This window comes from Macaca mulatta, chromosome 6, assembly GCF_049350105.2.
Source record: "Macaca mulatta isolate MMU2019108-1 chromosome 6, T2T-MMU8v2.0, whole genome shotgun sequence".
Taxonomy (NCBI): domain Eukaryota; kingdom Metazoa; phylum Chordata; class Mammalia; order Primates; family Cercopithecidae; genus Macaca; species Macaca mulatta.
This window is the reverse complement of record NC_133411.1, coordinates 60,739,754-60,883,932: the sequence shown is the minus strand read 5'-3', so window position 1 is coordinate 60,883,932 and position 144,179 is coordinate 60,739,754. Positions and strand designations below refer to the sequence as shown.

The following is a 144,179-nucleotide window of genomic DNA, read 5'->3' as shown; positions in this document are numbered from 1 at the left end:
CCAGACCTGAACCAGTTCTGAGCAAATATGAAATCCTCCAGTAATGTCAGCCACCCTGCCTACCTCCAATTTTTATTGATTGATTGTTTTGTTCTCCAGGTCTTGTTCTGTTCTCCAGGCTGGAGTGCTGTGGCGTGACCATAGCTCACTGCAGCCTCGCGCTCCTGGGCTCAAGCAATCCTCCTGCCTCAACCTCCCAAGCGGCTAGGACTATAGGCATGCTCCATCATGCCCAGGTAATTTTTACTTTTGTGTAGAGATGAGGGTCTCATTATGTTGCCCAGGTTTGTCTCAAACTCCTGGTCTCAAGCCTCCCAAAGTGCTGAGATGACAGGTATCAGCCATCACACGCAGCTCACCTCCACCTTCTTAGTGGCTGGTCACCTTTGCTATATGAGAGTATATAAAAAATAACAGTCACACTTGTCTAAGAGTGAAAGTAATTCTTGGGCTTAGAATTCTCTGGTACTCAAGGTATTCAAAGATAAGATGGTTAACTGTTTAGTGGGCAATTGACAGAATGTGTTCAAGTTTAGTTAGTTATTTGGGCTAAATAATCTTCATGGTCCCTTCCAAGGTGACATTCTAAAGCCTTTCTATTTAGTCTAATGGCCAGCCCCACTGAATGAACTATCACCGCCATTTGTTCCTGTTTTATTCCTGAGATGGCCATGAAGATTTTAACGTAGTCCTTGCAACATGGGTCTGTACCTTCCCCTGAAATTATTCTTTCAAGTAAACCATCAGGACCTTCAAAGGGCCATTTAAAGTACTCATTAGGCCAGGCAGGGTGATGCATGCCTGTAATTGCAACACCTTGGGAGGCTGAGGCAGGAGGATCGCTTGAGCTCAGGAGTTTGAGACCAGCCTGGGCAACATAGGGAGATCTTATCTCTACAAAAGAAAAAATAAAAAACATTAGCCAGGTGTGGTGGTGTGCATCTGTGGTCCCAGCTACTTGGGAGGCTGAGGCAGGAGGATCACTTGAGCCCAGGAGGTTGAGGCTGCAGTGATCCATGATCACACCACTACATTTCAGCCTGGATGACAGTTCAAGACCCTGTCTCCAAAAAAAAAAAAAAAAAAAAAAAGCGGTGGATATTTATCAGGGAAACAGACCACAATAGTGATATGAGACCCTTTAATCATTAGTTTTAAATAATTATAAATAATCAAGGAATATATAGCTTATCTCCAGCAGAGAATTGTCGTGTATAATTAAGGGTGAGATGCTGATTCATATAGAGAAATGTGTAACATAGAAGGCACAGGGGCACATATTCAAGGGAGACATGGAAGCATCCTGAGATGAAGGACAAGTGTGGGATTTGGGGTGAAACAACCCAATTCAAACCCTGGTTCTGTTTGTTGTTAGATGAATGGCCCTAGGTAAGTATCTGAGACTCCCATATCTGTCAAATAAGAATGATTGTATTTACCTCACAGGGTTGTTGCAAGAATTAAATGGCATAAAAAACAACGAGAAGCACAGAGCATAATAATCCAAGAAGGCTCTCAAAAACTGCTAGCTTTACTTTTTTGTTTGTTTGTCTTTTTCTTCCCTCCACCTTTATTTTTGTGTGTGTGACAGTCTCATTCTGTTGCCCAGGCTGGAGTGCAGTGTTATGCTCACTGTAGCCTCAAACTCCTAGACTCAAGCCATCCTCGTGAGTCAGCCTCCTGAGTAGCTAGGACTATAGGCGTGCACTACCAAGCCTGGCTAACGTTTAAAATTTTTGGTAGAGATGGGGGTCTCACTGTGTTGCCCAGGTTGCGCTAGCTTTTCTTATGGCCAGAAAGGGTCCTTGATGTTTAAGGATTTAATAGCCAGGGGCTGGGAGTGGGAGGACAAACTAAACAAATATTTCTTATATGAAATTAAACTGTGCTCACTAATTATCCCTGATAACCTTACCTGATGAATCAGGGGACGGGATCTCCATCTTCCCTAACATTTTACAATATTTTTCCAATAATATTTGATTACTGATTGGAGCACATTTTTATCTCTCAGCATTTAGATTCACACAGTGTGAGTGCTCTTAGCTACCTTGGACTCATATATTTGTGTGAGCAGATCTTTGTAAGTTTGACCTCACTAGCCTTTGCATTAAGGACATCTCTGAAAACTGAAAGCAAAAACTTTTAGGAAACAACAGCTTCTCGTCTCTACAGTGAGGAATCCCTAGAAACCTTGGTAGTTGAGCCCTGACTATTCAATAATTCAGTTAACTACAGAATCGGTTAGGTATATAAACTTGGTGATCACACTTTTGCTAGGAATTCACTTCTGGAGACTTAGTAGCATTCAAAGGATGCATAATTTAAGACATACTATTGAAGGATAGTATTTGTAATTTATTAGCTAAAGTAGTGTCACCATGTGGCAAGTGCAAAAATAGCACGTATTCAGACAGTACGTTTTAAAAGTAGCAATTTCTTACTAATTTTTAATTAATTGATTTTGATAATTTGGTTGATTTTAATGAATGTATTTTCATTTTAGTTACCATTGTTCAAAATGTTAGACAAAATTAAGGTTTTACTGTTTTTTATTTGGATGACTTCTAGTACATGTAATTCAAATGTACATAAAAGGCAATAACCCTGTAATTTAATGTTTGTGTTAGGAACTTAATGTTAAAATGGATTCCTGGAGCTAAGTGAAATATGATGAAGGCTGAACTTGGATAATGTTAAATAAGTATTAGATTGCCTTGCTTTGTTTTGCACTCTACTTACAAATTTGATTGATTCCCTGGGTGAAAATAAATAGATAAGGTGCTAGGAGAATTGACTAGCATTAAAAATGTAAAGGTGGGGTTTTATGGGCCATATGGCAGACTGACCACATGCTTATTTAAATAAAATTGAAGAAATGTCAACAGGACATATACACAATGAGAGAGAAGACACACACACACACACATACACACACACACACACACACACACACACACAGAGAGACAGAAAGAGAGAAAGAGAATGAGATTTCAGTGGATACCTAGAGGAGGAAAAGCAGCTGGAGGAATGGGATGGAGGGAGCTGGAACACAGTCTAGAGTGTTTAAACAAAGGGCTACAACTGAGGAGGCTCTGGTTATGCCTCTGAAATCTGGAATGTGAGATAAAGCACAAAGGTGTGTGGGTGTGAGAATGCAGAGCAAAATATAGGAGTCAACTGAAGATATATACCTAGAAAAGTTGACCCTAAATTCTCAGCCACTAACCTGTCAGTATGCATACAACTCCAGGCATCCAGACCCTTCGATCCTAAGAAACAAACTGGAATGATCTCTTTGGCTTTTATTTCATATAATGCTTTAGAAAAAAGCCTATCTGGTCACGATGGAGTAACATGGACCAGATTTACCTTTCTGGTTTAAATAGCTAAAAAACTGGACACAATATATGAAACAGTTTGCAGGACACTGACCATCAGAGATTGAAGAACAGTGACTCCTGAGAGATGGAAAACCAATGAGATAGACAATACAATTGGCATAGCTCACTGCTTGGTGAGAATTTCCAGAATGCAGCACAAGAGAGAAACCAGGCAGAAACCAGTGGTTTCCTTGAGTTGAGGAGAAGGAGATGAGAATCTGGGGAAGCCAAGTAAGCTAGACCACCAGAGAGGAGGTTTGTGAACAGAAGGGGAGCTCTGGAGACCCGCTGAGGGCTCCTTTAAGTGTTCAGCTGAGTCCTGATCAGTACATGTGTGAGGAAACCACTCAAGGCCAGAGAAAGAACCAAGGCAGAGAATCTGGAAAAAAATCCATGGAACTCACAGGTCCAGGATTAGTGCTTGTCCCCAGCAGCTGACTGGGAATCCTCATAATTCACAAGATGTTGGGTAGAGTACTCAGAAGAGTTCTGACACAGTAGTGGGTAAAATTAACCGTAGACTAACACTGGTTTGATCCTGCTAAACAAAATATACAAGTAAATCCCCAAAGAGTTAATTTAGGATTGTTATGTCTTTTTCTTGAATGGGGCCTTTTGTTATAATGTATTAGTAATATCATGCTTTCTCTCTAATACTACATCATACCTTAAAATCTATTTTGTTCGCTGTGAATATAGTCATATTAGCTTTTTGTGGTTAGCGTTTACACCATGTATCTCCATTAATTTACTTTCAATCTACCTGCTGTTTTCCCAAGCTTGATTTCCCTGTGCCAGTGTTTAGAAAAAGTCCTCAAAGAAAAAAGCTAGAATGAATATGAGATTTGCCATGTGTGTTTTCCTTCTCTCAGGGTCTTTAACCCTTGCCATCAGGTGCCTGCCGATGATAGTGGTAGAAGGCATATAATGCCTAGGCAGATGGGGCGCGTCCCAGTGAAACCTGACCTTCAAGCCAGAAACTGTCCCGGGGAAATCTTCCAACTGGATTCAAAACCCACCTTCCCATTTGGCGCGCTTTCCTCTGATTGTTCCCCATTCTACACCTATTGTACACACACCTACCCTTTCCTAATTAGTTTTCTACCCTGTCATGCCCATATTTGAATGGTGTCTTCACTCTGACCTTTCTTTGGATACTCACAAACCAATCAGCAGACAGTCCCTATTCTGAGCCCATAAAAAGCCCCAAGCTCCGCCGTATTGGGGAAATTTCCCGTCTTGAGGTAGGAGAACCAACCCCGCATCCCCTCTTTTTGCTGAGAGCTTTCCTTTTGCTTCGTAAATTCGACTCCACTCACTCTTTGATGTCTGTATGCCTAATTCTTCTGGGTCATGAGACAGGAACCTGGACCTAGATGAGCAAAGGAGCCAAAAATCCTGCATCAAAGACAGTTTTTAATACATCTTGTCACTTCTTACAGTTTTTGTGAAAAGGTAAGCGTGAATCCAGCTACTCCGTCATAACCAGAACTGGCATTGTCCCATCTACTATCTAGCTTCCAACATTTTGCTATTGTTTTCTCTCCTGTCCTCCTCATCCTTGTGGGTTTATGCCTTTTAACATCGTTTTTCACAGGGAGAAAAGGTAAACAGGTGCTCAATCTGCCGTGTTTAATCAGAAATCCTCATCTGTGCTCTGCTGGAGTTTTGCCTGAAATTGCACCTCTGTATACTTGTCTGCTTTCTCCCCTTTCCCTACTTACCTTTCCCACTTCCTTGCCAGTATTTCTGGGGAGCATTTCCTTAATAAATGACTTTGTTTTCTCATTTCAGGTGGTACTTCTGGGGAGCCAGGCCTAAGGTAATTCAGCATACTGTAATATTCACCTCTTAAGTTAAAATGCATTTATAGTCTATAACCATAATTTCTATGTTTATTTAAACTTGGTTGTGTTTGGTTTGCCATTGGTCTTTTTTACAATGGCTTTCACTTTAATTCCTGTTTGATCAGATTTTATTATATGGAAGATTTCATAAGATAGTCCTATGTGTACTGTATTTCCCAAATTATTTCATATTTGCCTGCTGTCTTTATAGCTTAATGAAAAGAGGTCTGAATGTCAGACATTTTAGGCTCAGTTTCTTTCCCTCAGCATTTTGCAGACAATGTTCTGCGCCTTTTGATACTGTGAAGAAATCACAAAGTAGCTCAATTTTCATCCAGGTGTAACTTTTTACATTCTTCCCACATACCCGAAGAAATTTTATTCTTAAAATTCAATAAAGACCCGGAAAGATTTCATCAGGTTTCCAAATTTTATGGGAATACACTGTCCTTTGAATCTGTGATGTAAATTCCTCCTTTATTTATGAAAGTTGTCTTCTATTATAACCTAAAATGTATGTCATATTCCATTGGTTTATTCTTACTCGGGGACACAGATTAACTTTATATTCTGTGGGTTTTATATCTATTCTCCCTTTATCATGTTATCTGTATTTGCTTAACCTATTTTCTTTTTTTCTGTGTTCATTGAAATTGACTCCAGTGTTTCCTCCAGAACTGCAGTTGAATCAATAGCTGCTAGCCATGTGTGACTATTTGAATTTAAATTCATTAAATAAGTTATAAAGTTTAAAATTCAATTCCTTGACTCCACTAACCACACTTTAAGTGTTCAGTAGGCACTTGTGACCACTGCATTGAACAGTGCAGTTACAGAACATCACAATCACTGCAGAAAGTTCTTCTGGACAGTGCTGTTCTCAAGCAATAATGAGTCTCTACAACTTGCGGCATTTTTTTCCTCTTTCTGATTTATTTATTGCTTGCTTCTGTAATCGTATCATATTAGTCCTTAACACTTTCTTATAACCTGTTATTTCTATGTTATGATTTTATCTTATCCTCAAAGTCTTCTTATACAAATTAGTGTCCTTGTAAACTCTTGGGGTGTGAAGTACAGGAGGGAATTTTCCCTTTGGGAGGAGGTTTGCTTTTTACTAGAACATATCCTTTTATCTGTTATTTGCACACTGTCTTTTTCACATTAGTTTTATTTATTTGGGGCTGAAATATATATTTTCCCTCCTTACACTGGTTTATGTTTTTCCCGTTTGTTTCTCTTTTTACTGAAACTTATTTGTCCAAACCTGGTTATCCTGCTGGTAATGTGGCTGAATTCTCCCTTACCTCTTTTCTCTTTTCCTTACTTTATGAACTATACTGCAAGGGCCAGGAAATATGGCTTGTGGGACAAATTGGCCCATCTCCTCTTTTTGCAAATAATTTCACTGAAGCAGGGCTACACTCACTCCTTTGCTCTTTGCCTCTGGCTGCTTTCCTGCGCAATAGCAGAGCTGAGTAGTTGTGACAGAGATCACACAGCTTGGGAAGTCTAAATATTTACAGTCTGGCCTTTTACCAAAAATTGTGCTGACCCCTGAAGTGCAGTGAAGAAAGAATTATCTGTAGCCCAAGGGCATGGGGTAGGGTGAGAACAGAGTTGGAAGACATCCTCCATTAGCCAAACTGGGCTGTTTCTCATTTGCAGTTTTGTTAAAGGTCTTCGGCCTGGGTTTACTTAGTGTCTTCGTTGGGGCTGCCATTGTAAAGTACTATAGATCGGTTGGCTTCTAAACAACAGAAAGTTATTTCTCACAGCTCTGGAGACTGGAAGTCTGAGATAAGGGTGCCAGTATGGTTGGGTTCTAGTGAGGGTTCTTCCGAGTTGCCGATGGACAACTTCTTGTAGTATCCTCACATGGAAGACAGTGTGAGCAGGCTCTCTGGGGTCGCATTTATAAGGGCATTAATCCCATTCATAAGGGCTCTACCCTGATGATCTAATTACCTTCAAATACCACCAGGTTGGGGGTTAGGATTTTAACCTGTGTATTTTGGGGGGACACAGACATGCAGTTCACAACACATCACATCGCCAGGTATATTCTCTTTCAGTCCAGGGATAAACCTGAGATTCAGATAATCCTCAATCCTTAGTTCAACTTGGACCTCTGAATTCTGCTACTTTTAAGGAGATGTAGCTCAGTTTATACTCTTGCCCTATACTCAGGCATTAATCATTTCTACAATCAGAGCTGAAAGGCTAATAAAAGGTGGGTCTGGCTTCCTCACTGAGCACTGTTAAGATTAGAAGAACGTTACCCGGGCCGTCCACCAAGGACTCTGGGCTCAGGCCCTTTCTTACCTTCACTGCCTCAGTTCTTATTTCTATTTTGATGAAGACTTCCGCTTCACCAACTTCCCTTTGGTGAGATATTGCAGACTTTTTTCCTCAGCTCTCCTTCTTAATACATCTGAAAAAGCAGTGTTGGGAGCTTTCTAGAGCCCACAATATGCTCCTTAAAAGCGGTGGCTCATGCCTGTAATCCCAGCACTTTGGGAGGCTGAGGTGGGCAGATCACCTGAGGTCAGGAGTTCAAGACCAGTCTGGCCAACATGGTGAAACCCTGTCTCTACTAAAATTACAAAAACATTAGCCGGGTGTGGTGGTGCACGCCTGTAATCCCAGCTACTTGGGAGGCTGAGGCAGGAGAATCACTTGAGCCCAGGAGGCAGCTGTGTCAGTGAGCTGAGATCGCACCATTGCATTCCAGCCTGGGTGACAGTGAGATTCCATCTCAAAAAAGAAATAAAGCTTTGTTTTTTATGGTTCAACAACATCTGTGTGGTATATTTTTCTGTTTCTAAAATCTATTTTTGTGCATATCTTAGATTTTTGCAGAAATGAAATTTCAAGATCTGGCTTTCCTCTGGCATCTGAAACTGGGGGATTTGATATATACATTTTAGAAAATGATCAGTGAAGAACATATTTGAAAAAAAGCTTCTGTAGCCATGTTCTTTCATTTTAAGGTGAATGATTTGCAGTTGGAATAACCAACCACAAGGAGGTGTGCTTCTTTTGACCTAAATTTCGTTGAATAAACTAACAAGTACAATACATATGGTTTATTCTGGCTTTTGTTTTTATTTAAAATGACCAATGAATAAAATTATACAACATGGATGTAGCATTTTAAAGTTACCTCCTTCAATTATAAAGTTGACTTAACAATATTTTGTACACCTACAAGGTGCAAGGCACACTGCTGGGCTGTTTGTTAACAGCATACTATACTCTATGTCTTCACAAGTCATTTGCACAGAAAGGTGTTTGAAATTCTGTGTGATTTGTTAAAATCAGTAATTCCAGATGGGTTTACTTCAAACAAGTGATACAATGATAGAGGCAGGAGGCAGAGAAATTTTAGGCAGAAAAGGGAGGGTCCCTGACAAAACCCCACCCTCAAGCCAAAAAGCCTGAAACCACAGCCCAAAGTGAGAACTTCTCTCCCTTTTGTCTGCTCAAATGTTGCTTTTTCCTAAACTACTCATGGCCCACCCTGCCCGCCATCCTGTGCTATGAAGACCACAGACTCAGCCAGCAGAGAGGAGAAGCAACTGGACGTGAGGGACTATCGCTGGATGTCAGAGAGAAGTGGCTTGATTTCAGAGGGACATTTTGACGGCGTAACTTTGGAGAAAAATCCAGCCAGAGATGGCAGGACTTCAGGGGAAGATTACCTACCCAGCCCATCCCCTTTTCTGCTCTCCTTCCTGCTGAAAGCCACTTTCACTGGAAATAAAATATCCCACATTTACCATCCTTCAATTCTTTTGTATAACCTCATTTTTCCTGGATGCAGGACAAGAGCTCAGGAGCCATGAGTGCAGATACAAAAGGCTGTGACACTGGCCCTTTACTCTTGCTGGTGGAGGGCAGCTGCCTCATGCAAAAAGGCAAAGGGCCCACTGAGCTGTTTACATTTAAGCCACCTACGGATGGCAGAGCTAAAAGGGCACTGTAACACATCCTCTGAGGCTTTGGGAGTCACAGGCAGCGCCTCAGTCACTGCTGCAGGGCCCTGCACAGAGTTTGCTCCTGCTGGAGCCCAAAAGTGCTCACCCTGACTCCTGCATCCTCTCACCTGCATGCTCCCTCCCATGAGGGGTGGAACACAGTGTGTCCAAGTGAGTGGAGTTTGATCCCACCAGCGCTGAAGCAGCTGGGTTGTTCCAGTGCTGGTGCACTCCAGTCCTCACCCTTGTTCACTTGTGTGCTCCCTCCCGTGAGGAGTTGTGGGCAGCAGGCTGAATAAACAAGGAACCTCTGTCGTGGGTCCCATGAAGGGGTCAGGGAAATATCCTGCTTCAGTAGTCCTTCAAAAAGTAACTACCGCATCATCTATTTTTTAATAAGGAATTTAAATATTAAAATATGTTAATGACATCAGTTCAATGTCTACGGATCTCACACCACATAGTCCAAACTTCCTCAGATAGAAATATTTTCACTGCTCAAAAATTCTGCCACACTGGGAAATAAAGGAGTAGACATGGGCTGAGATTTGAAAATCTATTACCTGTATTTTTTTTTTGGTCATAGAATATGATTATAAACCTCAACTTTATTATTGACTTAAAGAAGGTCACTGAAGCATTTCACGAAGAGTTCCTGATAATGGTCTACCAGATATCTAGGACTAGATACTATTTAGTAGCTGAAAATGATGGCAGAAAATATATGGGCAGCAATAGAAAAAGAATGTGACTAAACATTTTTGGCAATTTGATATAAAATATTTAGATTTTTAAAAAAATCTGTGTAAATGGATGAATAGGTTGGATTTTAGGGGAAAAAATAGGCTCAGTTCAATTAGAGACTGAACGGTAACATAATAAATCAGAATCAATGGTGGCAAGTTTTATATACTATTTTAATAGATAGAAAACAAAACCAAAAAAACCTATTACCTATTGGTGAAACAACTGATGGAACATCTAATAACTTTTAAATCCCTGACGCTGCTTCCTTACAAATTTTAAGTTTGGCCTCAAGGTTTCTCAACACACAGTGAACTGTAACCTAACTGGATGTGTAAACAGGCTGAAACCTACTCTTATACCAATCACAGTGTTGCAGACAATCAAAGGCAGACAACTGTTAAAACCCTCTTCAAGTAAGGTAAACACCAAGCTGTAACCAATCCAGCTGTTTCTGTACCTCATTTTCTTTTCCTATAATTTATTTGCCTTTTTTGTCCATAATTCTTTGATCATGTGGCAGCACTGGAGTCTCTTTAAACCTGTTATGGTTGGGAGAGGGACTCAATTCACAAATTGTTTTTTGCTTATTTTGATTTGTCTAACATTTTTCTTTTGACACAATGAACTCTGATTCTGCCAGTGTTTCTGGGAAAAATTGTTTTCCAGAAAACACAATGAATGTTTTCGATAATTTGCTACTACAAGTACGTCTGGAGTTGGTTCCTTCCGGTGGGTTCTTGGTCTCCCTGACTTCAAGAATGAAGCCTCGGACCTTCACGGTGAGTGTTACAGCTCTTCAAGGTAGCATGGACCCAAAGAGTGAGCAGCAACAAGATTTACTGTGAAGAGTGAAAGAACAAAGCTTATGGAAGGGGACCCCAGTGAGTTGCTGCGGCTGGCTGGGGTGGCCAGCTTTTATTCCCTTATTTGTCCCCACCCACATCCTGCTGATGGGTCCATTTTACAGGGTGCTGATTGGTCCATTTTACAGAGTGCTGATTGGTGTGTTTACAATCCTTTAGCTAGACACAGAGCACTGATTGGTTTGTTTTTACAGAGTGCTGATTGGTGCATTTACAATCCTTTAGCTAGACAGAAAAGTTCTCCAAGTCCTCACTCAACCCAGGAAGTCCAGCTGGCTTCGCCTCTCACAAGCAAAGTTATGCTTCTGATCTTCTAATAGAGCCTTCTGTGAAGGTCTGAGATGCTCCTACATTTCTAGTCTCATGGAATCTCATCTTTTTTAATCTGAAAACAAAATGGAAATGTTTTTGCCTCAACTTGTTTTTTTTCTTAACCAAATAGGATTCCTTATCGTAAAAATAACTGGGAAAATGGTGGCTCCAATTATGTTTTCACAAAAAATTGTAGCTTAAGTGAAATGCAAATGTTCATAAAGTCGTTTTCTTATTACTAAAATAATTTATATACCATTGTGATGATTCACTGATTTAATTAATGAATTCATAGGAAAAATAAAATCAAAGCTTATGGAATAAGCCTGGAATTTTTCGGTATCAGTTTTGATTGCATATCCACAAATTATAGATGAGGCTGGATTTTGTAAAAAAAAAAACAAAAAAAAAACTGTGTCATATCTACAGTGTAATGAATAAACAACGTGAACAGAAACTTCACAGAGAAGTATAGGTGCCCAATGAAAACATGAAAAGATTCACCTCATTAGGAATTAGAAAATAAAAAAATGAAAGCAAGGCAATATTATTGACATACATTTACTTGAAATTATCAACAAAATAACTGGTGAAACTGACAGGATTACAAATTATCAGATTATTGTTTATTTGTAAGAGATAATTGCTCCTAAAATATTTTCTGAAATAAAGATTACGAAAAATATTAAGAAACCTGAATTGATATTTTGTAACTATGTGTTCCCACTTTGGACAGTTTCCATTTTTTAAAATATTCTGATGTCATTTACATTTTATTTTATAATCATAATCCCATAATTGATGTCTTAGTTTTGTTTGAATGGATTAAAATTTCAATGACAGTTTTTTTTTTTTTTAGTTTTAGTTTTTCATTTTTCCCATTAATACCTTTATTGTTGAGTTATTTACTTTGATTACTCTTTGCCCAAGAAGGATTTTTAAAAAGCGTTCTTGGGTATTATATTTTTTGATTTTTTGCTGATTTAGGAGAATCATGACCCACTACTTCGCTGTATGTAATATTATGGGGTCACGCTTTTGTTCTCAGCCTTTTTAAGGTACTGCACATTGCCACCTGCTGGCATCAGATGCCACTGAGGAGTGTTAAGGCCACTATCATCATTCCCTGAGTTTTATGCCTGGGTGTGAATATAATTATTTATCCTTGATGTTTAGCAACTTTACCAGGATATAAGTTGGTATTAACTGCTCCTTGTCAATTTTTTCTACCAAGGACTCTCCAGTCTCACTTCTCATCACCTCCTTCTTTGCTGGAGGCACACCTGTCTTGCCAACTACTTGCGCTTCCGTGAACTCATTATGCTTCCTCATATCCCTGTGGCTTGTCAGAGGGAAGTGAAATTTCCTCATGCTCTACTCCCACTCTTGTCATTTACTGCCACTATTCTAGCAGATTTATCTCCAGCATCTTCTCAGTGAGACTTACTAGAGCACGCTCCCAAGGTGACACAACTACTTTCCCCTTCCACCTTTGAAATGATACATATCCTTAGTATTACAGGGAATTATCACTCATATTTAAAACTCTCCTACCCAGGACTGTGAGCTCCAAGGAAAGGGACGTGTAACTTACATCCACTTAATGATGCAAGCAATTTAAAGTCAAGAGTTCTTGTTGGCAAGAATTGGGAAAGTTAGATGGACAGTATACAGACAATTACCGAGCGGCCAGTAAACAGGAAAAGTGATTAACAGTTCGAATGTTCTCACCAGGCGGATATTCCAAGTCTTTAAGAAACACTAATCATATACCTATGAAAGAAAAATATCTTGGGCCTCACTAATCATATACCTGTGAAAGAAAAATATCTTGGGCCCCTTCAAACTGGGAATTGCCCAGGGGAAATCTGCCTCCTATTCTATTCAAGTCATCTCTTTTGCTCACCGAGATAGATGCATATTCTGATTGCCTCCTTTAGAAAGACTATCAGAAACTCAAAATACTACTACCATCTGTGTATTACCTACCTGTGACCTGGAAGTCCCCAGTTGGGGGGGGGCGGGGCTTGCTTTTAATTGTCTCTGCCTTTCTGGAAGGAACTAATGTACTTTTTACATATTGACTGATGTCTCTTGTCTCCCTAAAATGTATAAAACTAAGCTGCGCCCCGACCACCCTGGGCACATATCCTCAGGACTTCCTTAGGCTGTGTCAAGGGCATGTCCTCAAAGTTGGCAAAATAAACTTTCTAAATTAACTGAGACCTGTCTCAAATTTTCGAGGTTCACATACCGTAGGTAAGTGTCGGAAGCCTACAGGTGAGCGAGTGGAAAAGCATGAAGGCCCCTGCAAGGTTATTAGCTAAGCCTCCATAACGCAGGCGGCAAGTGTCCACGGGAGTCTGGCCTCTGCTCGCCTACACCACGACCTCCTTCCTGGGGAGGACATACATGGTCAACCCTTTCTCCATTTTCATACTGATTGCTCGCTCTCACCGCCAAGACCCATCTGAGAAGCAACATTAACCCACGCGTAGAACAGTCCGCCACAGTGAACCAGCTAGAGCCGGGGCGGAGCTAGTTGTGCGCATGCTCCGTGAAGGAGTAGGCGGGGGCCGAGCGCCCTCCGGTTGCGCCTGCGCTCCGGCTAGGACCCGCGCCTGCGCCTCTGCGGCTGTAATTTGGTCTTGCTGTCCCAGGCGGGATGGTGCCGCTGTGCCAGGTAAGGGTGGCGGGTGTGCGTGAGGGCCTGGGTGCGGAGCCCTCCTTGACGTGTCTCTCCCGCCGTTTCCCTCCACAGACCTAGCCCTGGTCAGCCGGACCTCCCCACTAGCCCCCAACTCACACCCATCCTGGCCGGCATCTTTGGTTTGGGGGCGCCCCCGCCCTAGGGCCCTCCGGACTTTGCTGCTGCTGCTGCCCCAGCAGAAGTCGGGTCCACTTCGAGAACTCCTGTCCGCTCACGGCAACAAGGACGGGTTCATTCTGAAGGCGCCTCGACGTTTTGTGGCCACCTCTTTCCCAGATTATTCGTTTTGATGAAGCTAAAATTTTATTTTATTTTATTTTTATTTTTTTTATTTTTTTATTTATTTTTTTTTGAGACAGAGTCTCGCTCTGTCGCCCAGGCTGGAGTGCAGTGGCCGGATCTCAGCTCACTGCAAGCTCCGCCTCCCGGGTTTACGCCATTCTCCTGCCTCAGCCTCCCGAGTAGCTGGGACTACAGGCGCCCGCCTCTTCGCCCGGCTAGTTTTTTGTATTTTTTAGTAGAGAGAGGGTTTCACCGTGTTAGCCAGGATGGTCTCGATCTCCTGACCTCGTGATCCGCCCGTCTCGGCCTCCCAAAGTGCTGGGATTACAGGCTTGAGCCACCGCGCCCGGCCAAAGCTAAAATTTTAATCTGAAAAGAAATGCACCTCATTTCTGCTTCATCTGTAGATTTCCACATCCTTGATTATTTGCAAACCTGTAATTATTTCGTAAAGAGTAGTTTGCACGGAGTGACAGGTGCCTGTTTTACTTCGTCGGATCCCTTACATACCAGGCTGCTGGCACAACTTTGTTCTAGCAAATACCCGTCTGTCCTGGGTTTCAAAGCTACTTGCTTCTGTAAATGTCAGATTTACTATGTTGCATAACTTAATCCTTAGCGTCTGGGGACAGTGTTATGCAGACCGGAATCTAAGGTCATTTGACAACCGCGAGAAACAGGTTTTTCGCCTATTTGTTCATTTATTTTATTTGTGTAACTCATCTCTTGACTCAGACGTTTGTTCTTTGCTTACATGTTTATAAAAGGTGCTATACTTTTATGTCAATTAAAGACAGCCTTAACATGTTTTCATAGAAGATAAATACTTAGGATTTTAATGATGGCACACTTAAGTTTATAAAACTAAAAGGCATCCAGAAATTAGTCTGAATTATTTTTAAAAAAACAAGTTCTCAGAATTTGAACTTGTAGATATAATGAAAATTTTTAGGGGTTATTTAGTTTTCTTTATAAAATTTATCTTTGATTAAAGCAATACATTTGGAAAATGAGAAAACTGCTCAACATTGACAGTCAGAAAACGAGTATGAGTTGTTATTAAAAGCATTTTTTTTTACTTTCAGGTTGTAGTATTATATTTTGCAAAAAGTGCTGAAATAACAGGAGTTCGTTCAGAGACCATTTCTGTGCCACAAGAAATAAAAGCGTTGCAGCTGTGGAAGGAGATAGAAACTCGACATCCTGGGTAGTGAAACATTTGTAGAATGCATATGAGTAACACTTAAATATTTTCAAAATGCATAAATGATAAAAGTAAAAATAAGGTTAATTTTGATTTCCGTGCTTAATGTCAAAAAGAATCGTTAGTTGTATTTTTTGGAACTACTGAAAAACTCTAAATATGCACTGTATTTTAAGAAAGGTTAAAGATATTTTACCCCAAAACACAGTGAACCCCAGAGGGATATGATTATATTCTCTTTAATGATTTACAAAACACTGCACATGTCACTTCTGCAATTTTATAACATTAAATGAATTTGTTACAAATTCAGTTAAAAATGTGTGCTTTAAACATTTTGTTCTCCCTCTCTTTAGAGAGCTCAACATAGATATTTCTAAGATTAAAAGAAAAATGAGTTACAACAAATCCTAGATGCTGCTGAATTTGAGTTTTTGTAATATTTAATTTTTTTTTTCTGGTTCCTGAAAAGCTATAATTTTACTTCTGTCATTCTCACTTCAAGTTCTTTTTGAAACAAAATATAAAAGTGACTTATTTGAGGGTGATTCAGGAATATTCATTGTGTGACTTAAGCTTGTATATTTGTTTAAGCCTAATTCTGTGTAAAAGATACTCCACAATATATGTTTTAAAGGAAACTACTTCATGATTTCATATCTTTTAAGTTGCCCTTACAGTGGCCTGATAATCAATGAAACAATGAAACACAGTGGAATCTCCTGTTCTGCTTTATCTGGAGGGAGACAGCTGGTCTTGTATACATTTTCACTGAGCCTGAAAAGAAAGCTTACCGTTGTTCAGGTATAAAGGAGCAGCTAGTAAAGCTGTGTTGCAGGTGGCTCTATGACCTATGCCATCTTTTCATCTTTCTAAGCAACTTAATCCATATTTGAGTAGGATAATGTGTACAGGCGTAGTTTGTGGGCGGCTATACTTAGGCTGTACACATGGATAGAAGGACCCTGGAAAGGCCATGTACTGATAGGACACTGGAAAGGCCATGTACTGATAGAAGGACCCTGGAAAGGCCATGTACTGATAGAAGGATCCTGGAAAGGCCATGTACTGATAGAAGGATCCTGGAAAGGCCATGTACTGATAGAAGGACCCTGGAAAGGCCATGTACTGATAGAAGGATCCTGGAAAGGCCATGTACTGATAGAAGGATCCTGGAAAGGCCATGTACTGGTAGAAGGACACTGGAAAGGCCATGTACGGAAACTTTTCTTTTGACCTGGTTTGAGTGTTGCCTCCACTCTGGTGGGTTTTTTGTGCATTTTTTTGTTGTTTAATTCCCCAAGGCATACAACATCCAATAAAGAGTTGACAGCAGCAGTTTAACGTATCTTTGTGGTGTATAAGTATGTTCTTTAGTGGATATGTCCTTTCTCCATATACTATGTGTAAATTTAATTGGTAATTTTACAGGTGATGCTTTATATAATTATATCTAGGTAATATCTCTAATTGCAGCTGAAGAGATTTGAGGTCTATCATAGCATTGATACTTTGAGTCATACTTTTTCCCCTTTAGATTGGCTGCTGTTAGAAATCAGATAATATTTGCTGTTCGTCAAGAATATGTCGAGCTTGGAGATCAGCTCCTCCTGCTTCAACCGGGAGACGAAATTGCCGTTATCCCCCCCATTAGTGGAGGATAGTGCTTTTGAGCCGTCTAGGTATGTGAGATTTGTTTTTCTTAATCAGTTGTGTGGGGAAGGATCATACAGATGATAAAGTGTATGTGGTTTGCTGTTAATGTGTATTCTTTGTAAGTCTCTCTGTACCAAATCTTTATTGATGCAGCAACTCTTCACTGGTGCCAATAAATTTATGAATATCTACCACCATCTCTGCATCAAGTCTATTGTAAGCTGTTTAATTACAATAGACATACCAGTTTGATATGTTTCATTTAACATGGTTTATTGAGATCTTACGTGTCAGGCACAGTGACATATTAATATCCATATTTTGCAGGTGGAAAAACAAATTCAGAGGACTTAAAAACCTTGCCTTTGATCACATAGCTAATCACATAGCTAATAAGTGAAAGAGCCAACTTAAAAAGAATTTATTTAACTTTTAAGTTCAGGAATACATGTGCAGGTTTGTTATATAGGTAAACGTGTATCATGGCGGTTTCTTGTGCAGATTATTTTGTCACCCAGGTATTAAGTCTAGTGCCCATCAGTTATTTTTTTGATCCTCTCCCTCCTCCCCCCCTCCACCCTCAAGTAGGATCCGGTGTCTATGGTTCCCTTCTTTGTGTCCATGTGTACTCAATATTTATCTCCCACTTATAAGTGAGAACATTCGGTATTTGGTTTTCTGTTCCTGCATTAGTTGGCTAAGGATAATGGCTTCCTGCTCCATCCATGTCCCTGCAAAAAACTTGATCTTGTTCTTCCTTATGGCTACATAGTATTCCATGGTGTATATGTACCACATTTTCTTTACCCAGTGTACCATTGATGGGCATTTAGGTTGATTCCATGTCTTTGCTATTGTGAATAGTGCTGCAGTGAACATACGTGTGCATGTGTGTTTATGACAGAACGATTATATTTCTCTGGGCATATATTCAGTAATGGGATTGCTAGGTTGAATGTATTTCAGTCTCTAGACCACACTGTCTTCCACAATGGTTGAACTAATTTACACTCCCTGCAGCAGTGTATAAGCATTCCTTTTTCTTCACATCCTTGTCAGCATCTGTTATTTTAATAATAGCTCTTCTGACTAGTGTGAGATGGTATCTCGTTGTGGTTTTGATTTGCATTTCTCAAATGATCAGTGATGTTGAGCTTTCTTTTCATATGATTATCTTCTTTTGAAAAGTTCCTGTTCATGTCTTTTGCCCACTTTTTAATGGGGTTGTTTTTTCTCATAAATTTTAAAAAATTCCTTAGAGATGCTGATGTTAGACCTTTGTCAGACACAGTTTGCAAAATTTTCTCCCATTCTGTACGTTGTCTGTTCACTCTGTTGACAGCTTCCTTTGCTGTGCAGAAGCTCTTTAGTTTAATTAGATCCCATTTGTCAATTTTTGCTTTTGCTGCAATTACTTTCTGTAAATCTTTGCTGCTTCTTATGTCCAGAATGGTGTTGCCTAGGTTGTCTTCCGGGGTTTTTCTAGTTTTCAGTTTTACATTTAAGTCTTTAATCCATTTTGAGTTAATTTTTGTATATGGTGTAGGGAAAGAGTCCAGTTTTAGTCTTCTGCACATGGCTAGCCAGTTATCCCAGCACCATTTATTGAATAGGGAATCCTTTCCCCATTGCTTGTTTTTGTAGGTTTGTCGAAGATCAGATAGTTGTAGCTGTGGAGCTTTATTTCTGTGTTCTGGGTTCTGTTTCGTTTGTCTATGTGTCCTGTTTTGTACCAGTCCCATGCTGTTTTGGTTACTGTAGCCCTGTAGTATAGTTTGAAGTTGGGTAGCGTAATGCCTCCAGCTTTGTTCTTTTTGCTGAGGATTCAAGAGCTTTTCAAGAGACAACATTTGAATTCATATTATTGGACTGTCTCTGTACTTTTTTCCAACCACACTTACTAATACTAGATGATAGCTCTCCTGGCCACGGAGAAATGTAGAAAAATTACACAGCTAGTAATGCCTGAAAAGAAAGCTTACCATTGTCCAGGACTAAAGGAAAATAGGTTTATTGTTATGGCTTCGTTGCAGGTGGCTCTTCTACCCATGCTACCTTGTCATCTTTCTAAACAACTTAGTCCATATTCAAGTCGGATAATGTTCAAGAACATTGTTCAGTATAGTCTGGAGAGATCAGGCTTCTTATAAGTACAGACAGAATAAGGCTTAATTTATTGTCAACCGAAGAACAAATTCAGTAGAAATTAACAGTCATGCCTGAATAAAAACTCTTGGTCAGTTAGGAATGAAAGAAGACTTTCTTAATTTGGTAGGATTTTTATTCAAAATCAGGAGTAAGTATCATACTTAATGGCAAAAACTTGGTTCCATTAAAGAAAGGAACAAGTCAAGGATGGCTTTTTATCTTTTTTACCCATTTTTTGCCCACCCTCCTGGAGGGCAGTGCCACAAGAAATGAAGAATCAATCTGTAAAGCACATTGCCCCTCATGTCGACACTAGGCTTCTTTCTCAGGCCTACTATCTGGACACAGTAGAAGAATCTGTTGTCAGATATGTATCTCAATGCTATTTAGAAACTGTGGTCACCATATCACCACCATGATTTCAGGAGGTGGAATTTGGATTTTTTGAAATTTGGAATTTATTCAGAAAACTATAGGTTGCAATTAAAGGGGTATTGTGGTAATTACAGCTGTTCTTTGAAAAGGTTACGAAGATTACTCAAAAGCATTGTGTGTTACTTTAATGTGTTTGGCAAGACTGGCGTTATGCATTTTTAAAACCTGCCAGCTAGCTTTCAGTAGTCTTGTAAAATCAGAAGTTGTGGGAACTCAGTATGATTTGAAGCTCATAGACCATATTTGTATTACCTATATTTTCTTGCAAGGAAAAGAGGTGGAAGACACTTAGGTGGCTTGTGCAGCAGATGAAAAATCCTGGAATCCAGTGATATATAAAGAATAGTGCTGTTACTGTGGTAGAAAGGAGATAGGAAAAAGAACATTGGCTTAACTAAGACTCCTTGGTTGGAATTTCAGCACCTTGAGTGAGTTCCTTAAATTCTCTGAGCCTTCTTTCTCTCATCTTTCAATTCAGATGAAATCTTACAGGATTAATAATTATATTCCTCATTGCCTGCAAGATTCTGCCTATCTGTTCAGCCTCAGCCTGTCCTGTTCTCTCCGTTCGTTCTAGGTTCTGGAGCACATCACACCCTTTCTTGTCCCAGAGCCTTGGCATTGGCCACTCCCTCTCACTGCCTGGGGGCCTGTGCCCTGGTTTCTTTACAAGACTTCCTCCTTATCTTTCAGGTCGCAAGTTTTCATACAGCCTCTTGAGAGAAATCTCCCCCAGACCCCAGGTTCTGTCTCTGAAGCCTGTTTATTTCCATGAGTTATCCCTATTTGTAATTCTGAGTTTCTCCTGTAATGCTTCATTTCTCCTATTTGAATGTGAGCACCCTGAGGAAAGGAGCTTGTGCTTCTTTCCCCTGGTTGATACCTAGTGCCTGGCCCTAGTCTCTGGCCCTTAGTATGTAGTAATGTTTGAGGAATTAAATGAGAAATGCATGGCAAAGGGCTTTGCACAATACCTGGTAAATAAGTGTGTAGTTCATTCCCTTATTTCCTCACTTACCTGGGGTTTTGCCAGGTTGTGAAGGGAACCCAGTTCCGGTAGAATCACTGTCACTTCTGTTCTCCCTTTTTTGTTGCATAAAGAAAAAGGCAGCTTTAGGTGTAGTGCTTGGTACCACAGTGGTGAGAGGGGATGGGCATGTAGGTGAAAGTGGCAGTAACCTCCACTGTACCTTGATGGGAGATATGAATAGCAATTACAGAATTTGGAATATATTGGCATTGAGATAGATTATATTTTAGTGATCATGTTAATGATGGATTACTTTTTATGTCATGCCTGATTCATTATGAATATTTATATACATAATTGAGTTTTGCTAATTTTTACGCTTGCTTATTTTTATCATTCAGATCAAATCATGCCTCCTGACACATCTAATGGTCGGGAAAAAAAGGAAAGAAACTTTTTATCTGAGGAATGTGAGCCCCTCAGATAAAACATTAAATTAAGAGGCACTGAAAGGCACTGGAATGAAATGGCAGTCATGTCACTCCCTCTTAAGCTGCATCATTACCTTTTTTTTTTCTTTTTTCCTTTTTTTGAGATGGGGTATCACTCTGTCGCCCAGACTGGAGTGCAATGGCATTATCAATCTCAGCTCACTGCAACCTCCACCTCCCAAGCTCAAGCAATTCTCCTGCCTCAGCCTCCCAAGTAGTTGAGATTATAGACGTATGCCACTACTGCCCGGCTAATTTTTGGAGTTTTTGTAGAGACGGGGTTTCACCATGTTGGCCAGGGTGGTCTTGAACTCCTGACCTCAAATGATCCACCCGCCTCAGCCTCCCAAAGTGGTGGGATTACAGGTGTGAGCCACTGGTCCCTTGAATCCACTTATGAGGGCTGCAGACTAGCTGAAGCTAAGAAACCATAAAATCCATATACTGGACACTCTAATTTATACCCACCCTATAGTTCAACAGTGTACAGCCAATCCGTGATCAACATTATCTCTGTACGCCTGTGAGAATTCTTGGTGAAACTTTGTATCATTGTATCAGCCCACTTCTTGTTCCCTTTGCCTTTAAAAACCTGCTTGCAACAAAGGCTGAGAGAATGCTCCCCAAGGGAACTCCCCGAGGTATCTTAGAAGTATCCTGGCCCGCTATCCTTGTCTTGGCTCATGTAAACTCTTTATATTTTGTGCCACAACCTCTTCTTTTTACATCGACATAATGTAGAAAAAAATATAAATTGAAAGAGCCTATAAGTTGTTGAGTGTTTTACCCCTAGGACTTTTGTTAAGGTTTACTAACGTGTTATTTCTAGGAAAGATATAGATGAAGTTGAAGAGAAATCTAAAGACGTTATAAACTTTACTGCTGAGAAACTTTCAGTAGATGAAGTCTCACAGTTGGTGATTTCTCCGCTCTGTGGTGCAGTATCTCTATTTGTAGGTGAGTGTTAATTTTCATTGCATCTATCACTGCACAAGACAATAGAAATTACCATGTGCTTTCCATGTTCAGTGTTAACGGAGGAGTTTGAAATACTGAACTTTAAACCAAGATTACCCATGATGGTGGGTAGACTTTTTTTGTAGTTCTTGTTTTGTTTTAGTAACCTTCAAATTAACCTATATTAAATTACAAGGCATTTTGAAAAGTAGGATAAAAGTCATTGTTAGGAGAAAGAATTCTAGATTTTCCAAAATTGAAGGTAAAAATGTACTTGATAGTCCTGGGAACATAAATGTTTTCCTTTTAAGTATCTGTTAGTCAGAAGAGGAGTATTGCCTGCTTTGCCAGGTGAGTGATTTTAATAAGCTTGATTAATCAGTGCTGTTTTATTTCCTTATCATCTTTGTGATTATCTGTTTTATTTTCCTAATCAAATTTTGTTTTTAGATGATTTCAAAGTAGTTTTAGAAGAATTGGTATGCTGCTTGTTTACTATTAAAAATAATCCTTTTTAATTAACATACTATTTCTTTTGTAGGGAAAAATCTTATTTTAATTGTTTTCTTTTTCTTTCTATTTTTTTTTTTTTTATTTTTAAAGGGACTACAAGAAATAACTTTGAAGGGAAGAAAGTCATTAGCTTAGAATATGAAGCGTATCTACCCATGGCGAAAAACGAAGTCAAAAAGATTTGTAGTGACATTAGGCAGAAATGGCCAGTCAAACACATAGCAGTGTTCCATAGACTTGGGTATGATTTCCTTTATCAATTTAAAAGTTAAGTATAGTTGTTTTTCATCTTTGTACTAACTCTGATTCTTGAATCTTTCTTAGGAATTCTGTATTACTATGACAGGAACATTCACGTATTATTTTTGGAGGACAATAGGGATGGCTGTTAGTACCTTTAGTGACTGCCTGGTGGGTTTTGATATTGGGAGAGCTCTTGTTGCCTCTGTTACTATAACAAAGTGCACCTATGCCAAGACTTTCAGGCCCTTGGCCTACAGGCCTGTGCTAATGTGTGCTAAAGGCCTTGAGGCCTTTTGAGAGTTGTTTTGTGGTCTGGAGTCTGTTTATATGACAATCTGTGACAGATTCTTTTTGATATAAATGCCTCTGAAAGTCATTAAAGTGGTTTGCCTTTTTGTTCCCCTAAAGAGTTCTTGGCTTTAAAAAGAAGCCAGTAATTGAGACTTTATCTGTCATACTCTATTAGTTACTAGTTTGTTATTAATAACCAGTAGTTTTATTAATGGTTAATATTATCACTCCTATTATTTGATATTTATTATTTTAAATTTTGTATTATACTCATTAGGACATAACTTTGTATCTCTAGGCATTACCTGGCACTTGTTTGTTTGAGTCAGGCGTTTGCTGTATCAGTGAAAGGATTTCCCTTGGTGCCCATCAGAAGTGTTTAGTGGATAGAGTCTAACAAATTAGCTGTAGCATCAGCTTCATCTGCTGCCTCTGCTGAATGCTACTGCGATGAACTACTCTTTTCTAACTGGATGTTTACGTAAAATAGAACTACAGTATAATTCTAAGACTGCATACCTGGATTTTTTTTTTTTTCATCTATCCAGCAGATTTTTTAACACATAGATTCAGAGGTGATAGTGATTTTTCCTCTTCATCTTGTTAAAGCTTGGTTCCAGTGTCAGAAGCAAGCATAATCATTGCTGTGTCCTCAGCCCACAGAGCTGCATCTCTTGAAGCTGTGAGCTATGCCATTGATACTTTAAAAGCCAAGGTGCCCATATGGAAAAAGGTAAGTTAAGAAAATAATACATTTTACTATGTGGGCCTGATTTCTCTCAGGAATTTTTAGATAAAACCCCCCATATTCATGGACTTTTTACTAACTGTAGTATCTTGTTTTCTTTATCTGTGAAATATCTTCTTTCCAAGATTTGTTAAGCATGAAAAATATGTGCCCCAAAGAATGCATGGCACAAAGTAAGCCTCAACAAGTGGTAACAGTGAGAATTCCTGGTCTGGACTGTTGGAGAGGTTAATATATGAAGTTATTTCTCTTGGATTGTAATTCCCTTGAATTAGAGGATCTTTCTGTTGGAGAGTGAGAATAATGCATTAGCTATTTAGGTGGTGGCTAAAATAGAAACTCCTTAAGGTGAAAGAGGCTTTTCCTAGAGGTCCTTTTTAGGGAAAAAAAAAAAAATGGTGAGATATTGCTCCCTGTGAGAAAATGCACAGTGAGTGGGTTTAAAAACAGAAATAGGAACTTCTGGCATGTTTTCTGTCAATAAGGGCAAGTAATTCTCTGGTTAAATAGAGCATTCTGACGGGATGAAAAGGCCCAACTCCCTCGTTTCTCCTCTGGTGTAGTAACATTTAACAGTGGGATTGTTCTGTGGTTGCACATTCAATGTCTAGAATTGTCTAGAATTGCCTTCAGCATTGTGGCTGTCAGCAGAGCGGAAGAGTTAATGAACAGCTCAGTAGATCAAAAGACCAGAGCAGAGAGCCAAGGCGTTTAAAGGGCACTTCTCCCCTCCTTCTCAGGGGACCTGCCTCAGTCAGTGGTAGAAATAAGCAAGTTAGACTCATAACCAGGGCCTGAGAAATTTGGTGACCATGTTTTCAGAATAAAATTGAAGCCCATTGTTGTAAGAGAATACATAGGGATTAGAGGATAAAATATGTGAAAAGAAACTTAGTGAAGCTCAGATGTATTGTTCCCTTGCTATCAACAAGGCTGACACAATTTTGACAGAACAGGAGGCAGACCCCCAGAGAGGGAGAGGTAGGAAGAGCTGCAAGCCTGAGAGGCAGGGGTAGCTTTCTTTACCAGGGAGGAAAGGGTGCACAGTCAGTGGACAGAAAGTAGATGGGAGCAACCCCAGAAATACAGGTAATGAGCAGGAGTTGGGGCATATTCTTGTTTTCATGCTTTGAGGACTAGCTGGGCTTCGTATTTTGCTTTTGTTTGTCCATAGAGAGTCGGACGAAGTGCAGGAGTTCAGAGGACAGTTGAATTTGAATTCCTCTCCCCACAGAAATGGAATGTGACTAGAGAGTGAGAAGAAAAAGTGATATGTTTTTCTTACCCCTCCTTTCTACAAACTATGTAACTTCTAGTCTGGTTCTAGTCTTGGCCTGTGCTTTGAGATCATCTGTGATATAGGGAAGGGTGGCAGGTAGGTAGAGTGCATACATCACAGAACAACTCATACCAGAGTGCAGCTCAAACTTGTTTAAGAACTTCTGAGAGGTGATCACATAATTTAACAGCTAATGAAGATATTTGCCTTTGGAAAAGCATATTTAGAAATGTTGAAGTAGTAGGTGTGTTTGGAAAGAAAAAAAAATGTTTGAAACTAAAGACCTTCTATGTATCTTCCCCTATGTAACCTTCTATCTTCCCCTATGTAACCTTGCCCATGATGTCTCTCATCATGACCCCAAATAGAATTAATTGTTTATTTCCTTCTGTGGTTGTACCCTGTTTTGCTATAGCTTCTTGTCTCTTAGTTTTGCAGTTGTGTTGAGAGTCCTTAAATGTAGAGAACATGTCCATTCATTTTTCTGCTCTCAGTGCCTTATACAAATGTCTAATGGATTGTTGAAAGAGGAGCCATTGAAATAGATGTGATATTCGTTTGCCTGATTTATTCGAATGTATTTGTTATTCATATATTAGAATGGTCTATTTTTAATACCTGTTATGATTTTGTGTTTTAGGAAATTTATGAAGAGTCGTCATCTTGGAAAGGAAACAAAGAGTGCTTTTGGGTATCCAACAATTAATCACTTAGCTTTTAGAGCCTGCAATCTTAACTTTGCTAAACTATGATCATTGATCACATTTTGATTTTTTTCTCTCCACATTAGGATAGTTTACTGAAGCACAGTCTCTTATGTTATACTAGTGGGACAAAAGGAGGAAAAAGGAAGCAAGATAAATGGATATGTAGGATGGGGGTTATTTAAAATGGAACTAAAGATAGAAGGAGGACTGTAGGAAAGAAATGGAATAATTTAAAAGTGAGGAAAGATGTCTGTGGTAGACATGTCCTTCCATGACTAATTTCTAATTGTAACTCAAACTCACATTGAGGTATGGGCCCTCCTCAGTGACTTTAACTGACTCAGAAAGATACTCCTCCACCAGCCCCACTTCACCACCGCCGTCCGGGTTCAGGGAGAGTGTTATTATCAAGGATGCATGACAGGAATGTTGGCAGAACTGGAAAGTATTAAAAAATCATTATCAGACAGTCTTGATACATATTTTCAGAAATATATTAAAAATAATAAACTAAAACCGATTTCAAAAGTTTAAAAATAGTATTTTCTTTTTTTTAAAATTGCCTAAAATAGTTCTTACTATGGAGATTTCTGGGATTTTAGAATCTATAATCTTACCAGAAAACTTTGTTTTTATTAGTTGTTAATTTTATATCAATATACAAATCAGGACAAAATTGTCATAAATACCTGTTATGATTTTGTGTTTTAGGAAATTTACGTGGTTTGTGTTAAAATGTTTAGGTAAACAATGCCCTAATTTTTAGTTGGTTAAGCTTTATAGTATTTTGATAGACTTGTATATATAAGTCCCATATATTTCTTAAAAATTTTTTCCAGCTTTATTGAGGTATACTTGACAAAAATTATATATATTTAAAGTATACAATATGATGTTTTGATATACATATACATTGTGAGATGATTACCACAATCCAGCTAATTAACATATTCCTCACCTCACGTAGTCCCTTCTTTTGTGTGGTGAGAATATTTAAGATCTACTCTCAGCAAATTTCAAGTAAACATATAGCTCATAAAATAATAAAATACTAGCACAATTTGGGCAGTTGTCATCATCACAAAATTTGCATTATGCATATTAAGAACAAAAGGTATACTTTCAGACACTTAGATTGAAGGATTTTTTTCTTATGTTTGGGCAAATAAGAAACCTAGTAATCCTATTTGTTATATCTAGTGAAAACGTCTTTTACCTAAGGAATCCATTTATTCAACAAATATTTATTGAATAACTATTTTGTGCCAGGCATCCACCCAGTGATCTTTTTCTACCAACCTAAAATACCTCGGGGAACACTCTGCATCTTATCTGTGGCTGGGACCCACAGGACAGCCACACTGACTTTAGGAATCACCTGGTTACATCAGTTGATGCTTATTTCTGGAGAGATTGGTCCAGAAGGATACTGGAAGGGCAGACAAACCCTTCGCCTACTTCCTCTGCCGGGTTTGGGTTGCCTATTTCCTCTGCCGGGTTCGGTTCAGCCTTACCCTCTCAGTTCAGTGTCACTCTGTGCTTGCCATCGAGCTTCAGCCTGTCCCCATTGGAGAGCAGGGGTGGGTGTTGGCTGTTGATTATATCTGAAAGCACATTATCATGGGGTTACTGGGTCACTGTAGATATTTCTAGGATTTTGTACATAGGTTGTTAAATGGATGTTTATTTTGTCATATACAATGTTGATAGGTATATGTGGATTTCAAGATTTTCTTACTTAAATATTTCTTTAGAAGTTCCTTATGTTTTTAAAGAACATAGAACATTCTTTATATTTTAAAAGAATCATGCCTTCAGTAAGTAGGCTTTATTCTAAGTTTGGAACTGAGACTGTTATGCTTTTAAAGTCTACAATAGAGAGGTTAAGGAGTTAACCTGGGGCATGCCAGAACTGGGATGGAATGGCCTTGAAAGATTTTAGTGCATTGCACTTGACTTAGATAGGATCTTTCCTGACCCTTGCTTACTTAGGAATGGCAGAGTTAATTGGTGCTTCAGGTATTAAGGGGCTACTATCACTCTGATATGTAGCTTTTCCATCTCTGTAACTTGTCTTCAAGTAACTGGAAGAGTAATATATATTAAAAAAATAGCCTTTAATCAGATTGCCTGCAGTGTTTCATGGTCACTTTAAAGCCATGACTTTGCATGATTGCTAGGTAAATTCACTCAAGAAATAGGAAATACAAATTCTTTATGTTTCAAGTATTTTTGAACAAGTGGTAAAATGAAATTGATTTTTATCATGTTTAAATGAAAGTAACAGCAGATATTCAATGAGTGACTTATTTTGTGGATATTTTTGTCCTTTGGATATGATGCATAGAGTCACAATATATTTTCATCTTTTTTGAGAAATTAGTGATTTAGACATCTTACATAGTTACTGAGCACCTGGTACAGTAAAGATCTCTCTTAAGAATGATTTGTGTGATGTAGTTAGGTGGACCATCCAGCAGAGGGCGGTAGAGCCAGGGCCATAGTAAAAGTTACAGTAAAGTTGCGTTTAGCAACTTGAGTCTTAGATTTAATTTTGCATAGAATCAAAAGTTCAGTTTAGTAGCCATTTTCTTTAAAGTCAGGCTGTAGTGGTTCCTAAATGAAAATTAGGCCCTGATTTTCTGTAAGATGATGTCCAATCTTTGACACTTTAAAAATATTAAAAGATGATGATGAGGAAGGAGTTTTTAAAAATGCAATTTGTAGTTTTTAACAAGTGATGTAGAATAAATAAAAGTACTTTTTAAAAAGTAAGTGTACAATTATTTTCCAGTTAATTCTATGGGACAAAATGATTGCTTTAATACAGGTCTTTTGACAGCATTTCCTAACCTGCTCTGTGAAAAAGAAATAAAATGTAGTGCTCTTTTTCTGTAACATTTTATTTTTTTAAGAGATGGCGGAGGGGGAGTCTCATTATGTTGCTGGCCTTGAACTCCTGGGTTCAAAGGATCCTCCCTGCCTCAGCCTCCCAAGTAGCTGCAATTCCCACACTCAGCTCTCCAAGATTGTATTTGAATGTGAGAGATACAGCAGATGCACTTATTGATGGTTGTGCTGCAGTGAGCTGCCCTCCTGAGACGGCTCAACACAACTGCGATGGGCAGGGAGGCCTGTGAGACAGCACTGCAGACATGAATGGAGATGCTGGTGCATCACTATTTATGGCAGCACACACTCACTTTCCACCCCATCTTTGCATTACTCTGCCATCTGTACCGCGATGGCAGTCTGTGAGCCCAACGTGTACTTATTTTATAACTTCAACACATTTATTTCAGCATGCTCTTTAAAAATATTTAAACCCTCCTGCTTACTACTATTTTTTTAAAAAAAACAACTATGCAGATGACTCTGCTTTTGCATGTTGCAGCAGTTTGGCTGATTTTTTTTTCCCTCTCTATTCAAAGCACACATTTTATTTCAAGAGGTAAGTTGTGCTTTAGAGCTTTAGAGCAGTGCTTCTCAACTTCAATGCAATATGAATCACTTGGGGATGCTGTAGAACTTCCAATTTGACTTGAATAGTTTTGAGTGGCCCCTGAGATCTGTGTTTTTAACAGGCTTCAGGTGATGCAGCACCGTCTGTCCATGGGCCACACTTTGAGGAACAATGCTTTCTGCTGTCTCAAAACTTTGAAGGCAGTTTAAGAGTCCTACAAAACATCCTGTGGTCACTGCTAGAAACATAGACTGGACAACTATGGCGAATTATAGCCTCAGTCTTCTTAAATTGAGTCTTGGATGTGAGCAAAGTGAATGTATAAGATAAAAATAGTAAAATATATAACTTGTAAAAGTCCAAAGAAAATAACTTTATTTTCCAGACAATTGTAACAATATTCAATAATGTGGTATGAAAAGAGTGGCTTACAATTAATGAAACTTTTCTGTTTGTTATACTTGTATATGAGAAAAGCTATTAACTAGTTTATGTTGACAACAATTTAATTTTTGTTTCTCGTAAATCAAATGAATTCTGCAACTTCGTACAAACATGCATTTATTTTTATAGTTTTTGTGGAAAGTAAAGAGGCAAAACACATGTAATCAAAAACATCAAACACATTTGAACAAAGACTTATCTATTATGTATAAAGGAAAATATCCAAGACAATTTCTTTAAAATATACACAATTCTAACATAGTTATGCAATATATACATTCATATTTTGACAATCTGCCAAAATAAACAGGTACTTATGAAACTATATTTACATAATGGCTACAGTTTCAGTCTTTAGAGTTCAAAGAAATAGTTAATATTTTCACTTATTTCACACTTTTCCCCCATGTTTCTCATTCACCTCTAGATTTTAAATTAACTTTTCAAATTGGTTAAAATGGGTGTGCATACACAAAAGGGCATAGTCCTACAAAGTTTTTTATATAATTGTTTTATGTGTGGAAATTAAAATATGAAAGATGGATCAGGGATCTCAGTTTAAGGGATCCTGCCTTCTGTATGATGATGTCTTAATTTTTGAGATTTTCATATATTGGGTTATGGCTATATATCAGGACAGGTAAATACATTATAAAATTATACACTTTATAACAATTTTTAGTATAATCACTTGTGTGACTATAATAAATTGGCTTTATTTTCTTTACTCTTCACATTTTGAAGATAATTTTTGATAACTATTTTACAAAAATAACATTGCTAGCTAGAAAAATTTCTGTCCAGTTAGGAATTCTTATTTTGCTGCTGACATGAGTGATGCACAATTTTAAATCTCTGTAGTTTCTTCATAAGTTATTTTACTATCTTACTATTTTATAAGCCTTGTGTGGCAGTCAAGTTTTTACCACATTCTGTAGACCTTGTCTGTATACCATTTATGAAATGGAAATTTGAATTTGACATCTTTTATGCCCTCTACTGACTTTTAAAGCAAAAATATTGTTGAATAGGAACACATAGCTTTTATTTAAAAAATGTTTTTTCCCCTGAATTTCTTGTATGAATACTCACCTTTGCTTAAAAGTGCTTGAGAAATACTGCCCCCCAGGAGGCATATGACAATGTCTGGAGACATTTTTTGATTGTCCTGACTGCAGGGGGAGGATGCTCTGGCATCAAGTAGCTAGAGGCCAGGGATGCTGCTAAACATCATACCTTATAGGGCAGGGCTGCTGTCCTACAAGGTACAGGACATTCCCTGCAAGGAAGAATCACCTGGCCCCAAATGACAGTAGTGCCCAGGTTGAGAGACCCTGCCCTGGTGTGATAAATGGTGCACAGACAAGTGGCTAATGGTTTATAGTAATTCAACTACTCCCTGTAAACAGTGTAAACTAGGCTGATTATTTAAGGCAAGGCTAACCAAAGCTTTCAAGTTCTGTATATATATGTTTAGTACTTATTTAAGGAAGTACTCACCTAAAGAAGGTGAGACAGAGTAAAATAAAAGGAAGGATGTGCTATAATTCTTTGTATAGCACATTGAAAAGCTAATATTTATATATACAGTACTAACTCTTTTTTTTTTTTTTTAAACGGAGTCTTGCCCTGTCGCCCAGGCTGGAGTGCAGTGGCACGATCTCGGCTCACTGCAGCCTCCGCATCCCAGGTTCAAGTGATTCTCCTGCGTCAGCTTCCCGAGTAGCTGGGATTACAGGCACCTGCCACTACGCCCAGCTAATTTTTGTGTTATTAGCAGAGATGGGGTTTCACTGTATTGGCCAGGCTGGTCTCAAACTCCTGACCTCATGATCCACTGGCCTCAGCCTCCCAAAGTGTAGGGATTACAGGTGTGAGCCACTGTTCCCAGCCACAATGTTTTTTTAAATAGTCATTTTTTTGAGACAGGGTCTTGCTATGTTGCTTAGGCTGGACTTGAACTCCTGGACTCAAGCGATCCTCCTGTCTCAGTCTCCCAAGTAGCTGGAGCTGCAGGCACACACCAGCATCACTAGCTGTTAAATATTCTTTATCAAGTTAATGACTAGTTTCTCTAGTCTTTTTTTTTTTTTTTTTTTTTAATAAAATTTTCGTTGGAACAAAACAGCGAATTCTCACAGCTGTTAAAAGAATTGGACTCTGGCATACCTAACTAGAGAATACCATGCTATTTTTTCTATAAAACCCTGGCATTTTATGCCTTTTCTTGTTTGTTTTGTGTTGTCAATTACAAAGTAATTCTGTAAACAGTACAGACAGCCCTGGACTGCCAACATAGGGGCTGGGCCAGAGCAGTCAAGGTCGTCCATATGCACATGGGCAGATAACCTGTTTTCCTCTGACATTTTTTTCCAAGTCAAATTCTTGGAAGATTGTCTATTTGTATTATAGAAATCCAGACCATAGACTTTTAAAACTAAAAGCATCACTGCTGAACTCCAGCTCAGTCTTCCCATTTTATAATGAGGACTCTGAAGTTTATAGAGGTCAAGGACTTGTCCAAAGCTTTAGATATGTAGTGTCTGTGCCCTTTTCCTCTAAGTTTCTCCTAGAGAATGTGGGGGCTCAGGAACAGAGAAAATTATGTACGAAAAGTAGAAATGGGTGGTGTTTCTCAAAGTGTGGTCCATCTGCATCCTAGTGACTGGGGTGCCTGTTAAAATGCATATTGCTGGGCCTTATCCCAATCTGACCAAATCATCTCAGGATCTACCTTCTGAACAAACTTGCCTAGGTCAAATTCTTTCTTGTGGAAGTTTAAGTTCTTCAGAAACAAGACAGCCACAGAGGGTGCACCTGCCAATTTGGTGGCTTCCAGTGCCTCATCTGTAACTTCTCATGAAATCCTGAGATGTTTTACTTTACATTGTTTACATCCCCTCACGTTCCAACATTTAGAAATTCACTCGAGCTTATTTTTCTTACTTGTTTAGCACTAAATGAAAATAGCTTCCTGAAGGTAAGGAGGTTATATACAGTAATTCATGCAAGTGTGTAAATTAAACAGGTGACTTTTCCCAATATCTAATGCACAGCAGCTGTCCTGAAGGAGTGGGAACTTTGGATGAGGGGTAAAGGAGGGGATAACTTTGGACCACTGGAGAGAAAGTCAGGCTGTAGAGGGCTTCTATAATAATGGGACCACCAAGAGGTGGGAGAGTGGTTCAGTAACAGAGGAGGAAGGTTGCCAAAGAAATACTCATCTTTCAGAAATTCACTAGGTTACTGCCAGTCACCCAAATAAGTCCTAAAAGGTAACTGTTGTGCCTCCTAAAAGAGAAAGGAAATGTCCTCCTTTTCCTTCCTCTGGCACAGGATGGGCCTCTAGCAGATGGGATTTTACATAAATGTTATATTCTGGATTTTAAACAAAATTTTGTGCCTTGGTCTCTATATTGCCCCCTCTCCTAACTTAAATGGACATATAGGAGGTATACTCTAAGCTCAGTTATTCAAGCATGTTTTGATCATTAGAGCAAGATGGGGTGTGGAAGGGGCAGCCGTGCTCTAAAAGGAACCAACAACAAGTTTTACCTAGTTTATAAATAAAATTATCACTTAGAAGTATCATCTGTGGCAACTTTGGATGAGCAGCATAAATTGAAAAACAACCTGTGTTTTTGTTAACATCAATAGTCATTAAAATATACACAAGTGGAAGTACTTACATATCAGGCACTTCCGCTTTTGTTGTTGCTGTTTAAAGACAAGTATTTTAAAGAAAACGGTTTTCTCCCTTAAAATCTGAGAGTATCATATTTTTCTTTAAAAGTTATCATGCTTGGAAGCATTTCATGTTTCTGACAAAATGCACATTAGAATGTAAACTCTGGGCCAGCCAGTTTAAAGATTACTTTTTTTCCCCATCATATAAAATAAGTCTTTTACCCATTATATCCCTACCCGCTCCCCGCACCTCCCCAACCCCCCACAATATCTTCATGCCAAACTGACCTGCAGTTTTCTCTTAAAATACCAGGTTAGTTTACCTATGACATGATTAAAAAAAAAAAAAAGGGGGGGGGGATTTAAAAAGAAATCCATTCACGCAAACAGCAAACTCTGGCTGGGATGCTGCCAGTTCCCACTGCAGGTAGGTCTGCTGGTTCAGCTATTGAGTTCTGTGGTCTCGTCAATCTCATCTGGATTTTTGGTCATCTTTTCATATTTTCTTTTGAAGAAGCCGAGCTGTAAAGGTGATGATACAAAAATGTTACCACTCGTAGCTTATTTTGTAAGGTGCCTCCGACCGCCTTGGCTGCGCACATCCTCTGACACACCTCTGGGAATCCCTGAGGCTCTGAAGGGAGGTGTGCAGACTGATGACCTGGTATCTGTCACCCGCTAGAAGGAAACATCTATCTAGAGAGCTCAGCTGCATTGCGTAAAGCTACATTTGTCAGCGTCTACTTATTTGAAGCTGAACAAAACATGCAGGGCTCTGGATAAAAGGAAAGTTTAAAAGAAGATAAAATCCTTACTGGTTGTTTTTAATGACATGAGTAAGAAATTGTAAACAAACTTGTATTTCTTTTCTCCTTGTGATAGAGAAGGTACCATATAAAACCTGAGGTTGATGTTTTGTAAGCAAATTCAAGGCTGGCCTTCAGGAGCCCTATATTTTAAAATATGAAGCTTTTCTTACCTTCCATAAAATTGCAACCAGAGCTAACAGCAAAAGGATTCCAGCAATTATACTTCCTATTATAACTCCTATTGGTACTTCGGCTTTCTCATCAGGTTTCATTATCATCAGGGGAATCTGGAAATGTCAGTTGACAGTTGAGTTATTTTAATACCACAAACAAAGTGGGGAGATGGTCTAGTCCAATTCTCTCGTTCTGTAAGTGAAGGTCTACAGCTCTAGAAGGTGACATGATTTGCTCATGATGGCGTATCTCAAACACTGGCAGAACAATTTGAGAGAAAATCTTCCTGCAAAGTCCATCCAGCTAAAAAATACAACTTTTCTAGTTTCCCCCCTTTAACTACATCACTGTCTTGTGGCTACTTCATGCCTGAGAATCTCAGATGCTTATTTTACTTATGAAATAGAAACTTCCATTTCTGGCATACATTCAAATCAAGTGAAAGCATCATCAAGTGAAAGCAAACAGCTTTGGGGAGAGGAGTCGAAGAAACTCATTAACCCAACTTGATGGTGATGAAACCACAGCTTTGTGTTGGGTCTAAAATACTAGGTTCACTTAAACCTCATTCCAAGTTGATATTGTTGGAAAAGTAGAAATAGTATCTCAAGGGTCAAGTTGACCTTTTCAGTGGGAAAGTTGTCCTTGAGGCTACTTAGGATTCTTTATGTCTGCTTCCTGGCAATCTTTGAGATGCTGTAATGGAATGGCTGCCCTGAGTTTTAACAGTAAAACTGTATATTCAGTTTTTAATTAATTAGGGGAAATTTAATTAATTGGGGAAAGAGTCTCAACCATTCTCTTTAGAAAATATTCCTAAAGAGCTATATGTAGAAGCAACAGAAGGGGATAATATGTGTTTTATTTACTTGATTTAACATTAAATTGCAGTGGCAAATGAGCTGCTTTTTGTCATATAATTTATGGGCTGCACTAAACTTGCAGCTGACCTTGGCGACTGTATTTCTTTTCATTTGTATCTTCAATAACTAAAATATAAGGCTTGATAAATTTATGAATAAAGTGATGATAAATTCATGTAGCTCACTGCTTAATGGCAGTCATAAGCTTTCTTCTCTCTTTTCCACAGCTTTCTAACCCAAGGAACCACAGATCCCTATGGACCCATGACTATAGCATTTTGTGGATCAGATTTTAAAGTGGGCTAGGGATTCAAATAAATATAACAGACACTTAGAACATGTGAAGTTATTATTTAGGTTAGATACCTTATTCAAAAATTTATCCAAATTAATGTTTAGATTAAAAAAATTTTCATAGACACAACTGAGTAATATTAGGCTGGTGCAAAAGTAATTGCAGTCTTTGATATTAAAAATACTTTTTCTTTACTTTTTTTTTGAGACAGAGTCTGGCTCTGTCATCCAGGATGGCGTGCAGTGGCGCAATCTCAGCTCACTGCAACCTCTGCCTCGCAGGTTCAAGTGATTCTCCTACCTCAGCCTCCCGAGTAGCTTTGATTACAGGTGTGCACCACCACACTCAGCTAATTTTTGTCTTTTTAGTAGAGACAGGGTTTTACTACGTTGACCAAGCTGGTCTCAAACTCCCAACCTCAGGTGATTCGCCTGCCTCGGCCTCTCAAAGTGTTGGGATTACAGGTTTGAGCCACCGCTCCCAGCCTTTCTTTACTTTTAATGGCAGATACCACAATTACTTTTGCACCTAGTAATTGGTTTCTGTTATTTATTAGTATTGCGCAGAGAAAACCAATAAAAGAAGAATCTAATGGGTTTGTTAAAATTGTTCATTTGAATTTCCGATTAATATATTTAATACTGCTTTCTAAAAACAGTGTTCAGTGGAGTTTCACATATTGTCTGAACACTCTTTTTCTAAAGTGAGCTTTTAAAAAAAATCTATAATACTTCTCCCCGATGCTAAGTTCATAGTATTTTGAATTTGAAGTCCGCATTTCTTTTGGCTCTTTTTCTGATTTTCCAGGCCCTAGTCTCTGAAGAGAGGGTGTGGGCTTTCACTGAGGCTCCTAAACCAGAGGCAGAGAAGTAAGCTCTGTTGTGTGGAATCATTTTTCCCTGGACAAGAGTGGGGCCCCAGTGCTGTGAGCTTCACTCTCAGGCATGGAGTGAGGAGGCCCAGAGTTCATGGGGCCATAACTTTTTGACCAAGTCTGTAGGCTGGAGCAGTGGACTGAGGCCAACTGCCAAGCTGGCCTTGGGGGCAGACTCTTAAACTGGCTTTCAACTCCTAACACAAGCATTGGGAGGAAAATGCTCAGGGCTCTGCCAGCAGATTAGCTGGGCATGGAAATCCTACTATATCTAAACATGGCACATTCTAACCAGAGATTTAGTGCAAAGGAAAATTATCTCATGCCAGCTTGTGGAACAGAGAGCCTTTGTTTTCTGTGAAAGTACATTTCTCTGTAAAAGCTTTTTTTTTTTTTTTTTTTTTTTTTAAATCAAGGGGAGCATTTATAGTCCTCCAGAACGTAAGATCTAATGAATGGACATGCCACACAGTATCAGTGTCTAGTTGTAAGGAGAACTATTTTTAAAAACCCTCTAATAAATGCATTATTTATTAAGCATGGTTCAGTACCTTTCTTTAAAAATTATTCAAAATACAATTTATGATTTAAATTAGCATAATTAGGTTTTGCGGCCTAAGCTCCAGACCATTTTGTGTAAGCAGGAGGAGAAAGGAAGAACTGGTACTGCTGGCTTAGTCATGAGAAGAGACACCCTGGAGTCCCAAACAACATAGAGCCCCTTTTGTTGTGCTTCTCACTGTATCACCACTTCTAGGAAAGCCAGCTTTGCTGACATGGGTGGGGGGCATGGAGGAGGGCAAGTATAGCACTGAACTTTTTAAGTAGCACACACCCTCGCCGAAATCTCAACGTAATAAACATCAGATCTTTAAAGTTTTAGTAAGATGTTTCTACATACATGTAGGTGAGAAGAGTGACTACTCCGGGCTTTTAGAAATGGAATGCCTATCACAGACCCTGAGGCTCACAAGGAAGGTGTGATATGCTCACCGTCACAGTGTTATCTTCGATCACGTATATCTCGGGGTTGTAGGTGTTGATTTCTGCAGCTGCCGTTAGCTGTACTGTCTGGAACGTTGACTGGAACATAAAGGAATATGTTTTATCCTAGCAGCAGAAAATGCAGAAGAGCTGGCATGCTTATGATTTATGTATTTATTTCCTGGTGGAATGTGACAAGAGCAAATAGTTCTGAAGACCTGTCCAGAATCTGTGTGTGTTTAAACCGGTGCTGTGTAACAGGACTGCCCGTCAGAAATACCTAGGGTAATTTTAAGATATGTAGATGCCTGCACCTTGCCACCGCAAATCTACTTTTTGGGGTGGGCTCAAGACATGAGTGGGTTAAAATATCTCCCTGAGGAGATCTGAACTTGAGAACTGGATTGAAAAACGAGGATTTAAAAATGAATTTAACTTGGAAGATCATAGTTCAGATTTTTTAAAAAATAAAGTTTATAACATGAGAGAAAATTGTAAACTTGGCATCTTTGTATACTTACCTGAACAAGTCACACAATGGAATAGAAAACCGACATTTAAAAGGGAAGAGAATTTTCCTTCTGGGTACATGTGTGTAAAATAATACTGTTTGAAAGTGCACTTGAATTTGACCACCCATGGCCCTGAACTTTTTGGCTTGTTATATCACATCAGTATAACTTCAGATTTCCTAAGTGTTTCTATCAAAGAACACTTAATTTGGGGCAGGTATGTAGGAAGGATATTTTATGCTGCTGTTACTGGTAACTTCCTAATTCAAAATAACTTTACATTCATTCCTCCATCTAGTTACAGAAAAAGAGCCTAGTTTTCAGCCAGGCACAATGGCTCATATACATAATCCCAGCACTTTGGGAGGCTGAGGGGGGTAGATTACCTGAGGTCAGGAGTTCAAGACCAGCCTGGTCAATATGGCGAAACCCCGTCTCTACTAAAGAATATAAAAAATTAGCCGGGTGTGATGGTGGGCGCCTGTAATCCCAGAGACTTGGGAGGCTGAGACAGGAGAATCACTTGAACCCGGGAGGCGGAGGCTGCAGTGAGCTGAGATCGAGCCACTGCACTCCAGCCTGGGCAACAGAGCAAGGCTCGTCTAAAAAGAAAAAAAAGAAAAAGAAAAAAAAAAAATGTCTATTTTTCAATAGAAACATTATTGATGTGTCTATTTCACTATTTTCTCTATATTAGGTCTGATGCTACTGTAAAGTAGAATGCAGTGCTCAGATGTTAGAGCTGCTTTCACATGATGTGGCTACTAGGACTCAGTTTTTCTGGTTACTAGGGCACATTATTGGACATACTCTATGAGGTAATTTGCTAAACAATATCTGGGAGCCAGAAAGACTGTATTTCCAAAAACTGAGCATTTTATTTCCTTTCCACTGGCTCAGTCTCTGGTTACTGTTAATTTTCTCAAGATAGATGACTGGCTCAGAAATTAACCATGCTCACCAGTCTCTTAAACATATTATTGGGGGAAACATTAAGAGTATTGATAATGGTTTAAGTTTAAGAAAAAACCTGGCAGTTAAGTAAATACTGGTTTCATAATCCCCAAAGACTAAAGATGAAAGAATTTTTCTTATAGCATTCTCAAAATAGGCCCTTCTCACAGGCACACAATATCCTACTTATTAACACAGGGTTAATAAGTAGAGGTAGGCATGGCACACACATCTGGAGAGTGAAGGAACGCACCTGCTAGCATTCAAGAAGACTTCTCCTTACAAATGGCAGCAACTCTATCATAAATTTGGAGGCCTGATCAATCACTTTGTAATGAAATTACTTGAAATGTTAAGTTGCCTTGCACTACATCAGAGAAAAGGTAGCAACAAAAGGCAGTGCATCAATGGGTTCAAATACAGGAAATGAAATCCATATTTCAGACTGGACCTCCTAAGTGGTCTGAGAAACATCCACTTTGCTGCTTAAATTGCTGGAAGCAAGGTGAGGATAAACATTTGACTTTTCATGAAGGAGGAAGATATGTAGGACTTGACACCAATCCTTGTATGTCACTTGACATACCTTGACATCTCAAGGGTGTTTCCTTAGTTTAACTACCATAGCCACATTAAAGTGGCATAAATACTACACTTTCTAGGAAGTTTGCTCCCAGAAATAAACTACTGCTTCTGAAGATCGTTGGGAAGGTACTTTAAAAAGTCTCACAGTTAAAATGATGTAGTCTTAAACTCGAGAAAATCCAAATGTGTTTTACAGAGCTGGCATGCATCCATTTTGATGTGCAACAGTCAGTGTTCCTTCCAGTTGGCAAAATTTGCTCTGAAAATATTTGTTCCTCAAATCCAAGGAGCCAAGAACCAATGGAGCAAAACTAAGCACCACACGGCAGCAGCTGGGAAGGTGGTACAACTAACAGCACTCTTCACATCTTAAAGGACCTAGAATTGTCCTGAAGGCTTGAAACAAATGTAACTAACAGGAAAACAAAGTAAAAGCAAGCAAGCCAGAAGAAATATTCAACTCCTCACTTCCCCATTCCCCCAATTCTGCATTTTTTCTAACTTTTACTATTCATTTTTCTTCCATGTCTTTATCCAAGAATATTACTTATATTTGACTCCAGGGATGAGTTTGGAGGGTGCTGAGTTCTCCAGTTTTATAAAACTCTATAGCAGGAAGTGGGTTTATTGAAGAGATCATGAAACGGTAAAAAGAAAAAAAAAATGAGTAGCGTTTGGCTGTAAGCACCTTGGGAACAGATTTATTTGTTAAAAAGAAAAAAAAAAATTTAGTAAGAGCTACAAAGGTCCCCAGGAGGTTTCAGACTAATTTCTGTTTTTCTTCCTCAATTGGAGCTCATGTCAGTAAAAGGAATGCTAGCCACACAAGCAGTCCAATTTAAGGAGGCCTGTCTATCCTTATATTTTTTTCATGCCAGACTGAAATTCTGGCTACCAAAATCCCTGCTGAAAGCAAATATCACTAGAGCAGATTCACAGTTGCCATATGGAAAAACAACAACAACAACAACAACAACAATGACATTGTTTTGGCTTTTTCTTCAAACTTTTCATGGGAATTGAGATGACTTAGAAAATCATGTGCCCACTGGGCTCTTCCATCAGGGAAGGTAAAACAGGAGAGCAGGGTGATGACCTGGCTGTAATACAGGAAGACATATCCGTATGCTAGATTCATCTACTGGGTGGTTTGAGATCAATCATCCAATTAACTGAGAGCTCAAGGAGTGAGACAGAGCACAGGCATTTTGATTTGGGTGTGGCAGAGGAGACTGGGAAGATGGAGAGTGGGGTAAGTCCTAGAGCGGGACAAAGCAGGCTGCCTCTTGTAGCCCAGGGCCTCAGAGATGACCTTGACACCATTCCCATCGATGTGGTAGGTCGCATGGAGTCTGAGAAACAGACCCTTTCACAAGTACCCCAGGCGACTCTGAGGCACTGTGACAAATTGGATGAGCATTGGAAAGGGATGGAAGTGTGCTGCCTTCCAGGGTGAAATGCTCTGGGTGATTTGGCCACTGCAGACGTTAGCCAGAATACTTATTTTGTCAAAGGGGAAGAACTTGTCAGTGCAGCCTTACATTTCCTTGGTGTTGATAAATCTAACAAATAAAACTTATACTTACTGATGCAAAAGTCCCGTTCCAAATTCTTGTAGTCACATTAACAAAGTATTCTCCTTTCATGTGAAGGTCTTTCAACCAGCAGGTAACATTACTACAGGAAGCAGTTCTGCAGTTCTTATAGTATGGAGTCAAAGGTAAAAGAGAGAGAAAGTTAGTAGGAGTTAAAAATAAATGCTAAAATTTTAAAGATAGATAAAACCCAGTGCTGGGATGCATCTAGGGAAACAGACAATCTCATGAGCTATTAGTAGTTCTAACCCTCCTGCCCTCCTTCAAGGGATTTTGGGACTATATCTCAAAATGTACAAAGTGCACACCCTTTGCCCCATCCATTTCCTGTCTGTATAGACAGCCTCAGGAGATAATCAGCAATGTGTGGAACAAAGTACCCCAAGCCTGTTTATTGCACTACTATTTCTAAGAGTAAAAAGACCTAAAAACCCAACCCCCCCAAACTGTAACTTGTTTATCAACAATGTACTAGTTAAATAATTATTAAACATACACAAAATATACTACAATTTTGTCATTAAACCTAATGATAGACTCCCTAGATTTTAAAAAAAAAGTTGACTGAAAGAGGATCAGTGGTTCCAAGGGCTAGTGGGGTGGGTGGAATGAATAAGCAGAGCACCGATGATGTGGAGGGCAGTGAATATACACTGTATGATACTATAGTGGGGGATACATGTCATTTTACATTTGTCAAATTCCACAGCATGGATTTTAACAACACCAAGAGTGAACCCTAATGTAAACTATGGATTTTGGTTGATGATGATACATTAATGTAGTTTCATCGATTGTAACAAGTATACCACTCTGGTGCAGGATTTTGATAGTGGGGGAGGCTGTGTGGGACAGGGGGTATATGAGAAACTTCTGTACTTTCCACTCAATTCTTCCATGAACTTAAAACTGCATTAAAAAATGAAGTGATTAATTGAAAATCTATGAATATTGACCTATGTTCCAGGCCAAAAGGTAGCATGGCCCACCTCCATTACAGCATGCATTTACCTATTTGTAGATTAATACACATTAAAAGAAACATAATTTTATTCTTCTGGTTTCCTGTTTTCCCCATCCTTCACAAAATAAAACAATTGCAATCAAAGAAAACCAGGAGAATTCCAATACTGTTCATAGGGGAGAGCTGTGGTTTGTTTAGGAGTTATTGCTTACTAAAGGTTTACTTATTTCAATATTTAATATGTGCCAAGCACCATGCCAGATGCTAGACTCGTGTCTTTCCCAAAGAAGCAGGCATAGCTTGACAGCAGGAAAACAAAATATTGAAAAACAAAGAAGTGCAGCAGCATATTTCACAGCTAAATAAAAAACATCAGTAGTATGTGGAAGGGGGATTTAAGGGGCTTCTCCTCTGTAGCACACACCCAGTTCCTTCACAGCTCTTTGCCTTGTTTCCAAAGGGCACAATGCATAAACACAATAGCTTCACATGAGTTTTTCTGATGTCATGAAATCTGGAACTTGTATTTTATAAGAAGTGGCATAAGATAATTCCAGTAACCTAGATTTGAACACGTGTTAGGTTGGTGCAAAAGTAATTGTGGGTTTCAAAACCGTATTTACTTTTGCACAACCTAGTATTTTCTAAATCTTGACTCATATAAGCATCAAAGTCAAAATAAGTAAGCTCTATGATATCAGTTGGTAGGAGAAAAGCAGCATCCTGATCACAGGTGAAATAAATGAATAAGGGGAGCTTTCATACGTTAACTTGTCCTCACCAATTCTTTGGTGTGCCTGAAATTTTCACTTTTGAAAGATACAGAAGATGTTTGTCCTATTTTCAGTGGATTGATATCTGCATTACAACTGATGTCACCAGCCTATAAAAGAAGAACACCTGATCAGACTTCAGAAACAAAACAGTTTATAATATTCCTTTCAACATGTTAGGAAATCCTCCTATCATTTGTAGGGGCCTGGGAAGGGCTGTTAGGATTCTTTCAATGCCGCTGACCTGGCCACACTTCATATAATCGTCAGGTAAACATGAAGTATTTAAATGCTCCTGATGTGAACTGATGAGGTGGGCTAGGTTCTTATAGCCCACATATGATGAGGCAAATCTGTAATAGCTAAACACTGTGAATAATTCAGGGTAATTTTCTCTGGAACATTTTAGGATTTTGATTTTCCTGTAGCCCCCTATGCACACTACAGGAATAAAACAACTATTGAATAATACCACTGTTGGACTGAAGATGAGCCAGTGTCAAGGGGTTTGGCTAGAGCTGTGCTTGTCAGCCCAGGATGCGTGCTAGAATCACGGGGTGGATGGAGTGGGGGTGGTTAAAGAAAAACCCTAGTGTAGGAATCTTATCCCTAGAGATTCTGATTTAATTACCTAGGTTAGGTCTGGGCACTCTTATTTAAAAGAGCAAACAGAGAGATTAAAATGAACAGCCAGGGTTGAGTATTACCAGGAGAAAGTCCAGGCTGGCTGCTTGAAGACCAGCTCCTCACTGCAGCTGTGAAGACCTGCTAAGCTTCCCATACAGGTTCAGCCTCTCACTTCCCAGCCTGCACAGGGCCTGTCAAAGTCAGATCTTCACCTGGCCAAAATGGGGTTTTTGGAATAATTTCTGCCACCTGCAATTCCCTAGACTCACACATTTGTTTTCTTGTAACAATATTCTTCTTCTAATATGAAATTAACTGCTAGTCAGTTGGCACCTGGGCTGCATAGGAGTTACCGTCTGTTTCCCATCCGTAAAATGTCAGACATGATCACCCTAATCTCATGGGTTATTTCCATCTTGAAAGTGCATATTTTTTAGGCAATTTTGTATTCTTTACCTTGTCTGTTTGCACCCCAGTTAGGTACATCAGTGGGTTCTTTTCTTTGGTATATTGAGGGATGTGGATGATTACAGTTGCCATGCTTACTGGAACACTTCCTGTTGTTACCTACATAGAGAATAAAATGTGCCAGTACTGCAACAGGATGTACATGATGCCAGGAAATTCACCAGTAACCCCTGTGTTGATGAAGGGCAACTACGAGGTGGTAAGATTGAGTCCAAATGAAAGTGAGCCATCACTTTATAGTCACACTTCAAGTCTCTGTGTCTCACCTCTTAAAACACACTTATGCCTGAGGTTGCATTTTTTTTGAAATTTCAATCATACTTTGGCGATGACTTTGAGCAGTAGGATATAAGTAACTCCCACATGCTTCGTGTTCCAATAATGGAACAGTAGGCATAAATGGCTCAATGGAAAAAAACTCAACATCTACAATGTTAATGGGTAATTTGTGACTTGCAAGACATGTGGTGTAAATGGTTAAAATGCCATCTGTGGAGTTGGGATGCCAGGGTGTGCTGTCCCAGTCTGCTGCTGATTAGCAGTGTGGCTTGGGCAAGGAACTTGACCTCTCTGTGCTTTTCTTATTTGTAAAATAAAGATGATCAGAAATTCAGCAGGAATGTGCTGGCACAGGGCACTTGTACAGCATCTGTTCTAACTGGTGGGGGTTTCTGTTCTAATTGGCCAGGGCTCATACCCTACTGGTTATTTAAATATTTTAAATAACATCCCTGGAAATAATACCAAGCTCAAAACTGATCTGGGAACTAAATGGGATAACATATGTAAAGCACTTGATACAACGGCTGGTACTTATTACACACTCTATGAATGTTATTACCACTACTTGAATAGATGCCCCATTAAAGAATGTAGTTGCCAAATACCATCCACATTTTATAAATTCTATTATAGTATCTAGATCATAAAGATTCTTCTAAAGATTTTTTTATCACAAAATTGCAGGGTTGTAACCATGTAACAAACTAGTGAGAAATGAACAAAAATAAAATGGTATTGACTTAGGATAGTGGATAAATTCTTTTTACTTTCCAAAGTTTATTTAATTTTATTACATTATAAAATAGTTATTCTTTCACAAATTAATTTATCTTCATATATCTGGTAGTAATCTTTAGATTAATAATTGCTTTCTAATAGTAAATAGAATTTGGTTCAAAAATATTTTTAGATACTACCTAGTATTGCTGTACAGATTTGTATACAAAAGGAAAATTCAAACAGAAGTGGTCTCTAAGGATAAATTGACATAATAATTATATTCCAAAGACTTTTACCCACAGCAATACCTTTATAGTAATACTCTGTTGGTTAATATTGAACATTTGCCTTCAAAATATATCAATTATCTCTTACCCAAGACACATAACTACGCACAAAGCCCAGTTGTTTACTTGTCTATGATCTAGCCTATCGGTTATCAAAGTATGGCACCTGGACCAGCAGCATAAGCATCACCTGGGAGCTTGTTAGATATGCAAATGTAGAGGCCCACCCCAGACCTACTGAATCTGAAACCCTGGAGATAAAGCCCAGTATCTGTGTTTTCACAATTCCTCCAGGTGATTTTGATGCACACCCAAGTTTGAGAACCACGGATGTATTTCAATTTCTTTTTACTTTTTCCTTTTATTTCCAGACTCATGTTTTTTTTCTTCTCGCTTTCTCCTGGATTTGCCATCCTTATGACAGGCTTACCAACCTTCAGGGAGAAGATGAATTTTGGACCAATATCTTCAAAACTGTGCACGATTGAAGGAACATTCCCATCCGAAGAGATTTCATAAAAATTTATGTTGGTAGATCTGTTGGATGATGTTTGTAAAGCCAAATATTTTAGTTTGCTTTTGTTCTTGAAGGTTAATATTTCTTTTATTTAAGTATCTTATAGTTTAGGTTAAAATAAATTTTACTTTTAGTTACAAAGGCACCAAATCAAAAGAAATGCTTGTTATGGGCTTATGGTCCAATGTATGTTTCTAAGACTAACATAAATTCCTTTCAAAACATATTTCTTTGTGGACTTTCTGCTAAGAGTTTGTGCATTATATGTCTACGAATTGTCAAGTTTCTAAATAAGTACAAAAGTATTACTTTAGAATTGACAGTAGAACTCTTCCCAAGATTACCGTTACATTGACTAGCATGTTAACATAGTAGACAGTCAGTACTTGTTGGTTGAATAAATGGATTTATAAGCCAGGGTTTTTCACCTTGCTGTGGCTCAAATGTAATAACAGGGTATTGAGCACCTTCAGTGTTCATTACTGGATGCCTGTATTATTCATTCTTCCTATCCTTCTTTAGTTGCAAACCAATTCAAATGGTTTAGTCTGAATGGGGTTGGTCAAATCTGTTTCCGCCATTAGTGTAGAGACCACCTTTAAGATGGCTGATCCAGAAGTTTTAGTATTCTGGACCTAAACACGCTGGATTGATCTTAACTTCTTTGCTTAAGATTACCAACAAAGTTCTGCAAGCAAAGTGATGATGAGATTAGAGAAACCCTCATAGGACCACTCAGACTAGAATGAAACTGGGGACCTCCCCTCTCCTCACTCATTTATGGGGCTCTGAGGTGGGATTCCAACCAGGGTAGCTTCTTTGGGTTGGGGATTAAGGTATGAGTGGTGAGGGTAGGGGTCTGAGAACACTGTGCATATCCTTTCCATTTATTCCCACTGGACAATTTATGTTAATTATAGAATGTTAATTCTATTTCTTAAAAACTTGGGGTGGGCATTTTCTGAAGTAGAATTTTTTTGGGTTTCTGTACTAAAACCTTGTCTTTCCCTCTTTTATGCCTTAATGAATTTTTTCCAAGTCCATAAAAGGAAAATATGTCATAGGGAGACTTGAGTGGATGTATTTGTCAAGGTTATATATGAGAGGAAACAATGATTTGTCAGCCTGACATGGAAAATGGGAAAACTGACTAGGATTTGAAACAGAAAGCTTGGATGTGTGTGCATGAATTATTTCCTATGCCTTCCAGAAGATCTTTGTGTGAGATCCTAAATGGGGCCAATTTCTAAATTAATATGGTCTCTCTTTGCATTTTAAAGAGATCTGACACTTTTCCATTTGTTACTTAAGTGTTCCTTAGGCTACTTAAGTGTTGATCAATATATTTATAATAATAGTTATCTATACTCAGGGGGATCCTGCTTCAGAAATAATACTATTATCGTTATTTCTACCCATCTTTTTTTTACAGTATAATTGTACAGTTATACAGTATCAAAGTTGTTGCTAAGAAATACACTAAGTTATTGGGTAGGATTTTTTTCAAAAGTTTGTTAAGATGTTTGTTAAATTCTTTTGCAGCATTGCTTGTGATGGTTAAACCAAACAAAATAAAAATGCAAAACAACCAAATATCTTGTTAATATTGAATCGGTTATATAAATTATGATCCAGTCAGAACTGGAATAAGTTGGATCTGTATGTCCTCATATGAAAACTTTCCTAAGATTATGTAAAATGCAAGGTACAGAAGAGTGTTTTAGCATTCCTTTTGGGTAATAAAATGTGCGTGTGTGTATATGTGTGTGTGTGTGTGTGTGTGCGTGCGTTATATGCATATATCCTGGTAGATAAGCAACCCTGTATCTGGAAGATATTCGGAAAAGTCTTGTTAGTCCCCTATGGGGAGTGGCACTAGGGAAGGTGGGGAGGGATGATCTCTCACTGTGTATCTTTCTCTAATGTTTGGGTTTTCTCGGTAGTAGGACTAGGAGCCATTTTAGCTTTTGTCCTTTATAATTCTCTACGTTAATGTTTTTGAGGATATATTTTAAAGAACATTAGAATACATTTGAATTCAAGTTGCCATTACAAAAATACATGCCTAATATGATAATTAGTAAAAGTAAAGTCTCATTTCAATCTTACATTTATTTCATTCTTAAATATCTGGAAAAATATTGGCCATTGTAGGACAGTAGAATAATAAAAAGACTGTATTGACAAAAAATATTTAGAAGAAAGGATCAATATAAGAAGGAAAATATTCAGGTAATGTGGTAACATCAATTTGGGTTGGTTGCATTTGTTTCCAATGCCTTATTTTAGCAAGTGGGGATCCTTTGAAGTCTGCAGTTACTGATGACTTTTTCAGAGATGTATTATTTGGACTGTATTTTGCTTCTGCTTGTGCTGTTTGCAACTCACTTGATACAGAAGCATTCTTTTCATCTTTGCTCTTTGGCTCAAGCTCTAGACATGATGACATATTTTCCTTTTTGTTTTTGCTCAGAGAGCTATTGAATGATCTACAGATTCCATGCTCTTAGGGGCTGGGGTGATTGTGGTAGAAATTAGACAAACCTGCTGTCACTGGATTTCTTGGGAAAGTGCTGCAGTGTGCTATTCAGGGGTCATTGATCTGTGCTGGGAAGCTGTCCTAGTGCTTCACCAGGTAGAGAACTCTGGCTCCCCGGCCTGTAGGAGGGCATCACCTGGGCCCATTGCACCTGCACAACTGTGCCCCAGTTTGTCTGCCATGAACTCACCTTATTTCTATGTATGAGTTAAAGTGATATCAATCTATTAGAACCTGTGAAATGTGGATGTCACCCACTTCCCAAGACACCCGTCCCCCTGAACAATTAAAGACAGCTGGTATCAACCAGTAACATTTACACCACTGCTCTCAGGTTTGCTTGCTTTGGGCAGGTAAAAACAGGGAACAAAGCATTTCTTTATGGATGACCTCCTTTGGAAAAAACCTCATTTCCTCCTGGCTGGAAGAAAACCCTAATCTGATATGTTAGGAATTTTTCACTCAGAAACTAGACTTGATCTAGTTTCAATATTTGAATATTCAAACCGTGACTAGATTCAATATTTATTGTGAAACTACTGTGTGTAAAACTTTGTGCTTGGGGCCTCAATGTCCAGGAATGGGGATACCGCTTGAGATCTCATATACAATGGGAAGCAGGCAGTGAGAAGAAAGTGCAGACAATTCTCAGGACCTTTGAGAGTTCTGTTTCAACATTTTGAAAATGTTTGCAGCTACTCAGAGGGCCTGCAATGTGAAGTGTGCCTGTGATGTGTGGCTACAGGGATCTTTCTCTGCCTTTCTGGGCTGTTCTCGTTAGTTTAATAAACCTAATGAGTCACTCAAGGTTTTCCTAGGGACCTATATGTCTGTGGACTTCTGTTTTAGTTGACAAGAATTGTAATTCAAATTCTTCAGTTAAGAATGAGCATACAGAGGACTTATTTAGCCATGAGCCAAAAATCTTCTGATCTAGAGTTGGTGTTAGTGATAACAGGTTACCCACCGCTTCACCTACCTTGTTAAGTGAATTTCAGCATCATACAGGAGAGGAATTTTGAGGTTGACCAAATTATCAGGCTCGTTTTCTTCTTGGCTTTCACTATAGAAAGAAACATTACGAAATTGATTCCCTATTTAATAAATGGTGCTGGGAAAATTGGCTAGCCATAAGTAGAAAGCTGAAACTGGATCCTTTCTTTACTCCTTATACGAAAATTAATTCAAGATACATTAGAGACTTAAATGTTAGACCTAATACCATAAAAACCCTGGAAGAAAACCTAGGTAGTACCATTCAGGACACAGGCATAGGCAAAGACTTCATGTCTAAAACACCAAAAGCAACGGCAGCAAAAGCCAAAATTGACAAATGGGATCTAATTAAACCAAAGAGCTTCTGCACAGCAAAAGAAACTACCATCAGAGTGAACAGGTAACCTACAGAGTGGGAAAAAATTTTTGCAATCTACTCATCTGACAAAGGGCTAATATCCAGAACCTACAAAGAACTCAAACAAATTTACAAGAAAAAACCAAACAACCCCATCAAAAAGTGGGCAAAGGATATGAACAGACATTTCTCAAAAGAAGACATTCATACAGCCAACAGACACATGAAAAAATGCTCATCATCACTGGCCATCAGAGAAATGCAAATCAAAACCACAATGAGATACCATCTCACACCAGTTAGAATGGCAATCATTAAAAAGTCAGGAAACAACAGGTGCTGGAGAGGATGTGGAGAAATAGGAACACTTTTACACTGTTGGTGGGATTGTAAACTAGTTCAACCATTATGGAAAACAGTATGGCAATTCCTCAAGGATCTAGAACTAGATGTACCATATGACTCAGCCATCCCATTACTGGGTATATACCCAAAGGATTATAAATCATGCTGCTATAAAGACACATGCACACGTATGTTTATTGCAGCACTATTCACAATAGCAAAGACTTGGAATCAACCCAAATGTCCATCAGTGACAGACTGGATTAAGAAAATGTGGCACATATACACCATGGAATACTATGCAGCCATCAAAAAGGATGAGTTCGTGCCCTTTGTAGGGACATGGATGCAGCTGGAAACCATCATTCTTAGCAAACTATCACAAGAACAGAAAACAAAACACCGCATGTTCTCACTCATAGGTGGGAACTGAACAATGAGATCACTTGGACTCGGGAAGGGGAACATCACACACCAGGGCCTATCATGGGGGGGGGGAGGGGGGAGGGATAGCATTGGGAGTTATACCTGATGTAAATGACGAGTTGATGGGTGCTGACGAGTTGATGGGTGCAGCACACCAACATGGCACATGTATACATATGTAACAAACCTGCACGTTATGCACATGTACCCTAGAACTTGTATAATAATAATAATAATAAATAAATTTTTAAAAAAAGAGAAATATAAAGCTATCCATCATTCCATTGGTGACTTAATTATGTTTTACCTTAAGGCTTGGAAACTGAGAGATGCCTGATTCTGAAGGTTTTGAAGATTGAAGTCGAAGTTAATAGTAAAGGTCACCTAAAGACAAAATTAAAATTTCTCAGTCTATGATGCTTCATACTCAGGGGTCAATGTGAAAAAAAAAAATGCTTCCCATAAAAGTAAACTCACTCAAATTTGATTCTGAATTTTATATACCTTAAGTTTTCCAATTTATAAAATATCTTTATTTGTCCACCTTGTTTCACTATGCTTCACATTAGAATTAGAAAAGCTTGACTTCCAAGTGACACATGTAAGTTATCCAGGTGCATATACCTGTCTGAATTTAGAAGCTATGAGCTGATGTGAAACTTGTTAACAGGGGTTAATAAATGATCTCCATGACTCTGTGTAGAGTGCTTTGACCAATGTTGCTCGACATATTTAGACAAAAAGAACCTTCCATATTGTGTGTACCTTTTGGAATGAATTGCATGGAGAAAATCCCATTTTTATTAATAATTTAAAGAAAACATTCAGATATTGAAAACTTCCCCTAAGTATGCAGCCAGTTATTTTGTGATGCCTATCAAATTATGATAGCAGGATGTTATGTTGGTAAATCAGCATATGTGCTGAGGAGGGCTTGTATGGACTGGAGGATGAAATGCAAGCTGTACCTGTTGTTCTCTCTTTAAAGCAGGGTAGCCTACATCACAGGCAACAGACTTCTGAGATGCAGCCACCTGGCATGTTACTTCCGTCCCATCAACCTGAACAAGACCAAGGAAACAACAATGATCAATTGGCATATAATATTTGGCTGTGTATGCACACACCTGGTGAAAGAGGTACAGTGACATTTTAGCAGTAAGGTTGGTTCAGACTGAAATAATTTATTATCCCTCAAGACTTGAAATTTTATACTGCCCAGGTGGCTAATATACTATTTTTGCTGCTAGCCCTAAAGATACCTAGGACATCCAACAAACCAAAGAAAAGATTAAATACTGTATTTTTTTCCTCAGAAAAAGATAGTTTTTAGATTTCAGATGCACAAATAGCTTTAATTCAGTATTTTAAAATGCTGGCTTTAGGAATATGTTTTTCTCAATTTATTTGAAGCATTTTCAAGAGAAGAATATATTGGTGTTCGTATTTTAAATAATTTGAAGGGTTTTTGTTGTTGTTGTTGTTTTGTTTTGTTTTGTTTTCTTCAGGTTTTTTTCCCCCCCTTTAAAAGAAGTAGTTGCCACTTGGCACAGGATGTTTAAACAGCAAGGTCAGATTAGGTTTAGAACTCTAAGCCTATTAAGATCACATTAACTTTAAATTAAATGAAATCACTATTTAATCCTTTAATCAAGTAGTTCATTTGGAAAATCTCAGCGTTTCCTTCTCTCCCTTTTTTCTTCATCATTTGGTGGTAGGGGAGGGACCAGGGAGCACTCACGGTCAAGTGTGTTCCTGGTATAACGATCAAGTCAATGTGATTAGCTGGCTTTGCTGATGTGCATCATCTTGGCAGCAGCAGCAACCGTAGTTGCAAAGCTCAGGCTGAGCTTTGGGACTCAAATGTCTCAGAGCAAGTGCACCGCATCTGTGCAGAATGCAGCAGCCTCATCACACTGATGGCTCAAGAAGAGTTATGGGAGTGTCTGGCTACTGCTGCCAAGTCTCAGGATAAGGGAAAAACTGACCCGAGTTGTCAAGCAGAATCTAGATATAGAGCCAGACTATGTTCTCATGTGATTTAACTAGTCGGAAGCCACAAAGTTCAGACTGATCATGCTGAGGGTTAAGGTGCTTCTTTAAACAACTCAGAGGACATAGAGTGATCGATAAGTAGGAAGCATGGTAGAAGTAAGCGCAGGGTCTCATCACATACCGGCAGGGAGAATGATGCAAAAAACAAGTTTTCTGAAAAATCAACAACAATTCCAGTGTTGTATGCACTTTCCCTTTTGTTTTTCAGTGTTACTGAAAATGTTAACCTTTTGTTTTGGTTGCTGACAGTAAAGGGTTGTTCTCTGTTAAAAGCAAAAAGGAGGGAGGAAGCCATTACTGTTAAATAAAAAGGCCAGTATTTTAAAATTTCACTCATTAAAAAACTAAACTCTTTAGACTTACCTAGAATACTGAGAAAATTGCTTTGTAATAAACTATCTTTGCATTAAAATGATACTGACAACAAATAAGTAAGTGCGTTTGGATTTTGTTCTTTGTTGCTATTATATTAGAGGGAATGGAACTATTTAAATACAGATAATTTTGTATTTCTTATTAATTTACTCTTATGTGGATAGTAGACATTGAAATTTAGTTTTTAAAGGTCTTGTTAGTTATGAATGTTTCTTTTGTAGAAAAACTCTATAAACATTCACTTGAATAAAGTAATCTAATGTGTCTTTTATTTCTACATTTTACAATGAGCTTTAAAGTAAAACTTACTGAGCAGCTGGTATTTGTCGGACATCTAGAACTAGATCAGCAATGCAAAGTCCATCCTCACCACAGTCTTTGTGGAAAGGAATCTACAAAAAAGGAAAAAAAGATCCATACATTTGCTCTTGGGTTGAAAAAGCAAATTACAGAAGAATACATACAGTATTATTCTATTTACAAAAAGTATAAAACCAAACAATGTTCTAGGAATATATAAATGTTTAACAAAATAGTAAAGAAAAGCATTAATAAACACAAAATTCAAGATAATCATTTGCGCAGGGGGAGCTAGATGAAAGTGTCTATGGCGGGGACAGCGATACACAGAGCTTCATATGTATTGGTAATATTTTTTGAGTGGTGAGCACAAGGCATTTACTTTATTTTTATTTATTTCTTCAACAAATATGTGTTGAACACATACAATGGGCCAGGCCCAGGTCTAGGGACTGGAAATACAGCAGTGAACAAGAAAAACAAAAATCCTTACTGTCATGGAACTTAAGTGTTAGTGAACTTTATGCAAATGTAATTGTATTTTATTTAGAAAATTAAGAATTTACAGGCTGCATCCTAAGTATCCTTCAGACACTATTGTAGTGACTGTGAAACTTTGTTTGCCAGTCTAAATCCAGGAAGTGTAAGCTGCACTTACACTGAAGACCTTGGTAGTCTCAGAATAGGCTTCAAGGGCAGGGCTAGTGCCAGGGTTTTCCAGACTGATGTCCACACGCAAATCCAAAGAGTTGACAACATCAGAGGGCTCCTAAACATACACACACACAAACATACAGGGAGAGACAGAGTCAGTTTATTAGGGCACAGCAGCATTAAAACAAGAAAACGATTACAGATGTGTTTACAATTAAGAGCACAGTCAGCTCTCAATTATGTAGAATATCTTTGTTTCGAATAATCAAGACTCTCACTTCTTTTCTTCCAACCTCATTCTGCTTTTAGCCTCTCTTCTACTAAGAAACCAAAGGAGACTTGGGTCTAGTAAGAATTTGAAGCAGGGATTCTTAGTTAATGAAGCTCATCAGTTCTTGTCAAGAAAGCACTATGTCTATACAAGTGAAACCCTAACATTTGAATTTGCCTTTTACTCAGAAGCAGTATCTTGGTATTCTTTAGTCCATTCACAGGCAGGACTTACTCTTAACTCTTGGGGGCCTCCCAGAAGTCCTCCCAGAAGGACTTACTCCTTCTGGGGGCTTGTCTACCATGATAGCTCTGGGCTATGAGGAGATGTTTCCTTCGCTGGCTGTGGGCTTAGCAAGTAGGATGTACTTTAACTGGCATTGATATCAAATAGAGAAAGAGGATTTTTTTTTTTTTTTTTTACTTTAAAGAAAAACAGCTTGGCTGTCTCCATTTCCTCACTAGGGATTACGAGTATAATCTGATCCACCACTTAGCACAGGATGGGAGAGAAGGGAAAAAAGATTTTTTCCTTTAAAGAATCTATAAAATTGTCACCTTAACAACAAAGAAGTCCATGTCTTCACAAACAAGAAACCTTCAAACTGAAAAATTAACTAAACAACTCAATTGATTTTAATTCATTTAACCGTCAATATGTTTTTCTAGTGTTTACACTTAGCATTTCTTGAAGTAAGATCTCTCTGTACCATCCATTTACATGAGAAATAATTGTGGTGCTCCTTAGACCTGCATATTCCTTGGGCCTTCAAACCTAGATTTCTGATGGTAAGAACCCGGAATATACATTTCCCGAAAGTTTCCCTGGCAGTTCCTTTGCTCCTTAAATTCTGAGAACCATATTCTAAGAAAGTACTTAAATATCCTTTTTAAAAAAGTGGTTTCCTGAGTAAATTATCCTTTCAAATGCCATTATGTGGTTTCCAAGGTGGAAATATTCACATCATTTATAAAATAAATTTCTGGTTGGAAGTGTTCTCCTGAAAAGCATTTTTCTTACTTGGGAAATTTTCAAAATCCATGTTAAATACAGTAATTATAGCATACAATTAGAACAAATAATTGTTATCTCATAATCTACTACATGGCATCTATGGTAACTGAAATCTAATAGTAGAAACCACAATTGGACTTATTTTTCAGTAGCTGAACAATAAATAAAATTTTTCCCTGATAGGAAACTATCAAAATAAAATTTATTGCCAATGGAAAGTTCTCTCTGTTAAACATTTAAGAAAACACTGTATCTATGATTTCTTTAAGAATTGTATTTTTAGCCCTTTCATTGCAATTCCGAATGAAATCTGATGCTGCTGACTTATATAATAATAGATTGTGACCATAAGTATTAGCATAAAGTAAATATGCTTCTTATTTATGGAATTACGTAAGAAAGGCATTCATTAGAAGGGCAAACATTTTCTAACTCATAAGCTTCTATTTTAGACTTTTACCACTCATTTGTCTTTAGAAGAAATAAAATGAAAAGGGTTGGTCCTGAGGCCTCACCTGTATATAAATGATGTGCTCGGGGCAACTCTGTGCTTGATTTACTACCATATTCTTCTGCAGGCACCTTTCATTGTTTTCTTTAAATAACCCCCTGGAGGTTACTCTGGATGAAAATCCATCTGCATCAAGTGTGATGTTATATACAATGGCTATGATAAAAAATCATAAAGAAATGTTATTTCAAATCAACTTATAGGAAAAAGCATCTCTACTTTATTGTGTCTTCTTGGACAAAGTATCTTACATCAAGAAAATATGGAAATAGTCTTCGTATTGGTGGCTTGTGAACCATAGCTAGCACCACATACCATTTGTCATTCTAGCTCTGATGTGACGTAGGTGACTGTGCATACAAAGAAATGTGATTCAGAGAAATGTGGCTGGGAGCAGTGGAAAGAAAACTAGACTTGCTGCCAGGAAACCTACTGTGATGAACCTGGGCAAATTGCTCACTCCCACAAGCACGGGCTTCATTACTCATAACGCGGAGACACAGAATGGAAAGGAACAGTTGCTGAGCACCAGTGATCGGACACATTCTCATATATGCCATACAAGTTTTACAATGAATCTGGAAAGTGAATTTATTATCTTATTTTTCAAATAATGAACTAGAATAAGTGATGTAAAATAATTCACCTAAGTTCACGCAGCTAGTCAGAAGTAAAAGTTGGGTATTTTTGAAATAAGAGCTCATGGTCTTTCTGCTTCTATCCAGTTGTAAGAATTAATTGTTATTGTGAAGATTAACAGAGATACTCTAAGGGAACATGGACAGTGCCTGGCCTATTCTAGATGCTCACATAGGGAAATGCATGCAACCCTGCAGCAATAAAGTCTCAATCAGGCAGACTTGGTTTGAATCCTAATTCTGCTGTTTATGAGCTCTGTGACTTGGGGCAATTTACTTACCCTCTTTGAACCTCTGTTTCCTAATACCAACCCATGAAAAAAAATTATGTGATAATAACTGATGTCAGTAGCCAATGTCTAAGCTATCAGAATTATTACCTTCAACTAAAGTCCACTGGCCATATGTCCAAAACTGAGAGAGAACATCTGGTGCCATTCACAGCATCAGCTGTCTTACTGCCTTATTTGGAGTTATTCTATCTTACTTTATTATTTTCAATATTTTAAAGGTTGTATATACTTCCCAAAATATGAATTCTACATGTTACTTTGAAAAAAACTATCATATATGTTGTACAATTTTTCTTGCTCCAATGACTTAACAATGCCAACAAAGATAGATAAAATATTAAAGAATTAAATAAACTAAAAATAAGTTGTGAAGATGATGTAAAGGAAAAACAATGGCAGGGAGGTGAGTGCAGTTAGGACAAAGTTAGTCCACGTTATAATGCTTTTCCTTTTCTTTTTTCAAGCAGCTGTGTAAAAATGATAGATAGCTTTGTAGGCTATGTTATTAATCTTAAACTAGAGTGTGCACCTGATGCAATAAATGATAGAAACCATATGCTTTATAAATTCACTTTCCACAGTTGTGAAGATGGGATTCATGTCTTACATACTATTATTGCCAAGCAATGAAGTGACAAATGAGCTCACAATCATTTCACTTGGCTTGTCAGTGTGGACCTGAAGGCATCAGGAAAAAAGATTTACAGTGAAAGACGCCCAATAGTAAGAAAGGCCAGAAACCCTCGGCAGGCTGTAGATGGGAAGGAAATTCTCTAAAAGTAGAATTTTTGAGTGTGCATCGCCATAAGGGTTGAAGTATAGTCAAAAAGGGAAGATAACGTGAGACACATCTTTGCTTCAGGGCCAGAAGAGCTGACCAGCCCGCTGTTTCTGCCAACTAATATATTTCCCAAGTTAATCTATTAGGCAGACTAGCCACAATGTTTATACAGCAACGGTTTCTGACTTAACTATCATGTGTGCTCAGTTAGATGTGCTACAAGGCAGGTCAAGTGAGATATGCTACTCAAAATTAGGTCAATCTTTGAACACCTGCAGGGAAAACTTCCAAATGGATATGAAAAGTAGGAAAATATGGAAAGCACGTTGAGATTTGAATCTAATTTTGTTTGTGTTCTCACCTTATTTGTATCTTGGTATGAATAATGGCAAATAAACTGCTTCTGTATTTTCAGTTTTAAGGTAATGTATTTGTCACTTAACTGAATTCCTATAGGAGCTACAGGTTCTGAAGTTTAAAGCCAAATTCTGATGGAAGGGGAATGGGGACCCATGAAGCAGCGGTTCATGAAAGAAGGTAGTTTTGAATCAAGTGTTAAATTGCAAGTTATGTATTGAGCATGGTGAGATAACTGGGGCAGGAGAGATGAAGGTGAGATAATGTGCTTAGAAAAAGCTTCGAAGAGGAGGCAGGACCTTTGCCAGGCCTTGAAAGACAACTTGGCCAGCCCAAGAGAAAAGACAATAATTCCTGCTGACACTTGCCCACAACGATTTCCTCACCCTTCCCCATCTAATGAGACATAATTCAGACTTTTATTCATTTCTCTGTATTATTTAGAATATTTAAAACACTGGGAAAAGTTATATATTGCTTTTCATGTTTTCTTTCATTATTTCATTTTTATTAATTGCTCAAGAACAGGAAAAATACTTGATACTTTTACTGAACCTGTCCTATATAGATCATGGCATAACCAACATGATATAGTCATCTGAGTGACCGTTCAGCATAATCTGTGTATGCTCAAGGTTTTAAGTAAGAGAAGTGGAGGTAAGAGAAACTCAAAGGATGGAAACAGGAGGGCCCTTGGTTATGTCATAGAGATTACAACTTTCTGCAGCAGAACCTTCTAGAGATGTGGAAGGAAGATCTAAACTAACCTTCCATGACTAATGAACCATTCTCAGGCATCTCCAGTGTATGGAAACTTAAGTGTCTGTAACCAAAGACCCTTATTTCTCTTGGCCTACAAACCAAAATATGTTATATTCAGGACTAAAACTCTGTAAGCCAACCAATTTCTATATAGATTATTTCAGATCTACGCACCCACTTGATTGTTTTGCTTAGTAGGTCTGAACTTTGCACTGAAGCAGAGTTTGAGAATTATCTGAGCATTCTTATTGACCAAAGTGATTTTTTCTGGTGTGAATGAAGCTTCTATAGCTATATCAGCAATACTTTGTGACCTAAAAGACATAAAGAGGAACAGATGGACGGATGTTATTACTGAGCACATGTATTATATCCTTTATCAAAGAGGACCCAGTACCAGCATTACTGAATTTTTCTCTCTAAAGCACGTTAGCAGTAGTTTATATTTGAAGGCTCTAAGATGGCAGACAGACATAATTTTTTTTTTTTAATTTGTGATTGCATCACTGACATAATCCACATTTAACATATTTATTTATTTATTTATTATACTTTAAGTTCTGGGATACATGTAGGTACTCTTGATAATGCTACTCTGAAATGATTTTAACCGATTTGTTCAGTAAATATATTTTCTTGTTTTTTAATGTCTTAAATATTATTCTTGAGTTTTATTTTTTCCACATAAAAGCTTCATTCTGCAATAGAAATAATGCACTTCATTCTTTAAAAGCACAAGTGAGATTTGTAAATAGTATCATTAAACTCAGAAATAAAAAACAATCAATGAATATTATTCTATTGTTCAAATATTTGGACTTTAAAGCACATTTTTTGACAGAGACAAATGAATGGAGATTCTTGATTGAATAATCAACTTCTTTCTGATTCTATTCCCTTGCCAGTCCAATATGTTTATTTTTGACCTTGAATCACATGACCTTCATATTGTTCCACCTGAATCTTCAATTCCTATGGAAGTCAATGAGAGGTCAGCTAAACCTAAATAATGGCTTATTGTTTATGACTAATAATTTTAAAATATACTTTTTAGTCACATAGAAGTTACACTTTACTTGTGCTGTCTGAGTTTTCAGTATTCTAAATGCACTCTCATGAGGCTTCCCTTCTGTATGCTGAGATAAGGCTATTTATTGGAAGACAACATTCAGAAATAGCCTGGATACCATTTCCAGAAATTTATGTTTTCTATGCACTATTTTTACTCACCATATGAGGACAGAAATGTATTACTAATGGTGAGCAAATATATCTATTTTTCGCACTTGGAAAAACACATTTATTCCTTTGGGCAAACTATGATACATCAATTTCCTATAGTCTTATAGAATGCATATGGCATTTCTATAATATCAGTACAGACATGTTCTGCTTTCTTAGCAGGTAATTTGTAGTTTGTGTCTGGCTCTTCCTGACTCACCAGAGTTGAACCACTTGTCCAAAGGCACCAATGGACACATCAGTGATGGAATCCCCATTTAAATCTCCATAGCCATCCAAGGACCTCCCAAAGTACTGGAGATGGCTCCTAAAGGCTCCATCGGATCCCAAGATTTTCTAAAAGAGCAAGTTTGACACGAAATTATAGCACACAACAGCTGAACCAGAAAATGGCAGCCTCTGCATTTCATTATTATATTTTCTATGTAGTCATTTTCCAGATTGTAAACACAATCTGGAATAAACATTTGTTTATTTGAATAAACATTCTCTACAAATTCTAAAGATTAGTTTTTTAGTCACGTCTTATTATCTGATCTCTGTATCACTCTTACAGCCACATTTTCATCATGGGGACAGCATACATCTTTAATAAAAATCATAAACCAGTGAAAAGATCAGTGGGCTGGGAGCAAATTGAGGCAAGTTCAGGTACAGGGTTCCGTTCCTAGTTCTTTTCCCTCAGGTCTTACTTCAAAATTGACTGCGCAGTGAGGCCTCATTAGTCACCCCTTCAACCACCTCATACTCCTATTTTTGAAATTTTATTTCCTATTTTAATTTCATTTGCTTTTAAAAAATTTCCTTTATTACTATCTGGAACGCTTGGTCTTATCTACTTCTTTTTTTTCATTTGTCTCCTCCAATATAATATAAGGCACACAAAGATCAGAATTGTGTCTGTCCTGTTCTTATAGCATCCCCAGAGTCTAGAACAGTGCTTGGCACATAGTGGAGGCTCATTTAACATTTGTTGAGTGAAATAATGAAGTTAGAAAATAAGAGGGATGGATTGCATGGTTTACATGACGCTTTCTACGTCTAATATGGTAAGACCTACAAATACATACGTCTCGGCAGCTCCTGGATTACCTGGGAATACTTCGTGCGGACAGTGCCCTGATGACCATTATAAATGTATACAGCTCCAGAATTCTGATTTTCTAGTGGCGAACCAACAATCACATCGTTAAAGCCATCCATGTTGATGTCTGAAAGAGCTGCAATTGCTGAACCAAATCGAGCATTTTCAATGCCCTCGGGGCCTTCAAGAAATTGGTGCTGACTCAAAATGCCCTTGCAAAGGGGGAACAAAAGGATGATTAAAGCAAACCTTACAACTTGTATAATTAAAATTCAGAGCAGCTGGGTGTGGTGACGCATGCCTGTAATCCCAAAGATTCCAGAGGCTGAGGCAGAAGGACTGCTTGAAGCCAGGTATTTGAGACCTGCTTAAGCAATAGTGAGACCCTGTCTCTACAAAACATTTTTGTAAAAAGTTAGCCAGGAGTGGTGGCACACACCTGTAGTCCTCGCTCTCAGGAGGCTGAAGTGGGAGGATCGGTTGAGCCCAGGAATTAGAGGCTGCAGTGAGCTATGATCATACCACTGCACTCCAGCCTGGGTGACAGAGCAAGACCCCATCCATTTAAAAAAGTGAAAAACATATGATAAAAAAGAAAATAAATTTCAGAGCAATCGATGACCAAACTAATTTTTTAATGTTAAAAATGGATAGAATTTTAAACCTGAACTATTTATGATCAGAATTATAAATAAGAATTTCAGGTCATAAATATCTGCTCCTAAACCAAGGTGAAAGGAGACAATTCTCTTTCCTGTAGCTGAACAGCATCAATTTCTTGGTCTCATTTTCCTCTCAATAATACGATCTTCACCTATTTCCAACCTTTTGATTTAAAATTTTTCTGGTGAAAACTACTAATATCTTGATTGAAATTAAAGCAGACACAGAACAAAATAAAACACAATATCTTAATTTAGGCTTTCTGTAAAAATGACCAAATAGTGACATAATTATAATGGTACAGGAAGTAGAAAATGAGATTAATATCTCCATTATTAAAAACACTAAATAATTCTGTGTGAAGGAAAAGACATTTCCTTGTAAAACACAATTTTTTTTTCTTAGATTTCATAATAAAGTATGGAAATATTTCATGACTTCACAAGAAAGCAATGTTTCTCAACCATGAAACTGGGTCAGTGTTGATTCTTTCTCCTCTATTATAATCTTACAAAAATTGTTACTGAGTTTGACACGGTATTAAAAGATCTTTTCATTTTCAACAATTAATGACAATTCAGTATATCTCATAAGTAAGAAATATTTAAAGAATGGGGGATTTGTCAGTTTTTCAAACAAGTAAATAGGTCCAGCCTTTGTGGATACTCAATTATACATTCTTTATATGTATAAATGCTTTAGAATTGTTTTAATTAATTACATCTGTTAAGAGGTTAATTTTTACATAAATATCAATACATCGGGTACGACAAAATATCACAACACTTAACCATAATATTTACTACTTTAACATCAGCTTCTCTTTTCCATCCTTTCCCTTCTGTTGTCATATAATTTTCTGTGTCAATCTGTGTCTTTAATTTGGTTTTCTTTTTTTATTTCAAGGAGTTAACTATATTTATATACATGGATTTAGAGAGTTCAGTCTACAAATTGGAAATATTATGCTTTTCCATGTTCACGTATGGTTTTTTTTGTGGAAGGACTTGAAACTTCAAGAGCTGGACACATGCCGAAATGTTACACTAAGCAATGACACTTCCTGACAAACTAATGTAGAAAGCATCTGGGATCACATGGAATTTACAATGTGCCTGGTGCAACTTGTGTTTTTCACTGTCAACTGATAACAAGATAGCATTGCCCTGTTATTTCTGTCTTTATAGAAAAAATTACACGTGATACTAGAGAAATACACAAATGTTTGTGTGTATGCATATTTCAATAAATAATGTACACTTAGAATGGCTTTGTTTGCATGAGACTATATATTCAAAGACCTCTCATGGAAAATGGCAGTACACTATACATTCAACTCTAGTTTTTCCCATTAATGTAATTTTTAAAATCATAACTTAATGGGGACATCCTCAAAAATGATGAAATGTAAACCATACTATCTGTGCAAATTATCATGCAATAATAATAAATTTTCTTTCCAAATGCAGGTTAAATTGTCAATACTAAAGCAAATTAAGCTGTTAGTTTAATGATTTTTTTTTTTTTTTTTACCTTTTTGATAGTAAACAGGTAGACTCTTCCTTCCTCTTTCTTTAGGTCATTCATGTACATTGGTGCACCTACCAAGAGCACATCTGTAATGGTGTCTTTATCCACATCAACTGAACATAGCACGCTACCGAAATAGGAGCCAATCTGGAGCAATAAAACATGTTAACCTTAGAATTCCTAGGATTCACATACTTCTAATATTACACTGAACATTTACTTGCTCATTCAATACACAAAAATTGAGTGTTTACTATTTGCAAAGTGCTAGGAATATGAAGACAGACAGCATAGTCCCTTCCCGCAGGTTCTAATACCATCTAACACCTGGTTCTTAAATCTTAGTGTGCACAAGTATCTCCAAGAAAATGCCTTTGAAATACAGATCCCTGAGACCCATTTCTAGAGATTCTGATGTAATGTCTAGGATGTGATCCAGAACACAGCAATTTAAATTAGCATTCCAGGTGTTTCTGACACCAGGGGGTCAAAGGCATACTTATAAGGCAAACCTTTCGTAGGTATGTGAAGTCTGTCATAGTGAAAGGCAGGAGAGGTAGAGGCAGGGAGAATAAATAATTAAGCTTCTATGGTAAAATAAATTGTAATAGAGGAAAGTTCCAAATGCTGAGTGATCAGAGAGCAGGAGAGTCAGGAAGGCTTAGAAAGTTAAAATATCATTTGAATTGCAAAGTAAGAAGGACATGGAGTTTTCTAGGCGGAGGGAAGTGGTGAAGCACATATGATGATGTAAGTGTACAAGGCATGATATGAGACAGGTAAGCAGTTGCTGGATAGATTGGGACAGGAGGACTAGGTGGAGATAAATTAAAATAAGAAAAGCTGAGACTTTGAACATTCACCTCATTCAACAGCATTCAATGCATGCCTATGTGAACACTTTTTAAGGATTTAGAAATGACTAAGAAATGATTCCTTTCATAATACTATCACTGTTATTTTCTAAATTAAAAAGGAACTTCTTTAAAATATCAAAAGAGAGAGAAAAGTATGTGCTAATTTATGGTCACATAAAGTATGCTAATTTATGGTCATGGAAGTCAAGAGCTCAGGTCTTCTTACTCCTAGAAAATCCATAGCAATAGCAGGATCACACTCAATCTAAGAGAAGAGAAATCTTTGTAAGTTTCTCCAGCTCAAAGAAGGAAACCACTTTTTGTTGGCTGTCAGGGATTAGCGATGCTCATTTTAAATGTGTGTCAAGCCCCTGGGTCAAAACTGTTTAGTAAGGAAACAGGAAGCAATCAGCTGACCTTTGCCCTAGCAACAGATCTTTGCTGTAGTGGGCCATAACTGGGATTCATCATAGGGTCTGACTACCAAACTGTCACCCATCAGTTGAAAGTGGCAGAGAAGATAATTGTTTTACTTTTAGAATCTTCGAAACTAAAAGGACATTTTGACAGGTCCAGACGCAGAAATTCAGTCTTTATAATGTTATTTTGCTCCCTTCTTCTGATTATTTCCTCTCCAAATCCTTGTTTCTGGTGTGTGCTTACCTACAAAGCAGTGGTTAGGTGCCTGCCATCACAACTAAATAATGTCCATGCATTATTAATCCAGGGAGTCAAAAACATGAAGGGGATGTAATCAAACAGGACAACCTCTGAGTCCAGAAAGGACTGAGTTTTAATGACGGCTCAATCCATGGACACTGTGTGACCTTAGAAAGCTAGCTAAATTCCCAGGCAGTTGTCAAAAGGGAGGGCTGTCTTCTTGGTATTGTTGTGACGATTTAAGGAATACACTAATAAACTCAGATTACAGAGTAAGCACTCAGGTCATGTTGGTTTCCACTTCTGCTCACCCGACTCCCCACCTGCCCGGTTGCCCATAAAATTAATTTCACCTGCTAAACAGTGAGATTTACCTGGTCACCTCGGTGAGCCTGAATAACTGTGACGTTGCCATTCTCATTCACACTGTACAGCACTATCTGGCCGGTATAATTTGCCCGAGGAGCACCAGCAACAAAGTGGGTGCTTTCTCCAGTAGAAATTGCAGCCACAGAGTAACCTAAAACGTAAGGAGCATAAGAGTGATTACCATTGAATATCTGAGCAAAACAAGGTTAAAATAAGTTAGTAAAGGTGACCAGAGATCCTTTTGTGTTAGATGTGATGCAAAGTTTCTAGTGTTCCTGAATACATCACTGAGGACATGTCTTCCTTTTTCTAAGATGAATTACTCCTGTCCTTTGACCCGAAGCACTTCCCTGTGTAGATGGGACTTCTATCTATAAAACTGCCTCTAGATTCCAGGTTGTCCTCATTGGCCACCTGTGAACGTGGCATTCAACAAATATTTCTGGAACGAATGAATAAATGTATTTAAAAGGTAGTGTTGCACAGTAGAAAGAACATAGGTCTTGGAAACAGTCCGAGGTTTGAATTCTGGATTTGCCACTTACTAGGTTGTTGAACTTTAGACAAGTTAATCTTGCTATCTCTCAAAGGCAAAACATCCCTGAAAGACTGGTTGGAAAGATTTAAATGTTTATGTAGACAGACTAGCCAGCTCAGGAACTGTCCCATAGTAAGTCTGCAAAATCAGTGGCTGCTTATTATAAGAACAAGAAGACTAAGAGCTCTAAAACAATATAAGACTATCACTTACTATATTTACTTTTGGGAACTATTTCCATTTTGGAGGAACACAATCATGTTCCAGGAATTACAACCACTTGACCAGTCAGAAGAAACTAGTGAGTATAATACAATACTCCAATAAGTAGTTATGCCTTTAGGCCCGACTGGCAGAGACAACATATATATGTGTAATAAATATGACAATTAGATGACAGACAGTTCAAGGGTTTTGCTGAACTCACTCTGAGATTCAACAAAGAGCTGGTTTAAAGCAAGGGAACTTAAGTTTGCTGAGCCAATTATTACTATGCCTTACCTAAATATGAACTGTGATTTCTGTCCTGCAGAATTTGGTCAAAGGCCTGTTTAGGAAAGATCAAATGGCCATGAGATGTCTTCTGGACAATGGTCCCACTCCAGCCAAAAGCTCCCACTGCACCCAGCATCAGAATATCCTAAAATAATTAAAAAATGAAGATCATTAAAACAAACCACCTTTAAAGCATAAGAATGCAGGGGAGGCAAAACATTGAAATAAATTGTTTAGATTTATTAAAAATGATGAAACATATATGAACATTTATTGATATATCTCTTAATTGTCTTAATATATTTGTGCTAGAGAACAAGCCTTCCCATTGGCTGTGTTATTTTGAACTTTATTTAGTATGACATGTTATACAGACAAACCTTTGTAATAACCTATAGTATAGGACAGGTACATAGCCATCTTCAAATGTCCCGTTCAAAGGCGTATATTTGCCAATGGTAAACCCTTATGACCTTTAGAAAGGAGTCAGAAGTGGGCCTCTCACTCCGCATATTTATAAGGAAAGCTCACAGCCAGATATGAGACATGCTTGAGAAACAGGAAGTACTGACACAGGAGAAACGGAGATGCTGCTGCTATCCCAGACACATCTTGGGAGGCCCTCTTCCGGCTTGCTCTATTTTCAGCTTTCTTCCTCTCTCTTCCTGACCCCTTCTCAAATGTTCCTGTATATTCACATATTCCATCTATTTGATAATATCACAGCTACAGGAGGCACCTATAGCTGTGATATTCAATCTATTGGAAGGAAAATAACAATTTGTCAGCCCTGTGGGGAGGGCAAAGGAGGAAGCCTACTCTGATTTGACTCGAAACCCAATCTAAACAGTCAAAGCTACAAATCATCACAGAAGGCAGATTTGGTGAGGATGAGATACACTATTTTTAATTTTTTATTCTTCTATCTTAGAACATACCAAAGATATGATGTTGGACTAAAAAATACAAGCCATGAAAAATAGCAAGTAAGAAAAAGATGTGTTTGGCCGGGCGCGGTGGCTCAAGCCTGTAATCCCAGCACTTTGGGAGGCCGAGACGGGCGGATCACGAGGTCAGGAGATCGAGACCATCCTGGCTAACACGGTGAAACCCCGTCTCTACTAAAAAAAAAAAAAAAGTACAAAAAAACTAGCCGGGCGAGGTGGCGGGCGCCTGTAGTCCCAGCTACTCGGGAGGCTGAGGCAGGAGAATGGCGTAAACCCGGTAGGCGGAGCTTGCAGTGAGCTGAGATCCGGCCACTGCACTCCAGCCTGGGTGACAGAGCGAGACTCTGTCTCAAAAAAAAAAAAAAAAAAAAAAAAGAAAAAGATGTGTTCTACTTTGAAGATAAGAGACCATGAAGTTATGTGAATGACTGTAGTATTGAGGGATTCTGGATTTGGGGTGCATGAAAGGATTTTAGGGTATGTACAAAAACCTCATGGGATTGTGTGCAAAATTCTCCGTGCATAGATTCATTTATATTTTTTTCTAAGGGAAAGATCCATAACTTCTATGAGTATATCTAAGGATTGATGATCGAGAAAAAGTCAGCTCCTTTGATTCTAGACAGAAAACAAGCTGTTCTTGGTCCTCTGACCTGCCGATCAAATCCTCTGACTTCCTATTGTCCCTTAAATATTTCCCAGGATCTCTTTCTCTTTTTCTTTTTTCCTTCCTTTCACTATCTCTCTCATCTCCTGACTCAAATTAGAATCAGGGGCCCAGGAGGTGGATGTTTGTGAGAGATAGAAATGAACTTCCCTGAGCTGAAAAGAGTGTTGTACTCCAATCCCATGTCACATTTTTCCTACCTCCTTATTTTTTCAACTCTTTTCTGTCTGGTCTTAGAAAAAGATACTATGACAACTCAGAATTTGACCATGACAGTGATGACAACAGTGAATGTTTTTAACAAACATTTCCAGTTGTTAAAAATTGATTCAAAGACAATTCCTGCAGGAATAATACCTTAAGTTAATATACTGTCTGTGCCCTGGAGTACCCAAAGACTTTTTTGTATACTATCAGCTTTCCCCCATATAAGATCCCTATGAAAAAGGGAAGGGAGGACATTGTTAACCTTCACATTTTAGAGGTAAATCAGCAGCACAAAGAAACTAAATGACCGTGACTAGGAATCAGAAGGGCTGATCCCTAGATGGCTGTCTTCCCACTTAATGTATAAGGTTACTGTGTCTGGTAGTGTTATGCCAAATGACAACATGGCTTGAAGCTATCTGATATACACACATTTTGAGGAGAGTAATCTGCACTGAATCCCACTTGTGACATTTCCATCTGAAAGTTGTCTCCTCCTTGAACGGTACCTGGAACATTCAATTTAAAAAATTTTATTACTGTCAGTAATTTTAAATTAAGTTTTCAAACACATGCAGACATGTATGTATATACATGCCTACAAACACAAACACACACTGTTCCAACACTCACCCCAAAATACAGAGCTTGTGTATTCTGGGAAGAAGAAATTACTAAGAAAGTGTTCTAGCAGGTTATAGAAATAACAATATTTCCAAAGTAGTGTTCATAGTTGGCATTAATCTTAATTGAACACTGATGTATTTAGCAGAATATGCATGATGTTCTTGATACCAAAGGACACTCAACAAAGGGTATAAGGTAAGGTGAAAACTGAGATGATAATTTTTTAAAAACTTGATGATTACTAACTAAGAAACTAACTGAAATTTTAGCTTTGAAATATTGGTACTGATAATGTACACATATCTCAGATGCAGGTGGAATAGCTGGGCAATTGATCTGTAGTGAAGACTGCTGGGAGATAATTGAGTTAGCTATTAGGAATCAGAATTGAAGACTGAGTAGGAGTTTTACCAATTGGGAAGTTTGTTCTGGTTCTGTATATGTGATTGCCTCTGTCACTGACACTGTAAGATCCAATTGGTACTTATTTTCCATACAGTATGATCAAAATGGTTACATTTCACTAATCTTCACAAAAAGGAAGCTAAATTACTGGACTGACACTTTAACACAGAAAAGAAGACAAACTGTACGTACAACGTAGTCTTTTTTAGAAGATAAAATAATTTACACAGGATGAGTAGAGATAATTTTTAATAAAATAGAATAATGCTCCCCAAAGTCCATAATAGTAGATAATGCTCAAGATCGTTTCTAGCTAGCTTGTAGATTGCAATTGTTCTCATTCATTCCATTACAAACAAATACAATTATCAGTGTGGATAGCCCAGTGATTTTGTGTTATCTCAGGGCACATTGGATTTAAATGGTTATTTAAACAACTTTGAAGCACCATGGGATACTGAAGAAGCAATAAAGCTTTTTGAGTAATTCCAGTGGATAATCAAATCAAAATTTGACTATATGAATGAATAATTTATGCAATACCTTTAGACCCAGATTCTAAGGATGTACCTGATACATAGGTTTCCAATAACATATGATCTTTATTGCAAAGAGTTATTTGGGTTAACCATCAAGAACTAGGATTTGGGTCATGTGTGTGTTTTTTCTTTTAACCCCCTGTGAAGTGTGTGCTAGTTCCCCACACAGTGAGCTCCTGAACATGTGATCTTTCTGCACTAACTAGATTTTCCAAGGCCACCTAAGTAAATTATTTTAGGTCCTATAAATAAAATGTTTCCTCAAAAACTAAACTATTAAAAATATTTGCTGTATTTTTCTAATTTTAAAAATATATATGCTTGCTGTAAACATATTCAGGAATTTTAGTACTTACATAACACAGTGTAAAAAGATAAAACTATTTACGATTCTAATAGATATGAATACATCATCCCCCAAAAGTCATAACAATTTATCATTCTATCAACAGTGTATGAGCTTCTTTGCTTCCTGATAATCTCTCCAAGATTAAACATTATTATTCTGTGTCATCTTTTAGGCAAAACATAATGTTGGTTTAATTTATATTTTTTAATACTTACTGAAAGTATTTAGAAATATACTTTGTAAATTGGGAATCTTTTCTTATGTTTATCAGTCATTTGTATTTTATCACTTATAAACTATTCATGTTTTTCATCCATTTTTCTTACTGATTGTAGGAGCTCTTTTTATACAAGGTATACAAGTTAACATTGATAAAGCAAATATGTGATAATAAACAATTATTTAAACAGTTTGAAAGAAAATTCTTGAAAGGAGTTTTTTTGTTTTTTTTTTTTACCTTCAATGCTGAAAATTTGTTCTCCTAATGTCCCAGCCTTTTCTAGTAGAGCTGCTTCATCAGACACATTGAAAAAGTATCTTTCTGTTGGAATACTAGCGATTGCTTTTATTTCTTTTATTAAATTTTTAGTATCAAGGGCATTTCTGTTTAAGTACCCAAGAACCTTGAAAATAGAGGAAGAGAATGTACAGTCATTATTGCTGTACGTTTTCCCTACGAGTACATTCCAGTCTATTTTGAACACAATAGCCCCTCTGGAGAAGCAAATCAAGCAACATTTCCACAACCCTTTATTTAGTAGACAGGATTGAAAACCATCAAGAAGCAGAGATAGAGTAAGAACTTTCTTTTATATTCAACTATGAACAGCCAATGGGAAAGTGCAGCCTTGAGAAGTGATGCTATAAAGGAAGATTTACCCAATAGCTGCAAGACAAATAAAAAGAAAAGCCACTTACTGCTATACCAAACCTCAGTATATTGTCATGGTTGCATTGATCAATCACAGCTTTCAACATTGAACCATCATGTGATTCACCATCAGTTACAACTACCATTACTTTGGTAGCACTTCGTCGTCCACCAGAAGCTGCTGAATAAGCATATTTTCTGTGGCAGATAAAGTTAAAGACTTGCTATCAAAACACGAAGTTAATATGAGAACCTCTGGTTTAAAATAGAAACATGAAAATAGTTCTTTAAACAGAATATATTGTAACTCCATATTAACTCTAGCAACATATTTAATGTTCCATTTGTAGCTTGTAGAGAAACATATACAAATGTAAGTCTTTCTTGACATTAAAAAAGTGTCTTGTATGTCAGGGCATATGTGTGTATATGTGTGCATGTATTTATCCCAGTATTTCTTAGAATTATTTTCTTCTAAGAAAGTTGAATTAATCAGTACCAATCAATACAGCAAAGATATTTCTGTTATAAATTGTATGCATTAGGCTTGTGTTTACTTTTTCAATACTTATTTTTTTAAAGTAATAGATATCCACAGTAAAAAAAAAAAAAAAAAAAAAAAATCAGAGTATTTGGAAAGGTATAAACCAAATGTGACACTAAACCCCTCTCCATAGGTAAGCACCATTATCAGTTTCTTGCATTTCCTTCTAGAAAATGTTTTATTTAGATGTAATATAGGTACAAGCATAGTCTACCCCTTAAACTTTTACTCAAATGAAGGCACATTCTTTTTTAAAAATTGTTTTATTTCCATAGGTTTTTTGGGAACAGGTGGTATTTGGTTACACATAAATCAGTACTTTAGTGATGATTTATGAGATTTGCACCCATCACCCGAGCAGAATACACTGAACCCAATTTGTAGTCTTTTATCCCTCACCCCCTTCCCACCATTTCCCCCTGAGTCACCAGAGCCCACTGTATCATTCTTATGCCTTTGCATCAAATGAGGGCATATTCTAAACAGTTGTTTTTCACTCTGATGGAGACCTTTCCATATCAGCACATATATGAAGGTCTCATTATTTTTTTTAAACGGCTGCATAATATTTTATTTGGAGGACCATATGAAGGAAGACTGGTTTATTTAACCGGTTCCCCATTATTGGGTGTTTAGGCCATTTTGAGTTTTACAAGTAAGGCTGTGATAAATATCCCTGTGTATATATCTTGGCATACTTTTTCAAATGGGATAAAATCTTAGCAGTAAAATTACTGGGGCACAGGATACACACGTTTCAAATTTTAAGAGATAATATCAAATACACTGTCTTTAAAACTGAGAATATCATTTTATTTCCTAAAATGTATTTTGTATTCTATAATGCAGACTATAGAAATGTAGAAAACTTCTGTATTTTTCGGCCAAATTTGAATTACACTATTCACATCAGATCCTTTTGAGTGTCACATACTCTTTATGACACACTGTAAATTTCATGTATGATTCTAAGGTTTTTGAGGACATAAACTGTGTCTCATTTAGTTTTAATTACCTGCAGTGCTTAAAACAATAAACTGCAACTGTAGGCATTGAATGAAATGAAGTGAATTAAAATATGGCAATATTTACTGAAATAATTTCAGATTATCTTCAATGTTTTAAAGAAGAGACGAGAGAGAGAGAAGAAATATAGAGGCAATTACATTCTAGGAGGGATGAGTAAAAAGTTGGGTGATTCTCCTAGCACTGGGTAGACTAAATCCTGTTAGCTTGGGAAATAGTGGGAAGAGGGAGATAGACAAAGGTGCAAGGGAGAAAACCAAAGTTTTGAAAGATGATGAAAGCTAGGCAAGTCCTTCCTCAAGGGACAGTGGCCATTGTCCTGGAGAACAAAGCTCACCAGGGCCCCAGGCTCCAGACAGGGAAATATACTACTCCCACCTTCCCTGCTGAAAACCAGGGCCCATTGCAGTTTCTAACTCCAGGAAGGCCATTTTTCATCTCAACTTCTTTGTCCTTCTAGTCCAGTTTGCTGGATCAGGAAGGGCACTTCACCTAATGGCAGCTGACCTGCTGACTGTCCAGTAGCTTATGAGATGGCCTGGCCCAAAAAACCTTTATTGTCCCTGAATAGAGACAGTAATGATGAACCCAACCAATCATATCTTCTCTTGTGGGGAATCCACTTTTGAGACATTTGGGATTGTCACCAGTTGATGGAAGCAGCAACTGAAATATACACACAGAAGAAGAAGACAGATAAAATAGGAAATACAGAAATAGAAATGACAGGATGTGGCCACTGACCAGATGTGTGATGTAAGGAAGAGTGGAAAGAATAAAGGAAACCAAAGTTTTAGTTCGAATGACTGGGCAAGAGACAGTGGTACAAATCAAAATGGCAAGTTCATGAGGAGTGGCGGGGAAAAGAATAAGGCCAGTGTGGGAGGGATTGAATTTGGTAAGTGAGCGAACACTCCAAATAAAAATATTCAGCATCAGCTAGATGCCAGTGTGAGTTTTGGGAGAGAGTGTAGGGCTGACAACATAGCAATGAGATAACCGACACAGTGTTGCTGCTGATGCCATGACAGTGGATAGAATTCCTACAGGAGAAGGGCAGTAAAGAAGAGAGGGCTCTGTTTAGTGAAGAAAAATAGGAAAAGGAGCTAGTGAAGAGGCAAAAGAATTTGTCAGGAGTTTGAGAAGTGTGTGGTGTCATGGCAACTTGGTTAGGAATAGCAGAGTATGTTCATCATTATCAAATGTTCAGAGGAGCCAGAAAGGATGAGGTTTGAGGTGGGACCACGGGGTTGGGGGATGAAGAGGGTCATGCTTATTTAGTGGCAGAACTGTAGGTTTCAAGGAAGTGGAGGGAGGGAATAGAACTGCTTTTTTCAAAAAGAATTATGGTGGTGAAAAGAAGGAATGCACAAGACAAAGAGTGAGAATAGGTTTAAGGAAAGGCAAGCTTGTTGTTCTCAATAATTTGTTTAACAACTGGAGTGTGTTTAGTATTTTTGTGAAGGTATCTAGTTTGCAGGGACATGGATGAAGCTGGAAACCATCATTCTCAGCAAACAAACACAAGAACAAAAAACCAAACACTGCATGTTCTCACTCATAAGTGGGAGCTGAACAATGAGAACATATTGAACAACGAGAACACAGGGAGGGGAACATCATACTCCGGGGCCTGTTGAGGGGTGGGAGACTATGAGGGGAATAGCATTAGGAGAAATACCTAATGTAGATGACGGGTTGATAGGTGCAGCAAATCACCATGACATGTGTATACCTATGTAATGAACCTGCACATTCTGCACATGTACCCCAGAACTTAAAGTATAATAAAAACATATTATAACATAGAGTGAAGACAAAGGTCAGTGGATCTGAGAAAATAAAGAAATTGAGATAAGAATCAAGAGAGTGCAGTATTGTTATAATTTCATATTTCCCACTGATTGTAATAAGTGTAATAAAATTAAACTCATATGTTTAAGATTCTGTGGCCTTTGTTAATTTGCACCAAGTGGTCCATGAGCTCAATTTGTCTGGATCTCTGATGAATCTTAACAAATTATGACAGATTGCCCCATTTCCTACTGTTTTAATCTAAGGTCTTCTCATTTCATTTATTTCATATAAATTCATATAAAAATCATGTAATATCTTATAAATATCCTAAAATCAAACATTTAACTTTCCCAACTGCCTTCTCAAAGTATTCAAGACATAGAATGCTCTTATGTTTTTTTCTTTATTAGTTCTGATTTAAGTGAGGTACCAGGTATATTATTTTTCTTTGTCTTTTCCTTACTTTTTCTTATTTATCACATAAATATAACGTTTTACATTATGAAAACATTGGCCTATTAGCCCCAAAACTTACCTTGCATATTGAATTGCTCCGAATGTGTTTGTGAGGTCCCCACCATGTTGGGATGTCTGGGATGTTGCTACAATCATTTCTTCTTTGGTTTTATATGTGTTCAAGTTAAACACAACTCTTGGATTATTGGCATACTGAATTAACCCCACCTTCAAAAGAGGAGACATTTATTAATGGGCTGTCATTACATTATAAATAATTTCTACTTAACCAATAAAATGAAAATCAAAAGTACATTTAGACATGGGCCAATAGCTTAAAGGCATCACTTCCAACTTTGTTCTTGATAGTTACTTTTCTTTCAATGGAATAATTTCTCGTTAGAGGCCATCGGTGTACAATAGCAGTACTATTGCCAAGAAAGATGATGTCCTACAGTGTATGATTTGATTCCCAAGAGTAATATTTGTAGTTTTTAATACTGCCCTATAATATTTTAATATGGATGACTATTAGAACACTGTTTTTAACAGGAAGATTAAACTTGATTTAAATAAACATTCTAATTACCAGTGGACAGAAGCTCACAGACGAAGAGTAACATGTCATTGAAGGACAGTAACTATGTAATAAATAATTAGAATTGAATACAACAAAAACCAATGTGCTCCTAATCAGTGTAGTCAATTGAGGTCTCTTTATTGTGCTGGATTTCCTCTATTATGGACTTCAGCAACTCTGGCAAGAAGATGCTATATGTGCATGTGGGGCAGGGAGTTTCTGGCTTCCAGAGAAAAATGCCACTGGAAAGCATCTTATTTGAAAGAGCTGAAAAAAAAGAATTTCTGAACAAGATGTTTGGGAGCATTCCCTAATCCTAGAGATCAACAAGGTCACACCGTTCTGTTAATGTCTTTGTTTGTAAACATTGAGATCATCTTCTAAGCCAAGGAGATGGGCTTTCCACAACAGGAGTGCAATGAGGGATCAGTGTAAGAGGCTCTCTGAAATACAGGTCAGTATGTAAGGAGGTGGAAGGAGCAAGGACTGGATTTCTGAGTTCCATCTGCTGCGTTTTGCCAAGGGGGCAGTAAGCTAGGCATTGGGAAGATAGTCAGAAATACAATATTCCTGGACCCCTTTCTCTAGGGATGTAAGACTTGAGAGGGAGGAAAGAATAAAAAATAACTGAGAATTTCAGAGTTTAATATGAGAGGAAGATGATAGTAATCCCATGACAGAGCCCCAGGACTTCTGTGTGAAAAAGAAGAAGAAAGATGTAAAGAAATGTGGTAGATTAGGATTTGCAGGAAGGTCAAATTTAGGCTGTAAGAAAAGAGACTGAGTTAAACCACTTCTAGAGAGGAATCAGATGCACTGTGGTAGGAAGACACAAAAGAGCAAGACTGTGAATTCTATATAGGAGGCTATTAAATAAAATTAGTCACGTTATGAGGGCAACTCATTTAGAAACAGAAGAAATAAGAAGATACATATGAAAACTTATAAGGGGCTATAAGAGTGGTGCTTTCTGGAAACCAGTGCTATATGTAGTTTTATTTAGCAGAATGTCCTGGAAAATGCCCACAGGGAAATTTCCAAGGCTTCTGTGGGTATTGAGATATTCTTGGTACTGAAAAGCAGTTTCAATGGGGGAAAACATATAACAACATGATAGTGAACAGGAAAGCAGAGAAGCAAATTTCAATAAAGATAGCTGGAAAGCATTTAGGGAAAAATACATCAACAATTTGTATTAGATGTTGGACATTGGAGTATCAGATGCAATCCACGAACATACACTGGTAATGGTGAACTGGTCCAGGTTGACACTGGTTCAGTATACTGCTACAATCAGAATGGCTCAGGAAATGGCAGATTCAATCAGAAAGGAAAAAAAACAAAAAACAAAAACCCAAACCGGAAATTGAACTTTAAAATAATACTATTGAGCTTTAGTTGCCTACTTCAAGAAGACATAAAAGCAAATTAAAGACTTCTTAAAATATAAAGAGCTATATAAAATTATTGAAAAGACCTTTTCTGTAGGCAAAAGGACAAGCTAAACTGGAATATGATAAATAACTATAAAACATTATCATAAATGGTAGAATTATGCTTAGTGACTTATTTATACAAATTTCAGAATTCAATACTTGTTTTACCAGCAAGGAATAAACAAAAGAAATTAATTATTAGTCCAAATGTATATAAAAATACATACTGAATTTTAAAATGTAATGCATGGGTTAGAGGGGAAAGACAGGAAACTAAAGGAAGATTAAAATGTTATATCCCGGCCAGGTGTGGTGGCTCATGCTTCTCATGCTTGTAATCCCAGCACTTTGGGAGGCGGAGGCGGGTGGATTACCTGAAGTCAGGAGTTCCAGACCATCCTGGCCAACATGGTGAAATCCTGTCTCCACTAAAAATACAAAAATTAGCTGGGTGTGGTGACAGGAGCCTGTAATACCAGCTACTCAGGAGGCTGAGGCAAAAGAATTGCTTGGACCCAGGAGGCGGAAGTTGCAGTGAGCCTAAATTGTGCCATTGCACTCTAGCCTGGATGACAAGAGCAAGACTCAGTCTTAAAAAAAAAAAAAAAAAAGTTATATCCCATACCTTTAATCTTCAATGCTTGTGTCAGAAATAGAACTCTAAGGTCAAAAGACCAGTATTGGGCAAAGCCACAGGTAGAATAACCCCAATGTAGTACAAGTTTCAATTAACTTTAAAAATTACCATTAAATGCATTTAAAATGGGGATTCGGCAAATATAAAAATTAAGACTTTATATCTAACAATTTTTTTCAGAAAGAAAGTCATAAGGTAGTTTATGCACTTCTGCTGTCCATACCTGTGTCTTTGTGGGGCCTATATCCAGGCCTTGTACAAATTTTTCCAAAAAATTCTTCACTGCATCCCAAGGATAAATACTATTTGATTCATCACACACAACCACAACATCTATGAGGGAAGGGCACGCTACACAGGAAAAGAGAAAGAAGCAGATTTCCAAAGGTAAGTCACATTTCACAGCCATATAAAAATGAGACTTAAGGAGGGTTTGGGTGCCACTAGTTGATAACCTTTTTCCCCTCTTTTAACTGTAAGGCATTGCTCAGACCATCTGCACATTAATAACTTACGCTGAGCTGCAGGTGAGAAGCTGGCTGAGAGCTGAAAATCAGGACTGATGTCAGAACACACACCCGTTGTGTAATACTGATTCCCACACTGCTGTGCCCACAGAGGACCACATGTCTTCAAAGAAATGAGAAAACAATCAATGGAAACATATGAATAATGCTAACTTCTACCTCTCCATTATGGAGCTCAGAAATCATCTCTACTCTTTTCCGAGATACTAATAATTGTCAACTCAAAATCAAATGAGTCAGTAATGCATTTGGGGCAAGCAGAAGTGATGGAGAATGCGGCAGATGCTCTGTGCCCAGTGGCAAGCCTTGTGGGAGGAGGAGTGCTGGGACTGTTGGGAGCAGGTGTCAGAGAAGGGAGGAGTCTATGAGGTCTCCCAACAAACTAGATAAAACAGGTGCTTTCCCTCCAGAGGACACCAAGGAGGAGAATGCATGCAAGTTCACTTTTTGTCTCTCAGTTACCTGGGCCTCAGGTGCTTCATCTGTAAAATGAGGAAAACCACACATTCTATCTTTTAATATTGTTGTAAAGATTAAATGGGTCTATAGATATAAAACACTTAGAACAATGCCAGGTAAATAGCAAATGCCATATAATATTGTTAGCTAGCATCATTATCATTGTTCTTGTTGAACATTAGTTTTCTTCAGTTCCTTCCATTCATAGTGCTCAGCAGAAACCATAAACCTAATGGCACTAACTCTTGAAAGAGGGCTTGGGGTCAGGTATAGACATCATGGTGAATGAAGAACTCATGCCTATGTACAGACCACTGTGTTTTCTGCCTGCCCACTGGTGTGAAATAGGCTGCGTTGCCAGATTCCCTAATTTATAAAGGAGCGTTGAGAGGGCAAATTTTGTGTGAAAATTCAGTTCGAAATTACTCCATATGCTAAGCAAACACAAAGGAGGTTCACTGACTACCAGTTTCTAACCTTGCCCACTTCCTAATTAACTGCAGTCACTAATTCTGAGTGGTACTTGTCTTCTTGCTCACATTATACCTGCTCCAATCCTTAATATCTCCATTAATGCAATCCCAATTCTCTCCTTTTCAGGAGTCCTTGAATGCCAAGAACTCCTGATTAAATCATGATTAAATAACACAGGAAACATTAGATTAAATAACTTTAAAATTGAGAGATGAAAAAGGAGACAAGTACAAAAGAGAATCTAATTAAGTTCCTTAAAAATGCCTACAGAATGTAGCATTATGTAAAGTTGTGAATCAATTATTAAAACTGAACAGAAGAATATGGGCTTGCGTGAAGTAATTGGAAAAATAAAAGGAAACTTATTTGACCCAGTTTAACTGTCAAAGGGGAAGCAGCTTTGGCCATATTTCATGTGCAATGAACAAGGCATAGTTTTCTCCCTATAAAACTGATTTATTTTGCCAATTAATTAGAAGAAAGTCATTATTAATGTCTTTGGTTTGTTTACCAAATAACAGATACCAATCATTGGTTTCTATATCCCCATTCCTAAGTTTTTTTAAATCACTTTGAAAAAGAACTCATGAAGTATTCAAAAATATATATATTTTTTTGTTTTAAAAGCAATGGAAAACAGCATTAAGAAGTTGAAATTAAAATATGCCAATTGCAAGTGCCAGAACTACATTCCTACTGTAAGCCCAGAACTTAATAAGTTTCAAAAAAATGTGATGATTGTCAGTCTTTTCCACATAATTCTTAAGAGTATCTTATGATTTTGACCTTTTAAGTATGTAAAGGAAACTTCGGGTTTTTTCTTTTTTTCTTTCTCCCCCTCTCTCTCTTTCTGCCTCTCTGTTTGCTACCTGTAATGTTAATTAATCTCTCAAATTCTCTGGCTTTTTAACTTTTATTTTTTACTTTATCTGGAGTTATAGATTAAAAATTTTGAGACACATTCTGTAATCTCTAAGTATTACTATATTCTTTCTTTACATTTTTGCAACCTTAAAATCAAACAAACAAAAAATTAAAGAAACCTTATTGTAAAGACTTTGGAATATCATAAACCATAAAGATCCCTTGCAATATTCATTTATGCACTGATCTTAACACATATCACAAGCAATACTTAATTCACTTACTGGCAGCACAGTCATCAGAATAGTAATATCCATTAGTAAAAATAGAATGACATTGTTCAAAATTGATTACATTTTTAGAATAATACAGTTATAAAACATAGGATTTTTAAGGAAGCATGCCAATGGTTTAGATAAAACTGATATAAAGTTGAATTACGCTCTCTAAGACATTTTTTTTTCTTTTTTTTGCGTGGCACGATCTTGGCTCACTGCAACCTTTGCCTCCTGGGTTCCAGTGATTCTCCTGCCTCAGCCTCCCGAGTAGCTGGGATTACAGCTGTGTGCCACCATTCCTGGCTGACTTTTGCATTTTTAGGAGAGATGGGGTTTCATCATGTTGGCCAGGCTGGTCTTGAAATCCTGACCACAGGTAATCCACTTGCCTCAGCCTCCCACATTGCTGGGATTACAGCCATGAGCCACCGTACCCGACCTCTTTAAGACAATTTTAACAGGGTTATACATACATACGCATACCTATGTGAGTCAATGGAAATTTCAAATAAGATTGTGTTTTTATTTGTTTTTAAGCTTCTTTTTTTGGTGTGTGATGTTTTTCCCTTTTTTTATATAGTCAAATCCTTTCAACGATTTGCTATATTTTTTTTATTAGCTTTAAACTCTGAAATTTTTCCATCCTTCAGAAAATTTCCATTTTTCTCTATTTTTTTATATTAACTTTCAATTCACTTGACAGTGTATTTGGATATGTAAATATTAATCAATTAATTGTTCCAAAAGCACTTGTTAAATAAGGCGTTCTATTTCACTGATTAGTGATGTCTTTTTACTCTTTTCATAACTAAATGAACGTGAACACTGATATGATATGAGAGACTGTTCCGTGCCTCAAATAACACCAGATTACTGAACAATTACAGGAAATGTTTAAAAACCAAAAATACTTTTTAGCTTTGAAACCTACTTTTTAAATTAGCAGTACCTATCTTGACTGATCCTACAGGAAGTAGAAATGAGATTTGGGATTCTGCTGTTATCAACAAATACTCAACACACTTTTCAAGGGCAAAGAATCAGGATTCTTTTTGTTCCCTTTTCTTCAAGACATACAGTAGCAGTGGTTTTGCTGAATATCCTAAAAAGTCTACACATCAACATTATTTTGAATATTCAACATTGGATAGCCAAATAAATAGCATAATTTATCAACAAGCAAGTTCTAAGCATCTAAACCTCCAGATTGGGAGGGATTGTGAGGGAGATCTACATACTTTCTTGAGAGGAATAATGATTTGTAAAGTAAACACTCACGAGAAACCCTCCAGTTCCCATGTTCCTTGTGAGGGTCAAGCCGAGGCTCATGTTGGTTTTCATCTCAGTAACATTTGGAATGCTTGTTGAAGCTTTCAAAGGGAAAACAATTTTTTTAAGTGATTAAATATTCCTCATTTACTTAAAGATATTTTTAAAAAACCAGGCACACCCATGTTTTCACGTAGCATTGAATTTAGTGTCATCAATATAGGTACCTGAGTTATATAATGAAGTGTGGGGAAATGCAATGCCTTCAGTGATCTGGTAACTCACATTAATGTGTGAGGCTGCAGAGCATAAGGCAGTAAGGAGTGGGCTCTAAAGAGGATATGACTCATAGATGTTTAATTATTATTATTTTTTACAATATTCTGGCCAAACAAAATACATTTGAGGACACCATTTTTTCCTCTTTTGAAAGTCATAGTAGCTCTATCTAATGCCTTTTTTTTTCTGGGTCAGTAAAAATATCCTTGAAGTGTTATCAAAGAATGCCCTATGATAGAATCTGGCTCAAAGCAACAGTGGGTGAATGTTGAAAGGAAATTAGACTCGCCATATAATATACTAAATAAATCTCTCCACCTCCTGTCTTCCACTGACCTAGGGCATCAACCACTGTATCCATTCTTGAGTTATGTTTCCAAGCTTAATGGTTTATTTTGCAAAGAGGAGAGAAAGAAATATGGATGGTTTCGGACTTCTGCAAGTAATCATCAAAATTATTGAAAATGTTGATGGAAATCAGTCCATGGTCTGGAGGTAAATGGTCCAGGAGACAGCACATTTTCCACACATCTCGTTAAGTCAAGTTTCCAAACTGTTTTGGAAATTTGGATACAATTGTGCCCCATATTTCTAAAGACATAAGGGCAAAAAAAAGCTGCCTATATTTCTTTAAGACAGAACAATGATTGTTTTGATGTTATTTTTCAGTTGAGTCTAAGACAAATCACTTGTTTCGCAAGTAAATTTAAACTTACTTTGCAAATTTAGTTTTTCACATGTGGCAGTGGATAGGTCAACAGGACACTTATACACATCTCCCATTCGGTTCTCAGGAAAGCCACTCCAGGGTGAACCAACAAGTAACCTAGAAACAGACTTTTTTTATTAGACACAAAGTGTTAAGTGTAGTTTCTTAAAAATAAACCTGATCACAAACAGTGAAAAACACATTTAAATTTCAATGTGAATAGTTTATATTTGTTCAGCTACGATTTGACCTGCTTCCTTTCTGCTTAGCTGATCAAGAGCTTTGATCAATGTCTGTAATACTGCTGCTTTGCCACACACCCTAGGTCTCTTTAAAGCAATGCCGTCCAATAGAAATATAATGCAAGCCAAGAATATGAGCCACGCATATAATTTCAAATTTTCTAGTAGCCAGCCACATTAAGAACATAAAAAGCCACAGGTGAAATTAATTTTAAAAATATATTTTATTTAACTCAATATATCCAAACTAGCATGCAATCAAAACTAGCATGCAATATCAAAATTAGTAATGAGATATTTGACATTCCTTTTTCCTAAGTCTTTGAACTTCAGTGTAGACTTTATACTTAGAGCACATCTCAATATGGAAAAGTAACGTCTCAAGTGCTCAGTAGTCACATGTGACTCATGGCTACATATTGTTCAGCACAGCTCTAAAGAATGAAACAAAATTAAAATCAAGAACAACAACTAGCCTTTGCTCAGTGCTTTCTATGCCCTGAGCATTTTCATATGTTGACTCATTTAGAGAGCAGATACCTTATCTAAGTGGCTTTATGCTAACTGTCTTTATAAGGGGATACTTAGCAAAAATATAGAACAAATATGTTACGAGCTATCTTTATGTGTAACAACCTGCATATGTCTAGAATACAGGATGAGATTGGTGTTTACATCCTTCCTTTGGTTAGTTTCACTTCCTTCAGAACTTCACCTAGAGACTATGGGTTTTCCTGAAGAAGAACTAACCTGACACTTGGAACCACAGAAGATTGCACAGAAAGAACCCAGGTATCAGTTTGATCTTTAGAAACTGCAGCAGGTTACTCAGCGGCATTCAATTAACATGGAAGCATATTTGCTTCCATTTTTTTTTTCATGTCAATATTGGGAAGGATTAAAATATCAAAGAAACTAAAATTCTTGAGCCTTCTGTATATATATTTTATAATTATCATTAAACAACATATGCCCCATGTTGAGGTACAGTAGATACAAAAGGATTAAATCAGACTGCTGTCTTCTAAATCTAGTAAAACTAGATATATGTGACAAGTAAAATAAAAATTCAAATGACCTGGAATATATGATCTAATTTACCAGTAGAAGAAACATTAAAATGGTCCAAGGCTACAAAAATGGACACCAAAGGATGAAGGTTTTAACCTGAAGTGTTAGCAGACAGAATAGCATGAACAATCAGGGAAAAAGGAAAATACAGATTATTTTGAAAGTTAATAGTTCAGTAATAAGTTCTCTCCTTGTACATCTTATAAAATTATTCTCAAACTAATATAGAGCATTCTAAGATACTTTAATTCAATTAGCCTTAACGTTGGAGTTGAAAGATTTTTTCTTCTTATGAGCTAATAATTTAGCATAATTTACCTTTTAAAATATTACCATAGTTAGGTTTACAATAATACCAGGCAGATGGGTTAAGGCTTTTGAAAAAGATAGAAATTTGAATGTTGAATATTATTAAGTCCCAATAGTCACTTTAATGAAGGGAGGGAACCAGTGCAGAATTGGAACACGTGTTTGAGCATATCTGATGTCTTTCAAATTCATGATAGTGCAGAAGAAATTAGGAACCTTATAGAGCCTGTACTGAGAAAACTGTCTTCCAGAGCCTTGATTTTCTCCATCTGCACAGGTCTTCATTTCGTAGTAGTACTACACAGCATTAACTCTGATTTTGCATGCTGGACATAAAGCGTAAAAAGGAAAGAATCTGACTCTAACTTTCTTCTCTAACCCTGTCTTTTTCTATGTGTCTTCCTAAAACCACATTTCAGTCATATCGAATTTAGCTCCTCCTTCAAATCAGAGTCTCTGTTGCTCCTAAGTCTTCATATGTGCTGTTTTCTGCCTGGCAATGTTTACTCATTAGTTAGATCTCCTGTTTGACACCATTTCTTCTGGGAAGTCCCCTGGCTCTTTTAACTCTGGGTAACCCTAAGTACCTTCATAGCCTCTGACCTTTCTGCATCCCATTTAAAAAAGAAAAAGTCATATTGCCCACTAGCTGCTTCCCACTGACTAAATCCCCTACTAGAGAGGAAAGGTACATAAGGGCTAGGAAATCTGTGCCTGTAGCAATGAATAACCACTCATTGAACAAATGAGTTAAAAACAAAAACAAAAACAAAAACAAATGAACAAGCAAATGAATGGATGAGTCTACGCCATTATTTTAAAAAGAGTTTCCTGGTTAAGGAAAAGTTAAGAAGTTAAGCAGAAAATCTTTCCTTTTTTTTTTTTTTTTTTGAGATGGAGTCTCGCTCTGTTGCCTAGGCTGGAGTGCAGTGGCAGCATCTCGGTTCACTGCAAGCTCCGCCTCTCAGGTTCAAGCGATTCTCCTGCCTCGGCCTCCCAAGTAGCTAAGACTACAGGCCCACATCACCAAACCTGGCTAATTTTTGTATTTTTAGTAGGGGGTTTTGCCATGTTTGCCAGGCTGGTCTTGAACTCCTAACCTCAGGTGATCCTCCCACCTCAGCCTCTCAAAGAAAATCCTTACTTCTGTTCTTCTGGGGAGCATGTATTTTTGCTTGTTTGGTTCAAGTAAAAGTTAAAAAAAAAAAAATCAACCAAGTTGAGAGAAAAGCATCATACATTCTGTTACTATTGTGTTATTGCATCATCTGTTCCTGACTCAGCCTCTGCATATCTTCTATGCATCAAACTGGCATTTTTTCTCTCAAACAAAAGCTTACTCTAGAGTAAATGTAGAGAACAAAATAGCACCTTATAGCAAGAAACTATCATAAGAAGTGTGGCTCTGCCCCTTGGCATTCATTAATTAATTCCTATTAATTATAGTAAATTTTTCAACATCTGGTACTATGTGATTATCTAATTTCATCTGCAGAAGAAGCCTGAGATTATCTTTTTCTTTTTTGAGATAGTGTCTTCCTGTGTCACTCAGGCTGGAGTGCAGTGGCGCGATCTTGGCCCACTGCAACCTCCACTTCCTGGATTCAAGTGATTCTCCTGCCTCAACCTCCATAGCTGGTATTACAGACATGTACCACTACGCCCAGCTATCTTTTGCACTTTTTTAATAGAGATCGCATTTCATCATGTTGGCCAGGCTAATCTGGAACTCCTGACTTCAAGTGATCCGCCCTCCTCAGCCTCCCAAAGCACTGGGATTACAGGTGTGAGCCACTGCGCCTAGTCACTGGGGATGATCTCATCTCCATTTTACTCTATTTCCATTTTACAGATGGAATCACTGAGACACTGAGACACAGATGGATGAGTGACTTGCTCATGTTCCCATGGCTAGTGAAAACCAAGTGCGGAAGCCCAGGTTCTTAACGTTTAGGCTAGTGTCCTTCCTCTTAGCTGCAGGAGGGCCTGGCAGAGGGCCCAGATTGGGAAAATGATCTTAGCAGATGAGGTGGGTTCTAGAACTAGCATGGATTAGAAACCAGACACAGGGAGTCAGGCCACAATTATGTGAAGGGGTGTGTGGCTGTGTGATATATGAAGGGGCTGTAGACTGGACACCAAGCACAGCTGTCCTGTGAGGGCACATCCATACTGTGGGGCCTAGGCTACACTGTTCTCAATGGCAGGTTGGAACAAGGTGTGTTCAGACAACACCAACTGCAAACTCAATGGCAGGTAGGAACAGGGTATGTTCAGACAATACCAAATGGTAATGCCAAATTCAGGTGATTCTACTATGCACATTTCCAATCATCCTCACCACAGTCCAAGAGAGGCTTGCTGAGAAACAAAAGAGGAGTGTGTCTGATCTAAAATTTAACTGTTTCATTCATCAGAACCTCCGGTCGCAAAGCTGCAACTACTCGCTGTTTTCTCCCTGAGCAGACTATTTGTTTTTTTTCTATCAACTAAGCACTCCCTGGACACTCTCCCTGTCACCTCCTACTACCTTATCTAAGAATTCAGGATTTGATAACCTTGCAGCTCAGGGGGGGTTATAACATCACGATCACCTCTGTGAAAACTGCAGCTCTTCTAAGTTAATCAGAAAGAAGAGAAAAGTAAGCATCTGTGCAGTTGCGTGCCACTTAACAAGAAAGATGTGAATGCACTTGAAATTCCCCGAAAGATACATGCAAATACATCTCTGACAGTATTATGCTATCTTAAACTCTTAACACAAGGCAATAGAAAATAGTGGAAAAACAGGCCATTTTGGTAACTCTTGAAGAACAAGGGTTTCTTCATCATATATGACTCATTTCTTAAATATTGTGAACCACATTAGTAAGTAGGCTACAGGTCATGTTGTTGACTACAGAGAAGTCACTAACCTTTGCTTACCTTCTTTACTAGAAACATTTCCAGCAGACTCTCCTCCTCATTCATACCCTAAGGCCTCAGTGAAATCCTAGTTCCTGACAACTCACCCTCATAAGAAGAGGCAATGACATCACCAATGGCTATTCCAAGAAAATTGTGACATTCTTAACTTAATCAGACAGGAAGATGAGGGAGGCTGTTATATTTCTCTACGAAATCTTACATGCAGGAAGAGACACACCAAGAGAGACTGTTACCAAGGTGGGAAATAGGATATGTTGGTAAGTATACCTGCTGAAGTATGGCAAAACCTCTTTGAAGTAATGGATTTAATTTAATCCCAACCAGACAAAAGAGTTGCATGAACAGGCGTGTGTGCTGATTCTCAAAACAAAACAAAATCCCAAGATATAAACTTTTCTTTTCCTTCAGTGAAACTGGGAATTATTCCAAGACTACTTTAAATAACACTTACTGTTCAATTATCTTGTGGGAAAGTAGTGATTATGTAGACTTTCAAAACACAGCCAATTTGCCTACCTCCAGTGGAATTCAAAATACTTTGTTTAGTTAGCAAGCAGTATTTATGGTGGTGTAGGTAGGACAGTTTTAAACCCACAATCTAGGGGCTGTTATAAATATCTTCCTTTGGTCTGTGAGTCTGTAAATTCTCCAAGTGCTTTCTTCAATACTCGAGATTTTTACCAGAGATTACTGACAGAGGTACTTAAGATAGTAGGGCAAAACATTTTGTTTTATTCAATTTTATAACAAACGTTTATTGCGCTCTTAGGGACTGAAATGATACACAACTCCAGTGGGCACCATTCCTCATATGGTGTGTCCAGGCCTTGTGCAGTATACAATCTGTGAGTCTATACATGGTGGCCAGGCCTATTATGTACCAGACCTCATTCTAGGTACTGAGGATATACTAGTGAATAAATTAGTAAAACAGTTTCTAGCCTGAGGAGCTTACGTTCTAGTGGGAGAAAATAGACAATAAATGTAGTAAGTAAGTAAAACATATAGTGGTAGTGATCAGTGCTTTGGGAGTAAAATAAGCAGGCTGGAGTTAGGAATGTGGGGTGGAGAGCAGTATAATCTTCATTGGAATGGTCAGGGACGGCCTCACTCAGAAGGTAATTTTAAGTAAAAACTTCAAGGAGGTTAAAGAGCAAACTTTAAGACTATAGTGGCAGAATAGTCCAGGCTGCAGGAACAGCAAATGCAAAAACCCTGTGGCTGGAAAAGAATGAGTGAGGGGGTAGCGGAAGGAGATGGTAGTCCTACTGGTAATGATAGATCATGTAGTGACTTGTATGTAATGATTAATAGAAGGCCTCAGCTTTCCAACTGAGGGAAATGAGAATGCCATTGGAGGGTTTTGAGTACAGCATGATGTGATCTGACATATTTTAGAGAATTTTGAAGGCCACACTGTTGGGAATGATAGTATTGAAGCACAACTGAGTCAGGTAAAGTACTTAGAAGGCAACTGCAATCATTCAGGCAACAGATGATGGAGTGCTCATACAGGGCTGGCAGAAGGGAAAGTGGTAAGAGGTGGTCTTGTTTTAGACACAGTATGATGGTAGGGGCCGCAGGACTTCTTGAGGAGTTGGTCTTTCAATGAATGAATGAATGAATAACAGTCAAAGACAGCCTAAAGATGTTTGGCTGAGAAACTGAAAAAAACTTGTCACTACCATCAGATTAAAGGGGATGCTGTCAGTAGAGCAAGATTTTGCGATAGGGGGAGCTCAAGAGTTCACTGTGAGATATTTTAAGTTTGAGAGGTCTGTAAGTCATCCAAGGAGATATTTTACTTTGGATTAGAAACTTATTGTAGTTACATGATATCTACATGGACGTACAAATTTCAAAGTCTATAGTATATAAATGTTGTTTCTTATATTGTTTAGTTCCAGGCCATGGACAACACAAGGTGCTTGGTGAGCTGTAAATGATACCTGCTTTCTGCCGGTAAACGCAAAATGAGTTTGTGATGGAAAGAATTCACCCATGAAGGCTGCCCGTCTCTGGGAAGAAGGAAGACAGGTAAAGACAGTCATTTCATTTTTCAGGTCTTATTTAGAAATACTGCTATTATAAATTTAATAGTTAAATTCTTTGGCATATATTGAAAGGCAATTTTAATATTTAGGCCTCATTATTTTGCCTCAGACTTCTAGGCTTCCACATTGTTTCCTCAATTAGCGGGATGGCTAGACCTTCAACGTCTTTCAGTTTCATGATAAAGAGTCCACCAACTTCACTATTGCTAAAACATTTTAAGCTAACTGTTCTGTCTCATAAAAACTCCAGAAATTAGCTTCGGCACTAGAAGAAATACAATCAATAAAAACTGATTATGTTACTTCTTGTCATCCAACAAGTAGTTTTCTAGAAGTTAAAATCAAAAGCTAAAATATTAACCGTAAAGCCCTGTGATAATACAAATTCCTGTTCTTGGCTATTGAAGGGAAAGAGGGGGATAATTTTAAGACTACCACATTTTGCAAATCAAAGCCCATGGGCAACTAGGTGCTTTGGCAGATGGTTGTTTCATCGATGACAAAAACTAGAATAGCAACATTTGTAAACTGCTTTATAGCTCATAAAGCATTTTTTATGTGCATTATCTCCTTTGATCCTTATAAACACTCTGTGAGTCAAGTGTATAACTATTTATGCTTTCATTTAAAGAAATAGACTTTAAGGGTCTAAGCAAAAGCAACGCCTATATATCTGCACTCCTGCCCTTTTGTTCAAAATCGCTGGTTCTTTTTACCATATTAAGTTCCCTTAGAACTCTTCTAGAGAAGCACTGTTTGCTTTCCCATCATATGGAGCATAGCAAGTTAATAAATAGTTTCCACTTATGCCACTTAGCATTCCCCAGATCCTTCTTTAGATGGAGATAGATGGATGTAAATGTCTTTGACAACCAGATACTAGGAAGGTGTGTGTGTAAGTTCTAATCACCTTTGTAAATGAACTTTATTCCGGAAACAGATATTCACACATTATCACAAAGGAAAGCTTAAAATTATAAGACTTGTTGGTGAGGCATGGAGGATTTTTACAGATCATTAAAGCACCCCAGACATTCTGGAGCAACATATCTGTCCCACGTGAGAGTCACAAACAATAGGTATGTATGTATTCATGTGTTTGTAGGTGCACACACAAACTTGTATCCAGAGTGAAGGAATGAAGAAGTAAATCAGGGGATATTTAAAGTGTCTTTCCTACCATAATTTTGTTTGTTTGTTTGTTTGTTTGTTTTTGAGATGGAGTCTCACTCTGTCACCCCGGCTGGAGTGCAGTGACATGATCTCGGCTCACTGCAACCTCTGCCTCTCGGTGGGGGGTTGTCATTGTTGATATGAGACATGCCACTTTGGATACCTGTATTAATAGTGCTGAGGATGGCTTAATTGTACAGCAATAGCATAATAACTATTTATAAAAATTTTAACAATAAGTATTTAAAGTTAAAATAGAAGTGTAAGAATATATTACAGTTGGATTTCTAATGTCTTTACAGAATCAAACACTGGATTAAGTTATGAGTAAAAAATAAAATTGAATGGAAGAAGAAAAGGAATGTATATGTTATAAATTTAAAATAAAAGTAGAGCCAGGCTCAGTGGCTCATGCCTGTAATCCCAGCACTTTGGGAGGCTGAGATGGGATCACTTGAGGCCAGGAGTTTGAGACCAGCCTGGCCAACACGGTGAAATGCCGTGTCTACGAAAATCACAAAAAATTAGCCAGACATGGTGGTGGGCACCTGTAGTCCCTGCAGTCTCAGGAGGCTGAGGGAGGAGAATGGCATGAACCCAGGAGGAGGAGCTTGCAGTGAGCCGAGATCGCCCTACTGCATTCCAGCCTGGGTGACAGTGTGAGACTCCATCTCAAAAAAAAAAAAAAAAAATTAGCCGAGTATGGTGTCCTGTGATTCCAGCTATTCAGGAGGCCAAGACATGAGAATCACTTAAACCCGGGAGGCAGAGGTTGCAGTGAGCCAAAATTGAGCCACTGCATTCCAGCCTGGGTGACAGACTGAGACTCTGTCTCAAATAAATAAATAAATAAATTTAATTAAATCAACTAAGATAAAAGCAAACTCTGTGAATAAATGAAGCTGGCATGTTAAATGGCACTGCCAGGACAACCTAAGGCAAGAGACTTTTATCTTTGAAACAGATATAAAGGATGATAATTGGCTAATATTTAAAAGGCTATATCATAAAAGACAAAGACATGATTGTTTTGGAAAGAGGATTGGAATAGCATTCTTGGCCAAGAAGAAGAAGAAATGGACAGAAGCTAATCAATATGCATGGAAGCTAATAAATGCCAGATGATAATTGGTTGAAGGGATAGGAAGAGGTAGGGAGGACCCAGTTTTGTTTTTGAGACGGAATCTCCCTCTGTCGCCCAGGCTAGACTGCAGTGATGTGATCTCAGCTCGGCCTCCCGGGTTCAAGTGATTCTCCTGCTTTAGCCTCCCAAGGAGCTGGGATTGCAGGTGCCTGCCACCACGCTCAGCTAATTTTTTATAGTTTTGGTAGAGACAGGGTTTCACCATGTTGGCCAGGCTGATCTCAAACTCCTGACCTAAAGTGATCCACCCGCCTTGGCCTCCCAAAGTGTTGGGATTACAGACATGAGCCACCGAGCCGGGCTCTGAAGTGCTTTACTTTTATTCCCACACAAGGTGCTCATAACATTCCAGTTTGATAGGGAGGGCATACTTTCTGCTCCAGAGAAGTTGTATGACTTTCCCAAAGTCACCCAGGGGGTGGTGGGGAAGCTGAGGGAAAACCTTTGTGCTCTGGCTCCTGAGTATATTTATACAAGAAATTCCTGTCTATGAGAGGATGAAAAGATGGATGGTGACTATCATCTTTGCCCAGGAAACACTTGATGGTAAAGCCAATGATGCTATAAATTCTGTAACAGAATTTTCCATTCAATATTCTGAAAGTTTCTCTTCATAAAGTGTATGTTAAAATAAAATTTAAATATTATTTATAAATGCCAGTTACATCCTGTCACTCTCCTTCTTGGATACTTACAAAAATATGTACATTTGGAACGTTTTATCTCATTTTGCATTAGCTTCCCCTATCGTTATTAATCATCAGCTCTGTAATCTTAGGTTAATTACTTAACCTTTCTGAGTCACACTCCTCTCATTTGTAAAGGGGGTAATAATTTTGCAAAGCTCCTAGAGTAATTATGGGTATTACATGTTTGGCAAGGAAAGAGTACTCAATAAATACCAGGTGTTGTTATTACCGAAGTATCAAGTGACATAATCTTTGATGTCTGTTATAGAATTAAACACTTTTTCTTTATTTTTTTAATTTAAAGTTCTCTTATAGGCACATCTATGGATGACAATGTTATATTTATAACACACATAGAGCTTTATTAAAATTTTTCTCAATTAAAAAGTTAAAACTATAAGCTCATATATAGGTGGATTTTTTTTTCTTTTTTTTGCTATGACACATGTTCTATTTCTGCTCTCTCTTTAAGAAAAAAGAATACACTAGTCCTTGCTAGAATGAGACATTTCTACAACTGGAAATACCCTAATTCCCAGTCAGTCCTCTTCACACAAGTGATTGCAGTTCCCCCTGGTTTTTGAGTCACATAATGAGCTCAGATTGTTCTTGCAACAGGCCTTCAGATTAGACAAACGAAAAGAGTGCATATCACCACAAACTCCAGGAAATGATTTTAAACATATCTCAATCCTTTGTAGATTGTTTGTGATAAGAATTGCATCATCCACATTGGAACATCCTGTGTGTGAAGTAAGGGCTCTGAAGCGGAATGGCCCTCCGCCTACACTGAAAAGAGAACAGACCACAGCCTTACTTACAGCCAGATGGCTGCCCAGGTACTCTGCTTGGGAGGTCAGCTTGCTTTCAAATTATCCCGCTCACCTGAGACTGTTAAAAAGGCTCCAGAATTATCAAAGCCATGTCACCACTGTTTCTAGAGTTGAAGTTCATAGTGCAATGAAAGTCTCATAAATGAAACTAGCAAAAGATTTAAGATTATTTTGTTAAAATCTGGTAGATCCTGATGTAAATATGCCGATAAATTCTTAGAAACATGGCACACATGAAAGAGCTAAAACTATACTTTAAAAATAACAGAGTATGATTTAAGAATACTCAGACTAGAGGCTTCGGTGGGTTGTTTGAGGGAAAGGCATGAAGTCAGGACTTAGGTAGACAGATTATAAAGGAAGTCAAAGTAAGCAGAGGAAAAGGGTACCAAAATGACAGCTTCAGAATAAGAAGTAAGGGAATAAAGAAAACAAAGTTGTGTGTGTGTGTGTGTGTGTGCATGCATGCGTGCACATGTGCATGTATTAGATGATAAATCCATGGAAAAAGGACTCACAATTTGCAAAGGAATAATTCATGGTCATACCACTTTCTGTGTCCAAAGCTAACTTGATTAGTATCAGAAGGAAAGTCAATGTTGAAACAGTCCTTCCCACATCTGCTACTTCCATAATGCCTATGCAACTGTCATAAATTAAGAGTAGAGAAGGGCACAGGGCCCATTGTCAAAACAAACAGGCAATTCTGGGTTCCAAGTTTCATATGATTTTCCTTGAGCCTAGAGTCGTGAAGACTCCTTGTCCTAACGTGGCCCATTCTAGCACTGTAATGGGATAACCCACTCACCTGGATCCTGGCCACAGCCCTGCCCTCTGTGGCAAGGTACCTTGGCAGGGCTGGGTCATGAGAAAACCTTGTCTCTCTAATGATCCAAGCCTTGGGAAAAGAATATGAGCTCTTAATATTAAGTGATTATAGCTAGTGACACTAAAAGAAAACCAACACCATTAACTGCAAGGGGTTTACATTGAGTGATGTCTTCTGTATTATTCAAAGTTGTCTATTCTGCATAACAATCTTCCTCACTGACTCTATTCCACACTCCTTAAGGCCAGCAACTATGTTTTGCACTTTCTGTACCTCATGTAGTTCAGAAAATCATGTCCATGGTTTTGCGTCTCTTATTTCTTTGCTTCATAAGACCAGACCAACAAAAGGACCCAGACAGACTTGCCTGGCCAACTTTTGTTGTCTGTCCTTCCTGCTTCTCAATTCCATATGGTTCAGCCCTTCAGGTCAGACAGGTGCTGTCTCTTCCTCTTGCATAGTGGGGTATGCTTGTATCATCTGGTGATTAGGCCTTGAGCCTAAACTCAGTGCTACACCTTGCCAGAAAGCTCTATACTGTTGTTCAAAGCACTGGCCCAGCCAATAATAGAGTGGTGCCTTGCTTCCCAGACCTATTGTCCTGTGTTTATTCATCATTCAGTGATGTCATGAGAAGGTCCAGGCAGCATTTAGAAATGTCCAGTGTCCCTGGTCTTACCAGCACTAAAATCTCACTATAAACTGCAAATATACTTGTCTTTTAACAATGTCTTGGATACTTAGAGGTAATCTTAGATAGAGAAAGGAGATATGGCTGCCTCTCGTGTTCCCAGGACTCTGCCTGGTGGGATCCTCTCAACTCTGTGTCCCTTTTCGTCTTGTTCAACTTCCAACCTGCAGCATGGCCAGTGGTTGAGCCCCTTACAATCCTTGAAAGGCTTATCACCTTCAATAATGTCTATTACTGATGTTGGCTCTTTCTCTTAGATTTACTCTGCCCAGGAAAGCTGTTACTTAAAAGAATCACTTCAAATTCAGTGCCAGATGTCCTCAGCTAGGCCATGTCTATGGACTAGAACAGTGGAGTTCATCTGAAGCTCCCTTTTACTTCATACGTCCTAAGTCAGTCTACTATAGCTCACTTTGTATAGCACTTGGGATGAATCATTTAGAATTAGGACTTCCATTTAGTCATTTAACAAATAATTATTGATCCTTTACTCAGTGCCAGATATCAGTCTGGGTGCTGAGAATGCAGCAGTCAACAAAACAATGTCCCTGAACTCAGAGACAGTGGCAGGAGACAGATAAGGAGCATATAAACAAGTATATATCATTTAAGATAGTACTAATTGTTAGAAAATAAATGCACCTGTAAAGCTAGAGCGACTCAGCAGTTGAGTGCTATATAGATAGGGTTGCTCTGAAAGGTCTATGAGGAGGAAACATTTGAGCTGAGACCGAAAGATGAAAACCATTTGAGTGATGATCTTAGGGAAGACTCTTCCAGGCAGGAGAAAATAATTTGCAAAAGCTTTGAAACAGCAATGAGTTACGCATGTTCAAGGAACAGACAAAAGACTTAGTCCTTAGAACATAGAAAGCAAAGGAGAAAGTGTAAAAGATGATAATAGGAAAGACAAGCTGACACCCCAGGCTGACACCCAATCACAGAGCATCCTTTAGGGAATTTTAATCTAGGGAATGAGCTGTGGTTTTTGTTTTTTGAGATGGAGTCTCACTCTGTGAGCCAGGCTAGAGTGCGGTTGTATGATCTTGGCTCACTGCAACCTCCACCTCCCAGGTTCAAGCGATTCTCCTGCCTCCGCCTCTGGAGTAGCTGGGATTATAGGTGCCCGCCACCACACCTGGCTGATTTTCGTATTTTTAGCAGAGATGGGGTTTCACCATGTTGATCAGGCTGGTCTTGAAATTCTGGCCTCAAATGATCCGCCTGCCGTGGCCTCCCAAAGTGCTGGGATTACAGATGTGAGCCACTGTTCCTAGCCGAGCCATGTTTTTAACAGTTCACACTGGCTAGAGCAAAGAGAGCAGAATAAAGCTGGCAAGAAGGGAAGCTGAAGGCAGGTGGAGAAGCTGTTGCAGCAGTGCCTGTGGGAGCTGGTGTTGGCTTCTATCAGGGTGGCAGCAGGAGAGACAGTGAGGAATGGCCAGGTATAATTGGTATTTTGGTGATAGGATTAACAGGACTGGCTCATGGATAAGATATAGGGGAGGAGAAAGAAGACAAGCCAAGATTTTTGGCCTCAGTAGCTTGTGCAGAAAATCAGATACTTGTGTTCTCCCAGTTAAGTTTGGTATGTCTACTGGGCATTAAAGTGGAGACATTGAATGAATTGTTTAATATAGCAGTCTGAGGGAAAAAATTAGGGCTGAATATGTAAAACTGTGGGTCACTAGCTACTTCATCTGCTAGATTCCAAGGTCAAAATATACCAACCATATCGTCTTTCTAGCCTCCTCACCACTTTATAATTATCAAAGCATCACTTGATAATTGTTAGACATGCAACTCTCTCGTATCCCAAATGGTTACAGTAATTGCTAATCTTTAGTTTCCAACCAGATGTTCTTATCTTTCCAGATGATTGATAAACTGTCTCTACATGCATTGTTTTCCAAGTCTCCTCACATTAGTTAATACTCATCTCCAGCCTCTTCATCCCCACTGCTTAAAACCCAGCTCACGATTTACATCCTCCAAGACACCTCCTGAGAAATGCTGCCCTCTCAGGGGATGATTTCATTTTGTTTCCTCATCAAATAGACAGGCATGGCCCAACATGTGATCCTGAACCTTTCTTTGAATTCAGTTGTTTAGAGTATCAAATGGAAGTTCACACAGAAAAAAGGCTTATGAACTATAGTGTTGGTTTTTTTTTTGTTTTGTTTTTTTGTTTGTTTTTTTTTTTTTTTGAGACAGGATCTTACTCTGTCACTCAGGCTGGAGTGTAGTGGTGCCAACATAGCTCACTGCAGCCTCAAACTCCTGGGCTCAAGCGATCCTCCCACCTTGGCTTCCTGAGTAGTTGGGACTGCAGGCATGCACCTCCATACGCAGCTGATTTTTAGATTTTTAATAGAGATGAGGTCTCCCTATGTTGCCCAGGTGGTCTCTAACTCCTAGGCTCAAGTGATCCTCCCACCTCAGCCTCCCAGAGTGCTCAGATTACAAGCGTGAGCCACTGCACTTGGCCATACATTACAGTTCTTATTTGATAAGCCAACAACAGCCCATTTACTCATTGAAAAGAGCTCTACAGCACGGAGATTCAGAATCTGAAGTTCCAAGGTGAGTGGGGATAGTATGGAGCCTTCTGCTGCAACAAGGAGATAAAGTCCCCATGGCAGGACCTGTGTTCACAAGTGGGCATTAACTCTGGTAGAATAGGAGCTACAGCTCTTCTTCCCAAATACAACTTTCAAATTACCTGATTTCTCTGGGTTCACTTGCATTATTATTATGGGAACTAGATTTCCATATCCATCAAGGTGGTTGTTTTTCACCTGGGTAGAATGGCCATGGTTTGAAAATGCAACCATCACATAGCATGAAAAGACTGGGGGCACTTTGTGGCAAAAATAAAAGGTGTTAATATGCTAGAGAAAGCCACCTTTGTACATCTTGCATTGATGTTTGTGAGGACCCTTCACCACATGGAGAGGAGAAGGCTAATTTAGAACGAAGCAAGTAGACAAAACCTTGCCAAAGAAAAAATTTAGGGAACAATTCTACCATTTAGAAATGGCCCAGAGATAGCATTAATAACTTGGTGATGATTTACAAAGTTCAATGAATATCAGTTTACGTGATAAGAAATGAAGACAAATCTATCATTCTATCTATCAATCTACCTACTTATGTATTAGATGGTCAAAACTGGTATTATATTGCTTTTGAATATTTAGAGACAATTTTCTATCCAGGTTTTTAAAAATGAATCATTATACCATCCCATTAATGATCAGTCTGCAGTTGTCAACTCTCAAAGTAAGATTGTTCATTTAAGAATATTTGAGGGCCACCCATTTATAGTACATTTATTAAAGGCACCAATTTGAAAAAGCAATTGAAGTCAAATATGAAATTTATTTTGTGTTTTTATTGAAATCATAAAGAAGAGAATATTCTTACCAGTTGCCTTTTGGATTTATGAACTGCTGCACTGCATAGCCAAACTGTTCACTTGAAGGACCGGAAAATATTTTTGCTTCTGGGAGACCAACATTGTATGCCAAACAACAATTTAAAATGCCTATTAAGAAAAATATGAAACAGCACATATTTACAATTCATAAATATAAGTGTGTCATATAATTCTCGAAGGCCATTTTTAAGAAAACTTGCTTGACCTAATAATTATTACTTATCAACGATTACCCAGAAAAAGTAACTACTGCTTTTTAAGTACTTATTTGGAGGCCTGGCACCAAGCTAAATACTACATATGCATAATTCATTATATTATTAATCTCTTCATGGCAACCTTAGAAGATAGTTACTAATATTATCTTTGTTTTGTAGAGAATTTTGAGGTTCCAGGGGATAAGCATATCTCACAGCTGGAAAGAGGTAAGGATGAAGGCAAAATTTGAACACAAGACTTAAAATCACTAAATTACTTCTAAGTATTCTTAAGTAATTTGAGTTATATTTGTCTTTCCCAAAACAACAAGCCTCTGAGCCACCCAAGGGCAAGGGCTGAAGAGTATCATCTATTTATTCTGAATCACCTTGAATATCTTGACATGGACTCTATATGAAACAGCTGTTGAAAAGGCATTGATGACTACATCAAAGGAGACAGAAAATCACAGCTCGTTGAAAATTGTATCATTTTCTTTCAGAAGGGATCATTCTCATTTTTGAGGATGAAAATGTAGGGATTGGTGTCATATCTTTTCTATTCCAGTGGGAACTGTCAAAAGTGGTTTTGTTTTTGAAGCTTCTTTCTGAATGATTAAGAAATGCTAATCATTTCAAAAAACAGAACAAAGACCAAGGCAGATAAAGCCTTGATAGACTTTATTTTTTTTTTAATTCTTATTTCTGATGGAAAGGAAGTGAAGGAAAGGATAAGGTAAATCATGATTCTGTGTCTGGCACTGACAGCATTAATGCTGCCAGTTCTTCATCCTACAGAAATAAGGTTGTGTGTATATTAATGCTCTCTCTGGAGATGGGAATGTGCCTCATGTTGCTTAAGATCAATATTTACCTTCGCAGACACTGAAGACAGAATGGACTCTTTAAAATTGACATCAAAGTTCTATTAAAATGTGCTGTCACAAAGAAATGTCCTACTTTCTAGGCAGCATTACAAGTGCACAGTGTTTCATATGTCTATTGTTCTAGGCACTAAAAGGTCAGAAGAAAAAGGCTCGCTCTTCCATTGGGCCTCTGCATTTCTGGGAGCAGATTCTGTAGAGTGCTCCAAAAGGATAATGAAGTCAGTGATGAAGCAACAGGGACTTAAAGTAGTTAACGTGCCTCTGTAAGTGCCAAAATCACTCTATCAGGGATTTGTCCACACAAGGAGTTCAGCTCTTTATTTCTTACAAATAATGTGCTGCCATGAAGAGAAATATAAGTACTTATTCTGAAATACTCTATAGCAAAATCTACAAAGCTTAACATCTGCAAATTTTCTCCTTAACATCTCTTTTTCATATGCACCATTGCTCCTTTTTATTTTTGAATAATAAAAAATGCAAAAGAAAATAACAGCAAATTAAGCAGAGAACCAGAATTGGCATGCAGAATACTGGTGTTTTCAATCAACATTTATCTTCACCCCATTGTGGAGAGCTCAATAAATGGTATTTGAATATGTTATCAATCATCCAACATACTAGCGTGGAGAGAGGATGTCAAACTGCTTTCACTTTTAAAATACCTAATGCTGGAAAGGACACACGTGACTGTATATACAACGACCTCATTTTCCCCCATTAATTAGAACTGGGCAGATTACGTAATGGCAGGAAATTATGATGGAGTTCATTTTATCATTTAGCAGTTCAATTTTATCACATATATAGGCATATATGTGTTACTATATATGCATATATGTATATTATTAACTTAGGTCTTGCCATTGAACTGAGAATAAAATCCAATTTCCTCACTGTAGATTCAAAGGTCCTTCATGATCGAGCCCTGGTGTATCTTTCTGACTTCACTTCCCACCACTCTCCTCCTCCATCCCTGTATTCCAGTCACACTCACTTTCCTTCGGTTTTTTGAACACATGTAGCTCAGTCTGCTCATGCGCTTTGCAGCTGCCTGTTCCACTGCCTATAACATCCTCCCCCAACACGGCATGTTGGACTTTGCTCAAATAGGTTTCTGCTCTCCCTCTCCCCTCTGTGTAGCAGCAGCAACCTTCTTTATCACCGTATCACTACTGGAGCAATTATCCAAAATGATCTTATATATCCATATTATTTTGTCTGTGCCTACTAAAATGTAAGCTCCTTGAGGAGTCAAACCTTGTTTCTTTTATTCACTCTTACTTTCTCAGCACCTATGATAATTTTTTTTAATAAAATGCATTTTAATTACTATGTGTTCTTCAATAATGATTTGGAATATAAAGAAAACTGGAGGGAAAAATCATTCATAATCTTTTCATTCTACTGTAAGTACAGTTAATTCAGATGTATTTCCTTCCAGTATTTTTCCTCTATTTAAATTATAATGTTTATTCCAAATTGCATCCTACTGTTTCTTAATGCTTATGTCTGCCTATGTCAGAATCATCCTGACTCATTTGCGTGCCACAACAATCCTGTGAAACAGCAAAACCAAGCTATTATTAACAAATTACAAATAAAGAAACTGCAACTCATGAAGGCTAAATGTCTTTCTTGCGCAATGTCACCCACTCTGAGTCTAGGTTTGGCTTATCTCTCAACTTTATTGTCCAGAATTTCTATTAATAAATGATCTGCTCATTTTTACTCACAAAGCATGTCCTTTGTTATCACCATCCCTTCATTTCATTGATACTAAATCTCCTCTTTTCTGCTACTTAAATCTTGCCCTTTATATCCTGCCTCTTTTGATAAATCTGGACAATCTCAAGTCTCTATACTTTTCTCTTAATATGTATTTACAACTCAATTCTCTGTCATCATTTCACACTTGGCATATGATATCTAAATAGCTCATAAAAATTTAATGGAAGTATTCTGTCTAATTCAGCATCTATTTCTTCTTTGCAATCCCAATGCCTGTATCTTCTGATGTCTGTCCTCATAGCTCAACTGAATCATATGGATAATGAGAACCATATTTGGTTCACCTTGTTTCCTTCCCCCCAAACCATGCCCATGTGTCTATACATACTTTAAAAATGGACCATTCAACATATGTTTATACAGCTCCTTTGTACCAGGAATTTTTTAAGGTACTGAGGATACTGCAAATAAATAAAACTAAACTCTCCCTGCTCTCTTTGCATTTCCATTATGGTAATTTTACTAAAAAGATGGCATCAAAATGTATAAGTGTTAAAATAAAGAGTGGTGAAAAGAGCCTTGAGCTCAGTATTGAGAAGAGGGTAAATCTAAGTTCAACGGTTTCACAGAGGAGGTAGCAATTAATCTGGATCTTGGAGGACAAGTTGGAATTCACTACATAAAGAGGAAGGCAAAGTTCATCCCAGGCACCAGAAACATCATGTTAAACAGGCCTAGGGTGTGAAAGAGAAGAGTATGGCGATGGTGAAAAGTCTGGCACAGAAAGTCATAGGTTGCTTCATTAATCTATACATTTCTAGTTCTCTGTGAGATGCAGTGAGTCTTCAGCTGACTTGGGCTTTGCCAGGAGCCTATTATCACCCACAGTATAAATCTTCCTTCTTTGTCTTCATGTGAATGCCTGGAAATGCAATAATTGCATAGCAAACTCAACATATTTAACAAAGGTGATCTTGTTATACATGTGTTGACTATAACCAGGCCAAAGTATTCCAGTAAATCTCACCAAAGCTTACACCAAATACAAACATTTTACCTCATGTAGAGTTAACTAGTTTCCTCTATTTTCACACTATAAAGGAGATAATGTTTCATCCTAGATTATAACAGGCTGATTGCCATTTTAATATCCATAGGTAAACCAGATAATCAAATACAAGTTAACTACTGTAGATTTCTTATTTTTCTTAGACTCTGAGGCAGGAGGATAGCTTGAATCCAGGAGTGCAAGACCATCCTTGGCAGCACAATGAGACAACATCTCTATAAAAAATAGACAATTAGGTGGGCATGGTGGTGCATGCCTGTAGTTCCAGCTACTTGGGAGGCTGAGATGAGAGGATTGCTTGAGTTCAGGAGGTCCAGACTGCAGTGAGCCAGGAAGGCACCACTGCACTGCAGACTGGGTGACAGAGGTTCTGTCTCTAAATCAAATAAACAAAAATTTACAGGATCTCCTTTTCTGAGGATTCCTGACCATCTCTGAAATAATTTTTTTGGAAAAAATTTAATAATTAATTTTAATCAATATGAAATGTATTCTACTTTCTTCTGGAGCCTGATTTTAAGTTATAATTCAAAAGAGAAATATATGATTGGGGATTGAATATAGTTAACCTACTTGTGTTCTAAAAATGTAGCAAAGGCTAAGGATGGCAGCTGACACATGTAATCTCAATGGCCGACTGAGACAGGAGGATCATTTGAGCCCAGGAGTTCAAGGCTGCAGTGAACTGTGATTGTGCCACTGTACTTCAACCTGGGCAACAGAGTAAGACCCTGTCTCCAAAAAAAAAAAAAAAAAAAAAAGCAGTGAAACTCAGAAAGGAAAAAGTCTTTTAACAACAAGAGCATAAATAATGTATAAAACAAAACACGTTATTTTATATTCAACCACAAAAATATGGCAAGGGAAGTTTATTGATGTCTATGATATCAGTGTCAGAACTGAAGGATGCATTTTTTTAGTAAAGGGTGGCAAAAAAGAGTCTAACTTTTGTGGTCAATGCAAATTTGAGCATATCTATATACACTGAAGGGCCAGGGGTAGGGATGGGTTTTTCATAGAAGGGACTCATTTGCAAAAGGTGCAATGAGGGACATACATAGGAAGAAATTCAGGCTAAGAGAAAAGAGTAAAGGCCAAAAGCAAGAGGTGAACTTGGGAAGAGAGGTGTGGTTTTGACATAGCTTCTCAGATTGCAATTTGGCCCATTCCTGAAGATGCATGCTGCACTTCTAGGGGGAACAATGTCTCCATTAAATATTGAATAAAAACATAAGAACTGTAAGGCCTATCTCTAAATGTGAGCACAGAATGTCATTACTTTAAGAAGGTGGAGCACATTTCTCCCATGCCTGAGGGACTGGTCCTCAGTAGCTACAGAAGGATTGACAGGGAAGAGGGCAGAGAATAGTGAGCAACTAGGGCATGCAGAAGGCAGGGGCCATGGTGCAAGTGACCAGGACACAGGGGATACAATTAGGGGCAGCAAAAGTTTCCAGGAGAACCATGCTCTAGAGTCTGGGAGAATGTTCTCTACTCCTGAAGAATGAGAAAACAGTGTTTAGGCACTTAGGCTCTCCGTGTGTGTAAGTAGGTGGTTGGGCCACAGAAGTTCTATTTTGTTAATCACAATTTTGTATTTTATGTCATCTCTCAGTCTTAGGTGGCCTAAGAAAACACACTTTATATATATTAAACAGCTTTAATGATTTCTGGCAATCTAAAATAATTAGTTCTTAATGACCACCATTAAAATTATCTGAATGTCCAAGATTAGGGGAGTGAATATGCAAATAGTAGCATATAAACTAGATGGAGTTGTATCCTGCCATTAAAAAAACAGCAGTTGTGAAGAGGATGAAAGTGCTTAACAAAAATAAAATACAAAATTATATTCAGAATAGAAGAAAAAGGTAAAAATATATGTGAATATTAACAGAGCAAAGAGTACAATTGTGAGTGTAATGTCGCTGCTTTTAAATTTTCCTTTAGTGTATTATAATACACTTGCAACAAATAAGAATCAGGATAAAAAGGCCAGCACAGTGGCTCACGCCTATAATCCCACCACTTTGGGAAGCCAAGGTGGGTGGATCACCTGAGGTCAGAAGTTCGAGACTAGCCTGGCCAACATGGTGAAACCCCGTCTCTACTAAAAATACAAAAAAAAAAAAAAAAACTATATTAGCCGGGCACATATCTGTAGTCCCAGCATCTCGGGAGGCTGAGGCAGGATAATCACTCGAGCCCAGAGAAGGAGGTTGCAGTGAGCCAAGATCGAGTCACTGTCGTCCAGCCTGGGTGACAGAGTGAAACTCTGTCTCACCAAAATAATAAGAATAAGAATAAGAATCATGATAAAAATAAGGGAGAAAGAAAATTGCTTCTCCTATCCTAGACTAGAACTGTAAGCATGAGCTATTTGATTTCAACCTCATTTGCAGTGTCTAATCTGACTGTCACATGCACAAATACAACATTTATAATATATAAAGGGAAACTCTGGCCCATTGGGTTGCATTTGACTCTGACTTTCATTTGCTAGGCAAGTCCTAAGAATGGGATCCCTACATTTATGCCTATAGACTTAAAAGTGCAATGGTTATAAATGTCTTTCATCTCAGTAACTCAAATGGTCACATAATAACACTTTGAGTCCATGGAACTCTATGTTTGTAATAAGTCTTGTATAAACTTGTTCATGTCTGTATGATAACTTGTGATGTTTTCTCCACGATTCTATGGTTTTTCTCTCTATATTCAAAACTATCCATAATACAAAATTAATGAATTTATGCACACAGTTAATAAATAGATTTTATTTTCCTATTTATTTAATTTTTGTTCACTCAATAAACTTATTGAGTATGATGTGGTAAACACTGTTCTTAGTGCAGGAATGAGAATTACATTAATCCTCTCTTATCTTAAGGGAATGTGTTCTAAGTCCCGGCATCCCACCCCCGCCCCAACCAAGTAGATGCCTAAAACAATAGGTAACACCAAATCCTATACAGTATATAGTGTTTTTCTATATATACCTACCTACAATAACATTTAACTTATAAAATTAGACACAATAAGAGATTAAAAACAATAACTAATAATAAATAGAACAATTATAACAATATACCAGCATTACTACTCTTGCACTTTGGGGCCATTATGAAGTAAAATAAGGATGACTTGGCCAGGCATGGTGGCTTATGCCTGTAATCCCAGCACTTTGGGATGCTGAGGTGGGCAGATCACCTGAGGTCAGGAGTTCAAGACCAGCCTGGCCAACCTGGTGAAACCTCATCTCTACTAAAAATGCAAAAATTAGCTAGGAGTGGTGGCACATGCCTATAATCCCAGCTACATGGGAGGGTAAGGCAGGAGAATCGCTTGAACCCAGGAGATGGAGGTTGGAGTGAACTGAGATCGTGCCACTGCACTCCAGCCTGGGTCACAGAGCAAGATTCCATCTCTGAATAAATAAATAAATACATACATAACTAAATAAGGGTGACTCAGACACAAGCCCTGCAATGCCATGACTGTTGATCTGATAACCAAGACGGCTCCTACGTGACTAATGGGCAGGGGCCACAGACAGCATGCTGGACAAAAGGACGATTCACATCCTGGGCAGGATAGAGTGAGATTTTGTCACACTACTCAGAAAGATGCACAATTTAACACTTATGACTTGTTTATTTTTGAAATTTTCCATTTAATATTTTTAGGTCACAGATGACTGTGGGTAACTAATTTATATATTTTGCTCAAGATAAAAAATTAATTAGTTTGCTTATTTATATATGAATTACTTCTTTTATCCTTTGTGGTTCAATAAATCATTGAATCATTTTTAAATGATTCGATTTCTTTTAATTTTTTTAAGTATCCTTTATTTTCATTTAAAAAACAAAATGTTTTATTTATTCATTTGACGTTTATTTATTTATCTATTTTGAGATTGGAGTCTCACTCTGTTACCCAGGCTAGAGCGCAATGGCATGATCTCCGCTCACTGCAACCTCTGCCTTCCGAGTTCGAGTGATTCTTATCTCAGTCTCCTCAGTAGCTGGGATTACAGGTGTGTGCCACCACGCCCTGCTAATTTTTGTACTTTTAGTAGAGACAGGGTTTCACCATATTGGTCGAGCTGGTCTCGAATTCCTGACCTCAGGAGACCCAGGCACCTTGGCCTCCCAAAGTGCCGGAATTTACAGGCATGAGCCACCGAGTCCAGCCTAAAAAAACAAAATGTTTTAAAGAATATTTCACTAATTTTAGATATGACCTCTTCAAGAATAAATGTAATTTCTATAAATATTTTATATGCTTTCTATAATCCTCTTTGTGTTATTCAAAAACTATACTAAGACGGAAGCCAAGATGGCTGACTAGAGGCAGCCGGGAGAAACCTCTCCCACCAAGAAACCAGGACATTGGGAAGGATGGCACACACTCTGAACAGGTCTTTGCAAGCGAGGCATTGAGAGTGGATGAGGGAGGACGCGGATGTTGGGCTGAAGGGGGAGAAAGCTAGGCGCCCTACACGGGGTTGCCCTGCACCAGGAATCCTTCCTGGTCCCCAGCAACTTCTGGGGTGAGTTGAACAGAGAGGAGTCACTTGTTCCTACCACGGACTTCCGGCATCCTAGCAGCAGAACTCACGAACCCCACGGACACCTGAGCTGACACAAAGAGAGCTACTTAGAGAGGTGGCAGAGGCAGGACACCAGCCAGCGCGGAGCCCAGAGGGTTTGACAACGGCAGAACATGGCCAAAGACGCCCATCCCTCAAGGCCTGCCGTGCTCCTATAGGAGACTTTAGCTTTAGGGTGACTGTTGGACCTGGACAGAGCAGGGCAGTCTTGCCCGTGGGATGGGGCCAATCCTATCTGAGCATATCCCGGTCTCCTGGCCTTTCCAGGAGCTCCAACCTGACCACGGCCGCTTGCAGAGCAGCTTCAGATGCCCAACCAGAGTGCTTCCTAGGGCACCTCATCAGAGCTCCTGCACTGACAGAAAATGCCTGGCCATCAGGAGGGCTCCAGCAGAACAGCCCCTACCGAGGCACAATGGTTTACCTGCAGGCTCCCCCAACGGCAGCCTCCCCAACCACAGCCTCTCCCCACCATTTTGCCAGCATGCACTTGCCCATGCCCCACACCCCTCCACTTCCCCCCAAAACTGCTTTGCTGGCCCACACATGCCAGAAGACCTTGTCTCTCCTCCTCTGCCAGTGAATGCTCATCCTACCACACCCCCGGCTGATGTGTGGGCACCCTGCTATCCTGGCATGAATGCACACAGGAATATTAGCAACCTCATCCCCACTGGTGCCCCGCCCCTGCTGTGCTGCTACCACGTACCACCAGCAGGAGCTCATGTAGGAATGCTGCCGCCCTGCTCCTTCTGGAGCCCCAACCCAGCTGACACATGTGCACGCAGCCATGCTGCCACAGCTGCTGTCACATAAAAGTGAGCATAGATCCTGCTGCCACCACCCCAACAAAGAGCTTTGGCTGGCATTCCCCATCGGAGTGTTGTGGACGATATAGACCGTGAACACTTTGGCCCCTCCAGTGCAGCAGATGCCTAACCCTGAGGAACCAGAGAACAAAGCTGGGGGCCCAGTACCAGTTCCTCAGAGTTAGAGTATGCAGCCCAGGAGTGCAGGGCTGAGCCTTTGCTCCCTATAATCTTACAGAGACAATGCCAGTTCGCTAAACACCACAATGAACTCCTCAAAGGGCATCAAAGAAGAGAAAAGCAAAAAACAACCCATCCAAAAAGTAGCAATTTCAAAGACTGAAGGAACATCAGCCCACACATGACAAAGAAACAGCCCATGAACTCTGACAACTCATAAAGCCAGAATGTCTCCTTACTTCCAAACAACAGCACTAGTTCCCCAGCAATGGTTCTTAACCAGCCTGAAGTGGCTGAAATGACAGAACTAGAATTCACAATATGAATAGAAATGAAGATCATCAAGGTTCAGGAGAAAGTCAAAACCCAATCCAAGGAATCTCAGGAATACAACGAAATAATACAGGAGCTGAAAGACAAAATGACTATTTCAAGAAATAAATAAATTCATCTGATAGAGCTGAAAAACTCACTTCAAGAATTTCATAATACAATCACAAGTATTAACAGCAGAATATACCAAGCTGATGAAAAAATGTCAGAGCTCAAAGACCAGTTCTCCGAATTAACTCAGACAAAAATAAAGAAAAAAGAATAAAAAAGAATGAACAAAACCTCCAGGAAATATGGGAGTGTGTAAAGAGACCAAATCTATGATTCATTGGTATCCCTGAAAGAAAGGGGAAGAAAGACAGCAACTTGGAAAACATATTTGAGGATATCATCCATGAAAATTTCCCCAACCTCATTGCAGAGGACAACCTTTAAATTCAGGAAATGCAGAGAACCCCTGCAAGATACCAGACAAGATGATCATCCCCAAAACACGTAGTCATCAGATTCTCCAAAGCCGAAAATAAAATAAAGAACAAATGTTAAAGGCAGCCAGAAAGAAGAGCTAGGCCACCTATAAAGGGAACCCCATCAGGCTAACAACAAACCTTACAAGCAGAAATACTACAAGCCAGAAGAGATTTGAGGTCTATATTCAGCATTCTTGAACAAAAGCAGTTCCAACCAAGAATTTCATTTCCAGCCAAACTAAGTTTCGTAACTGAAGGAGAAATAAGATCCTTTTCAGATAAGCACATGCTAAGGGAATTAGTTACCACCAGACCTCTCCCTTACAAGAGGTCCTTAGGGGGGTGCTAGATATGGAAAGGAAAGACTGTTAGCAGCTACCACAAAAACACACTTAAGTACATAGACCATTGACACTGTAAAGCAACTACACAATCAAGTCTGTATAACAATCAGCTAACATGATGATAGCATCAAATTCACACAAATCAATGTGAACCTTGAGTATAAATGGGCTGAATGCCCCAATTAAAAGGCACAGAGTGGCAAGTTGGAGAAAGAAGCAAGACCCAACTGTATGCTGTCTTCAAGAGAGCCATCTCACATGTGATGACACCTGTAGACTCAAAGTAAAGAGCTGGAGAAAAATCTACTAAGCAAACAGAGAAGTGAAAAAAGCAGAGGCTGCTATTCTAATTTCAGACAAAATTGACTTTAAACCAACAACAATCAGAAAGGACAAAGAAGGGCATTATATCATGTAAAGGGTTCAATTCAACAAGAAGATCTAACTATCCTAAATATGTATGCACCCAAAATAGGGGCACCCAGATTCATAAAACAAGTCCTTAGAGACCTACAAAGACTTAGATAACCACACAATAATAATGGGCAACTTCAACACCCCACTGACAGTATTAGACAGATCATTGAGGCAGAAAACTAACAAAGATATTTAGGACCTGAATTTGACACTTGACCAAATGGACCTAATAGACATCTAAGAACTTTCTACCCCAAAACAACATAATACACATTCTTCTCATCTGCACAAGGTACATACTCTAACACTGACCACACAATTAGCCATAAAACAATTATCAGCAAATTAAAAAAATTCAAAAAGTCGTACCAACCACACTCTTGGACAACAGCACAATAAAAACAGAAATCAATATGGAGAAGATTGCTCAAAACCAAATAATTGCATCTAAATTAAACATCCTGCTCCTAAATGATCTTTGGGTAAACAATGAAATTAAGGCAGAAGTCAGGAAATTCTTTGAAACTAATGAAAGCAAAGATAGAACATATGAGAATCTCTGGGACACAGTAAAACCAATATTAAGTGGAAAGTTGATAGTGTTAAACATACATGTGAGAAAGTTAGAAAGATCTCAAATTAACAACCTAATATCACACCTAAGGGAGCTAGAACAATAAGAACAAGCCAACTCCAAAGCTAGCAGAAGGCAACATATAACCAAAATCAGAGAAGAACTAAATGAAATTGAGGTACAAAAACCCATACAAAAGATCAACAAATTCAGGAATTCAGGAGTTCTTTTTTTTGTTTCTTTTCTTTTTTTTTTTTTTTTTTTTCTGAAGATAGACTGCTAGCTAGACTAAAAACAAAAAGAGAGGCAATTAAAATAAACACAATCAGAAATGACAAAGCAGATATTATCAGCAACCTCACAGAAATACTAAAAACCCTTAGAGTCTATTATGAACACCTCTATGCACACAAACTAGAAAATCTAGAAGAAATAGATGCATTCCTGGAAACATACAACCTCCTAATATTGAACCACAAAGAAATTGAAACTGGATAGATGAATAGTGAGTTTCGGAATTGAATGAGTAAGAAAAAGCTTACCAACCAGAAAAAAGCCCAGGACCTGACGAATTCATAACTGAATTCTACCAGATGTATAAAGAAGAACTGGTACCATTCCTACTAAAACTATTCCAAAAAAATGAGGAGGAGGGACTCTTTCCTAACTCATTCTGTGAAGCCAGAATTATTCTGATACCAAATCCTGGTAGAAACACGATAAAAAAGAAAACTTCAGGCCAACATCCCTGATGAACATAGAAGAAAAATCCTCAATAAAGTACCAGCAAGTCAAATCCAGCAACACATCAAAAAGCTAATCCACCATGATCAAGTAGGTTTTATCCCTCGGATGCAAGGTTGGTGCAACATACGCCAATTAATAAATGTGATTCATCACATAAACAGAACTAAAAACAAAAACCACATGATCATCTGAATAGATGCAGAAAAACCTTTCAATAAAATTCAACATCCTTTCATGTTAAATACCCTCAACAAATTAGGTTCTGAAGAAACATACCTCAAAGTAATAAGAACCACCTGTGACAAACCCACAGCCAATGTCATACTGAATGGGCAAAAGTGGGAAGCATTCTCTTAGAGAACCAGGACAAGATGAGGATGCTGACTCTCACCACTCCTATTTACCATATTACTGGTAGTCATAGCCGAAGCAATCGCACAAGAGAAAGAAATAAAGGCATCCAAATAGAAAGGGAGGAAGTCAAACTATTTGTTTGCAGATGATATGATTCTATACCTAGAAAATGTCATAGTCTCTGCTCAAAGCTCCTAGATTTGATAAGCAACTTCAGCAAAGTTTAAGGATACAAGATTGACATACAAAAATCAGTAGCATTCCTATACATCAATAACGTCCAAGCTGAGGGCCAAAACAAGAAAATAATCCCATTCACAAAATTCACAAAAAGAATAAAATACCTAGGAGTACAGATAACCAGGGAAGTGGAAGATCTCTACAGAGCTCTTCTAAAAGAAATCCTAGATGATACAAACAAATGGAAAAACATTTCATGCTTGTGGCTGGGAAGAATAAATATTGTTAAAATGGCCATACTTCCCAATCCAATTTATAGATTCAATGCCATTACTATCAAACTATTAATGACATTCTTCACAGAATTAGAAAAAAACTATATTTAAAATTCATACGGAATCAAAAAGAGCCTGAATAGCAAAAATAAGCAAAAAGAACAAAGTTAGAAGCATCACATTATCCAACTTCAAACTATACTAAAAGGCTACAGTAATGAAAACAACATGGTACTGGCACAAAAATGGACACATAGATGAATGTCACAGAATAGAGAGCCCCAGAAATAAAGTTGTACACTTACAACCATCTGATCTTTGACAAAGTTGACAAAAAAAAGAAAGAAATAGGGAAAGGACTGCCCATTTACTAAATGGTGTTGGGATAACTGGCTAGTCATATGCAGAAGATTGATACTGGACCCCTTCCTTACACCATACACAAAAATCAACTCAAGATAGATTTAAGGACTTAAATGCAAAACCTGAAACTATAAAACCCTGGAAGATAATCTAGGAAATACCATTCTGAACATTGGCTTTGGCAAGGATTTCATGATAAAGATGCCAAAAGCAGTTACAATAAAACAAAATTGACAAGTGAGACCTAATTAAACTAAAAAGCTTCTGTACAGCAAAATAAACTATCAACAGAGTAAACAGACAACCCACAGAGTGGGAGAGAGTATTCAAAAACTATGTATCTGAAAAAGGTTTAATATACAGAATCTGTATGGAACTTAAGCAAATTTACAAGCAAAAAACCAAACAACCCCATTAAAAAGTGGGCAAAGGAAATTAACCAATGCTTTCAAAAGAAGACATACATGTGGCCAACAAGTATATGAAAAAATGCTCCACACCATTGATCTTTAGAGAAATACAAGTCAAGGCCACAATGAGATATCATCTCATACCAGTCAGCATGGCTAGCAATAAAAAGTAAAGTAAAAAAAAAAAAAAAAAAAAAAAAAAACAGATGCTGGTGAGGTTGTAGAGAAAAGGGATCACTTATAAACTGCGGGTAGGAATGTAAATTAGTTCTGCCATTGTGGAAAGCAGTTTAGTGACTTCTTAAAACAGAATTATCATTTGACCCAGCAATCCCATTATTAGGTATATACCCCAAGGACTAAAATTGTTTTACCATAAAGACACATGCATGCCCATGTTCATTGCAGTGCTATTCACAATAGCAAAGACATGGAGTCACCTAAATACCCACCAAGGGTAGACTGGATAAAGAAAATATGGTATATATATATATGGAATATTATGCAGCAATAAAAAAGAATGAGATCATGTTCTTCTCAGCAACATGGATGGAGCCGGAGGCTGTTATCCCAGCAAACTAATGCGGGAACAGAAAACCAAATACCACATTTTCTCACTTATAAGTGGGAGATAAATACTGAGTACACATGGACACAAAGAAGGGAACCATAGACACTGGAGCCTACTTGAGGGTGGAGGGTGGAAGGAGGTTGAGCACTGAAAAACTACCTATCAGGTACTATGCTTATTACCAGGGTGATGAATTTTCTGTACACCAAACCCTCGTGTAACTTAATTTACTTATATAACAAACCTGCACATGTACCCCTGAACCTAAAATAAAAGTTTTTTTTTTTTTTTTTTAAAGCTATATTATCTGACAAGACCTTTAGGTAAATGTGACTAACTTAAATAGAGGCAGTATGACCTCCCACTTGAATCCAAGTCTTATTGTTTAAAAATAACAATAGAGAGCAATAAATGCTGATGCTTAAGACAAAATCATTTCTTCCTTCTCCAAAAGTAAAAATAGAAATTAATTTTTTTTACATTCTTTAAAACTTTCCAGTCAATTCAAGTCACCATTTGGATATAATGTTGCTCTCTGGTACCATGAACAGAAAACTAAAGCTATTTCATGTGTATTAGGAACAAACTCATCCTTTTTTATCCAAATAAATCCAAATGCATCCACAAACATTAAAAATTCTTAGCAAGAGTGTGCAGTAGGAGAATAATTTCCCACCTTGTAGAAACTGTTAATCATCATTGAAATTCAAAATACAGTCCTCATCCTGAGGAAATCTCCACTCTAGCGTGTAGTGCAGAATGACAGCTAGGATGTGCTCAACTTCCTAAGACTATAATGATATTTTACATATAAATAACCCCTTACTGCTCCCAAGGATTTTTTTTTATAACCATGACAATTTCTTTGTACTTAATTTACACAGATTTTGCTAAAATCAATGATGACAAATTTGTTTTCAAATACACTCATTACTTACATTTTAAGTTGGCAGATTCTTCCACTTTGTAACTTTGATGTCTGGATGCATGAGACCATATTCTCAGCCTTGAGGACCTTGTTTCTGTAGCTCTGACTGGTTCTAATTCCAACATCCTTCTGATTCCGGGTTTTCTTGGTCCCATCCTACCTTCCTCCCTTATTATCAATTCCCTCACTCCCCCACTCCCACTCACATATTCACCACCACTACATGGAATCTCTCAAAGTTCTTTTTAAACACTATTACTCTGATGCAATCATTTATTATTTAATGGGGAAAATATTTTATACTTATATTTTAGAGAGAAACTATCTTTGTGTAGAAAAATCCTTGATAAACTGAGGTGCAGAGAAAACTTTTAGGGTATCAGTAATAAAGAGGCAGGGCCACTAAGGAGGAAGCTGAACAGGATTTTGAGGGAAGCAGGAACAATGACAAGAGGGAAAGAAAGGATGACCAGCAACATAGCAGTGTGGTTGGAAACTTGCAGAAACAGGGATGCCTAACACGGTAGTTTAGTCTGTTTGTATTGCTGTAGTTGGCTTGCTTCTGATCTCACCACACCTTGGAAAAAGCTCACTACACACACAAAGGTTATATATGAATGATTTTGTGGGAAAGTTAAGGAAGAAAATTCAACCTTTTAGGCAAAATAAAGGAACAACTAGAGGATTAGTCTGCTGGGAAAGACAGTCCTCTATGGGTCTCTTGACCCTCTGTATGTCTTAATGGATGCATTAGTTTCCTCTGGCTGCTGTAACAAATTACCATAAATGTTGTGGTTTAAAACAGCAGAAGTTTATTCTCTCACAGTTCTGAAGGTCAGAAGTCCAAAATCAAGGTGTAGGCAGGCTCTGCTGCTCTGCTCCCTCTGGAGGCTCCAGAGAAGAATTCATTTCTTGTTTCTTCTAGCTTCTTGGGGCTGTGAGCATTCCTTAACTTGTGTCTGCATCACTCCAATATCTATCTCTGTGGTCACATTGCCTCCTCCCCTTTATGTGTGTCAAATCTCCCTCTGCCTCACTCTTACAAAAACATTTGTCATTGGATTTAGGTCTCACCCAGATAATCCAGGATATTTTCATCTCAAGATCCTTAAATTATATATGTAAAGACCCCTTTTCCAGTTACTGGTTCCAGTGATTAAGACATGGACATATCTTTTTGGGAGCCACTATACTCTGTCACCTGGCCCCCCAAAATTTACATTCATGCCACATGCAAAACACATTCATTAAGGTATCTCAACATTTCCAAACGGCTCAACCCATTACAGAATTAACTCTGAGCTCAAAATCTCATCTAAATATTGTCAGCTCAAAAGTCCCAAATTTCATCATTTAAATTTGGTGTGAGTGAGGTGCCAGGCATGATCTGTCCTGGGGCAAAATTTCTCTCCATCTCTAGGCCTGTGAACTTAGAAAATAGGTTATTTGCTTCCAAAATATAATGGTGGGGCAGGCATCTGATAGACATTCCCATTTCAAAAGGCAGCAATGGGAAAGAGTAAAAGGGTCACCAATCTTAAACAAATTTGATACCTAGCAGGAAATTTTCCATTAGATTTCAAGGCCTGAGAATAATCCTCTGTTGCTCGAGCCTCTGTTCTCTGGGCTGTCAACCATAGGCCTCTGGGCTCTCAACAGCTCCTCTGGCCTCTGCCTCTCGATCACCTTCAGTCAAAGATGGCAATGTTTCTTCTGATATAACATTCTTTAAAAAATTTGTAGGTTTCTTATGTAGGTAATGCAGGATTCATGCCACTAAACAAAAGAGCTCTCCCAAGGAAATCTTTCCTGGATAACCTCACTATTTTGATTGCTGCTGAGATATTTGAGAGGATCCAGCAACCACATACCTAATCTGTTCCACAAAAGGATGTCTAGCCACACCCTTTGCTTTCAGAGCATGCTTTTCCAACAATGAAACTCCTAATATGAGTGTTTTCATTCCGGCTGTTATAACAAAGTACCATAGACTGGGTGGCTTAAAAACAACAGAAATTTATTTCTTAACAGTTCTGGAGATGGAAGTCTAAGATCATTGTGCAGTATGGTCAAGTTCTGGTGAGAGTCTTCTTCCAAGTTTTAGGCTGCTGACTTACTGTTGCATCCTCACAAGGCAGGAAGAGAACTATATTCACATGACCTAATTATGTTCCAAAGACTCCATCTCCAAATGCCATCACACTGGGGATTGTAATTCAACACATGCATTTTGGAGAGACACAAATATTTAGTCCATAGCACTTAGCATATATATATATATGAATATATATATTCATATATCATAAGACTTAGCATGCATATATATAAATATATATATATATATATATTTCAATCTGGATAGGCTGAGAATTTGCCAGATCATCAAGTGGTGGTCCTTTAATTTATCTCTTTCCTCTCACAATTTACTGTATCTAGCAGGGAAAAAACAGGTTACACCCTGAATATTTTGCTTGAAAATTTGCTCAGCTAAATATCCAAGCTCCTCACTTAAAAGCTGTGTGCTTTCTGCACAACTATAAGACCCAATTAGGCCAAATTTTCTGCCACTATATAAGGATATTTCCTGCAGTTTCCTACAGCATATTCTTCGTTTCCTTCTGAGCTCTCATCAGAAGTAGCTTGAGCCTTCATGTTATTACCATCAGTCTCCTCAAGGCAATCAACAGAAACCCTCTTTCCAAATAAGGTAATATTCATAGGTTTTGGGGATTAGAATAGAGACATATTTTGGGGAGACCACCATTCAACTCGATACAATGGGCATATCAAGAAAGCAAGGCCCTGACTACTATTTATCTGAGCCATTTCTTAGTGTTATGTTTATGGTGAATAATACTGAGGAGTGAGATAATCTCTTACCCTAGGTCAAAGAGCAGGCTTGCTGACTGCTTGCTATAAAGCAGCAGGTCCACCAAGCTCATTGTTTCTTTCCTGTAGTGCACCCCACTGTATGCAGATGTCTGTCTAGACACCTTCATATAACACCATGAGACTAGAGTGGGGAAAGGGGAACTGACAGAAGCATGCTCGTGCTTGTGCTACCTACTGTGCTGTGAGTAATGAAGTCCTTCTCTGACTCATGCATGTCATGGCATCTGGCGGCATCCATGAGACAGTATCAGGCTAATGTATTGACTATACCTAGGGTCAAAATCAAATACCACACCTGGCAGAGTGGAGAATAAACACTCTGCAGTCAGGAAGTGAGGGCACAAATGGTAATGAAAATGCACATCTCCTGGGAGTTCAGAGAAATCTTGAGAGGGCATTGCATTTTCTTATAAGAATGGAATAGGTATTTGAATACATCTTATCTCAATTTTAAGAGGCAGAGAGACAGACTGTAGTTCACATCTGGTGACAACATCCTGCTTCATGATTTGTGGCTATTTGTTTTTTACAGTGTGTCCATATATCATATGTTTGACACTTACTTTGTGTTCACATCAAAGAAATACATGAGCGTCACTGCCACGGCCAGAAATAAACTCCTTAAAATACCATTAACCCTAAGGGGGTGTTACAAACTGAATTGTGTCTCTCTCAAAATTCCAGTATTGAAACCCTAACCCCCATTGTGACTGTACTTAGATACAGAGTCTTTAATGAAGTGATTAAGGTCAAATGCAGTCCTAAGAGTGAAGCCCTAATCCAGTATAACTGGTGTCCCTACAAGAAGAAGTGACACCAGAGATCTTTCTCTCTCAGGACACACATAGGGAAAGGTGATGTGAGGACACAGAAAGCACCCATCTCTAAGCCGGGAAGAGAGACCTCGGTAGAAACCGACACCAACCCTGAGAGAGCCTTGATCTTGAACTTTTAACCTCCAGAACTGTGAGAAAATATGTCTCTGTTGTTTAAACCACCTAGTCTGTGATATTTTGTTATGATATCCCGAGCTGACTAATACAAGGAGAAAGTAGATTACACCAGAAAATTCCAAATTACTAGTTTAGGTTTTGAAGATAATTCTGTCCATATATTTGTGCACTGATATAAATATAAGGACAGATATACACTAATTCCAGTTGTATCATTTAAGGTTTATATTTTGTGTGAAAACAATCCAAAATTGTTTTCGTTTTGTTTGGTAACTGCATCAAGTCCTGGAGTACTGTGGCATGTGTTTAGATCATTTGGAGTCCCTTTCACATTTCAAAAATTCAATCTTCAGCCAGGAACATCTCCAAAAGCCCATTGCAATTGCCTCTAATGTCCATTTATAATGAGTTAGTGCTTCCTAACAGCTCAATAGATTCCCTCTTTTCCATAAGATTGCTGGAGGGTGAGCCACCATCTGGTAGACTTGCTGTCTCTCAGTGACTGAGAGGAAGACAGTGAAATACAGAAGAAAGTGTGTTGGCCCAAGAGTTACTAGAAATACCATCTCATGAAGTCACTTTCTACTTCTCCACTTCTTCCTAAATTGCTTCTATGTGAAAGGATAAACTTTCTTCTTTTTCTCTCCCTCTCTCTCCCCCTGTTTCTCTCACTCAAAATAGCATATTTTCTGTGTATTTAGCAAGTCAGTGCCTGTCACCTAACTTGCTCATTAGCAGGATATGTCTCACATACCTTGAGGCAATGTATGGAAAAAACAGATATAACTGAAGTTAGTATTTCTTGTATTATGCCCCTGTTCACAAGCCACTTCTCTACAAAGTTCTGGTTGGGTTCTTTTCTGACCATCCTAGCCTGTACATATCTTTCTTCCAACTCCTTTGATGCTCACTACTGGCAGCTCTTACTGTAGTGTGCTTCCTGGAACTCTAACTGCCTGATGCACTTATGTACCATGTTTTTTCCTAGTTTGGGGCTCTGCTCTAGATCGCCTCTTCACATGACAGCGATTTTATCAAGTCATATTCTCTAAAGAGAATAAGAGAATTCATTTCTTCTTCTAGCATGCTAAATCGAATTGTTAAAATTATCATTATTCGTAGTTAGGACAAGCTCCTTTCACTTTCACACCTCCCTGTTTGTAACGCCATGCACAGTTTAGGACAGTTTTCTAAGTTTGCATAGGAGCTACAGCATTTCAAGGCACCTCATGCTTTGTTTTACAGTGATTAATCCAGAAACTTTGAATTGATGAAGTCGATTAATGGATTTTTTTTTTGATGTTCTTGTTGTTGAAATATGTTGTGTTAGGATAGAAAAGAGACGGTGACTTTAACCTTTTGCATGTTGAATGAAAATACCTGGCACTGTGAAAACAGAGGAAGAGAAGTGCACAGGGAAGGCCCGTGAAACTTCAGCTTCACTTGTTTTATGATAAATATGCCTCTGACCCTAACAGAGAGGGGTTGTGTCTATTTTGTTCACTGATATATTCCCCAGGACTTAGAGTAATGCCTTGCACATGGTCGCGGTTCAATAATAATCACCAAATAAACACTGATTGTTTCACCTTTCCACCTAACAATAAGTTATGAATATAATAGGAGATTAATAAAGAACAGTTTAATTAATAAATCCTCAGAGTTCTAGACTGATTCAAAGGAAAATGCTTGAATGCAGGCTACTGTGCAGGTATATACATCAATGAATTAAAAGAGTTTAATTTTAAAAATATATACCTATATATACATATGAAAATAATCACACTGTATTTTCTACTTAGAATTTGACAGAACATTTAACTTTTTCAAAAATTTAGCTATAGGAGAACCCTAAAAAGAAGATTGACTATATTATGGGGCGATGGCATGGCAGAAGTATGCTAATACCATTAAGAGATGTACATCTTTTTTTTAAATTTCACAACTGTAAGTTTTCTTTTCTTTTTAAATTTTATTTTAAGTTCTGGGATACATGTGCAGAATGTGCAGGTTTGTTACATAGGTAAACGTGTGCCATGGTGATTTGCTGCACCCATCAACCCATCACCTAGGCATGAAGCCCAGCATGCACTAGCTACTTATCCTGATGCTCTCTCTCCCCCCGCCCCCACTGACAGGCCCCAGTGTGTGTTGTTCCCCTCCCTGTGTCCATGTCTTCTCATTGTTCAGCTGCCACTTACAAGTGAGAACATGCTGTGTTTGGTTTTCTGTTTCTGTGTTAGTTTGTGATGTGCAGCATTTTTTAAGCTGAAAGGTCCATTTACTGAGCAAAGCCAACAGTATATCACAGTGCCTAAGAGCTTGGCCTCTGAGGTTTGAATAGTTCTATGACCTTGAGCGACTTCCTTGTTTTGTATAAGCCATTGCTTTTCCATCTGTAAAATAGATATCATGTATATGTTTATCTCATTGTGGTCAGACAATGCATATAAAACGCTCAATGCAGTGTCTAACAAATGGTAAGTACTTAGTAGATTTTGTTTTTATGATTAGTATCATTATGTGCTACTGAGGGGGGCATACTTCTTGAAAAATTTAATAAGGCGTACAAATGTATTATCCTACCTTCATCTCTTTTTTTTTTTTTTTTTTTTTTGACACAGAGTCTCTCTGTGTCGCCCAGGCTGGAGTGCAATGGCATAATCTTGGCTCACTGCAACCTCCACCTCCCAGGTCCCAGGTTCCAGCGATTCTCCTACCTCAGCCTCCTGTTAGCTGGGATTACAGGTGCCCGCTATGATGCTTGGCTAATTTTTGTATTTTTAGTGCAAACGGGGTTTCACCACATTGGCCAGGCTGGTCTCAAACTCCTGACCTCCAGTGATCTGCCCACCTCGGCCTCCCAAAGTGCTAGGATTACAGGCATGAGCCACCGTGCCAGGCCCCCACTTTCATCTCTAACATAAAAAGTGTATCCTGAGCAAATTTATATTTAAGTTTCTGAAAATTGCTGTCTAATGGGTAGGAGGATGACATGTTGCTGCATTTTGCTGAGGCACATGAGAAGCACACCACAAAAGCCAAGAAAATATTATCCATCCATGAACCCTCCAGGAAGTCACACAAACAGGAAGTGGGGTTACTCAGACCCTGACTCTGAACCTAAGCAAATAGACTTCAAACTCTAAAGTGTATCTCATCATCACTCAGAACATGCATGGCAATGGGAAATGATCACAGGTCACATGAGATCTTTTGAACGCATACGTCACCACAGGAAATCTCATTTTCCAAAGGTATTGTCTTCATGTTGAAAGGACAGTAATGCAAGTAGAAAGTCCTCCCCTCCCCCTCCAAAAAAAAACAAAGCAACTAAACTTAGAAGTTGTAGCCCTTTGGAAATGACCACACACTGTGTAAAGATTTAAGTTCTGTAATGTTTGGTTTATGACTCTAGTCCTTAAACAAAACATTAGAGCAAAAGCCAAAAGCACAAAAGGACCCTTACAACTGCTTTTGGAATGTAGTGGCATAACATTTCCCCTGCTTTTATTAAAAAAAGAAAGATGCAATTTTCTTAAAAAGTCCTTGCTTTAAGTGTCAAACTTTACATTCACTAAGGATCTAGGTGCTGCTATTCTGTACAGGTGATACTAGAAATGGAAAGAAGAGCTTCTGGAAAGGGGCTGGCTGCCTCAATCCTCCAGTTCCCCAGGCTTGACACTCTGTGTGGGCATATGATAGGCACTCCACAAAAGTCCCTTAAGAAGGTCCCTTAAATAAATGAGTAATGATAAAAATGAATGCATACCAAGTGTACTGATTTTTTAAAATAATGTTCTATGTGCTTTTACAATCTGCAAAATACTTTTTCACTTATAATCCCCTTTGATTTTCCTAATGACCCAACAAGGTAGGGAATTGTTTGCCTATGACTTATCTAAAGTCACTCAGAAAAATGATGGGATTTAACTTACTCTCCAGAGTTAGAGTTCTCTTTATGTTGCCATGAACATTGAATGTGCTTAATATATGTTTATTTAGTGCAGTGGTGCTCAACTGATGCAATTTTATCCCTCAGAGGATATTTAGTAATGTCTGGGCATATTTTTGGTTGTCACTCTGGGGCAGCTGGAGTAGTGTATTGCTATTAACGTCTAGTGGGTGGAGGACAGGGCTGCTGATCAATATCCTACAATGTACAGACCAGACACCCCCACCCTACCTTACTACTTCAAAAAAATTACCTGGCCCCAATTGTCAATAATATCCATGCCCAAACACTGGTCTAAACAACAAATGGGGCCTCGCATGGTCTCTTAAAAGCTTGTAATCCCAGCACTTTGGGAGGCTGAGGAGGGCAGATCACTTGAGCTGAGGAGTTCAAGACCAGCCTGGGCAAACATCGTGAGACCCTGTCTCTAAAAAATAAAAAGAAAAAAATAAACAATCAATGGTCTTGTGAGGACCATTAAGTTCATTAACTTACTACTTTGTTTAAAAATATGTCTGGGAATTTTTTGACACTCCTCATCCATAGGTGGAATCTAAGTCTCCTCCCCCTGAATCTAGGTGAGACTTTGTGATTGCTTTGATGAATAGAGGCAGTTATATGTGATTTCTGAGCCAAGGTTACAAAAGCCCATCCATTCTGCTAGTTTCTTTGGGGATGGTTGCCTTTGGTGCCCTACTCACCATGCAAGAAGTCAACTTACTCCGAGGGCACCATGTGGAGAGGCTTGAGGATACCACAGGAAGAGAGAGAGCTGCCTCCCTCTGACAGTATGTGAGAGACTTTGCGTGAGGCCGCCCAGTCAAGCCATTCTCAAAGCTCTGACCCAAGACACCATGAGAGATAATAAATGAGGTTGTGGTTTTATGTCACTAAACTTTGGGGTGACTGGTTACATGTCAAGGGATAACCAGAACAGACTACAGATTCAGTTACTCACAGTCAAGTGCTCTGGCAAACAGAATGTCTTCCCTCTCCCTTAAAGGGTTCTGACCCATGGAAGTGTGGAAATCTTAACTAGAAGATTGCCATTCCTCAAGTGAAAATGGACTGTAATCAGCCTGTGGGGAATAAAAGACAAAGGGCAGTTTGTCAAAGAGATTTTGAGGAGACCCAATGGGTAGCTTAAAATGATGGACAGTATGCTGGCTGGAGTGTTCTGTTCAGGTTGGAGTCCTGGGCTTTAGTCACTTCAAGGTTGGTTATCATAAGAATAAAGCAGGACACTGAACTAGATAATATCTTGAAGTTTCTTCTAGGTCAAAATTCTAGAATACCCTACTCTAAAAATATTTTTTTCAAAAGATAGGCATTTTAAAATCATAACTTGAAAAAATGCACTCTCATGAATAAAAAGAATGGAAATAAATATGGAGCACCACTTTATATCCATCAAACTTCAAGAAGGAAATGAAAATCTAATGTTGGTGAAACTGATAAATTCCACATTACAGATGGCTACACTGTTCCATATGCAACAAGAGCTAAAAAGCACACACACTCTTTGACATGTAATGCCCCTTCTGGAAATGATCCAGAAGTAAAAAGAAAAGAAAAAACTTCTAGTACAATGATGTTTATAGCCACATTATTTACAGTGGGGGGCAAAATATCCCACAGGAAACAACCTAAATATCCAACAATGGGACAAAAGTTAACCATGGCATGGCAGGATGCATTAAAGTTATAAATATAAAACTCACATGGAAAAGTATATACAAAATATATTACGTGAAAAAAGTGCAGTATTCATTGCATCTAAATAGTGAGTATATCTTTGAAAAGATTATGTTCATATAATCACATGTAAATGTCAAAAGAAAGAAATATAAATATTTTTTCTGTTGAGTATTTTAGTATGTGTCATTTTTCTCTAAAGATATTTAAATATTCAACTTTATGAAGAAAATTCACAAAATAAAAATATTAATCAAGTTTAGTATTTCAATGGACACATTTACTTCACAGTTAAAGAAAAGGGAGTAATTAATGCGAGTAAATATACAGATATATATTAAAAAGTCAGTTAAATGTATTGGCTAAAAATGTTTTCTATTATAAAATTACATTTTTAGAATACTAACCAATATTGAATATTGCTTTAATCCATTTTGAAAAAAAATCTAATTTTCCATCAGTTAAATGCCATATCAGTAAATAGTATGAGGGGAATTTGGAAAATTAAAAATCAATATTTTTTTAAAAGGGACTCTAAAGCACTACTCTAGATTTTCTCCTTTGGCAATAAAATACTTTGTTGTTTTAACCAACTCTCCCACTGAAGATCACTGAAAAATTGGAAGAAATATAAAAAAAGATATTTTAGATGTCTTCTAAAGCATCAGATTGCTAAGAAAATGGGGTGAAGAAGGAAGTTCAGAGAAATGACTCAGGCAGACAGTTGGATCACTTTTTTTTTTTTTTTTTTTTTTTTAGAAAGGGCCTTGTTCTGTCATCCAGGTTTGCTGCCGCCTTGACCTCTCAGGCTCAAATGATCAAATGATCCTCTTGCCTCAGCCTCCGGCGTAGCTGGGACTACAGGTATGCACCACGATTCCTGGCTAATTTTTAAAATTTTTCTTTTGTAGAAACAGAGTCTCCCTATATTGACCAGTCTAGGTTCAAATTCCTGGCCTCAAACAATCCTCCTGCCTTAGCTTCCCAAAGTGCTGGGGAGTTGAATCACTTTTTGTCTTGCTAGAGGACAGTGAGGAAAGGGATTTGCCAATCCTAAAAAGGATCTGAAAAGTGAAATCCAAGACCTGTCAAAAGTGGGGTATGTGATAATTCATCCCAGGAATACAGTTTACACTCAAAACTACTGCTCCTTACATGACATGTGAACCATAAGTAAAGCAGCCCTTGAATGAATTGTCTGGGTAACCTATAAAAAATCAAGCCCTGAAATTGTATGAAACTATTAGGGAATCCTAGTACCTTCAGGGCACTGATTCAATTAGCAATAATCACACCTCAGATAAACCTCATTGGTCATCACACTGCCACTGCAAAGCTTCTAGGGTATTGTCTCAATAGAAGCAAATGAAAATGCTTTCTTGCTGGGTGTGGTGGCTCACACCTGTAATTCCAGCACTTTGGGAGGCTGAGGTGGGTGGATCACTTGAGGTCAGGAGCTCGAGACCAGCCTGGCCAACCTGGTGAAGCCCCGTCTCTACTAAAACTACAAAAATTAGCTGGGCGTAGTGGTGCACATCTGTATTCCCAGCTACTCAGGAATCTGAAGCAGGAGAATCGCTTGAACCCGGGAGTCGGAGGTTGCAGTGAGCCAAGATGGTATCACTGCACTTCAGCCTGGGCAATAGAGTTGGACTTCGTCAAGAAAAAAAAAAAAAAAAAAACAGAAAAGAAAAAAAGAAAATGCTTTCCGTAGAAAAATACCACCCAAGCCTCAAACTATTTTGTCAAATAATTTTTTCTAATATAATGTCTAGCTAAGATAAGCAGGCACCAGAAGAAAGAAGGCAACATAAATGAGAACCAGCGCTAACTTTACAAAAGTTGTGAAGGGGAAAAGCTAAACTTAAACATTTTAGCAAAGAAATTTAGAAAAGAACCAAATAGAAACTCATAAACTGAGAAATATAATAAACAACATTAAGAACTCAATGAATGTCTTAACTCCAGAATACACACTGTTGAAACAACAATTAGTGAACAGTAATATCGGATAAAAGAAACTAACCAGAATGAAGTGTAGGAAGACATATGGAGGGAAAATACCATAGAGAGAGTAAGAAACATAAAAATTATAGAATAGTCACACTCATGAATATGAATACAAAAATTCTAAACAAAATCCAGCAACCTATAAAAAGAACATGTTGATCAACTTGGGTTCATACCACAAATACCAGGTTTTCATCATATTTTAATATCAATAAATGTACTTTTCCACATTAATAAAGAAGAAAAATTTATGTAATCACCAAAAGATGCAGAAAAATATTTATAAAAGTTAATACTCAATTGTCACTTTAAAAAATCTCTTAGCAATCTAGTGATGAAGGAGAACTGTGTGATAAAAATACTATACTATTTACTGTACAGTAGTGAAAACAAAAGAACTACATCTATGTGTAACATATAGATTAATCTCACAAATGTAACGTTAAAAAAAGTCAAAAACAAAATAATATGTATTGTATAATTGTGTGTGTGTATACTTTAAATCTAGCAAAATTAAGCCTTTGAGTGTAGATGTATATTTAACTAGTAGGAGTATAAATGAAAGCAAGGAAATTATTGCCAAAAAAATAAGGCTAGAGAAATGGATTTGTGATTGGAAAAGAACATGTAGAGGACTTCTGGTATCCTGGAAATCTTTTATTTATTTATTTATTTTTATCTGAGTTGTGGTTACACAACAGTTTAAAAAGTAATGTGTTAAGCTGTGTTGGGAGACCTGCTTCCATGGAGATCTCACACACCTACATATCTGCTGAGTATACCTCAGATGCAAGACCCTGATGACTCTTTACCATAGCATTTCTCAGGTGTATCTTTGCAGTGCACAGCTTTGAAGAATGAGGTAACATCTCCCTGTGGGACAAAGAACAGGCTTTCTGACTTGCCACAAAACAGCAGATTCACCAAGCTCAGTGTTCCTTTTCTGTAATGCAACCTACTGCATGTTTAGGCATCTATCTGGGCCCTCTGTGTTGCCCCTCTGTGTCTTGGTGGGCAAAGGGTATCAACACAAATATGCTGATCAAGTTGCTTGCTGTGCAATGAGTAATAAAGACCTTTGTCTCTGACCCAGAAGTTTCATGTCTTGTGTCAGTGTCTGTGAAACAGTAACAAACAAAATTACTAATTCTAAGTAGAGTAAAATGAAACTCAAGCCCTAAAAAGTTGTACATTTACCTTTCATGCATTTGTCTCCATGTATCTTACATTTTACAATAAATAAAGGTTTTTAAATTTACTGTATTTGAATTTTGATTTTTTCTTTCTTTTTTAATACATCATTTTCTGAGTGCTTACTATAAGCTAGGCTCCTGAAATACAATGATAAGTAGGACAGAAGGTAATCTTAAAGAATGTGTATTCAGTGGGAGGGAGAGTCAAGCTGAAGATGAATTATAGTGTTGCTTTATGAGAACAGAAAAGGAGAACAGAAAAGGGATGGGGAAAAAAATGATATCTGTACTGTCCTAGTACTTTCATTAATCTTGTTGCTTGTCAACAGAGCTATCCTAGTTAGACATGTCATGAAAAAGGAAAAACATTTTAAAAGCAAACAAAGTCTGTCAAAGAAGTGAAAACAAATTTATCAACTAAAGGAATATTTTAGCAAATTCAGATATACTTACAAATAGAATTATTTTTGCATATACTAATTGGAAAGAAGTAGAAATTTCTCAGCTTGGCTTTCATTCAGAAAGTGTGTCTTTAATCCCGTTACAGTAGCTGTCATACATGGTTCATAGATTCTTCACTCATTGAATAAAATAGTGCCAAGAACCCTTGATACAAGTGAAGATGATATGGGCCTGTCTTCTCAACTTGCAGTCTGTAGGAGCTATAGCCGAGTTCTGATGGGTTACTGAAATAGAATGTAACATTGTTGTGGAAGGGTCCAAGTGAGGAGTGATATCTAAATTAGATGAGAAGATTGGTAGGGTTCCTAGGGTACATGAACCTCATTGAAATTAAGATTTGAATGATGCATAGAATAGAGGTTGGGGCTAACAAAAGAGAGGACATGAACAAAAGTAGGAGCTCATGAGACTTTGCCTTTTTTTTTTTTCCTTTTTTTTTCTTTTTTAATACAGTCTGGCTCTGTCACCGGGGCTGAAGTGCAGTGGCACCAATCTTGGCTCACTGCAACCTCCGCCTCCCAGGTTCAAGCAATTCTCCTGCCTCAGCCTCTCAAGTAGCTGGGATTACAGGAACCCACCACCAAGCCTGGCTAATTTTTTGGTATTTTTAGTAGAGACGGGGTTTTACCTTGTTGGCCAGGCTGGTCTAGAACTCCTGACCTCAGCCTCTCAGGCTGAGGTGAGCTGCTCGCCTCAGCCTCCCAAAGTGCTGGGATTACAGGCATGAGCCATTGCATTCGGTCTGGGACTTCACTTTTAAAAATAGCTAAGGTGATAGCTCACTTGAACCATAGCAAAAAAAAAAAAAAAAAAAAAAATAGTAAAATGACACTAATATATTAAAGGCTGATTATTTGAGTAGCAAAAATTAAACGCTGTGTAATAAAAAGGCTTTCTTAATTACCATGACTACTTACATAAATTTTTAATCATTTTTCAATGTGGCATTAGATTTTTTCCTTAGGGCTATTTATTACATTTTTATACTGAAAAGATAATAAAGATCACATAAAAGTGCTCCAATTTCTAAGGCTAGGTTTTTCCTTCCCCTTCTCCACCCAGGGAACAATGTTAATAAAAACATAGAAAACTAAGCTAACTATTTTGAAATATCTATTTTTCTGCACCAGCATTCAGAATATGGTTTAGAAGAGGTTATAAAATCCAGGATGGTTTGGGGTCTCTATTCTACCAAGCACCCAAGAAGCTGTTGGCTAAAGGACCCGAAGGCAACTGGTAAACAATTTGGAATAGAGTTGTCTGACTGAACTGACCCGAAGCCAGCTTGTGTTCAGTCTGCATTTCTACATGGTATCCATGGAAATGAGATCAGGCCTGCACAAAGACAAACAAAGGCCACCTTCAAATGAATCCCGGAGAATGACAACTGCCAATGTTCAAGGCATCCATCGGCGCGATAGCTTTGCTCATGCCTTTCAAAACACAATGAAGTAATCTCTTACACTGACAATACAGTGATTCTTTTATTTCCATTGCTCTGTTTTATTTCCATTTTTTTGAACACTTTTATTTCCATTGCTCTATTTAAACATTAACTTCATTTTTATACAGAAAGCCTTTCAGTGGTCAGGAGTTATATACGGCTTCTGTAGCAAAAACTGTCTCTAGACTCTTTAAACGAATACATGGAAGAATTGCAGTCACCTTTTCAGAACAAGACAATAATGCAGGCATCTTTGCTGACAGAATTGCAAAGTTTCTGTTACCTATTTGGGCAACAGAACAGACGAGTCTCTCAAAGGAAGTAAAATATATTTGAAAATCATTAACTGTCCCAACAGCCTATGGAGCTGAAAGCATTAGCCAAATATGCAGTTCAAGTTTATACTGGTTCTAAAATGTAAATTACGTGTTCAAGAGTTAGCAGGCATAGACTGGATAAAACACTTGAATATAAGCACTTTAATTATGACTAACAAAATTAAGAATAGACATCAACTTCTGTTCTAATTTATGATTCAATGAAAATGTTTTAAAATGCTTTGAAAACAACACTAAGTTACAGGGCAAAAAGCTTTCACATTTTACTAGCAAAATCTTTCAGAGCCAACACTATTTCTCTGTGATATATGAGACTGTTATTTCTAATAGGATTATTTTGGGGATCTTTATTAAACTAGATAGAAAAAAGGAATTGAAAGCTTAACTGGAGAAACATAAATCTATATTTCTAAAAGAACTCGTTTGGTTTTTAGGAAATCTGACTAAAGCACTGATATTAATTCTGCCACTGGAATTGGAGTGTTATATATTACATGCCCTAAAAGCAGCTTATTAATCATAACTACAGTAGTGTGAAAAGTATGTTTGAAACCAAAATGTATAAATGGGCTCATCAATCTAAGCAGCCACCCTGGAGGATAAGAGGTACCTTTTTCCATACCTCTGCTTTCTTTCCCTCTTTGCATACCTGGATCAACTTCACCTTTCTCTGATTAATTAATATCCTCTCTATTTCATAGCCCAGAGTCTGCTTTGCCTACCTTCCCATGATCACCTATAGCTTCTAAGCAGGGGCTCTTTTCTGCCAGAGCTGCTACTAGTGCTGGACACCTAACTTTCTTCCTCTCCTTTCTCTCTGATAATATCTTTTGTATAGTCATCGAAGTTCCTCCCCTTCCCTCAGTTTCTCTTGTGCAATGAATCTCTGCCACATACATATACCTCAATGCAATTTTAAAACATTGCAAGTGTACCATGCAGCACCATAAGTAACAGAAATAAAAAATCTTATAATAATTTTTATGCAAGCATTGCCCATGTTTGTTTAAAGGCAGCTGCTCCCATTTTACCTCTCTTGCTACTCTCTCCTCCCTTTTACTATCATACCAAATTTTGTCACACTCTCTACATTTCCTCATCTTCCATTTACTCCTCAGGCCACTCTGTTCTGATTTCTCTTTTTTCACTCTATGTAGACTGCCCTTCAAGACTGTCAACTTGCTTAACTTCTGTGAAGAGGTTGACCCTATTCACTACCTCTTCTTTCTCCAAATATTTGTGTGCTATCCCAGTTCTTGCAGTTGTCTTTACTTCTCCAGCTGTTCCTACTCTCTCCCTTCACATCTCCTCTTCCTCATCTGACCCTCTAAAGCAGTTCCTTGAGCCATGGCCAAAGCTCTCTTCCAGTCTCTTTGCCTGACTCATCTTGTTAATGTCATGTCTTCAGTTATTCTCTAGGTGCCAATGAATCTTAAATCCCTATCCCCATCTTACTTTCCTGCCTGTTCCTAACACCACTACATTGGCTAATTAGACATATACATCCAGGTGTACATCCAGGTGTCTCAAACTCAATCTGTTGACCTGAACTGATCTTTTTCCTCCAACTTGCTCTCCTTCAGCATTGCTTATCTCAGCGAATGGCACATCAACTGACTTGTCCATATCAGAAACCTAAGCATCAGCCTTATCTTCTCCCTCTCTCTCTACCTCCATAGTAAATCAATCATGAAATCCTGTTCATTCTTCTTCTTTAATGCCTTTCCAATAAATCCTCCAATCTCTTTCCCTACTGCCACTATCTGAGTTTTTACCACCATCATCTCACAACTGGCCTCTTAACCTAAAATTAAACCCAAACATATTCTTTCCTAAATGATCCTGGTGCCTTCCACCTGGCCTCCATCCAATCCACTCTCCTCATCTGATCATGTCACTCCCCTGCTCAAGGCCCTTCAAGACCTTTCTATTGTCTTCAGGATAAAACCCCTGCTCTATATCATGATTTACAAGGCCCTTCAAGGCCTGGTGGCTGCAATTCAGCTTTCACTCCCTGGGAACAACTTGAATACCACATTGTGGGCATAACAACCTTCTGTTTTCATTGCGTCAATATCCTATTCAAGATCCTAAACACCTGCCCCAAGAACTAGGAGATGAGTCGTATTGCTAGTTATGTTGCTTGCTTTTCTAGTATCACTTACATCCATTTTAAAAGGTAGAAACTGTACTCCAGGATCTCTGAGGTTCTTCATGGAAGATCTAAATTGTAATGATTCTTACCTGTTTCCATGAAGACATCTCAGGAGGCTGGACACTTCACTGCATCACAATGATATCTCTCCATCCTCTGAATTCAACATGTTATCTCTACCACTCATTAATTGTGAACACATGACATCTATTATGCTATGGAAACTCATGTTACAGCCCTCTAAGTTATAGAAAATGATATAACCAAGTTTTAAATTATATGAAAATTTTAAAGACACCACGACATACTATAGTCTTAAATTCCAATAATTCAGAAGTGAAAAGACAACATCAAAGTCCATTTCTTTCCACAAGGCTAACTCCAATATACTGGCTTTATCCTTAAGCTAGTTGACATCACAGTTGCAAGATGGCTGTAGTTTTATCAAAGTTCACATATAAACTTGACAATATTTTCTTTAACAAATATCTCTCTTAGGAATGAAAATTCCTTTCCCATAAGTCACCCAGCAGATCTCATTGGCCAACCTTGCATTACATGCCCATGATTAAATCAGACACAGCCCAGATGTCTGGGACCAGTCTAATCACCCATCAACGTCACCTCAATTTTTTAGCTATGCAGAAGAGGATGGTAACTCAATAAATGAACTTCTGCTAGAAAGGAAGGTGGCAAGGGGCTGAAATTGGTTAAGTATGCTTCAGGGCTGAGACAATTTTCTTTCCCCATGTTTGGATTTGTTTCCAAATAAACTCCAACCTCTTTCAGCCATGTTTCAAGTTTTCTCTGATTCCACCTTGAGTCTAACAAACAGCCTTACATAAAGTAGATACCTTATAAGAATATGATCAAGCATTAGTTTTACGAAATTCACCATAGCCAGATCAATAAAGCCTCTATGGATCACCTGAAGGGGCATAGGAATCACTGTCATACACAGAGTCTATTGTCTCATGATTTGCAATGCCAGGATTCTCCCCTGTAGGGAGCCATTCTTCTGTGTGTTCTGCTGGTAAATGATTGGTCACTGTAACAACTGGAAAAAAGAACTCCACTTTCATTTCTTCCATTTCTTTCACTTGCCATTCAGAGCCGTGATGTTTCATGGTTTCTCTTCTTTTACGCTGTGCTAAATCTTTTAGTAATATCCCAAGCTGAGCAGGGTTGGTAGTCAAGACTTCTGGCTTTAGTAGTAGAATTTATATGATGCCTGGACACTTTTGGCCCCAAATATTTTCCCCATTCTTCCTGAAGTTCTTGAATTTATACACACTGACTGAACATGTGTCTTTATTTTGCTGAATGTCTAAAATTCCACCATGAGAAGCTCATCTCTTTACATTAACAAGATTCTACATTTTAATATCTCCAGGGCTGTCAGCATATGAAGACAGGGAGTAGTCATCATCCACTTTGGAAGGAATTAATTTAACTGACACAGCCACTCACAGCCACTGACTCTTGGTATTGAAATCTACCTGCCTTGGTGTTCATCCCACAAGGTGGTATGGGGTGGATAACACTGGAATTTTAATTTTAGGAAAGTGGGGAGGCAGTGATTATATTTAAGCAATCACTTCCAAACCAGACTGAACATCAGAAGTATATGAGCCATTGTAAACACTGAATCCTGAACCCCAGTCCATAAATTTAAGTCAAACAGTGGCTCAGGACCTAGTATTGAGAGCAAAGCTTAGCTGAGGTTGGGAAGTTATAGCAGCTAAGCCATAGGGGAGCAAAGTCACTTTATCAGAGGGTGGCCTAAGTCCATTAAGAGGCTGAGGATGAGACCAGAGAGGTGGTTTAGGGTGGGACCCAGCAAAGGTAGGTTACCTCAAGTTTTCTTTTTGTTGCAAAAATAAAACTTATCTACTTTATAGTTTTTCTCGGTATTGTCTCTTCTAGCATTGGATAACGGTCAGTTGCAAAGAGACGAGTGAAAAGGGGTGAAAGCAACAATGCAATGAAGGCAAAGGGAGTATTTGGAAAATATTTTCACACTAAATATGGTATGATCAGGTGTAGTCATAACAAAGAATGGTGTATATAGATGGCTTTAGAGTGTGTACATGTGTGGGTATGTGTGTGTGTTGTGTGTGTGAATGTACATTTGTGTTCAGGAAAAGGTACGGTAAAGAAAAGATTGGATAGGCAGAATGTACCTTTTTATGACATGCCAAGAAATTTGCACTTTACCCTACCTGAGATGGGGAGCCACTAACATTTGAAACAAAGCAGTAATTGGATACATATAAGTGTCTTAGAAAGATATCATTGGTGAAAATGGAGAGAATGGGTTGGAGAGATAAGAAAAGAAAATCCAGCTTAAAAGTTACATACAGACATAAGATGAGGGACTGACTAGGTGGCAGGAGTTGCATGGATGGGAGGAGAGCCAAGAGAATTTGGAGAGTAGCTGTGAGGTTGAAAACATGGGGACAAATTCCTGGCTTTCATGTTTGTGTGATAATAATACTGCCATTAAACAATGGTAGTCAATGGAGGAGAAAATTTTGGAGGACGCGTATTAAATTCAGTTTCATAAATGTTGAATCTGGCTTATTTACAGACTATCTAGATGGAGAAATTTGGTGGCTGATGGAAATACTGATCTGGAACTCAGAAGGAGAGTCTGGCTGGAGATAGTGACTTGTGCAGGGAATGGGCCCAGAGACAATCTGTAGAATGAAAAGGAGGATTCAGGATTAAACTCCGCAAACACCAACAAGGAAAGAGCCTGTGAAGGAGATGAAGGGAGAGCAGCGGGGAAAGAAGGAGAAAAACAGGAAGGAAACAGAAGCCAGAAGTACAGGGTGTTTCAGGAGGAAATTAAATATCAAAAGAAATTTTTTTTTACGATGAGAAAAATTAGAATATTTACAGACTGAGGGTAAGTTACATCAAGGAGAGAATTTGAAGACGTGCACTGAAGAGGGATGAGTGCTGGGGCAGGGTTTCAGGGGTAGTAAGAAAAGATGCGGTCTAGAACTTGGGTGGAAGGACTATCCTTGACCTGTGAACATATTGGAGAAAATACATGATGGCCTCATTTCAAAATTACATTTGCCTTCTCCTAAGGGCCTATATTTAGTTTATAGGTTATCTAGGCCTCTTATGTTCTCTCTTTTTCATCCTCAAACTGCCCATTTACCATTTTCATGATATTAAGCACTTAGAAATGAGCAATGAAAGGTGATAAATATGGGACTAAACTATGAGTACAGTTTCTTCTTAAAGCACCTATGAAAAGGTTTCTGGAAAGCAAATTTGAATGTAAGTGTTAAAATAAGATTTGAAGGTGATATGTTTTTAAAGTGGTTTGCAATATGCTACAGAGGATGCAAGACATCTAAACACATATATGTTTTGTACATATTAACAGGTATATGCATGTATATTATGTATATACAATTGTTTATGCATTTATATTATGCATATATAATTGCATATTGTATACTCAAGGAACAGGTTTTCTCTTAATTTAAGATCATCATAATAAAGCTCTGTTACAGATATAGCTTTTAAATTTGAATTTTTGTATGTGATCATATTATGCAATTGTATATGCATATAATTTTATAATAGCTATATGTGTGTGTAGTGATAGTGAATGAGACATTTTATACAGATAGAGTAATGCCATACACAATTTTAGACTCTGCTGAGCTAGAGATTTCAGTTATTCATGTTAGCCTGGGATACTCATGGTATCAGAAAACGATGCTGCTTCTCCAGGAACCTCAAGTGATATCACAAATGAGAGAGCTTTCTTATGATGATCTTAAATTAAGAGAAAACCTGTTCCTTGAGTATACAAATGATTGGAGCAGGAGGAAGGAATAAATGGACAAAACTTTTGCAGATGTTATTTTAGATCATCTCTGCTTGCTTGCCCTGAGGTGTCCTTATTAACTCCAGGTTAAGTCGCTGTTCCTGACTTCATGCCTTGCAGTGCTACATTCCATTAAAGTGTTTCTCACTGCTCTTTACATAACAAGTCTCAACACTTCAAAGATAAGAAAATGACGTTATGTTTCCATAGCTTATTTTAATACTGGGTAATTATAGAGAGATGAAAACTTGGGTTTATATTTCTATTAGCTCTAGAAAGGTTGTATTCCAGAGACTCACTTTCAATGTCAAGTACAACTTTACCTGAAACCGGTAGATTAGGGTTGATGGCCCCTCAAAACAACTCAAGTGGTTCCCTGAGAAAGTATCTGAAGCACCCAAAACAGGTGAGACAGAAAACCTAAGATGCCCATTCTCTGCTGGGGCTGGGGACAGCGGTGTTATTTCTCTCTTATCTCTGACCTGGAGAAAACGCCACCAGGTTGACGTGGACTAGGATTCATTCCTCCACAATCTAGAATAGCAAGTGGCTAAACGTCAGTCTCAAAGGAGGACAGCTTAGGAAATATTTATCTTCTTTGCAAAAAAAAAAAAAAAAAAAAAAACAAACAAACAAAAAACACCACACACACACACACACTTTAAAATCAGAGACAACGTTTTTTTTGTTTTGTTTTGATCGCTGTTCAAACTACAATATACACATGTGATTCCTTCTCCATCCAAATAAACTAAAGTTCTTACATTTGAGCACACTCTAGCTCTGCCTGCCTAATGGTCAGGGAAAAAGTGCTCACGTATTCGCGATGGTCTCACAAAAGCTCCCCATCCCAGCCTTATTTCCTCCTCTTAGTGTAAAAGAACTCAGGAGGTGGGCGGGCCCCAATGCCACAGCACTACAGTTAGAGCGGTTGCTCCGGCTTATTCTCTCATTGCGGCATCTAGGATCCAGAAATGGAAAGAACTTTTGCTAGCCTAAGTTTACATTCGCCGAATAGGCAATGTTACAACAATAAGAGGAAGGCAGAAGGAAAGGAAGAATTTCCTTCTGCCAAGTATTTAAGTGGCGATTGGTTTATTCCAAGTCCCTCCTGGAAGAAAAACAGCGCTTCGTCCTCAAGTAAGAAATAGAGGCATTATTCACATCCTTGGTTTGAAAAATAAGCCTTTTGGGGCTCGGAGGCTTCTGCAAAGTCAGCAAGCACTGCTCTGGGGAGCTGCAGGCCGCCGTCAGCACTGGATTCCGGGTTTCCCCAGTCCCTGGCAGGCGAGGCACCTGTCTGAGCCAGGGGAAGTTGGGCTGCAGGACTCGCGGTCTTCAGGACACCCGCGGATCTCCACAATGTCCATGCCCGAGTGCGTGCGTGCATGTGTGTGTGTGTGTGTGTGTGTGTGTGTACCTAAAACAAAGCACTCACTGAGATGACTTTGGAGGGTGCTTAACAGACAAGGCGAGTCACGCCTAATGGGGACGCAAGGCCTGGGAGAGCAGGAAGGGGAGTAAGAAGTATCTCTTTCCAAGCAGATCCTGGTGGCTGGGAGCCCGAGTCCACGTGGAATCCGTGGGGACACACACGGAGTTTGCTCCCTAGTTCCGCCCAATCCCTCCCGCGAGCCCCAGGGAGCCGCGCGGGTCCCTCCTGCAGCAGATGCAGAGCGAAATCCCGGCTTACCTTGACTGAGCGCTAACACCAGCAGCAGCGGCAGCGGCGAGGACCCTGTCCGTCCTGGTCCCATCCTGGGTCTGTCCGGGGGACCGTAGTTGCACTGGGTTTGCAGAGGTTTACAGAGGATACCCTTGACCGAGGGATACGAGAACCTGCACACTCTAGAAGCTGTCCAGAGGGCTTCTCTCCCTCGCCTGGTGAGAGCAGGGAAAAGTTGCTGGGCAGCTCTTGGAGCGCGGAGGGCCCGCCCCGGCCCGCCCCTCCTGATTCCGCAAACACCGGATCTTCCCTGGCCGCGCCCCGCCCCACCCCGGCCCTGAGGCTCCGCGGGCCCGCGGGCTGCACCTCTGCTGGTCCACACCCGGGGCACCGCACCTTGGCTCCAGTACAGCGGCTCAGCCCCGACAGCCTGGAGGCGGTGGGGATGGGGATGGCGCCCTGGCAGGCTTTCCTGCCCTGGACGGACGGGTGGGCACATCCGACGGGGGAGCGCCCGCCCTGGCACTACCCCGCCCCTGCAGCCTGTCGCCAACCCGCAGGAGATGCCCCAGTCCCCGGGAGAACCTGGCCCCTCCGCAGCCCTTGGCAGCGCCCGGGTCCTGGCAGCGGGTGCCGAGGGCACCAGCCCTAAACCACAGTTCCTAGGGGCTGCGCGGTGCGTCTCTTTCTCTCTCTTTCCTAAGTGGGTGGAGAAAGGGACAAAAATAAGCACAGAATGACCAGGTTAGAAACTAACTCATCAGGAAAGAAGATCTGCTCACAAGTTATGATTATCCGAGGTGATATTTAAGCAATACCTGCTGCAAGAGCTGTGTGTGTGTGTGTGTGTGTGTGTGTGTGTGTGTGAGAGAGAGAGAGAGAGAAAGAGAGAGAGAGAAATCATTATTACTTCCTCTCCTCCAAGCCTCCGAGATAATAAAGAGCTGATTTAATGACCGAGTTTAGGAGATTAACTTCAAGGCCAGCGAGAAGGCTGAGAGCCCATACATGCACTTGTGATACTCCCTGTCTAGATTACACCGTGACATAGACTGTGACCATTTTCTTCCATTATTTCAGTCTCACATCTAGAAAGAGAACATTCCATATCCGAGACTTTTAGTTAAAAACCTAAGAAATAAGATATTAATTTTTCTTTTCTAAATCTTATGTTTTATCCAAAAGTTTGGCCACAAATTTCCAGCACATTGCTGAAACCAGAATTCTTCCAGTGACTACTTTTGTGAAGGAACCAAATGTTTTCATAAATCAAGTTTAAGGAGTTACGAGTCTAATAATCATCATTATTGTCATCATTCCAGATTTTCATGGAATGCTACTATGATCAGAATGGGATGCCTGAGATACTGCCTCTAGGAAGCAAAGTGGCTCAAGGTGGGAAGGACTTAATAATTCATAAAAATCAAAGCTCTACTGTTTACTATACATAGGGCTGAAGTGTCACATTGTTAAAGTATTAAATTGGTATGCATCAGATGTTGCTGCAGACGGGTTATGACTAACACCCTTTGAACCCAAATTATATAGACCCAGGCTCTTTCCTGTTTTCTTATCAGTCACTTACTGGCTCTACTTACTCACCTTGACAAACACCTGAAGGCTTTTTTTTCTGAACTGTCTGTGGTACTCACCTGCTTACTAAAACTCCAGCTATCACCTGAGACCTCTTAGGTGACCGCTCACTAACCTATGACACAATTTTGACGCTCCTTACAGACTTTTTGAAGGAAGTCAGCCAGGTTTCAGGGAGATGAATATCTGTCTGTTTCCTTCTGACTCACTGAAATGTGAGTAAGTGTTTGGAACAGACCTGTGTTTGGGAGTCAGGACAGTTCCTTTAATGTGAGACAGGAATTTGTGCTTTATCTCTGGGGGTGGGGGGAATTAACACGCATCCTTCTTGGGTTTTGTTCTCGGAACTGGACCAATTACCATTACACTGGCATGAAGTGCAGAATAAGTCAGGAGCTATGATTTTCCAGAGCCAGGTAAAACTTTTAAGAAACAAAGAATAAACTCCTGTCTCACATTAATTTTAAGAGGATAAAGTGTTCCTGAGACAAAGTAGTTTGAGAACCCCTTCTGGGGTGCTTTCCTGCCTAGGTGCAGTTGTGAGGGACACCACACTCAGAGCAGGAAATATGGAAGGTTAAGCTGGGGCTTCTCCAACTCTTTGGTCTCAAGAGTCCTTTACTCAATAAGTCCTTTAACAAAAAGTCTATTATGTGTGAACATAAATCATGTATATTTTATGACAAATAACTATATTTCTGCAAATGAAAGAATCCAGGAGAAGAGTGGCATTGCTTTACATTTTTACTAATACTTTAAATATCTGGCTTAGAAACAGACATTTGGATCCTCAGATCTGCTTCTGCATCCAATCTGTTGTGGCATGTAGTTTTGGTGAAATTATATTGCTTAATCTGGTGTTACACAGATAAGGACTTAGAAAAACAGGAGATAATTCTGGATAATCCTCTGATACTACACCAAAACTTAACAAGTGGTAGTTTCTTAAAGTTGCAATGTGGAATCGGAAACCATATCAATGGTTTCTCCTATTCCGTGGCATTAAAATTCACTGATCTGCTGGCCTCTTCCTGTCCCTCTCCCTTTCTCTTCTTGTGAGTGCCCAGTGATGAAGAATACGATGACCACCAGTCCCCATCCTTGTTCTTGCACCATCAGGGCAAATGTCAACACAGTGAAAAAGGCAATAATGTCTCAGTATTGTTATGAAAATAGTTTTGACTTCACTGGCCTCTTGAAAGGATCTTGAGAGACCCAGAGACCCTACTCCGAAAAGCACTCAGGGGTGAAGTGAGGCCTTTCCCTTTTTTTCTTTTCCTAAGAAAATAATTTTGTTGGGAAAGATGGCTCAAGTAAGTTTCCCCAGTGTTTCCTTCTGATCTGTTGTATTGTCATGCCCTGTTCTCCTTTGCTTATCTCATTTTCATATAGACAATCACCCAAACCAGAAACCTCTGCTTTCTTCCCCAGGTGCACCACCAGCCCCGCTGCTAACATCCCATACCAATTCTATCTTTACACCCTACTAGGGTTTTCTGTGCCATCTCCTATTTTCTGTTCCACTGCTAATCTCTTTGGTTCAAACCCTTTTGATTTTTCACCATGATGACAGACTCCCAGATAACCTCTTTGTGCTTCCTCCTCTCCTGTTGCAGTTCATCTTTTATACCTGTTGTCATAGTTATCCAAAAATGCAGGATTGATCTGCTGAAAATCATTAGATGTCTTCAGGACATTCAAAGTACCCTAGTGTTTAAGGTCACGATTTGGCCCCAACCCACCTCTGCGGCTCCGTAGCTGTCTTTCCCTCTTACACACTATGTTTAGACCAAATTCCCCAATTCACTTGCCTGCCTTTCCCATTCTTCATGTCAATACCTTATTTTTCTACTTAGAATAGCTTTCTTTTTTTTCTTCCATTGTTTCAAATTGTACTTCAAGGCTTCAGTCAAATTTTATGTTATTAACCCAGCCTTTCCTATCTTCTTCATTGAGAACTCATCATTCTTCTTTCTTGGCTCTGGTTTCCTCTAGTTTTTTGTTTTGTTTTGTTTTTTCCCCCAAATAAACTTTCTTTTGTATGCATTGCAGAGTAACTTAAATTGAGTTACATATGTATACCTTCTCATTTAAATGCAGCGTCTCTGAAATCTTATACATTTGTGTTATAAGAGTCTAGTCCTATACCTGGTAAATAAATTTCTAATAAATATTAATAGTTATTATAATACATTGAAATGAATTTCCTAACAATTCCACATTCTTCTTCCTAGACCTGAAAAGGATTGTAAATATGAACTTTTAGGTAAGTCATAGTAAATCTGAAGTGAAGTAACCAGTGACTTCTCAAATGTTACTCAATGACTCCATGGCATGAGTAAGTAAAGCTTAGAATCCATTGAGCTTGACTCATACACAAGTCTCTAAGCACTGGCTGGGGTACATAATGGCCAAAATAAAAGAGACACTCCTAACTTAAATACAAACAAAACAAATAAAATAATTCTAGGTTTCCTAGCTTCCTGGACCTGTCAATGCACCGATGAATCGTATTCATATTTCAATTCTAGCACTACTACGGTTGACTGGCCTTACTTGTTTTCATGCATGTGGCAGACATGCAAAGCTATTTGCCAGCTCTGTTAATAGGGCTTTCTCAGAGTCTTCTACAATTCTCTTCTAGAAGACACTGAGTCACATAATCCTGCCTGCTTGTCACTAAGCCAAATACCTGACCAAGCTTGATCAATCAAATTCTTTCTCCTAGGGATTTATATTCATGGTACAGAGATTCTAGAATCTTTGCTGATCACATGAAATGGAAATTTGTGTTCACTTTGTACAGTCATTTTCTCTTTGTTTCTTTCTTTCTTTCTTTTTTTTGTTTTTGTTTTTGTTTTTGTTTTTGAGATGGGGCCTTGTTGTGCTGCCTAGACTAGAGTGCAGTGGTGTGATCATACTTCATTTCAGCCTCAAAACTCCTGGGTTCAAGTGATCTTGCTACCTCAGCCACCCGAGTAGCTGGGACTACAGGCATGCACCACCACACCTGGCTAATTTTTTAATTTTTCTTTTTATAGAGATGGGGTCTCACTGTGTTGCCAAGGCTGGCCTGGAACTCTTGGCCTCAAGCAATCCTCCTGCCCCATCCTCCCAAAGTGTTGGAATTACACCCAGTCCACTCATTTTCTTCAATTAGTGTAGAAAAAGCCAGTCTGCACTGTTTATCAAAAACAGAGACAGGTATGAGAGACCGAGAAACTGAGGTGTGCATGCATGAGACAGACAGACAGAGAAAGAGACAGACAGACAGAGAAAGACAGATACAGAGAGAGATTGTTCTAGTTCTTTAATTTTGTTTGAAGTTGTGTGAGATCTGGCTGTTCTTCTTAGGTTTACTTCCATGAAATATCTGTGCATCATTCTATTACTTCTAATGGCAAAAACTACAATTATTTTTGGACCAACCTAATAATAGTTTCTCTTTTTCTCTGAAGCTAATTTGAGCAGGTTTCTAGTCCTTGTACTAGACTACCTTTAAGACATATCTGTCTCTCTTCTGGGAAATCTTAAGGACTTCCAAGTTAACATGTCTCATTAACTTCTTTCACTCACAGTTCCTAAAATAGGGGCTGACATAGAGTTGATGCTCAATGAATGTTTGTTCCCCAAATGAATAAACATACTTCTTCAACTAGTGACTAATGTCTTGATTTGTTAAGATGAACCCAAAAAAAGAAGAAGAATTTTATCTCCATGGAAAAGCTCAACGAGGGGGAAACATTGTTCATCCATACTTTGGACTTTTTTTTAAAGAAATGTGTCATATGAAGGATTAAGGCTGCTTATGGCTATCTGCTACTCTGCTCTGTCTGGAAAACTTGCATGTTCCAGTTAGAGAGCAGTTATTTTTCGGGCGGGGGGGGGGAATAAATAACATTTAAACTAGCCCACGTCAAACAATAGTTAATTGCAAGGATATGAAGAAATTTCTGAGAACCCAAAGACAGGAATTATAGCCCTTGGGTACTTAAAGTGGAGACTGGGATGATAGGAACCTAATTAACTCTCTGCAGCTTTTAGGGCATGCATGACTTGTTGGCTTTGCTTCTCTGTGTGTACCTGGTCTATTCTCTTCTCTGTAGGCTGACTTCCTCCTTAATGACTCAACATTTCCATCACCCCAGAACTTCAACTTGCCAGTGCCTTTAGTTTTCCATGGCGTGTCTCTGGTTAGGATTCTGTAAGACCTAATTTTAACTTAGTAAAGAAAGGGTCTTCTTCAGTTTGATACACTATGTGACCACACTAGATGATTTTTTCTTTTTTTAAAATTTCCTGCCAAGAACACAAACTTTTGTTCTTTAGGTAGTTATTATTCTTTTCTGAAGCCAAGACCTCTCCTTTTCAGCCATTTTGCAATTTAACTTCTAGTGCATCTTGAGTGACATTAACTCCTGTTTTGTTTGAAGTAATTTTGTTGGTACCATTTAGATTGGAGCCTGGCCTTTTAGGTGGAAACACATTTCAAATGTGTAACATCAAAAAGTCAAACGGAGCCAATTTTACCATTAGCATCTATTTGACTGGCAGACTGGTGAACTTTGCTTGCCCATCAAAAGAATGGAATCAGTGAAGCTGGGAGAGCCTAGAAAGATTTTGAACTTCGGTTTTGCCAGGAATCTCAATTTTAATGACAATCTAAATATTTTCTGCTTTCACATTTCCTACCATGCCATATGAGAAAGCAACAGCTAGTATTCCTGGCTCACAAATGGTGGCCTATTTCATGGTCTCCTGATATTTGTCTCTAGGTTCTTTCATACTTCTTCTCCAGACTTTCTATCTCTTTTTCTCACAGATTCTTGTTGTTTCTAACATTATCCTTCACTTGGATTAAGTTGAGAATCTTGCAATCTCTTCAGTTTTTTAACGTTCACTCACTTACCACATATTTATTTAGCATCTACAATGTGCAAAGTATTGAGCCAAGCACCGTGTTGAGAACCAGTCATGACCACACTCAGTGGCTGTGCTCGATGGGCTTGAAATCTCCTTACCAGATATTGTCTTCAGAGTCTTGTTCTAGCTGAAATCATATACTTGGATATGAGCAGAAAATACGGAAGTTCAGTCTGGTTCATGCTATTCAGTGGAATGACAGAACGTTTAGGCACCTTTTTAAAAAATTATTATTATTATTATTATTATTTTGAGACAGAGTCTTACTCTGTTGCCCAAACTGGAATGCAGTGGCATGATCTCGGCTCACTGCAACCTCCGCTTCCTGGGTTCAAGTGATTCTCCTGCCTCAGCCTCCTCCCAAGTAGCTGGGAGTATAGGTACACACCACCACACCTGGCTAATTTTTGTATTTTTATTAGACATGGGTTTTTTTTCATGTTGGCCAGTCTGTTCTTGAACTCCTGACTTCAGATGATCTGCCTGCCTCGGCTTCCCAAAGTGCTGGGAATAAGCATGAGCCACCATGCCCAGCCTAGGCACATTTTCTTTAGATGCATCAGGAACCTTTATAAAAGTACAGTTATATGGAAGGTGGCTTGTACCATCAAAAAACTCTGTATGTGTAGATAAATGAAGACATTCTAAGGCTTAAATTTGAGAGGAACTAATATTTTAAAAGCCCCTAAAACCATAAGCTTTCACATGGTACATCATGGTGATGCAGTTTATTTTCTTCTTGTCATTGTGACCTATACATAGAGGCCCATTTCCTTCTTAGAGTTGTGGCCGATAAACCTAGAGGTAGTGACTTATACTCATTAGTAAACTGAAAATTATCAGCCTCACCAGCCTTTCGGTACAAATGAGGTCCTATCCATGCAAATGCCCAGATGTCCTCCTCTCACCGTTTCCGCTTGTATATATAGGGCCCAGCTATGGTCTGAATGTGTCCCCCCAAATTCATGTGTTGGAAACTTAATCCCCAATGTAACAGTGTTGGGAAGTGGAGTCTTTGGGGAGGTGTTGAGGTGAGGGCTCCACTCTCATGAATGGATTAAGGGCTTGGTAGAGAAAGCTTGAATCCATTTTGCCCTTGCATCTTTTGTCACATAAGGCTCCAGCAAGAAGGCCCTCACCAGTTGTTGGTGACTAGATCTTGAACTTCCCAGCCTCCCGAATGGTGAGAGAGTACATTTCTGTTCTTTATAAATTCCCAGTCTGTGGTATTTTGTTGTAGCAACACAAATGGACTAAGTTCCTCAATCCCTGAATTATTTCTCACTGTGCTTAGAGATCAGTCCTGGCTGCTGTTGGCCTGTTATTTGGCGGCCCATGTAATTCTCCATCACAAAATCGGAGTAGATCTCTGTCCATTTCAACAACTTGTGATGACACTGGATGTTATTGTGCCAGGTCTGCTTGTGAGTCTGTCTGAAAATGAGGAGACTGCTGCTTTCCCTCAGACTAACATTTTCTTAGAGGGATTCCAGAGAAGTCTTTCGTATGCCCCAAAGTGTTACACATCCTTATTTACCTGTAGTCAATTCCCCACGCCCCACTGGCAGGGTACCTATATGCATCCAGAATAGCTGGGTCATCAGCATTAAAATGAGAGGAACTACTGTAGACTCAGAAACACTATCTCCTCCTGACCTTTGGTTCTGTGTCTGAATCTGGCTCAGAATTTTCCCTCCACATTTCCCTGCAGTTTGGCTTCTGTTCTTTTCCATTCTCTGCCTTCTCCAACTACCTAATTCCACATTACATATATCACTACATCTCAGCTCCAACCCTACCACAAACCCCTGCTGCATGTGTATATTTCTTTTAAGAATGAGATTTTAATAGTGATTTTATATATTTTTATTTAACAGCTGCATTGAGGTATAATTAACAATTAACTGCATACCTTTAAATTGCACAATTTGAGATACAAAATCCCTGATCACGCTCTTCAAAACTACAGGAAGAATCATCACACATATGCAGTAGGTCTTTTATACAGCATATAGGAACTGAGTACATTTCTTCCTGAATAATGCAAGGCATGTAAATATGTTCATACCAGGCATGAGTCTTCCTAAAGGACCGTATTGTCTGATAGGAAATACAAAGTGGAAAAAATCCAACTATGATATAAACAAAATCCCTTTCAACCCACCACACATACAAATATTACAGACAAGAAAACAAACTAATTGACATAATCGCAAAATACATCCATAGGATGGAATACTACTCAGTAATAAAAAGGAATGAACAATTGATACATGCAACAACATGAATGAATCACCATCACAAACGAATGCTAAATGAAAGAAGGCAGATACAGAAGGTGATATACTTTATGAATCCATCCATATGACAATCTCAAAAAGCCAAAACTAAAGTGACAGAAATCAGATCAGTTGCAGAGGCTGGGAATGGGGAGAGGAAGTTGACAAAAGGGGCACAAGGCAACTTTTAGAAGTGATAGTAAGATTTT

General features: G+C 38.4%; 2 protein-coding genes and 1 long non-coding RNA gene across 4 annotated transcripts; 1 reads left to right on the top strand and 2 right to left on the bottom strand.

Annotated features, from left to right (window-relative positions):
- Positions 1 to 8,315: 8,315 nt before the first annotated feature.
- On the bottom strand, positions 8,316 to 13,684 carry LOC144341413 (uncharacterized). Its single transcript, XR_013418332.1, has 3 exons — positions 13,387 to 13,684; positions 10,415 to 11,205; positions 8,316 to 9,595 (listed from the first exon to the last, which is right to left on the bottom strand). It is a non-coding gene; the product is annotated as an uncharacterized LOC144341413 (long non-coding RNA).
- An 87-nt stretch (positions 13,685 to 13,771) lies between these two features.
- On the top strand, positions 13,772 to 26,303 carry MOCS2 (molybdenum cofactor synthesis 2). Of its 2 annotated transcripts, XM_001095584.5 has the most exons (7): positions 13,772 to 13,815; positions 15,210 to 15,331; positions 16,866 to 17,010; positions 21,858 to 21,985; positions 22,589 to 22,739; positions 23,642 to 23,765; positions 25,700 to 26,303. In XM_001095584.5, exons 3-7 carry the CDS (start codon positions 16,913 to 16,915, stop codon positions 25,763 to 25,765), a joined length of 567 nt encoding a protein of 188 aa, XP_001095584.4. In that variant the 5' UTR covers positions 13,772 to 13,815; positions 15,210 to 15,331; positions 16,866 to 16,912; the 3' UTR covers positions 25,766 to 26,303. The 2 variants fall into 2 exon arrangements, with proteins under 2 accessions (XP_001095584.4, XP_014995555.3); XM_015140069.3 differs by lacking the exon at positions 15,210 to 15,331.
- Positions 26,304 to 33,696: 7,393 nt separating this feature from the next.
- On the bottom strand, positions 33,697 to 135,410 carry ITGA2 (integrin subunit alpha 2). The gene is given in 30 exon segments (NM_001260822.1): positions 33,697 to 33,882; positions 34,340 to 34,456; positions 37,369 to 37,458; positions 40,997 to 41,110; positions 42,751 to 42,852; positions 43,826 to 43,936; positions 45,561 to 45,663; positions 49,162 to 49,245; positions 50,615 to 50,691; positions 51,276 to 51,368; positions 52,484 to 52,625; positions 53,047 to 53,129; positions 53,696 to 53,806; positions 55,492 to 55,643; positions 58,493 to 58,632; positions 59,760 to 59,896; positions 60,653 to 60,856; positions 62,841 to 62,984; positions 64,729 to 64,874; positions 65,763 to 65,901; positions 68,010 to 68,086; positions 69,955 to 70,120; positions 70,416 to 70,566; positions 74,271 to 74,419; positions 77,068 to 77,195; positions 77,360 to 77,474; positions 80,725 to 80,816; positions 81,711 to 81,820; positions 97,093 to 97,213; positions 135,203 to 135,410. Coding segments are annotated over 30 exon segments (3,543 nt in total). The 5' UTR covers positions 135,267 to 135,410; the 3' UTR covers positions 33,697 to 33,801.
- Between the last annotated feature and the right edge of the window lie 8,769 nt (positions 135,411 to 144,179).

Bases quoted from the DNA above. Each gene is read 5' to 3' on its own strand.
- MOCS2 (XM_015140069.3), top strand. From the start codon at position 16,913: ATGTCGAGCTTGGAGATCAGCTCCTCCTGCTTCAACCGGGAGACGAAA. The intron at 21,986-22,588 runs GTGAGTGTTAAT...TTATTTTTAAAG, and splicing joins TGCAGTATCTCTATTTGTAG to GGACTACAAGAAATAACTTT. The intron at 22,740-23,641 runs GTATGATTTCCT...ATCTTGTTAAAG, and splicing joins GCAGTGTTCCATAGACTTGG to CTTGGTTCCAGTGTCAGAAG.